Raw genomic sequence first — 144,179 nt, 5'->3', positions numbered from 1 at the left:
TTTGCAAGTTTCTATGTTCGCTATAAACCTGTCGCATATATTTGAATTGCAGATGAATCTCATGCTAGTAAACATGAATTAATTTGTGAAATCGATACCTCATTAAACAAAACATCTGATGTCCGTTACTATCCCATTCTGTGTGACTTTAACACTCTAATCACGATATTATATATCACCGACACGATCATTGATAACATGACTTAACACTTTTCAGACTACTTTTCGAGTATAAACAATTTTCGCCAAATATCATTCTCTTAACCCAAATTCTCAATCACCTCCTATTTTTTGCTTATATCATTTTTATTTATATTTTATTTATTTATACAATTTTTTTTCATTTTTAGCTTATGACATAAAATTTGTTCTCATATCGTTATTTAATTTTTTGCAACAAAGTATTTGTCCTGATTAGTATTGTAACTACATGTATACTGAGCAAATGACTTTGAAATAGTATTCTTCATACAACGATACACATGACTATTTATATGCATCAAAGCATTCATTGCTATGTTCCTGAAAAAAAGTCGATGCATTTTATTGAGATGTGACTGTACCCACACACAATAGACTATTATGCTAAATAAGACGTATCATTAGATCGATAAATTGCATTGACCGGCTGCTTTAGTAATTCCATTCCTTGTATAGGCTGCATCTATTACTGTAACGCTGAATAATGTGACAGTCATTGTTTATGTCAGTTTTTAAATGGTAATAAACAATAAATGGAATTATTTCATTTCAATTTATTTTATTTTATTTTTTACGATTGAGCATAACTTTTAATTGATGTTAGCAGACACAAAATTAGAACTATGCTACCTGCATTTTTACGAGAGCAATTAACGTAATAGGTGGATCAATACATATACATATGTATTATATTGTTCCACTGTGATACGTATGTTTTCACAGATATATTTTCTACGCCAATGTTTATATATTTTCAGAAAGAATACTCTAGACTAGTAAGTAGATTGGTTATTTTATGTTTAATATGTCTAGTATAATTTGAGTACAATATCATATGCGAAATATCGACATGTAGTCTAAGATGCTCATCTGTTTATTCGATATTCGAAGTCAATGCGAGATACTTTCAATATTTACCCTGACTGGCTAACCTATATTAGTATCTACCAGTTTGGCCAATCAGATAGCAGTTTAATTGTTGGCAAGTTTTTTTGTCCTATCATACTCTGTCTTATACAGATGTCTCGATTCAACTGCCAAATTATCACGATTGTTTTTTTTTAATATAACGTGTAAATAATAACTGTAGTCTGATGAAAACAGTCTAGAATTAACTTGTATATTTTTGACGATGAATGTATTTTTTGAAGACAACACTAATGAATATTTAATGTATACTTAATGTGCACGTTATTGTTCCCATTGATGTCAACACATGACCTTTGCATAAAACGATTACGAAGTAGCAAATTTTTTAAACTTACCGTGGAAATTTGGTCTGAATTTTTTATCATAGTCGGCTCCTACCACATTGCTCAAATTCGTTATTTCCGGTTCCTTTGCGGGGTCCATCGCCACAGGTGATTTGACATCATCTTCCATTCGTGTCATGTGACTATGTAAAACAAAATATTGACATCCACAACATTTGAATTTATACTCGAATAACGAAAACATGAAGGGAACAGTAATGTGATAGACGTAGACGAAATATATGGGTATACATATACGCTGTATTGTGTCTGTTAAAAGTTCATTCATTCACTCAAACTTTCTCGGTAGTATATACCTGCTGCGTGTGGATGGGTGCGTGGGTGCAGTCGTTTCAATGTACAGAGAGTTTTTGAGTTTATTTAAAACTACCTTAGCCATATCGATAAAATAGTCGCAAGCCTGAAACCATGCGTAGATGGTATACCAACAAAAATGTGAATATTAAGTTGCAGGATTGGGTATAGATTTGAATGTAATTTGATATATTTACGAGAACCTACAAGGAGTTTTCATTAACCTTCTGATACACGATATTTTTTTGTCTGAATTTGTTACATAAAAATAGGGATAATTTGATCAAATTACGTTTTCATAATTACTGCAGGAAATTACGACATTGTTCCAGGGTCGTTATAATACAACGAAACATTAGTTAACGTGCATTGTATCAGTCTTTACATCTTTCACAATGTAACTAGTGCGTTTCAAAACGCAAAGTGGGCTGCTTGGTTTAGGCTGAACCTCATTTTGCAAAGAATGCAGAATTTCGTGCATACTAAATCTCAAATCGTATTAATATATTTAAACTATGTCGCTTTTCATAGACGTGAGAAAGGAAGAACAAACATAATTCACTAGTAATGTTCAGTGCATTAATTTGATTACATCAGTTTACTCTATGTATGGAAATAGCAGCCACAAAGAAAGCAGAAGACAAACAGAAATATTCATTTCATTTCAGAGAATATTTAAGTGAGATAAATGTAACAATTCTAGTAATACGATATGAAATGTGTGTTATTATTTCGAATAATTACTACTGTTTTTGCACATACATGTCGAGATATGTTAGTGAATGTGTCAACAAACTACAGATTGGTCTTGTGATTTTGATTTGCCAAAGATCATGTAATAGATTCAGGCGAACAGTGAACAAAATGAACGTCTGCGATGATTGCTTATTTTAGTTCAGTTATACTATCTTGTTTTCTGTCATCACGCAAGTCGGATGTCGCGTTTCAGATATAGTCAGGCCGACATCGCATATGTCTACTGCAGACAGAATAATTGCTGTGACAGTTAACACCGTCTTTATAAGCCGCACTGCACTGTCTAAAGAAATGCGGAATTCCACGATAAGAAACATGATTCATGAATAGGTAAGACACTCATGTTATATTCATTAACTATATCACTCAAAAAAGAAGTTATTTCGGGAATGACGAATGTAGCAAAGTATTACGTTGCCATGGTAATCGACGCATAGTCAGAACAACTGTGTACTGTCTGAGTGCACTCATTTTCTCAATTCAACCGCTTTGTGTATGAAGTCTGAACTGGGCAAAGTAGTTAAAATCATTGACACGTTCTCACTTTGAGCATTGTTTGCTAATATGTCGCACATCTTGAAAATATCGCGTAAGCATTCCATCCACTAATTGCATAGTGATTTTAATAATTACTGATTACTCATGGATACATAACAAAACACATAATTTACGCATTACATTGTTCTTTAAATATGAGTATTTGACTAAGGAAGTTAAAATAAGTTTCAAAATGTGTAGTGTCTTCAACAAGTCATCTATAAAATCGATATAATTAAACTTAATTTTACTTAGTTACTTATTTTTTTTTTCCAATAAAAAAAAACATCGCAAAATATCATCGATGACAAGTTTTTATTCTAGTTGTAACATCAAAACAAATGTTAATAAGTAATGAAATCTATATTTGAACTCTTTATCAATGGTAGGATTTGTCCAAAAAATATCCCCGAGAAATATTATTTTCACTTAAATAAGCTTTTTTGTTTAATGTGTCATTCTGATTTTTTTTCTCAAATAATAAATATGCTACCAAAAATACAATGCAGCGTACACAATAAATAATTAAAACATGTTATTGGATATAAATTGAATTCTCTGGAGCCAAGAATGTTTTAATTTTATGATTAAGATCCAAAATAATATATGACTGAACGTGGCCTATACCATTTCGAAGTTCAAAGTGCTCGGATGTCCTTCCTTTTGGGCTGTGTTAACATGTTCACATTTATTCAGTTAGGTATGCCACAGTGCTGAAGTTGGAGGAAGCAATTCGCCGAACCCCACCCAGGTTACAGCGCTTTAACTTAGCTTGTGTATTGTAGTAAAGCTGGAAATGCTACGATGGATATCAAACAGTTGAATATTTTATATGAAGGAATGTGTAAACGTATATGTGTGTATGCACGATAACAATGCTTATCGGTGAACATTAAATTATGCAGTCATCAACACAAATATATATTGAAGAATACATCTGAATAATTTAATGTAATGTCTAGACGATTCTCGTAAAGATGACATGTTATCAGATGTGTTATGTACCAGATGTGTCAAGTATAGATACGAATAAGTTATTGTTGGACGAGAAACGTACAATATTAATGTTTGTTGGCCTTATGTCTTACCTGAACAGTATTAATATAATTGCGGCATGTAAGCATGTCATACTGAATCAAGGTATAACGCACACTCGAGACGTGTACTCGTCTGTATGAAAATAATAAAAGCGATATTAATATTGTGTTAAATGATTTATATTCTAAAGACGTATACGTGGGTTGCATTCATCTTCCTTGCTTCACAGCAATGTGTTTCTCAAAGCGAATTAGTACAAGGCCAATGTTAAATCACTGGGTCATCATCAATGCGAATTAAAACATGATTTACATACCAACGTTCGACATGTTACTGTTATAGCATTCGTAATTAGCGCAACATACCGTATGTCCAGTTGCCAACACCACGGTCAATGCAAACATTGTTACCTAGACTAAATAGCACAGTAACAACATCGCGTAACGCTGTCGATTAGTGCATAAGTAATAGCATGTAATTTGGCATAAGCACTTAAATAGGTTATTGACAAACAGTCAGACACGATACAATAATGGAATTGATATAATTGATATAATTGTTGCAAGCTGTGTATAGTAACAAATAATACGAGATGACTGCCTCAAACTAATCTATAAATCGGGAGAGTAGAAGCCGATTAATCTAATGGTATACAGCAACAATACAAACAAACATTCTATTATGAACACATGTTATGATACCTATTTGTACTCACCTTTCTAAGATATAACCGACTGGATGCATTAAACGCAGACTGTTAGACGGCAATCACATAGTGTGTATCCTTGCTCTGAATCGCTAACATATGACTCGATCAGTGCTTGATGCACAGTTGATGGCGCATTCTAGGTTCAGCTGCTATTCGTTACGTAGCTCTTGTACGCGGTAAATAGAAACACATAAATCATACATTGTGAACGCGCATTCACTATATCATAGAGCGACTTGTCTCATTAGAATAAGTTATTTACGTTCGATTTACCTTCATATACTTAAATAGTACGCTTGCTTCGAGCCAACAATGTATTTACGGTTTCAGGAATGCAGCATGAATATTAACTTAGGTGTCAATTCAATCCGCGTTTTTTTTTTACAATGTTAATGTGAAACGGTTACTAGACATGCGTGTATCGAACTTAGAGAGCGGGAACGTTATAATCAGATATATTATAATTTCTAATAATCAGTGTGCTTTCATCAACCTATATATTGGAGAATTTGTGTTCGTCACTCTGTTTGAAATGGGCCAATCAGATTACTGGAAGTATTGTTACATCGTAATTATATAATCGAACATTCTTGCACTGGATTATTCAGTGATAATGTACTTTAGGATATAGTTACTCCAAATCCGACGTTAACCATAGTAAGCAGTGTGTATCAGCTCTTATAACTGCACTGACGTAATGCACGCTTTAGAAAACTACTAGTGTTAAACGTAAACACACGTAAATGTAACAAGAAAGACAAATATTGTACGATGGAATGTCAATGCAAATTGTGGAAAACGCAGCCTGTTGCAGAATTGTACTATAATTTGTCTAATATCATAAAATCGGAAACTCATAGACAAAAGTTCGGGTTTGCCTATAACGTAGTTTCTGTTCAAAGACAATCCCCACTACATGTTGTTTTAGCCTATTGATTTTAAAATTGTCGTAAAATGTGTATGCCGTTGGGCTATACGGTGTAGAAAATAACAAAAGGAACGCAAGCTTTGATCAAGTCTGTACGATTGTAATAGACATGCCTTCATAGAACCTCGTAAATTTGGGTTTGTAACTTATCAGGAAAGCGTTGTTGCTATAGGACTGATTGTTCTTATTTAGGCTAACACGGTAATTTCAGGGTGAGTTTATTCATTTGTATGCGAAAATGTTCGCTATAATGAGTAATTACGACTGGAGAACACGATTTTTTCGTGTTAATTGCGATGTAAATTACAGACTCACTTTGAAGGCGGCGTTACCGTAATATCAACTGGCCGGTAAGGCCGATCCCGTCAAGGCCACCGACCGGCGTTTTTAAACAGTTCGTTGACTCGTACTCGACGCAAGTGCGATATGTTGGTCTGATTTTGTACTGCCATGTCAGTAAATACATCAACTAATCTAACTATTGCCTTATGTGTTTTTCGGAGCGGATGACAAAACCAACATTCAAGTCACCAGTCCAGGTTCTCTCGCTATCGGTGTCACCCTGACACCCGGTTACTCGTGTATTCACGTGTTAGCATGTCGTGAACAGCACATTGCACAATGCCGCTAACAGCTATATTTATACTAGTTGTCAGTATTATCGAGGGACATTATGTCTCATTGGAGAATTACTTTATAATATCAAACACGTCAAATGGCTTTACAAATTATTGGCATCTAACCCAAGGCCAAAATAAGAGCTTTTAGAATTGAGTTGTTATATGATTGTGACGTGTCTTCAAATACAAGTGTAAATTGTCCTAATTTGTATGGTTACACCAAATTACACTTCGCTTTTCACACGCACGCCTGAAACATCAGTGGCGGCGGCAGTGTCAGCAAAATTCGCCCCTCTAAATGCAGAAAATAGCGTTTCAGAGGGTCTAGATTTCAGATCCGCATGCCGTCGCCTCTGTACAATGCAATTTGTAAACACTACGATTTTCCTAATTTTGTGAACAAAACTTGATTTCATGTACTTTGAATTTGTAACTTAAGAAAATAACACCTGTCTAGTTTTGCGTCAGATTGAGCGATATTTGATTATCAATACCAAAATTGCAAAGCAAGGACGATGTTACCACATTGTTCCTGTCTAAACGATTATAGGCCTCATAGTATAACACAAATTACCCAATTAAGCCCAACATGTTACCCAAACAAAACCCACTATATTACACAAACACAACATTTTACACAAACAAGTCCAAATTGTTATAGTTCATTTTGTCCAACGATTATTATGTTGGTAACATTAAAACATTATCCCAATTTTCAAAAACAAAAAAATCGAAAACAATTGCTTGCATCCACGCATTTTCTCTACAAAAAACATTCAGAAGAAGAAAAATAATGCAGAAGCAGTATTCAGATTGACGAAGTTGTTATGACGCGTGTTACGTCTTCCTTGGATCACTGCTTCAAGGAATCACTGCTCACATTGACTATAGGGCTATTTTCACTGTGTACACTTCTGCAACGGCAGAAAAGAAACAGTATATAGTGCGGATATCAATGTGAAATTTGCCAAGGGCACACTTAGTCTGAAATACTACTGTTTCCTTCACGAAACAAGAAACCATATAATAGGAATACATAAGTATATAATGAAGCAACGTGCATTGCTTGCTTGTATCTGAGATAATATATTAGAGTAATTGTTTATGACAGAAACGACTGAGGTATATTATGATGCACAATCTCACTTTAGCTGCAATTCAAATAACGCTATTCTTTGTAGTCAAAGTTAACATATCATGAATATGCATGAAATGCATGGCCATCGATTTTGAAATGAAACAGTATAACTACCCCTACAAAGCATAACTTCACATTCATGATACAATGGCTGTTCCTGATTAGTCTGATCGTCAGACTAAGCTTGTGAAATGTAAGGGATTTGTCGAACGTGTTACAGACTTCTGCGGTGTCTCCTGTTCATTTATGCTCACTACTCACGGTTAGTACCTGTGTATTGCTGACTAAGTGGTCTTGTATGACTTGGCCGGTAAGATAATCAAATTAGTTGAGCCGACACAAGATATATCCATATGTTGAAATATATTTTTCACTACGGGTATATGTTATCGCTGGCATGAAATCAATACTGCAAACAGAAATGTGACAAAACAACCTGTGTACGATTCATTTTATTGTGATTATTCGTTGATGTGGCTTCGATTACAAATACGATATATGTGTTATACACATATGCATCGATATTATTGTTTTATTTTGACCGCAAGTCTTAAACATTTTTGTAAACACCGTATGGTAGCTCTAGAATACTTTACTCCAATCAAAACGTATGATATTGTAGTTTCACTTATCGTATTTACCAATGTCAATAGTATTTTTTTCTAGAAGCTCTGGATAAGGTAAGTTCGATTATGACTCGGATAGATATATATTTGTTGCCAGATGGATACTTCGGTACTAACGAATACAGAGATTATACGACGACGACGTCACCTAATAGGTCACGGCTGATGCGTGCAACAAAATCTACAACCGCCATATCCTCTTATGACAGTAGTTTATGTATCTCGATTTTAAAAACATACTGTATCTAATATGTTTACACAATGTAGCAAAGAGTTGTTTATATTTTAAAATCGAAAAACGTTCTTATATTCTACAGTGTTTTTGGATTTCGAATTTCATGATATTATATGTACATAAACTGATATTACAATTACATATCTTTATACCATGTGTTGTTTGATCTTACGGAATGTGACTTTAAATTTCCATGTATGTTTGTTTTCTTTTTTCAGTGCGACACTGGCATATTTAGTTGACTCTTAAGACCACTAGATTGTTTTGAATATCGCGACAAGCTGTGATGTTTATATACGTAATGTCACTCGTGTTATTATTGAGGTATGTCTATACTGCAAACACTTATCAACTTATTTACGACTGTTGGCATATAACAAAACAAAGACCAATAATTATATATATTGTGACATAAAGTGAAAGGTACAGAGCCCTGGCTATGTGAATGAAAAGCGCACATGTTTGAAATACTTTGCAACAACCCATTGCACATGTATATTTTTAAGACTGCTGATACAGTCACTGGATTGTGTTGTCAACAGAATTTGAGATAGATACATCCTGTCTCATCCTGTGGCATAATGGTATGTCTCAGACAGTGGCATGGTGATTGTGAAATACCTTGAAATGTGCTGAGCCCAGTGTTGTTGGCAATGAAAATAGATATGACATCATTGACCCGAGTCTTCTACTTTAAATTGGTAGAACTCGGATAAATAGTGGCTTTTTCCAATACCAAAATTGCCAACTTCTTTACACTAATTTGTCTGCTATTTCGAGATAGCCAATCATTTTGTTAGATACATTTTATTGCTTGCATGGTCAGAAATTAGCAAAAGTAAGGTGACCTGACTTGATACTGTAATATCTTGTGATGCTGACTCCAGTGAGCTGTACCCTATACTGTGGTACATATGCAGATGTGCTGTGCAGTAATCCCTGCTGATCAACAGGAACCACTGAAGCTCACTGCCTGAACCACTCCCATTGTACCAGTGCTACCAGTATCAGCAGATAACAGTGCAGTTGCCGATACTCTCTGGACACAGAGCATGATTTTAAATTGTAGTGCAGCTGCTTCGACAGTGTACCAGATACGAAGGAACGCAACATTGCACATTGCTGTCCAATGGAGAGTGTTCCATGCAGCATCGATCAAGTCTCAATTTATTTTATTTTACAGTGTATCCCCCTCCTTGCTGATTCCAGTGACCAGCATCTCTGTTATTTGTTTATTAAAGTACAGGAAACCGTATATATTGTGTTGTGTTGATTTGTTATAATCGTTACTGGTATATTTGTTTTTCTGCACAGCCTCGGTTGTGGTGAAATACATTCACCAAACGATCCCCACCCCGTGACAGCGAACATGCTGAGAGGGAGGAGACGTGTAAGATAAGCACGCTACCAAAGACAATAACTATTAGACCGGCATTAAAGACAAGCTCCCCGCTCCTGAATACGGCAAAGCCCCCACAAAGGGCCCCCCCGCATTTAACGTTACAATATGTATGGTTTGAATTTCAAAAAAAAACAAACAAGTTTATATCGGTAATGTTATTCTTAACAACGTTAATGTTGATTATGGTTAACCTCGTTGATTGGTTTGAAATTGATAACGGTGTTTCAATTTTGTAGTTTTAAATGTGATAGTGAAATGGAAACAATGGTATGTATTTCACTTATCATGAATATGTAATAATTAGAGGTTACGCTGCGCTCGGTGATTATTTACCGCCAAATATGCTAATTTCCCCCTGAGAGGTCTTATATCCGTTACCAAATACCCTCGCGTGACGTTTATAACCTCATTATAATACGACAACGTTATTTAATGGAATATTAAATGGAAATACGGCATCTTTCCGAAACGAAGTGTGGGGAGGGATGAATAACCGCATTCTGGGGTTTGACATTTTTCAAGTGGTAGTTTTCGAGGATTTTAGTTTGGTTTTGGAGAAATATAATTGTTGGTATACACATGTACAGAGACTCTGAAATTGCAGTTTTTGAACAGGTTTTCTGTGGCGACTGATTGAGCATACTGTTTCACTTGTGGAAATATTTCTTTGACACTGTAGTTAAGCTATGCCCAATGTTGAAGGCCGAACGACGCTGGAACTGGGGGCCATCGGAAGGTAATTGTTACCACGTACGCTCATCGACGGTAGGAACACTGACTTTTGACATCAAAATGTCACTACACTGACGATTTTGTTCACTAGAACTGTCGGGCAGTAACTCCTGATACTCTCTTCATTCCGAAGGCCACTTAATTTCATGATTATCCGTGTTGGTATTCCAGCGTTGTTCAATGATTTTATAGTGGTTGCTCTCACACAGTGGTTAGTGTACAGCATGCTCAACATCATTTCTCACAAAGTATTGTCACCCAAAGGAGCGTTTGTATACCAAGTTGTTTCCCTTCATGAGAAGTTACTAATAGGCCGCTGGAAAAAAAAGCATTATTGCTTTGTTGAAGCTTACTTGTATAATTTAGAATGGCCGTAACAAGACAAAGTGGGAAGTCTGTTTTGTACATCCGTTTCTCTGATTCAAAGTTTTCTTTCAAATCCCCGAGGTGGTTTTTGGTTGCTTCCAAATAGGCCAAAGTGATATAATCCCGTCCCCTGACATTTTTCTTTAAAACAAAACTCCCTTTGTGTAAATCCCGAAGACCCTACCGCCCCTCCGGCAAAAGAAAAACTCTACATAAAACCACACCAAACGTAAAAGGGACACCGGGTCAAGGTCGGACAGTGTTCCGCTGGTAAACATCTTACTCCCGTTTTGTGTTGGATTTTGTCTTTCCCCTCCCGCTTCAAACTTTTTACTTTTCCTATAAATACATTATTGGCAGTTTGGAATTCCCGATCTTTGATAATGTTAATGGGGCGATTGAATGGAACATTGGTTATGTGGCGATGGATTGCTGCCCGAATTCCAGCGTAGCTTCTTATGGTGTATTCTTTCCCGTCCTTAGCCCTGACCTCGGCATAAAAATGCTTCAATATTTTTGCCAGCTTTTGCACTTCAACCATTTCGAAGGCTGGGTCGATTTTGCATTCAGAACACCACACTATACAAAAAAACATAATTTTAGTACGGAAATTGGGTCATCATGGGGTCAAACGTTCAACGCATTGTTTATAAACAATGGCGGCGTTCGGCGGTACAAACTATAGGGCTCATACCACTAATTGAATTTCCATAGACGACAATGTTAACATATGACGAGATTGCTATATGAAAATGACGAAGAAAGTTGAAAATATGGCTCAAAAATGGGAAATCAACATCCCAGTAATCAACCATATGAAAAAAACTAACATGTTGGCCAGCTCAAACTCTTGCAAATCTCAGGTAAACAAGACACACCTACTGTATTTGCATTGCACCAAGAGAAATCACTGGAAAAACACCAAGATTAGAACATCCATTAACACACAGAATAAACCCACAGGTACACAGCCACTAAGTAGTAAACAAAAGACCACATGTTGGTCTCACCTCTGACCCAGGTGATTACGCCCTCAAACAGGGAGCACCTGAGAAAAATAATATTTAAAAAATTTCATTGGTTCTTGCTGGGCATTTAAATTGGCCATTGGTTAATTAGTGGCATGAGACCTATAGTTACGATATGTCATTTTTTTATTTTGATATTTATCACACTTACATTTGAGTAATTTCACACCCCATTTTGTGGAGGCGTTAGTATTCACTTTATTTTTCCTTGCTGCCAAGTTGTCGACTATTTGTTCAGAAAATTCTGGCATCTGTTGATCTGACTCGTTATTACCACCGGCGTTCTGTTGCTCCATTTAATTGTAGCTTGAAGAAGTTCTTCATCAGTAGCGTCAATTTCATCCATCTGGTCCTATTTGAAATTGAGATCAAAATTGATCTGAGGCTCGTCGTCTGACATAATTACTATGTTCTGAAAATGCCGCTGGTGACTTGCAGACGACAATATTTATCATATTTCAATTCAGTTTATTCCAGTTTTTGTTTTATTAATTATTCATCAAACAGGGCTCGAGTCATATATTGCCAGATATAAATCCTGGCTTCAACCAATCGGATGGCTAGATTCACACTGGTCATATTATAATGTATTATTATTGTTTATTTATATAGTAACGCGACAAGTATGGATAATGTGAGATCACCAATGACAAAGACATCGCGGACCAAAAATATTTTGAGTAATGTTTTAGGGGCTGACTATGACAAGACATTCAGACCAAATTTACACGGTAAAGTTAGTAATTTGGTTCAGTTTATCGTCGTTTACATAGTTTGTTAAAATACCACCTTGCTGCGGTAATACATTCTTATAGATTATTATATTGGAGTCATGATGTATTAGTGATTGCCTGGTTATTCGTGATACAAACATACATGCGTTTTCCTCTCTGTATCGCTATTAAAGCAATTCACATTATTCACTTTATGGCGAATCAAGATAGACCTGTTGAAGTTTTTCCTAAACCAGTCGTATTCAGGTAATTTAGACTTTGGAATACATTTAGACTAAACAGCCGTCCAATCGTCATTAAGAATAGCATACAACATGCACGTGCAATCCCACTTGTTTTTACTCTTAACCAAAATCTGTGTTACACTCATCGAAAGACATATGTTTTAATTTATCCGAAGGATATGAACTTACAAGTAACTCGTAACTAAAATTACAGAATTAACAATTAGTGACATTAAGCAGCGGGAGTTCTACAAATGTCGAATGTTTATTTTACAACGTAGTATACCGCGATAAGATAATAGCTTTGACTGGTAATGTCCCGTGTCGCTGGGAATGCATTAAGCACTTCATTAATATGCTTCAGCTAAAATGGATTGCATTGGCCAGTTAATGTCTCGTGTCAAGAAACCTTCGTTCAATAACTGATTAACGTGAACGTTTATAGCAGGCCAAATACAAAGTTAAAAGTTTAAAACGCAAATACCGAACTGTCGTGTCGATAAACATCGATTAACGTTACTTTGTCATGAGCACATAACGCTGAAATTGCATCACACGAATGGCAAAAACTAAACTGTATCTATATCATATTCTTCGTAATTTATATTACTAGTATTCACGCTTCGTAGGACCCACATATATTGTGACGACCAATATACTCATCAACAGTTTCCAGTCGTCATCAGATTCGGGAACGCTGAGTGACATGCTATTGAAGAGGGTCGCCAAGGGGTATTTTCGTAAGCTGTAATCAATTGTTTTTATTTTCGTAATAATGTAATTTAAACAAATAAAACACGTAAATCCGTATAAATGGGCAAGGTGTAAAATGCAATAGGCTATTTTATTCGTCCGTAATTTGTGTATAAAGCACTTTTCAAATTACATGTCATAATTCGTATGCAATTTCCAATTTTAGTTCTTAAATTCAAATTATCAAAAATATTATAAAAGTGTAATCAGGAATAAGCTTTATAACGTAAAATGCTCTTTATCTCCCGTAACCTGTACCAGCTATCCCCTCGCTCCCCCTCATTGGAGGACAGAGTTCGCCACGAAAGTTGCGTACGGTTTATCGAGCTAAATCTCAGGAAAAACAACTTCAGACAGATCATTTTCGTCTCGGTTTTGGAACTGGTGAGTGCTTAATAAACATGCTTTCAGGCGTCAGCTTTAGGCACGCGCATATTTGCATTGATTAAAGCGGGAGGGTCGTCAACTGCACACGCACGGGAATTGAGTCCCAGGTGACGATAACAAGACAAGCTAAAAAACGCGAAGACGCTTGTTTGTAAACAATGATCCGCTATGGCCATTTAACGCATGCGCAGGTGACGACTCTCCCGCTTTCAGTTTACATGCAATTCATTCGGTGTTATTTTTCTTCTGAAAAAAACAACGTCCTGAATATATTTCAGCTCGTTAGTGAGGGGTTACCTATTATAAAAGTTTGAGGGGAAATTTGGGAAACAGCAGTGAGTGAAGAGAAAAATATCTCTTCACCCAAGTAATTCTGCAGTTTATATGCATGTGTGTATATAACCTTCAATCTGTTCGTGTCTAGCAGTAAAACGTACGTTTATACTCGACGTTTATTTGGATTTCCTTTCTTGGTTTATCATGTTTTATGTCGTCTGAATCTACTGCTTCTGGGTGGTAATGTTTTTCAATTGCGTTATAAACAGACTGAAAATGACCCTAACTGACCCGTACTCATATAGAGATGAATACTGAATTGTGACATGTTACTAGCATTGTGATTCCGTATTCAAATTGTGTACATTTTATACCTGTGCTATGAGATGACGTATGTTGGTTATGGTTCATTGTGCTGTCACACACTTAATGCTGATTTATTGGTCTAGTAGTCTGACATATCGGTGTCTTAGCTATTCTAAATTCACTCCAAAAAAAGGATACCATTACATTTCTGTTGAATAATAATTATACAGACTCGGGTGAAATGGTCTTTATATGATGTCATACATAATAAATATTATTACCATACATCTGCTGTACTTCATATATACACTATTTCAATTGTGTTTGAAATCTGCTTTACTCCGTTTTTCATGTGATCTAATATAATTGAATAAATACAACGTGTTGTTATTGTTGTTATACAGTTAAGTTTTATTATCGAACACGGTGGGTTGATCCCTGGCTACTAAGATCCTGGAAACCACACACTGACATTACATTCAGATGGAGTCAAAGAATTATGGATACCACCACTCTACTTTCCAGATGAAATATCTGGACACTTTCATAAACTAACAACGGAGAACGCTTTGTTGCGTATTTATTCTGATGGAACTGTTCTTCATAGCGCAAGGTATGGGAATGCTATAAAACAAGCATCTTTATTATTATGTTCAGACACACTTTCCTTGGATCGACCTACGATGAATCAGAATGAGCTAAATATTGCACTACGATTACGCCAACATAACCACGGTAAATATTGGAAATTGTTTAGGATACTGAAAACATGCTAAATATTCCACCGAGCCAATATAAACAAAAATAAATGATGGTTCTAAACAGTTTAGTGGAACAAACAGCAAAGCCGCCGGTGAGAAAACCCATGATAGTAAGTGGTCACAAGGGGAAAAACTATTTTCCAGCTGGACTATGTTTTTACAATCGCCACAAATATCTAAAGTATAGATTTTATTACGTCACCCAAGGTGATAGCGTTTAAAACTTTCACCTAAAGTAGTTGCATATTGTCCTCATTGGTTTTTGCGATGACAAATTTTAAGTTCCAGTCAAACACTTATTCCCACTTCTCTCAACGAAGGATGAATAGCTAGTGACACTATTTTGTCTTCTGAATAAAGCATCTTGATAATTATCGGTTGAATACACGGCAAAACTAGTATTCATCGTCGACCTCTAACAGCGTCTCGTTTCATCCACGAATTCAGACAATGCACACTCTGTTATTATTTTCACTAAGCATGACATTTTGGAGCTGCAACCCTATGAACACATGAATAGTATACTTTCATTTAAGCTCACGCTAAAAAATCAACTCTGACTTAGCCAGTATAAAAACGCTAAATATACAGCCTTGGTTGAACTACAATGCAAAAATCACACAATGAATATTCCACCTTGATTAAGCCTCTTTAAATACGCTAATTAGTTGAACTTGGTTGACATTCTATGGAAAACAAAATATACAGTTCCAGAAAATACCTGAAAAACAAAACCACAATCCAATTTACCTCAACGAAAAGCTGACTTCATTGAACAAACAACTATTCTACAGCGCAAATAAAAGACGTAAAGCAGCTCAATATTGCTACATATGGACCATAAGGACAAAGGTGAACCAGTGATAAGTATAACACAACTTAGTGACATTCACCGCATCATGTAACTGTATTCAATTTTAGCATCCATTATTATCATTACCCACAACCATGGATTCAACACCTTTGAAGTACAATTGTAATTCATATACTGTTAACCAATTCAATAACAGTCTTAATTCTTCCTCACAATCACGTGCTTTTCTTCACCTGAATTTTAGATCACTATCTAACCATTTTGATGAACTAATAACTTTTTTTTAATGTATTTGAGAGAACATTTATGTTTTTGGGCCTCAGTGAAACCTGGCTGCATTCTGAAACTAATTTCGATTTATATAATATTCCAGCTTACAACTTGATCACCAATCACAGAGATAACTTATAAGGTGGTGGTGTGGCACTGTACTTATTAACATTAATATTGAATAAGTTTTGGTAAACACATTTCCATCCGCTTTGCAATACAAAGAGATCGAATTTTAGCATCTACATTGATTAGCGATATTATTCGCCAATTTTTAATATTGTTTGTCTTTACCCTTTTTCTCGATCAAAGTGATTATACTCGAGCGCTGAGAGTTTGACACACAGCCATGGTCTTAGGCATAGTTAATGGAATTAAGTACATAAGAACTAATAATAGACCAAAAGCAATATAAAATTCTACGTTTCCAGGTGTCATGCATTTTGACATGGACAACATGGACAACTCACTCATTTCATCATTCGAAAGTTTTGGTATGGTTAACCCCGAAAGGAAATTTACGTCTAAAGATGTATTTGTGTGATTTGAACTGTAAAGGGTGGCATAATGTTTTTTTTTTTAAATTCGGCTAAAATTTCAGATTTAGATTGTTTTAAATTATTGTCGGAGCCTAATATAAGATCTATGTTGATTTCGTTTTTCCAGCCCCAGAAAAAACGTTGTGCTCTTCTTGCCCTCTTCCACCCATTGGGCCCTTGACCGAACAATTAAACCCTTTACAGCATAATCATACAGTGAATCAAGTTCCGCTTTTATGTCGTTTATATATTAAATATTTTAGGAGTGGGATTCAAGCCACATAAAATATCAAGATCATTCAATTTGTGTTCCAATTCTTCGATTTTTGAACGACGTTGTCGTGCTTTTTGTTTACTATATTAAATAGTAAATTTGCGTATTTCGTACTTCAGGAGATCCCAAAAAGCCCCTTATCACCTATGTTACTATACTTTTTTCCCCATTCAACAAAACGTTCGCTAATTTGGTTATGATAATTGTTGTCATCTAAAAGACTGCAGTTGAATTTCCAAAACGAAGGTCCACGTGGTGAATCATGTGTATCTAAAACAAGAGCAACAGCCGAATGGTCGCTAAATGAAACTGGGCTGAAGTCGACAGAGTCAACAATGTTTTGTATGTGGTCAGATATAAGTAAATAATCGATTCTACTGGCAATAGGTGTTGTCCCACCTCTCCTCCAAGTAAAACGTCGAGTATCTACATTGCGGATACGCAATATATATCTACCAAATCATGTTTTTTTCTAGCAAATTTGAAAACGATTTCTTAGATTTAATCTAGGTATGGGGGTTGCCTCCCTGACGGTCAAAGTTAATATCATAAGTAAAAATTAAAGTCGACCCCAATGATAATCTGAGCATCAGGATCATAATCTAAGTTGTCGATACACGACTGAATATGTTCCAAAAACGAAAACAGTGTGACTTTTCGTCATTTGGGGCGTAAATATTAAGCAACAAGAAAGGACTATGTTCACATAACGTATTTTTAAGAACAAAACGACCATCGGGGTCGATGACAGTGTTTTTAACACCAAAGTCTATATCACGAATAACAGTAAGCAGTCCCCTACAACTATTAGTACCATGTGAAAAGTTGCGACGACCAACTATACGCAATCAGCTTTCGTTAAAGGGAAGAACGTCACGGATTTAAATAGGTTAATTGAGGAGGTACTCCTTAGTACTGATGAGAATAATATCCCAGGTATTTTAGTTGCCATTGATTTTGAAAAGGCTTTCGATTCTTTAGAGTGGGCTTTTTTGTTTGATTGCCTGAAAACTTTAAATTTTGGTCCATCATTGATTCGTTGGGTGAAATCGTATTACTGTAACGTGGAAGGTTCGATTATCAATAATGGTTTTACCACGGGTTATTTAAAAGTTCAGAAGGGGATCAGATAGAGGGACCTTTTGTCCCCTACATTGTTTATTCTGGCGCTGGAAGTGTTTTCAATCTCCATGCGGGTAAATCCAAATATTCACGGTATTAAGTTGGGTGATGAACTTGAAACAGATGTAACATTTGCTGATGACGTATCATGTTTCTTACAAGATGAATCTTCTGTGTTACATTTGTTTAAGCTTTCGAATTGCTTCCAAAAAGTATCAGAGTTACAAGTAAACACAGTAAAAACTGAAGCCCTTTGGCTTGGGCCCTGGAAAAGTCAAAAAGACACACCCTTTGGTATTAAATGGCTTAAGGAGCCAATCAAGATTGTTGGTGTTTATGTTTCCTATGATACAAATTGGGCTGCTACTTTAAAATATGCAAACCAATGGGAAATTTACAGTTAACCTTGAATCTGTGGAAGCAAAGAAACTTAACTTTAATTGGTAGAATACAGATTGTGAGGAGCTTTGCTATATAAACGTTTGTGTATCTTATAAGGATGGTCTCTGTACCAAAGTAAGTTTTACTTGAGGTATTAGAAAGTTTTTCAATTTTACTTGGCAAGGTCAAGACCGGGCTGCCCGCAATGTTATGATCGCAGACATATGAGAAGGTGGTTTGAAAGCCTGTGATATCTTTACAGTGTATGGTACATTTGGTACAATGTGGTTAAAAATGTACTTTGACCCTTCAGTGACCCATGCCCATGCTATTACAAAAAGCACGAGGGAAGCTTGGTCACATGTTTCTTATCCTATACGAAGGTTTTTGTACGATTCAGTGCCAAATATTTGTATTGATGGTAAGAATATAACGGTATCTGTGCTTAGTAAAAATTGTATAAAAAATAACTTCCTTCGTGCAAAGACTATTCATCCAAATAGTATTTTATAAAAGATTTTAAACTCAACTTTGCTGCTATGTCTAAATATTATGTTTTACCATTCAGGACAGCAATTGACACGAAATCAAAAAAAAATTCAATTAAAGTTATTACATGAAATTTTGTCTACTAATTATGTTCTTTTTAAAATGAAATCATCAAAGGTTAGTAGTCCCAATTGTTCGTTCTGTCACCAGGAAACGGAAACTGCTTACCATCTTTTTTATTATTGTAAATATCAAAAAAAATATAAATAAAGTGTAGGTACGTCTTCTGGAGTCCTGCCCAACATGAATTGTCTCGTTATGGTCGAATTGCCAGTGAAATCAAAACAATATCACTTGGATGTAAAAACCCTGCACTGAGACATGTTAACTCGTTCAGACGGCAATTATATATGCATACTGAAGATAAACTTATTGACACTTTTAATATTGAATTTGATCAACAACTATACAAGATCTATGTTACTACCAATGTTATTACATGCTATAAATGTCGTCGTATTGGGCATATTCAGCGCAACTGCCCGACCAAGAAAAATAGTGAAATTTACATAATAATGACTTGACGCGTGCCGAGGTACAGCAGCACAGGCCACTCGACCCGGTTTCTAATCGTGAACCTGATGACATTCAATTAATAACAGACGAAGCTGGACATGAACCCGTTGAACACTCTATTCACCCTAATGTTAATGAGGTTAAAAATAGTATTGAAGGAAAAAACGAAAAAGTTGATCGATCTACTGTCTCCCACGATAATGAACTCGACAACAAACCGGAAAAGCGTGTCATAATAGATCAGGAATGCGACCCTTGTAAGCCGGTTAATGAAAACAATGGCTCGATTAAAGTTCAAGCAACAGGTGACGAGACTTTAACCATGAAAACTACTTTATCAACAGCTACTGCTGAATCCGAACCCGACGTCCCTATAATGGAATCCCATGATGACCATCGTGTCACTATTGACGAATCTGTAGAGAAAGATATGGATCTAACTGTGTCAGAGGAGTTCACACAGGAGGTCCGACATGCAATCGCTAACGATTATTATGTGCTGAGTGTTGAAGTAATCAAAGAGTTTTTAAAAACCGCTGTTAAATCAAGAAAACTGGTAGATTTTGCACATCGATTTTGTCCGAATATAAAACTGCTTGTCACCTCTATTAATTTTCATGCAAAATATCTTCCATCTGGTGAAGAAAGGCATAATGTCAAGCGCATATCGCGCACGTTAGTACAAGGGAACCAGACAAGACAGACACATGTGACGAGATTGAAGGATCTGCACGAAATTACTTGCTAATGACCTAATCATGATTGTTACTTATTACTCAGCTTAAAAAAATATTTGTATATTTAATCGATTTTCGATCTACATTACAATGATATCATTTAATAAGATAATTGTTTTACTTTTTTTATACAGTTAATATAACTAGTTTCTTTTATCTATTTATTAATTTATTGGTTGCTATATCTACAAGACACTCGATATAAGTTAATGAGAAATTCAATATATATTTTATACAGTTAATTTAACCAGTTTTTTTTCATAATCGAGAATGAAAAACAAAACAAAAAACAACAACAACACCATGTATATGTATGTGTGTACGTATGTGTGTGTGCGTACATATACATATATATATATATAGCCTACATAGAAATGTATATTGGTTAGGATTGGGGCACAGACTAGATTAGTTCGGATGAACTACCTCTGTGGTCCACACCAAGAAATAATATTTATTATTATTATTATTATTATTTTTATTATTGTTATTGTTATTGTTATTATTATTGTTATTGTTATTATTATTAGTAGTAGTAGTATTATTATTATATTAGCTATTATTGGTGAAATACAATCATATCATCATATCATAACACATTATAATATCTCCCACTGACCTACTCTCTGAAGTATTTCGCTATGATTGAAATAACTGAAACAAGCTCAATATTGTATACTACCAACTTGAATGTTATGTCATCATTTAATCATTAGCTTACCAAATAACAGAGTATTTATTTCGAGTGATGGATGTTGACTAAAGTTCCTTTTATCTTAACAGATTTACATTAACAGTAAGCTGTATGATGAGATTAGAACGTTATCCAATGGATGAACATGAATGCGACATGGACATTGAAAGCTGTATGTATGGTTCAGACAATAGCATTTGATAATATGAGTACAATATTAATTGATACAGCATATAGAAAGCAAAAATTACATTTCCTAGACATGCACTAAAATTCCTAATAAATTCAAATTTGTGCCAGGAAAGAAAATTCAAAACAAAGGTGAAACATGTTATCAACATTGACTTTTATTTTTTACAGGTATTTTCTCATACGTTACTGCGCATGCAAAATTTAAATTACAAAGGAATAAAAAATGTTTATCATGTATATTAATATATATATTAATATATTAATCGTTGTGTTGTCATGGTTCTCGTTCTGGATCATTCCAAATTCAGAGCTAGCCATGTTTCGCTCTCAATGACAGCATTGTTGATTCTATGTACGCAAATGAATGGGATTCAGGGAGCGTTGCAGATAATGGCGCATTTAAAGGTAAAATCATACATGCGTGATTCATCTCCAGAATAAGCGTAATTTACTGGAATTAATACGACGAAATACATGAAAATACATGACAATCAATGTCTAAATACACTAGTCATTTATTTTACTGTAGGTTATTGGCGTGTGGGTGACAGTCTGTATCGTGATTGTGTTCCCTGCTCTAGTAGAATATTCTGTTGTTAACTTTATTAGTTTACAGATGAAACAACAAAATACGTGAAGACAACAAGCAATGGAAATGCTCAATTTACCGAGCAATAAACAAATTAGCTTTGTAAGTAATAGTAACAATGAGTAACGCTCGATCCATAGCTCTGATTTCAATTCGTTATTGTATGCTCAAGACATTTAGATAGTTATGTATCACCTACATCTGTTGTCTTATTTTTAATAAATGTACATTTATTGCAGTCAAGTAATAGTAAAACAAGAAAAGGAAGCACAAATAGACACCGATAGTTTTGCTGCTGCCGAGTTCCGACAAGCTGTAAAGACGGAAATACAAGTACCAAAGGATGTCTGGTTTATGAGTGTTCGCGTGAACAAGGCCTGAACATATGGATTATTAAAGCCGAATTGTCTTTCCAACAGCATTTATACTGTTCAATTTCTTTTATTGGCCGATCTATTCGTGTTGGCTGCAATGATGGCCGGCTACAACTTGCGTGCTCATTCACATGCCGATTTTGATATATGTATAGTAAATAGTAGTATATATTGTATTATCTGAATGAATTGGGTTTTCGTATGTAAACATTCATCTACCTCTATTGCAAACTGGTGTAACATAAGAAATATAAACGTCCTTCATTTTTTTATTCCAGAATGACGTGCATTTTAATGTGTTGCATACTACTTTAAAAAACAGCTACTTATATGCTAGAATGAAGTGGCTGATCTTTTATAATTTATTGCGATAAGCAAAATAACCTTTTTTTTGTGATTACATATTTGATGTATTTGCCGACATAGGTATCCGGTTGGAACAATCGAGTTTTAGCGTTTTGCATATCCATAGCAACAACCTATTCAGTCAATTAGCGATTAACTTAAAATTATATTACTCAGTTTTTACGATAGCAATTTGACATTGTGCGCCACAATTTTAATATTCATTTGTTAATTCTGAATACATGATGTTTCCGTTGTTACTGTAGCATGTCAATACAGATAATATATGAGTTCATTAGTGGATGCTTCAAAGCACTGAATCTCATGCAGTGCATCATAGGAATACATTCCTTTTGCAATCCAGTCAATGTTGGTAAATTTGATTATAGTTTTCACATTTATATTTCTCGGTCAATACACAATGAGTGATGTTTATTGTAACTCTAATTCAATCAAGCCGTGGATTATTATAGTCCAAGGTGAAAGAACAATTGAACTGTTTCTCTATTCATTTCGTATATGAGCATGCGTACACCATCCTGAAATATTGCGGCAACATTTCTTATTAGAGCTGTTTATTTTGTGATAAAATATAGATTACTTTATAATGATATATTTTTCTTTGGCATAAATTATTATTATAATTAGTAAACCAATTTCACATCAATAAATCACAATTAATTCAATGTGACCAACAAAATAAATGTAGAATATTTATCATGCAACAGAACAAGTAAAACAATATCTTGTCAATAACCTTTAATGTCAATTCACATTTAGTGTAGTTTCAATATTTAAAAAAAAAACTGATTTCAATCAAAATACATGTGAGCCACTATTTTGTGTTGGAATTGTTCGAAACTACTTAATGAATTATTCATGAATGAACACTTAAGTGGTTAACATAGTATTATTTGCACCTTTACACTGTGGATATTTTTGTCCGAACGAATGTTTACTAGCAACACTTCCTAAGCGATTATACAAATATCAGGAGAGACTGGATCCCCCTGTCTCACTCCTCGTTCAATTTAAAATGGCCAGTACTCAATCCTCTGCTCATCACACAACAAATCATTTGCATAGCGACGGACCAAGATTAAATACTCTGGTGTCTAAGTGTCTGGTGGATATACTCCCACTCCAGACCGTCAAATGTTTTATAAAAATCAATTGCTAGTAGAACAGGGAGGTTGTTATCTATGTGTTTTGTCGTCAATTAAAAGTATGCAATCAGTTAATGGGCGAATTTTATCAAACGCGCTTTCAGTTTCTCGTATATTGTTTGGTAAGACTTTTTCAAGTCGCCTGTATTTACATTTTGAGGCTATTTTAAAATTTGTGTTCAGTAGAGTAATAGGGCGCAAATCCTTAAGATACCTTTTGCTTTTGGCTCTCTGTAAGTTCTTCGTTTTCGTATACAGTTTTGAGGCATTTAACTAATAATTTGCCCACTACTGGCCAGAATTCAAGTAAACTCAGTAACCTCGTTCAAAGATAAATGACCATTACATGAAACATGTCACTTATGTTAAGTTTTGGAATTGATTATTGGTGAGGAAATCTCTTTGACAAATACCAGGATTATGATAGTGATGACTTTGAAACAAATTCGAAAAAAAGGTTTCGTGACTGAATTTATAAGTAAGCTTATCGAGAAATCAAATATTTGTGCAATTTGCACTTTTTAGCAATAGTACGTTGCTCAAACTCACAAAAATATTTTGTATTTTTGTTCACCCATCTAATAACATGTTGCCCTTGAAGGAATAATCGAGCCTTAGTTATATTCACCAACAGTTCTTTTCAGGAAATTCAATGTGCTTTTTGATAATTTCAGTAGGATTATTAGCTAAATTAATGTTTAGTTGTATAATTTGTTTTCCAAATATTTTATATTAGGAAAATGACTGGCTTTCATTAAATTTGTCGACTTTACAACTGCGCGTTTTATATGCCAACAGCTTAGGTTATATATACAAATGCATCTACAAACTTTGCAATAATTTGCACAACATTGTACTCACTTTGAACTATTTTGCAATCACTTTGAACTATTTTGCACAGTGTGTTAACAGCTTAAAACCCACTACGCGCCGACAGCATAAGAAACTTGTTCTTGAAATAAGAACATTTGTCGGTCACCTTTACTACCCACTACTACCCACTGGCCTGCCTTGTTAAAAAGTTACAGTAACGTGATTTACATTTGCTATTTACATTTGCTGATGCAAGTACATGCAAGTGAAATTACATAGCATTATTTATTTAAAAAGAAACTTGCGATTAAAAACAATCGACTTCATGGCGCTCTTACATCAGCAAATCGTATGTAGAAGGGCTGTTCATACTTACTATATTGGTATTTACGAAAAGTAGCTCAAATTGTACTAGGTCATCGCTCTGGAGTGAGCGACAAAATGCAAATTTGATCTTATGGATGAATTTGTGTTTGAAGAATGAAACTAGGTCTATTGTTCGGTCGGTTTTGTATTTTATTTTCCTGCGTTTGTATATCGTGTGTTTTCCCAGAGCTAGTAAGTAGTTCGTCAGCGCCCACTCATATTTGTCTGACTTATGGAGTGACCCAAAACGTATTATTTTCTGTGCATTTATTATATTGAGTTTGGTAAACTTATTTATTATGTGCAAAACGTACTCTCATAGTGATTGAACAGACTGACACTCTGTAAACATGTGGATAACGCTTTCGTTTTTTTGATTACAAAAATTACACAAGGGGGTTTCTATTTTGGCTGTCTTGTGCAAAGTAATATTAGTTATCACACTGTTGTGAACTATGATATATTCTACGTCACTTATACATTTTCTTTTATTTCTCCGTAAATATTTGTCGAAATACTTGTAAAGTCCAAATCTGTAAAGTTATTCTCCCAGTATTTTTTACAAGCGGGCTCATATAGATCAGGTGCGTGTTTCTCCCGGCAAGAGCGGACGATTTTCGTTAATTGACTTGTGGACAGTTCATGGATGTGTGTGGCCTTGCTTTGTTCGAATTGCAACGCCACCTCCAATGTATCAAAAGCATTCGAGGAAACATGCGTTCTACAAAGAAGGCGCCAGTCGTGAGGTAGTGAATTTAAAATAATTTTGTATTTATTCTCAACCTCTGCACCTCGGCTCTTGTCGGTGATATCAGCACCATTAGCGACTTCGTTAATAGCATGAGAGTGTAAAAAGCCAGGGGCTAACTCATAGGTAAGATCCTTAATTCGAACAAAACCAGCATTAATAAAATCTTGAAAAAACAATGATTTAGTGGCATGGTCAACGAATGGATTACAAAATATCGGTTCATACATTACATAATTCAAAATTGTTGGGTTCCAGTGGTTGCCATTTGCGACCTCACCCCATGCTTCGAGTATTTTTTTATAAAATGTTATTCATCTGTGCTGTATTTATATTAATTTTAAAGATACTATTACCTAGTTGCAGCCCTTTATATTTATTCAAAAAAGTACAACTGTTACATTAAGTACTTGAAATTGTGATTGTTGTTTTTTGTCCATTAACTTCTTAATCCATTTTAACCGAAATGCAGTTTGTTTAGACTCGATGTCGACGAGGTTTTGGCCACCGTTACGTACCGAGTTTGTAATCACGTTTTGTTTAATTAGATGTTTGTTTTTTTCTCCAGAAAAGTTCAAATATACTTTTTTTCACCAAGGCAAGATGGGTGTCCGGTATACTGCAAACTGACATCGTATACAAGATGGGTGTCCGGTATACTGCAAACTGACATCGTATACAAGATGGGTGTCCGGTATACTGCAAACTGACATCGTATACAAGATGGGTGTCCGGTATACTGCAAACTGACATCGTATACAAGATGGGTGTCCGGTATACTGCATACTGACATCGTATACAAGATGGGTGTCCGGTATACTGCAAACTGACATCGTATACAAGATGGGTGTCCGGTATACTGCAAACTGACATCGTATACAAGATGGGAGTCCGGTATACTGCAAACTGACATCGTATACAAGATGGGTGTCCGGTATACTGCAAACTGACATCGTATACAAGATGGGTGTCCGGTATACTGCAAACTGACATCGTATACAAGATGGGTGTCCGGTATACTGCAAACTGACATCGTATACAAGATGGGTGTCCGGTATACTGCAAACTGACATCGTATACAAGATGGGTGTCCGGTATACTGCATACTGACATCGTATACAAGATGGGTGTCCGGTATACTGCAAACTGACATCGTATACAAGATGGGTGTCCGGTATACTGCAAACTGACATCGTATACAAGATGGGTGTCCGGCATACTGCAAACTGACATCGTATACAAGATGGGTGTCCGGTATACTGCAAACTGACATCGTATACAAGATGGGTGTCCGGTATACTGCAAACTGACATCGTATACAAGATGGGTGTCCGGTATACTGCAAACTGACATCGTATACAAGATGGGTGTCCGGCATACTGCAAACTGACATCGTATACAAGATGGGTGTCCGGTATACTGCAAACTGACATCGTATACAAGATGGGTGTCCGGTATACTGCAAACTGACATCGTATACAAGATGGGTGTCCGGTATACTGCAAACTGACATCGTATACAAGATGGGTGTCCGGTATACTGCAAACTGACATCGTATACAAGATGGGTGTCCGGCATACTGCAAACTGACATCGTATACAAGATGGGTGTCCGGTATACTGCAAACTGACATCGTATACAAGATGGGTGTCCGGTATACTGCAAACTGACATCGTATACAAGATGGGTGTCCGGTATACTGCAAACTGACATCGTATACAAGATGGGTGTCCGGTATACTGCAAACTGACATCGTATACAAGATGGGTGTCCGGTATACTGCAAACTGACATCGTATACAAGATGGGTGTCCGGTATACTGCAAACTGACATCGTATACAAGATGGGTGTCCGGTATACTGCAAACTGACATCGTATGCAAGATGGGTGTCCGGTATACTGCAAACTGACATCGTATACAAGATGGGTGTCCGGTATACTGCAAACTGACATCGTATACAAGATGGGTGTCCGGTATACTGCAAACTGACATCGTATACAAGATGGGTGTCCGGTATACTGCAAACTGACATCGTATACAAGATGGGTGTCCGGTATACTGCAAACTGACATCGTATACAAGATGGGTGTCCGGTATACTGCAAACTGACATCGTATACAAGATGGTTGTCCGGTATACTGCAAACTGACATCGTATACAAGATGGGTGTCCGGTATACTGCAAACTGACATCGTATACAAGATGGGTGTCCGGTATACTGCAAACTGACATCGTATACAAGATGGGTGTCCGGTATACTGCAAACTGACATCGTATACAAGATGGGTGTCCGGTATACTGCAAACTGACATCGTATACAAGATGGGTGTCCGGTATACTGCAAACTGACATCGTATACAAGATGGGTGTCCGGTATACTGCAACCTGACATCGTATACAAGATGGGTGTCCGGTATACTGCAAACTGACATCGTATACAAGATGGGTGTCCGGTATACTGCAAACTGACATCGTATACAAGATGGGTGTCCGGTATACTGCAAACTGACATCGTATACAAGATGGGTGTCCGGTATACTGCAAACTGACATCGTATACAAGATGGGTGTCCGGTATACTGCAAACTGACATCGTATACAAGATGGGTGTCCGGTATACTGCAAACTGACATCGTATACAAGATGGGTGTCCGGTATACTGCAAACTGACATCGTATACAAGATGGGTGTCCGGTATACTGCAAACTGACATCGTATACAAGATGGGTGTCCAGTATACTGCAAACTGACATCGTATACAAGATGGGTGTCCGGTATACTGCAAACTGACATCGTATACAAGATGGGTGTCCGGTATACTGCAAACTGACATCGTATACAAGATGGGTGTCCGGTATACTGCAAACTGACATCGTATACAAGATGGGTGTCCGGTATACTGCAAACTGACATCGTATACAAGATGGGTGTCCGGTATACTGCAAACTGACATCGTATACAAGATGGGTGTCCGGTATACTGCAAACTGACATCGTATACAAGATGGGTGTCCGGTATACTGCAAACTGACATCGTATACAAGATGGGTGTCCGGTATACTGCAAACTGACATCGTATACAAGATGGGTGTCCGGTATACTGCAAACTGACATCGTATACAAGATGGGTGTCCGGTATACTGCAAACTGACATCGTATACAAGATGGGTGTCCGGTATACTGCAAACTGACATCGTATACAAGATGGGTGTCCGGTATACTGCAAACTGACATCGTATACAAGATGGGTGTCCGGTATACTGCAAACTGACATCGTATACAAGATGGGTGTCCGGTATACTGCAAACTGACATCGTATACAAGATGGGTGTCCGGTATACTGCAAACTGACATCGTATACAAGATGGGTGTCCGGTATACTGCAAACTGACATCGTATACAAGATGGGTGTCCGGTATACTGCAAACTGACATCGTATACAAGATGGGTGTCCGGTATACTGCAAACTGACATCGTATACAAGATGGGTGTCCGGTATACTGCATACTGACATCGTATACAAGATGGGTGTCCGGTATACTGCAAACTGACATCGTATACAAGATGGGTGTCCGGTATACTGCAAACTGACATCGTATACAAGATGGGTGTCCGGTATACTGCAAACTGACATCGTATACAAGATGGGTGTCCGGTATACTGCAAACTGACATCGTATACAAGATGGGTGTCCGGTATACTGCAAACTGACATCGTATACAAGACGGGTGTCCGGTATACTGCAAACTGACATCGTATACAAGATGGGTGTCCGGTATACTGCAAACTGACATCGTATACAAGATGGGTGTCCGGTATACTGCAAACTGACATCGTATACAAGATGGGTGTCCGGTATACTGCAAACTGACATCGTATACAAGATGGGTGTCCGGTATACTGCAAACTGACATCGTATACAAGATGGGTGTCCGGTATACTGCAAACTGACATCGTATACAAGATGGGTGTCCGGTATACTGCAAACTGACATCGTATACAAGATGGGTGTCCGGTATACTGCAAACTGACATCGTATACAAGATGGGTGTCCGGTATACTGCAAACTGACATCGTATACAAGATGGGTGTCCGGTATACTGCAAACTGACATCGTATACAAGATGGGTGTCCGGTATACTGCAAACTGACATCGTATACAAGATGGGTGTCCGGTATACTGCAAACTGACATCGTATACAAGATGGGTGTCCGGTATACTGCAAACTGACATCGTATACAAGATGGGTGTCCGGTATACTGCAAACTGACATCGTATACAAGATGGGTGTCCGGTATACTGCAAACTGACATCGTATACAAGATGGGTGTCCGGTATACTGCAAACTGACATCGTATACAAGATGGGTGTCCGGTATACTGCAAACTGACATCGTATACAAGATGGGTGTCCGGTATACTGCAAACTGACATCGTATACAAGATGGGTGTCCGGTATACTGCAAACTGACATCGTATACAAGATGGGTGTCCGGTATACTGCAAACTGACATCGTATACAAGATGGGTGTCCGGTATACTGCAAACTGACATCGTATACAAGATGGGTGTCCGGTATACTGCAAACTGACATCGTATACAAGATGGGTGTCCGGTATACTGCAAACTGACATCGTATACAAGATGGGTGTCCGGTATACTGCAAACTGACATCGTATACAAGATGGGTGTCCGGTATACTGCAAACTGACATCGTATACAAGATGGGTGTCCGGTATACTGCAAACTGACATCGTATACAAGATGGGTGTCCGGTATACTGCAAACTGACATCGTATACAAGATGGGTGTCCGGTATACTGCAAACTGACATCGTATACAAGATGGGTGTCCGGTATACTGCAAACTGACATCGTATACAAGATGGGTGTCCGGTATACTGCAAACTGACATCGTATACAAGATGGGTGTCCGGTATACTGCAAACTGACATCGTATACAAGATGGGTGTCCGGTATACTGCATACTGACATCGTATACAAGATGGGTGTCCGGTATACTGCAAACTGACATCGTATACAAGATGGGTGTCCGGTATACTGCAAACTGACATCGTATACAAGATGGGTGTCCGGTATACTGCAAACTGACATCGTATACAAGATGGGTGTCCGGTATACTGCAAACTGACATCGTATACAAGATGGGTGTCCGGTATACTGCAAACTGACATCGTATACAAGATGGGTGTCCGGTATACTGCAAACTGACATCGTATACAAGATGGGTGTCCGGTATACTGCAAACTGACATCGTATACAAGATGGGTGTCCGGTATACTGCAAACTGACATCGTATACAAGATGGGTGTCCGGTATACTGCAAACTGACATCGTATACAAGATGGGTGTCCGGTATACTGCAAACTGACATCGTATACAAGATGGGTGTCCGGTATACTGCAAACTGACATTGTATACAAGATGGGTGTCCGGTATACTGCAAACTGACATCGTATACAAGATGGGTGTCCGGTATACTGCAAACTGACATCGTATACAAGATGGGTGTCCGGTATACTGCAAACTGACATCGTATACAAGATGGGTGTCCGGTATACTGCAAACTGACATCGTATACAAGATGGGTGTCCGGTATACTGCAAACTGACATCGTATACAAGATGGGTGTCCGGTATACTGCAAACTGACATCGTATACAAGATGGGTGTCCGGTATACTGCAAACTGACATCGTATACAAGATGGGTGTCCGGTATACTGCAAACTGACATCGTATACAAGATGGGTGTCCGGTATACTGCAAACTGACATCGTATACAAGATGGGTGTCCGGTATACTGCAAACTGACATCGTATACAAGATGGGTGTCCGGTATACTGCAAACTGACATCGTATACAAGATGGGTGTCCGGTATACTGCAAACTGACATCGTATACAAGATGGGTGTCCGGTATACTGCAAACTGACATCGTATACAAGATGGGTGTCCGGTATACTGCAAACTGACATCGTATACAAGATGGGTGTCCGGTATACTGCAAACTGACATCGTATACAAGATGGGTGTCCGGTATACTGCAAACTGACATCGTATACAAGATGGGTGTCCGGTATACTGCAAACTGACATCGTATACAAGATGGGTGTCCGGTATACTGCAAACTGACATCGTATACAAGATGGGTGTCCGGTATACTGCAAACTGACATCGTATACAAGATGGGTGTCCGGTATACTGCAAACTGACATCGTATACAAGATGGGTGTCCGGTATACTGCAAACTGACATCGTATACAAGATGGGTGTCCGGTATACTGCAAACTGACATCGTATACAAGATGGGTGTCCGGTATACTGCAAACTGACATCGTATACAAGATGGGTGTCCGGTATACTGCAAACTGACATCGTATATAAGATGGGTGTCCGGTATACTGCAAACTGACATCGTATACAAGATGGGTGTCCGGTATACTGCATACTGACATCGTATACAAGATGGGTGTCCGGTATACTGCAAACTGACATCGTATACAAGATGGGTGTCCGGTATACTGCAAACTGACATCGTATACAAGATGGGTGTCCGGTATACTGCAAACTGACATCGTATACAAGATGGGTGTCCGGTATACTGCAAACTGACATCGTATACAAGATGGGTGTCCGGTATACTGCAAACTGACATCGTATACAAGATGGGTGTCCGGTATACTGCAAACTGACATCGTATACAAGATGGGTGTCCGGTATACTGCAAACTGACATCGTATACAAGATGGGTGTCCGGTATACTGCAAACTGACATCGTATACAAGATGGGTGTCCGGTATACTGCAAACTGACATCGTATACAAGATGGGTGTCCGGTATACTGCAAACTGACATCGTATACAAGATGGGTGTCCGGTATACTGCAAACTGACATCGTATACAAGATGGGTGTCCGGTATACTGCAAACTGACATCGTATACAAGATGGGTGTCCGGTATACTGCAAACTGACATCGTATACAAGATGGGTGTCCGGTATACTGCAAACTGACATCGTATACAAGATGGGTGTCCGGTATACTGCAAACTGACATCGTATACAAGATGGGTGTCCGGTATACTGCAAACTGACATCGTATACAAGATGGGTGTCCGGTATACTGCAAACTGACATCGTATACAAGATGGGTGTCCGGTATACTGCAAACTGACATCGTATACAAGATGGGTGTCCGGTATACTGCAAACTGACATCGTATACAAGATGGGTGTCCGGTATACTGCAAACTGACATCGTATACAAGATGGGTGTCCGGTATACTGCAAACTGACATCGTATACAAGATGGGTGTCCGGTATACTGCAAACTGACATCGTATACAAGATGGGTGTCCGGTATACTGCAAACTGACATCGTATACAAGATGGGTGTCCGGTATACTGCAAACTGACATCGTATACAAGATGGGTGTCCGGTATACTGCAAACTGACATCGTATACAAGATGGGTGTCCGGTATACTGCAAACTGACATCGTATACAAGATGGGTGTCCGGTATACTGCAAACTGACATCGTATACAAGATGGGTGTCCGGTATACTGCAAACTGACATCGTATACAAGATGGGTGTCCGGTATACTGCAAACTGACATCGTATACAAGATGGGTGTCCGGTATACTGCAAACTGACATCGTATACAAGATGGGTGTCCGGTATACTGCAAACTGACATCGTATACAAGATGGGTGTCCGGTATACTGCAAACTGACATCGTATACAAGATGGGTGTCCGGTATACTGCAAACTGACATCGTATACAAGATGGGTGTCCGGTATACTGCAAACTGACATCGTATACAAGATGGGTGTCCGGTATACTGCAAACTGACATCGTATACAAGATGGGTGTCCGGTATACTGCAAACTGACATCGTATACAAGATGGGTGTCCGGTATACTGCAAACTGACATCGTATACAAGATGGGTGTCCGGTATACTGCAAACTGACATCGTATACAAGATGGGTGTCCGGTATACTGCATACTGACATCGTATACAAGATGGGTGTCCGGTATACTGCAAACTGACATCGTATACAAGATGGGTGTCCGGTATACTGCAAACTGACATCGTATACAAGATGGGTGTCCGGTATACTGCAAACTGACATCGTATACAAGATGGGTGTCCGGTATACTGCAAACTGACATCGTATACAAGATGGGTGTCCGGTATACTGCAAACTGACATCGTATACAAGATGGGTGTCCGGTATACTGCAAACTGACATCGTATACAAGATGGGTGTCCGGTATACTGCAAACTGACATCGTATACCACAGAGTTGAGGTTACGAGGGTATTTGCAACTATCGTTTTGTCGCGAAAGGTCAAATTCCGGTGACTCCATTGTTTGATAATTTGAATGCATTTGGTAACACGCATTTCCCAGTTTTTTTGTGTAGCTAAATTCTGGTCATTTCCCATGAATATGCCTAAAATACTTATAATATCATAACAGCGCTTAAAAGTAAATGGATTGTCCGTTCGACTTTTGAACGACCCAATTAAAAGATATTCTGTTTTATCTTCATTTAATTTAGCACCAGATGCAGCCTCGTAGCGTCTCATGACTTCTAATGTCTGGTAGACAGAATGCTCATTTTGGATAGTGAGTGTGGTATCATCCGCATGCTGGTAAATCAGAGAAGTTTTATTTGAATTTCAGCTGCAAGTACAAATAGAATTGCCGAGATTGGACACCCTTGCCTTATACCGCGGGTAACACTAAAACCATCCGAAATGAAACCGTTTATTTTAATGCAGCTCTGGGCATTGCAGTAGAGAAGTTCGTTCCAATTTATAAAGTTTGGCCCAAAGTTCAGAGCTGTTAACGTATTTGATAAGTACACGTGGTCCACCCGGTCAAAAGCTTTTAGTTGGCCCAGTTTCAGTATAATACCAGCTTTGTTACTTTCGTTTGCATAATTGATAATATCGTTGATGCACAGTACATTATCCGCAATGTCTAGACCTGGTATACAACAAGACTGGTCTGTCAATATAATTGAGGGTAGAACCTTGCGCAAACGGTTAGCGAGTGCTTTCGATAGAATTTTATAATCTATGTTGAGTAGACTTATAGGCCGCCAGTTCTTAAACATCCGTTTGGCTCGGTCGGGCTTTGGCGATAAGCTTTATCAAAGCTTTTTTCATACTGGGCGGCAAAATACCAGATGCAAAAGACAGATCATAAATATGCAAGATGTCTTCTGCCAGCGAATCCCAGAAGTGTTTATATCAACCGCTGTGAGTCCGTCAGTTCCAGGGCTTGTATTATTCTTCATACTAAAAAGTGACTTGCGTAGTTCGTTAGCGCTTAGAAGCAGGTCACAAACTGCTTGATCGCAGATCTCTAATTTGGAAGTGAGACAGTTTATGAAATTTGTCATATCAGCTTACTGGCGGGGTTCTTTTCGATACAGTTTGGAGAAGAACGAAACTGATTCATTCACTATTTCGAGACTTGTATTTAGAGTCGTGCCTGCTTCAGTAACGAGTGTTTTCATCATTTTTCTGTTTTGGCGCGATTTTACCAAATTTAAATAATATTTTGAGCTTTTTTCGTCTTCTTCGTATATTTGTATTTTGCTCCTGATAATAGCCCCATAAATTTCTGATTTAACAATCAAGCCTAACTCATTTTCTAATCGCTTTACTCTTGTTAGATCACGTATTTTGAAGCTTTTTTATATTCAAATTGAATTTGTTTTTCCAAATTTCTTTTAACCTTTCTGTTTCTTTTATTTTTGATTTTGGGAAATTGTTTTGCGTGTTAACGAATTTGGACTTTTAAACGTTCCCACCAACAAATGTTATTATTTTTATAAAAATCACTGTTTTTTGATTGATCAATAATTTGATCAATAATTAGCTTCAAAATCATAGGAGTTATCATCCAACAAACATATTCTTGGTCCTTTGGCGACTCCTTCGAAAACGAAGATGCACTTGATTATGTCATGGTCACTATATGGAAAACTTACAATATCAGTTGAAACGCAATAGTGAAGACATTTCTCGCTAAGTGAACAAAAATCGAATCGACTTTGAAAGAGTACATTCTTAACGCTATCATGACGGCGTCAAGTAAATTGTGTTGTTTTTGGATGGTGCAGTCGCCATACGTCAACATATTTGTGCAAATTCATGAAACTGGATAGATGTTTGACCGATTGGTCATTATAAAAAAGAATTTTGGAGGAACTATCTTTCGTAGGAGCCAGTTTGCAATTAAAATCGCCAACAAAAATATTTATCGAGTCGGCGGTACCATATTTATCTAAGGTGTTGAAAGAAAAACTCAATACGTTCCTTCAGAATATTTGGAGCATAACGTTAACAACATTAACAACCTTATCACCTATATTGCATTTGATTTGTAACATGCGGCCCGCGGCATCGCCTCGTCTACCTCGGGGCGAAGGGCATATATTGTGAAAGACAAGATAATCTTGTTCCAGCTTGGAGCTAATCATGTTAACATTACTGTCAGTCCAGGATATATCTTGTAAACAAATATTATCATAATGACAAGTTCTAAACAGATGCATGCTGTTTCGAAGTTTGTCGTTACTACACAATTCATTGCATTTAGAGAAACTAAGATAACCATTACAAAAGTATAGAATAAATTAAGAAGGTCAGAGTTCGTCATTGTTCACTTGAGATTGTGTTGATGGGTTTACCTTGATCACTTTGTTCAGCTCGATTTTTCAGGTCATCTTGTTTTGGGTTTACTGTTCACTCTCTTTCGTCTTTGGGTTTGCTTACGCCAAACGTCATCTTCGCTTGTAGAAAGGTGTCGCTTTTGTCCTGAAATAGTTTCATACTGTTCGTTATTTTGCAGGTCCTGTGTTGAAGTTGTATTTGTTTGATTCTCTGTGATTTAGGTTGGTTGATTTTTACTATCCTCCTCGTCTTTTGATTTTTTTCCGTGTGTTTCTTCGTCGATGGCAGCGTCGTCTTCGTCGTTATTTCCGCAGTCAAGTTCGTCATTGTGTTGATCCATTTCAATAATTTCCTCAAATTCGTTTTCTCTCGCACCTTCAATATTATCTGCTCCGTTACCTTCCTCTACGATGGGGTCAGCAGTGCTATTGTTCGCTGTATTCTTTGTATCACAGTCGTTGACCCTGTGTCCCATTTTGTTAAAACACCGCACTTGTGTAAAGAACCGTTCGATGTAACCCATTTTGTGACACTTCTTGCACTCGTACGCAGGATAGTTGAAAATCAGATGATCATCTGCTAAACAGTTGTTACAAACCTTGTGCTGATTGTTATGCAGTAGTCTTATGTAAGGTCTATTGTCTTCCAGTTTTACTGCATAAGGTAGTGACGTAATATTGGTCGGCAGTTCTATTCTCACAAATCGAGTACCATTTTCCACCTGTGGGGCATCTTTGAAAAATTTATGAACCACATTGCTGCGAATAATGCACCCATAACCGACAAGCTTTTCAGTCAAAACTTCGTCTTCAATATAAATTGGAACTCCAAAAAAAGACACGGTAGTAAAGTTCTTCACCAAACCCTGTATGCTGGCCTCGCTGCCATTACTTGTTATTCCGTGTTCCAATAAACTATCCGAGTCCTCCTCCTTGGCGAGGGTTACCTGCCACAATCCTTTTAACTTGACACAACCCAGTAAAGAGCCGTTGCCAAATGAAGATTGTATCGCTGAAATAATATCAAAAGCCTTATATTGTTCATCCACAACAGCAAGTGTGTTCCGTTTTAGAGCCCACCACAACACGTACACAGACCTGCAGTTGAGATAATCACGCAAAAAGCACTGGGTGGTTGAAAATAAATATACTGACGGATACTGTCTTTAACATAAACAACGTTGGTCAACAAACCAGGAATAGATGTCCGCAAAACAGCGCGATTCCGGTGGATTACCAGAGCACCAAAAGAAGATGTTCAAATTAGTCAATCACATAACCACACAGATGCATAGATTGATTGAAATTAAACCGAATTTGCGGCTATTTCATGTTTATAGATGTTTTAAAATCGATATCGCTGGCACAGGTACCTTCTAGAATTGACCTATGACCTCTACATACTTTGAGTAAAACTACGCATATTTAACGGCAATTAACGAAATGATTATTCACATTTTCTAACTTTTAATTATGGGACCTGTTAATATGATATCACAGGTAATAATCCCGTATGAAAATACCAACTTTGCAATCGCTTTTCACAACTTTGTAAGCAGTTTGTTGTCATGACAACGACTTAGTTTAAACATATAAGCAACTCCGCCAACATTTCAATCGCTTTTTCCAACTTTGCACGCTGTTTCTAACATTTTACAGTCAGCTCATGTGAACATAAATAGGCTGCATTCAATTGGCTTTCATTAAATTTGTCGACTTTACAACTGCGCGTTTCTATATGCCAACAACTTAGGTCATATATACAATAACATCTACCAACATTGCAATAACTTTGCTCAACTTTTCAATCACTTTGAACAACTTTTCATGGTGTTTTAACAGCAATAAACCCACTACGTACCGATAGCATCAAAATCTCGTTTTTGAAATTAGAAGGAATGGGGCAACTTTCCATTGATTAAAAAAGTTACAAAAAATTCACGATTTTCCACTATAAATAATTGACATCACAGTAAGAAAGAATGCAGGACCCTTGCCCTATATCTTTTTCAATAATTTGATGAAACAAAAAAATATAATTCAACACCTGGTTTACTCGGGCAGTCTCCCATGCAAGTACTAAACACACCCGATTGTGCTTTATTTTAAACATTTGTCGGTCACCTAACCACACAGATGCATAGATTGATTGAAATTAAACCGAATATGCGGCTATTTCATGTTCATAGATGTTTTAAAATCGATATTGCTGGCACAGGTACCTTCTAGAATTGACCTATGACCTATACATACTTTGAGTACAACTACGCCAATTTAACGGCAATTAACGAAATGATTATTCACATTTTCGAACTTTTAATTATGGGACCTGTTAATATGATATCACAGGTAATAATCCCGTATGAAAATACCAACTTTGCAATCGCTTTTCACAACTTTGTAAGCAGTTTGTTGTCGATGTTTCGATTGGCTGTTGTCATACTCGGGACATTTACCTAATGTTTTCGAAATGTAACTGCGGGGTTGTCATGTCAATGACTTAGGTTAAACATATAAGCAACTCCGCCAATATTTCAATCGATTTTTGCAACTTTGCACGCTGTTTTCTAACATTTTACAGTCAGCTCATGTGAACATATATAGGCTGCTTTCAACTGGCTTTCATTAAATTTGTCGACTTACAACTGCGCGTTTCTATATGCCAACAACTTAGGTCATATATACAAATACATCTACTAACATTGCAATAACTTTGCTCAACTTTGCAATCACTTTGAACAACTTTACACGGTGTTTTAACAGCATAAAACCTACTACGTGCAGATAGAATCAAAAACTCGTTCTTTGAAATTAGAAGGAATTTTGCAACTTTCCATTAATTAAAAAAGTTACAAAAATCCCACGATTTTCCACTATAAATGATTGACATCACAGTAAGAAAGAATGCAGGACCCTTTCCTTATATCTTTTTCAATACTTTGGTGAAACAAAAAAATATAATTCAACACCTGCTTTACTCGGGCAGTCTCCCATGCAAGTACTAACCACGCCCGATTGTGCTTTACTTTAAACATTTGTCGGTCACCTAACCACACAGATGCATAGATTGATTGAAATTAAACGGAATTTGCGGCTATTTCATGTTTATAGATGTTTTAAAATCGATATCGCTGGCACAGGTACCTTCTAGAATTCACCTATGACCTCTACATACTTTAAGTGAAACTACACAATTTTAACGGCAATTAACGAAATATTCATTCACATTTTCGAACTTTTAATTATGGGACCTGTTAATATGATATCACAGGTAATAATCGCGAATGAAAATACCTACTTTGCAATCGCTTTTCACAACTTTGTAAGCAGTTTGTTGTCGATGTTTCGATTGGCTGTTGTCATACTCGGGACATTTACCTCATGTTTTCGAAAAGTAACTGCGGGGTTGTCATGACAATGACTTAGGTTAAACATATAAGCAACTCCGCCAGCATTTCAATCAATTTTTCTAACTTTGCACGCTGTTTTCTAACATTTTACAGTCAGCTCATGTGAACATATATAGGCTGCATTCAACTGGCTTTCATTAAATTCGTCGACTTTACAACTGCGCGTTTCGATATGCCAACAACTTAGATCATATATACAAATACATCTACCAACATTGCAATAACTTTTCTCAACTTTGCAATCACTTTGAACTACTTTGCACGGTGTTTTAACAGCATTAAACCCACTACGTACCGATATCATCAAAATCTCGTTCTTGAAATTAGAAGGAATTGGGCAACTTTCCATTAATTAAAAAAGTTACAAAAATTTCACGATTTTCCACTATAAATGATTGACATCACAATAAGAAAGAATGCAGGACCCTTGCCCTATATCTTTTTCAATACTTTGATGAAACAAAAAAAATATAATTAAACACCCGGTTTACTCGGGCAGTCTCCCATGCAAGTACTAACCACGCCCGATTGTGCTTTAGTTTAGACATTTGTCAGTCACCTAACCACACAGATGCATAGATTGATTGAAATTAAACCGAATTTGCGGCTATTTCATGTTCATAGATGTTTTAAAATCGATATTGCTGGCACAGGTACCTTCTAGAATTGACCTATGACCTCTACATACTTTGAGTACAACTACGCCAATTTAACGGCAATTAACGAAATTATTATTCACATTTTCGAACTTTTAATTATGGGACCTGTTAATATGATATCACAGGTAATAATCCCGTATGAAAATACCAACTTTGCAATCGCTTTTCACAACTTTGTAAGCAGTTTGTTGTCGATGTTTCGATTGGCTGTTGTCATACTCGGGACATTTACCTAATGTTTTCGAAATGTAACTGCGGGGTTGTCATGTCAATGACTTAGGTTAAACATATAAGCAACTCCGCCAATATTTCAATCGATATTTGCAACTTTGCACGCTGTTTTCACAAATTTTACAGTCAGCTCATGTGAACATATATAGGCTGCTTTCAACTGGCTTTCATTAAATTTGTCGACTTACAACTGCGCGTTTCTATATGCCAACAACTTAGGTCATATATACAAATACATCTACCAACATTGCAATAACTTTGCTCAACTTTGCAATCACTTTGAACAACTTTACACGGTGTTTTAACAGCATAAAACCTACTACGTGCAGATAGAATCAAAAACTCGTTCTTTGAAATTAGAAGGAATTTTGCAACTTTCCATTAATTAAAAAAGTTTCAAAAATCCCACGATTTTCCACTATAAATGATTGACATCACAGTAAGAAAGAATGCAGGACCCTTTCCTTATATCTTTTTCAATACTTTGGTGAAACAAAACAATATAATTCAACACCTGCTTTACTCGGGCAGTCTCCCATGCAAGTACTAACCACGCCCGATTGCGCATTACTTTAAACATTTGTCGGTCACCTAACCACACAGATGCATAGATTGATTGAAATTAAACGGAATTTGCGGCTATTTCATGTTTATAGATGTTTTAAAATCGATATCGCTGGCACAGGTAACTTCTAGAATTCACCTATGACCTCTACATACTTTAAGTGAAACTACACAATTTTAACGGCAATTAACGAAATATTCATTCACATTTTCGAACTTTTAATTATGGGACCTGTTAATATGATATCACAGGTAATAATCGCGAATGCAAATACCTACTTTGCAATCGCTTTTCACAACTTTGTAAGCAGTTTGTTGTCGATGTTTCGATTGGCTGTTGTCATACTCGGGACATTTACCTCATGTTTTCGAAAAGTAACTGCGGGGTTGTCATGACAATGACTTAGGTTAAACATATAAGCAACTCCGCCAGCATTTCAATCAATTTTTCTAACTTTGCACGCTGTTTTCTAACATTTTACAGTCAGCTCATGTGAACATATATAGGCTTCATTCAACTGGCTTTCATTAAATTTGTCGGCTTTACAACTGCGCGCTTCTGTATGCCAACAACTTAGGTCATATATAAAAATACATCCACCAATATTGTAATAACTTTGCACAACATTGAAATCGCTTTGAACAACTTTGCACAGTGTTTTAACAGCATAAAACCCACTACGTGCCGATAGCATCAAAAACTCGTTCTTGAAATTAGAAGGAATGTTGCAACTTTCCATTAATTAAAAAAATTACAAAAATCCCACGATTTTCCACTATAAATGATTGACATCACAGTAAAAAAGAATGCAGGAACGTTTCCATATATCTTGTTCATGTGTGTGATGAAACAACAAAAATAAATTCAGGCAGTTTCTCATGCAAGTACTAACCACGCCAGTTTGTGCTTTACTTTAAACATTTGTAGGTCAACTAATGACACAGCTGCATAGATTGATTGAAATTAAACCGAATTTGCAGCTATGCCAAGTTTTTTGATGTTTTAAAATCGATATTGCTGATACAGGTACCTTCTAGAATTGACCTATGACCTCTACATACTTTGATTAACACAACGCTAATTTAACGGCAATTTACGAAATATTTATTCAAATTTACGAACTTTTAATTATGGGACGTTTTAATATGATATCACAGCTAAAAATCCCGATTGAAAATACCAACTTTGCAATCGCTTTTCACATTTGTGTGAGCCGTGCGTTGTAGATGTTCCGGTTGGCTGTTGTCATACTCTGGACATTTACCTAATGTTTTCGAAATGTAACTGCGGGGTTGTCATGACAATGACTTAGGTTAAACATATAAGCAACTCCGCCAACATTTTAATCGATTTTTCCAACTTTGCACGCTGTTTTCTATCATTTTACAGTCAGCTCATGTGAAGATATATAGGCTGCATTCAACTGGCTTTCATTAAATTTGTCGACTTTACAACTGCGCGTTTCTATATGCCAACAACTTAGGTCATATATACAACAACATCTACCAACATTGCAATAACTTTGCTGAACTTTTCAATCACTTTGAACAACTTTGCACGGTGTTTTAACAGCATTAAACCCACTACGTACCGATAGCATCAAAATCTCGTTCTTGAAATTAGAAGGAATGGGGCAACTTTCAATTAATTAAAAAAGTTACAAAAATGTCACGATTTTCCACTATAAATAATTGACATCACAGTAAGAAAGAATGCAGGACCCTTGCCCTATATCTTTTTCAATACTTTGATGAAACAAAAAAATATAATTCAACACCTGGTTTGCTCGGGCAGTCTCCCATGCAAGTACTAACCACGCCTGATTGTGCTTTACTTTAAACATTTGTCGGTCACCTAACCACACTGATGCATAGATTGATTGAAACTAAACCGAATTTGCGGCTATTTCATGTTCATAGATGTTTTAAAATCGATATTGCTGGCATTACCTCATGTTTTCGAAATGTAACTGCGGGGTTGTCATGACCATGACTTAGGTTAAACATATAAGCAACTCCGCCAACATTTCAATCAATTTTTCTAACTTTGCACGCTGTTTTCTAACATTTTACAGTCAGCTCATGTGAACATATATTGGCTGCATTCAACTGGCTTTCATTAAATTTGTCGGCTTTACAACTGCGCGCTTCTGTGTGCCAACAACTTAGGTCACATATACAAATAGATCTACCAACATTGCAATAACTTTGCTCAACTTTGCAAACACTTTGAACAACTTTGCACAGTGTTTTAACAGCATAAAACCCACTACGTGCCGATAGCATCAACAACTCGTTCTTGAAATTAGAAGGAATGTTGCAACTTTCCATTAATTAAAAAAAATGTTACAAAATTCCCACGATTTTTCACTATAAATGATTGACATCACAGTAAAAAAGAATGCAGGAACGTTTCCATATATCTTGTTCATGTGTGTGATGAAACAACAAAAATAAATTCAGGCAGTTTCTCATGCAAGTACTAACCACGCCAGTTTGTGCTTTACTTTAAACATTTGTAGGTCAACTAATGACACAGCTGCATAGATTGATTGAAATTAAACTTTTTAATATGATATCACAGCTAACAATCCCGATTGAAAATACCAACTTTGCAATCGCTTTTTACATTTTTGTGAGCCGTGTGTTGTCGATGTTCCGGTTGGCTGTTGTCATACTCTGGACATTTACCTAATGTTTTCGAAATTTAACTGCGGGGTTGTCATGACTCAGGGTGAACATACAAGCAACTCCGCCAACATTTCAATCGCAAAACTGTGATATATGTGGTTGAACGATTATGTTGACATATATGGATAAACCAATAATCCTATAAGAACTTAAAGTGATTTTCAGTACTATAACAGTAGACATGTAGTTACATGTATATTTGAAATATTGTTTCGTTTGTAATATTACATCAATGGAGTAAATTTCATTTAATTGATAAATATGGCAAAAGCCCATCAGTAAACGCACCCCCCCCCCCGCCACGAGAGTGCGGTTATCCTCTGAATACGTATAATAATTTCCTTAACTATACTATATACTATAGATATCATAAAGCCAATAATAATCATTTCATTATTATAAACTTTTTTCCTGGAACATGTATATGCTCTCGAACAACGCTTGTGAATGAGTCAACAATCTAAAGATAGTTCTGTGTAAAGTTGCAAATAATACTGTGTTAACCACTTAAATGTTCATTCATGAATAATTCATTAAGTAGTTTCGAACAATTCCAACACAAAATAGTGGCACACATGTATTTTGATTGAATACAAATATTTTTAAAATATTGAAACTACTCTAATTGTGAATTGATATTGAATGTAATTGACAAGATATTGTTATTCTTGTTCTATTTTCTACATTTATTTTGTTGTTCACTTTTAATTAATTATGATTTATTGATGTGATATTGAATTACTAATTATAATAGACATCTTCAAAAAATGCTTATGCCAAAGACAAATATGTCCTTATAAAGTTTCTATATTCAGGCTAATCACAACATAAACAGCTCTAATAAGAAATGTTTCAGGGTGGTGTACCCATGCTCATATACAAAATCAATAGAGAAAAGTTCAATTATTCTTTCACCTTGAACTATAATAAGCCCAGGCTTGATTAAATTAGAGTTACAATAAACATCACTCATCATGTATTGACCGAGACAAATAAATGTGAAAACTATAATCAAATTTACAAACATTGACTGGATTGCAAAAGGAATGTATACCCAGGATGCACTGTATATGATTCAGTGCTTTGAAGCACCCACTAATGAACTCTATATTACCTGTATTTACATGATGCATTAACAACGGAAACATCATGTATTCAGAACTAATAAATGAATATTAAAATGGTGGGGCACAATGTCAAATTGCTATCGTAAAAACTGATTAATATAATTTTAAGTTAATCGCTAATTTTGATTGAAGAGGTTATTGCTATGGTTTATACAATATGCTAAAACTCGATTATTCCAACCAGATAACTATGTCGGCAAATACATCCAATATGTAATCATAAAAAGAATGTATTTTGCTTATCGCAATAAATTATAAATGTTCAACCACTTCATTATAGCATATAACTAGCTGTTTTTAAAGTAGTATGCATAACATTAAAATTCACGTCACTCTGGAATATAGAAATGAAGGACGTTTATATTTTTATATTTATATATTTATATTTTCAAGTTACATCAGTTTGCAATAGAGGTAGATGAATGTTTACATACGAAAACCCAATTCATTCAGTTATATATTAAAATCAGCATGTGAATAAGCACACAATTTTTCAATCAGCAAGTTGTACCTGGCCATCATTGCAATCAACACAAATAGATCGGCCAATAAAACACATTGAACACTATAAATGCTGTTGGAAATACAATTCGGCTGTAATAATCAATCTGTTCAGGCCTTAGTTCACGCGAACACTCACAAACCAGACATCCTTTAGTTACTTGTATTTCCGTTTTTACAGTTTGTCGGAACTCGGCAGCAGCCAAAGTATCGGCATCTATTTGTGCTCTTCTTTTTCTTGTTTTACCATTGCTTGACTGCAATAAATGAACATACATTAAAAGAAGACAACATATGTACGTGATACATACCTATCTGAATGTCCCGTGCATAAAATAACGATTTGAAATCAAAGCTATTAATCGAACGTTACTAATTTTTACTCTTGTGAACTAAACTTACAAAACTAATTTGTTTATTTCCCGGTAAATTGAGCATTTCAATTGCTTGTTGTCTTCTTCGAATTTGTTGTTTCGTCTGTAAACTAATATAGTTAACAACAGCATATTCTACTAGTGCTGCGAACACAAACACGAGACAGACTGTCATCCACACGTCAATAGCCTACAGTAAAAGTAATAGACATTGATTGTCATGTATTGTTATGCATTTCGTCGTATTAATTCCAGTAAATTACGCTTGTTTTGGAGATTAATCGCATACGTATGATTGATTTGGTTGTTACACTTCGTGAATAATAATTTTATTGATTAACCTGATACATAGTTTCACAAAACGTTTCACTGATAAATATACTATCCTCGGGAGCGGAGCTACGTCACAGACGTTCCACGTTGCTAAGACGCGCACCACTGTACCATGCATTTCTATGGGCTCTGTGTGCGCTGCTGTGGAACGCCGGTCGAGCCGGTGAAAAATCGAGAAAACAACACAAACTCAACTTTAAAGTAATCGCGAACAACCAAATTTATATATGTTACACACGTAGGGCTAATTTTGTTGCACTGTTCAGAGGAGTCTCAACAATCATCCCAAAGTACCGTTTTATGCGAGTTTTGGGCCTTTGTTTTCACCGCCGCGGGTTGCCAGGCGGTGAAAATACCCGGATGTCCGCCCCCCGAGGATAGGTTCATAATTCACGTATATTTTACCTTTAGATGCGCCATTTTCGGCAACGCTCCCTGAATCCCATTCATTTGCGTACATAGAGTCAACAATGCTGTCATCACAAGAGAAACACGGGCTGGCTCTGAATTTGGATTGATCCAGAACGAGAACCATGACAACACAACGATTAATATACTCGGCAGATAATTTGACATGATAAACATCTTTTTCTGCCTTTGTAATTTAAATGTTGCAGTAATGTATGAGAAAATACCTGTAAAATATAAAAGTCAATGTTGATAACATGTTTCACTTTTGTTTTGAGTTTTCTTTTCTGGCACTAATTTGAAGTTATGAGGAATTTTAATGCATGTTACGGAACATTATCAGGAAACCAGTAATTGAAATTAATGCAAGGAGAAGGGAGCATTTTCTTTGCTACACTTATTTCTGCTAGGTATTTTAGGTTTAGGTGGTGTCATCTGATGTAGCATTTCTAGGGAAATGTTCAACATGTGTTGTTCTGTTACGAGGACAGATATGCTCATTAGAAACCGATTGTTCGGATGGTGTTAAGATCAATACGACGTCAGAGTTGTTGCCCTTTGGCAATGTTGCCAAATTTGTTGGCATTTACCACAGTATAATATCCTAGATTGTTGTTGAAAAAATGGGCTGTGGATAAACGGATACAGGTTGGTTCATCAAATGTATTTTATTAAACCAAAAGTTAAATGGTGTGTCACACGCAACGTAATATTACCGTAATTGGTATAGTACAGGTGTGATGGTTCAAATACCAAAATGGCAACAGTAACAGAAAGACTTCCCTGGCGGCGATAATAACATGCGAACACGGAGCCAACAGATGAGGTTTCAACTGGTACTGGTATTATTATACTCTGCAAACATCAAGTATAATAACGTGGTAAAACTCCACGACTCCAATAACTAGATACTTAAACTCCAATACAATTCAACGAGATCTCCGATCTGATCTCAGTGCTGAACAACTCCCCTATATATACCCCCACTGTCTATAAATAGACCATTACATCAGCGTACATATAATGAGTCTGGAACTTGCTACAAATTTCTAGAATGTTCCATTACCTTATATTGCCTCCTACAGTGTTCTATTACCTATTCAACCAGTTTCTAAAAAAAATCTAGAATATTCCACCCAGACACAGTACGGTTCTAGAACATTCTCAGTGACACAGAAGTGGTAAATAAGTCGTATGCGACATGGTTACGTATGAGAATACACTTTGGCAGTCAGAGCGCTGGGAAGAAATTAAGTGACCTTAGTGTCATGTTCCTACCAGTGCAGGTACAGTACTATTCCCACGATATATCAAGCCGTGAATTGATTTGATAACCTACGGAACTGAGCAGTAATCACAGCTTATCTCCTGGTGATCGAGAGTCATAATATTCTGAGGTTATTACAAGGTAGCCCTGAATACAGTCCTGTAAGTTGGCCCCAGGATAGTTTCTAGAATACCTATTTTCATTTCAGGGATACATCACGGGAATGCCGAAATCCAAAAGGTTTAAAACAGAATCAGCGAAATTCTTTGTGCGGAGTTCGGTCAAACCCAGGTGGCAACCAGTTTGTTTCTATTATTACAGGACACTTACGCGCTTATCCATTCCATCAAAATACCCCGTAAAATACCGCATAATGACGAAACGCTGTGACTTGTGGCGTTACGATGACAGATGTATAATAATAGACGTTATACATATATTAGACGTTCAAAATACCAATAAAAGTGGCACACAGTGCCCGTCTTAGATTTTAAATGTTCTCTGAATAACAAGTCATAATTACCAGTGGTATAGTTTCTTGTTTTGGGTTTCCTGTCTGTATGTTCAGCAAAAAAAGTAAATTGTGCTACTGATAGTCCTTTCCGGATTTCCAAGGATTCAAGTTCATCTGCCTTTGGTGCCCATTGCAGAATTAAATCATCGGTTGTGTAAGAAACTTGATATAAAAAATATGATATTTGAACAATGACACACATTTGGACATTCATATTATGACGACCTCCTTTAAATATTCATCTTAATACATGTATACATAATGCAATGCAATGGTAAGGTTATTGAGTGCGTAATGACGTAAATGATATAAATACGCCGGTGTATATTTTAAGATTCACTCACAATAGCAAAACAGTAAATGTCGTATTGAAGAATATTTCAAATATCTCTTGTTTGATTATTTTATCACTCGGTGATGTCAACATTAAAAAATGTAATTTTTGCTTTTTATATGCTGTATCAAATAATATTGTACTCATATTATCAAATGCTACTTTGTAAACCATACATACAGCTTTCAATGTCCATGTCGCATTCCTGTTCATCCATTGGATAACGTTCTAATCTCATCATACAGCTTACTGTTAATGTAAGTCTGTCAAAATAAAAAGAACCTTAGTTAACACCCATCACTCGAAATTAATACTTTGCTATTCGGCTAGTTAATGATTAAATTACGACATGACACTAACCGATGGTGTTTCAAGTTGGTAGTATATTTAGCGTGTTTCAGTTGTCTCAATGAAGGCGAAATACTTCACAGAGTAGTTCTTTAATATGTTCATAGAGGATAAGTCGAGTAAGACTAATTAGCGTATTTATAGTGGCTTAATCAAGGTGGAATATTCATTGTGTGTATTGTGGCTCAATAAAGAATAAAGGTTGTTGCTTTAATCAGAGTTTTATAGTGGATCAATGAAAGTAAAATGTTTGGTTTTTGCATAGTAGTTCAACCAAGGCTGTATATTTAGCGTTTTTATACTGGCTAAGTCAGAGTGGATTTTTTAGCGTCAGCCTAAATGAAGGTGGACTATTCATATGTTCATAGGGTTGCAACTCCAAAATGTCATGCTTCTTGAAAAGCTGTGCAATAATAATAGAGTGAGCATTGTCTGAATTTGTGGTTGAAACGAGACGTTATTAGAGCTCGACGATGAATACTAGTTTCTCCGTGTATTCAACCGATAATTCCCAAGATGCTTTATTCAGAATACAAAATAGTATCACTAGCTATTCGACCTGCGTTAAGAGAAGTGGGAATAAGTGTTTGACTGGTACTTAAAAGTTTACTTCAAGAGTTGCAAATTTGCCATCGCAAAAACCAATGAGGAGTAGACATCTAACTATATGTAACTTTTTTCGGGGAAAGTTTTAAACGCTATCACCTTGGGTGATGTAATAACATCTATAATTTAGATATTTGTCGCCATTGTGAAAACAGTCCAGCTGTTATTTCCTTGTGACCACTTATTCTCATGAGATTTCCCACTGGTGGCTTTGCACAAACAACCAACATTTAATTTGTATATAGTGGCTCGATTAAGGTGGAGTATTTACCATGTTTATAGTATCTCAAACAATGTGCAATATTTACCGTGGTTATGTTGACGTAATCGAAGTGCAATTTTTAGCGCGTTCATCGCAGGTCGATCCAAGGACATTGAGTCTAAACATAATAATAAAGCTTGTTTTATAGCATCCCCGTACCTTGCGCTATGAAGAACAGTTCCATCAGAATAAATACGCAACAAGGAGTTCTCCGTTGTTAGTTTATGAAAGTGTCCAGACTTTTCATCTGGAAAGTAGAGTGGCGGTATCCAGACTTCTTTGACTCCATCTGAATGCAATGTTAGTGTGTGGTTTCCAGGATCGTAGTACTCTAGCCGAGGATCAACCCACCGTGTTCGAAGAAAGAACGTAACTGTATAATCCTACAACAATAACAACAGTAAAGCAGATTTGAACAACACAATTAAAATAGTATATATATATTTAACACCTAATTTCATAGTAAATATAAAAGTACAGCAGATATTTATTTTGTATGCCCATTACATTAAGACCATTTCATTTGAGTCTGTATATTATTCAACATAAATGAAATGGTATCCTTTTTGGAGTGAATTAAGAATAGCTAATACATTGATATGCCAGCACAATTAATTGCAAAGCAACAACATACGTCTGAATACCAATAGACGTCATCCAGGTGCACATGTATATATTGTACACAATTTGAATACGGAATCACAATGCTAGTAACATGTTACAATTTGGTGTTCTTGTCTATATGAGTACGGGTCAGTTAAGATCATTTTCTGTCTGTTTATAACGCCATTAAAAAACATTAACACACAGAAGCAGTAAATTCCGACGACATAAATCGATATAAACCCGGAACGGAAATCGTACGTTTTACTGCTAGAAACGAACAGATAAAAAGTTATTACACACACGCACATAAAATGCAGAATTACTTGGGTGAAGAGATATTTATCTTTTTTCTCTTCACTCACTTTTGTTTTCCAAATTTTTCATACAACTTTTATTCAGAACGTTTTTTTATTCAGAAGAAAAATAACACCGAATGCATTGTCTGAAAACTTGGTCAATCCAAATATGCGCGTGCCTAAAGCTGACGCCCATGTACGAAACCAAATCACTGATATTTACGCCACAGCGTGCCTCTCATTGAATGACCAAACACCACCAAAGTATTTAACAGTACGCGTAGATATGCGCTTTACCATATTTAGAACCATTACGTCACCTATCATGAACAGCATTAATGTAGGGCGTAGTAGCAACATATTCTCGTTATTGCTAAACAAATGATCGCACAAAGACACGAATTAGGTACAAATTGCTGGTACTTCTATTGCATTTTGAGATGTTTTTTTATAACCTAGTTATTATTATTAACAAAACGAGTAGGGTATCTACCTTTCCTACAAATGTAATGTGTAACAAAGAATAATACTGTTATGTAAACCTATAAGTGTTACTGTAAATGTGCTCGTCATATTATTCTATTAGAATATATGCTAACAATCGGAGAGTCATCTAATTATTTTTTTTGTAGAAAAGTGGCAATTTCCTTGGAACGAGGCATGCATAGAGGGCGTACAACAACCAATGTAACAGACCCACTAGAATTAAGATATGCATTTTCATTCAGGCTAGTGAAGGTAAACAATAGCCAAAAGGTTAAAGTTTCTTTAATAACGATATGTAGTAGAGTAAGTAGAGTTACAATCACAATCAAAAATATTTAACAAGACCGACAGAAGAAGAGCTATAGACCCACAGCTATATTTTCGGTTGTGTTTGAATTAGCTGCAGAGAAGTGCAGCCTTGACAATGATATTCTTCTACCTAACACACTACAAGTAGTGATGTGCTTAACCATGTACCTGTCAACTCTATATCCAACATCACTCACTCAATTGCGTCATGCTAATTTTCGCATTAGCATAGCTTACACACACAATTTTAGTTTGAATAAATGACAATGGATTAAGAGATTACCTCGCATCGCACGCATGTAATAAGATAATGCAAGTAAATCCTTACAAATCTGCCCTGACGTCCTGTGTAATTAATTACTCTATTGTATATATTTAGATAAATCAACAATATATGTGGCGCATAACGTCGGTCGGTCGGTCCCTTTAAACAATTTCTTTATATATTTAAAAGACAGTAGTCTTTGCGACGTGTTTTATATTTGTACCATGGAACAAATACAACGCGTGTATAAAACATCGTTCGTTAAAATATAATTGGAACTCGCAATGCACGCGAACACTGTCCTTCAATAAGGGGGAGCAAGGGCCGATAGCTGGTACACGTTACAGGAAATGAAAACAGCATTTTACGTTTTAACAGGAAATAAAATGAAAAATTCATTTACGGTAAAAAATAAGTTTGTTTACACTTTACAGACAAAGCTTATTCCTAGTTACATTTTTATAATATTTTTAATAATTTGAGTTTAAGAACATTGGGATTTGCATACCAATTACGACATTTAATTTCAAATTGAAAAGTGCTTTATACACTTACAAAAAATAATATGTTGGTACAAATTACGGACATAAAAGAGTATATTACATTATTACGAAAATAAAAACAATTGATTACAGCTTACGAAAATACCCCTTGTCGACCCTCTTCAATGGCATGTTATAATTTTAATATCTGATATATTATGGTTAATGTCACTCACCATTCCCGAATCTGATGACGACTGGAAACTGTTGATGAGTATACTGGTCGTCACAATCACTGGTGGTCCTACGAAAAGTGAATACTCATAATAGAAATTACAAAGTATATGATATAGATACAGTTCGGTATTTGCATTTTAAAATCAACTTTGTATGTGGCCTGCTAAAAACGTTCACGTTTAACTGTTATTGAACGACGCTTTCCTGTCACAGGACATCAACTAGCCAATGAAAACTATTTCAGCTGAAAACTGTTAATGAATTGTTATTTCTGTAATTTCAGTTCATACCCTTCGGACAAATTAAAACATCAATGTACGTCGACGAGTTTATCAAAGATTTTGGTTAACAGTAAGTAAAAGTGCATGATGTATGTTATTCGTAATGAGGATTGAACAGCCGTTTAGTCTAAATTTATTCCTAAGTCTAAATTACCAGAATACGTGTGACACAAATAGTTTGGAGTAAACTCCCACAGGTTTATCTTGAATAGCCAAATAGTGAATAATGTGAAATGATTCAATGGCTACAATACAGAGATAAAACGCTTTGAAATTTTTATTGTGAATTTGCCAGGGTAAATGTTATAATTTACCATTTGCCACAAATCAGGCAATCGCTAATACAACAATGACTTCAATATAATAATCTCTAAAATGTATTACCGTAGCAAGGTGGTATTTTAATAAACTATGTAAACGATGATAAACTGAACCAAAATAAACTTTACCGTGTAAATTTGGTCTGAATTTCTTGTCATAGTCAGCCCCTAAAACATTACTCAGAATATTTTTGGTCTGCGATGTCTTTGTCATTAGTGATCTCACATTATCCATACTTGTTGCATTACTATAAATATAATTAACAATAATACATTACATTACATACTATTGTTTCCATGTCATTATCACATTTAAAACTGAAACACCGTTATCATGTTTAAATCTGGTTACGTCTTATAACAACATCCCCGATATAAACTTGATTTTATTTTGAAATTCAAACCATACATATATATAATTGGTCTGTTTTGTTATATGCCAACAGTCGTAAATAAATTGATAAGTGTTTGCAGTAAAGACATACCTTAATAAAACGAGTAACATCACGTATATAAACATCACAGATTGTCGCGATTTCCAGAACAATCTAGTGGCCTCGAGAATCAACTAAATGTGTCAATGTCATACTGAAAAAAAATTAAATATACCTACAAACAAACATGGAAATATTCCCATATTCAAAGTCACATTCCGTAAAGTCAAACAAAACATAGTATAAAAATATTTACATGTAGTATAGTCAGAAATATGTGAGAAATATCATGAGATTCGAAATCCAAAAACTCCAGAGAGTATAAGAACGTTTGATGTGCTAAATTATGATAGAATATTTCAAAACAAATTATATCACACACATACAAATCCCGAAACATATTATTTGTTGATTTACAAATATTCACAACCCTTCACTACATTTTGTGAAAAATATCGGGTTACATAAACTACTGTCAAACGAGGATTAGGCGGTGATAGATTTGTTGCACACACTCCGCCGTGACGACTTAGGTGACGTCATCGTCGTCTAATCTCTGTATTCGTTAGTACCGAGGTATCCATCTGGCAACAAATATATATTCATCCGAGTCGTAATCGAATTTACCTTTTGCAGAGCGTCCAAGAAAATGTATATATTTGATATTCTTGAACAACCATATGGTATTTCAAAATGCGGTCAAAATAAAACAATGACCTTGATGGATATGTGTATAACACATATATCGTATTTATAATCGAAGCCACATCAACGAATAGTCACAATCAAATGAATCGTACACAGGTTGTTTTGTTACATTTCTGTTGGCAGTGTTGATTTCATTCCAGCAATAACATATACCCATAGTAACAAATGTATTTCAACATTTGGATACGTCTTGTGTAATTTGAATATCTTACCGTCCAAGTCTTACAAGACCACTTAGTCAACAATACACAGGTACTCACCGTGAGTAGTGAGCATAAGTGAAGAGGAGACACTGCAGAAGTTTGTAACACGTTCGACAAATCCCTCACATTTCACAAGCTTAGTCTGACGATCAGACTAATCAAAAACAGCCATTGTATCATGAATGTGAAGTTATGCTTTGTAAGGGTAGTTAAACTGTTTCATTTCAAAATCGATGGCCATGCATTCATGCATATTCATGATATGTTAACTTTGATTAGCGTTATAGCCGTATTTGAATTGCAGCTTAAGTGAGATTGTGCATAATAGTTCACCTAAGTCGTTTCTGTCGCCCTCAAAAACATAATATAGTAATATAGTATCTTAGAGACAGGCAGGAAATGCATGTCGCTTCATTATATACCCATTTATTCCCATGATAAAGTTTCTTGTTTTGTGGAGGAAACAGTAGTATTTCAGACTAAATGTGCCCTTGACAATTTCCACATTAATATCCGCACTATATACTGCTTCTCTCTTGCCGTTGCAGAAGTGTACACAGTGAAAATAGCCTCATAGTCGAAGTAAGCAGTGATTCCTTGACGCAGTGATCCAAACAACTTCGTGAATCTGAATACTGCTTCTGCATTTTTTTTTCTACTGATTGAATGTTTTTTTAAAGAAAATGCGTGGATGAAAGCAATTGTTTTCTATTTTTTATTTTTTTTTTAAATTAGGATAATGTTTTAATGTTACCAACATAATAACCGCTGGACAAAATGAACTATAACACTTTGGACTTGCTTCTGCGACATGTTGTCTGTGTACTATATATTGGGTAACATGTTGGGTTTGTTTGTAGGTTTTTTCATACTATGTGGCCTATAATCGTTTAGAATGGAACTATGTAGTAACGTCGTCATTGATTTGCATTTTCGACATTATTATAATCAAATCAAATCTTGACTCAAAACTAGACAGGTGTTATATTTAAAAATTTAAATTTCATGAAATTGTTTTATTTACAAAATTACGAAAATCGCAGTGTTCACAAATTACAATGAACAGAGGCGGCGGCACGACATTTTGCATTAGGGGCGAGATCTAAAATCTAGATCCTCTGAAACGCTATTTCCTGGTGCCGCTGCCACTGATGTATCAGGCCTGCGTGTAAAAAGCAAAATGTAATCTGGTGTAACCCTACAACTTAGAACAATTTACATTTGCAGACAGGTCACATGCATATAACAGCTCAATTCTTAAAGCTCTTATTTAGGCCTTGGATTAGATGTCAATAATTTGTTAAGCCATTTGACGTGTTTGATATTATAAGGTAATTCTCCAACGAGACATGTTGTCCCTAGAGTATACTGACGAATAGTATAAATATAGCTGTTAGCGGCAATGTGCAGTTGAAAGCAGTAGAATAAGATGGAAATTTGCATCAATATGGTAATTATGGGTCAAAAAGTCAAAACACACTATCATACTATATTCATGACAAGTACAGCACATAAAACGACAGCTTAATAATAATAATAATAACTCTCTATTTAATTAAGCGCAACAATTCCAACATATGAAGATCAAAGGCGCTGATACAATAAACAATCAGTCAAATATTAAAAGCACATTTAAATAAGTGCGTTTTCAGTCTGGATTTAAAAATGTCTACTGAAGGACTAGAACGAACAGACAGAGGTAATTCATTAAAAAGTTTAGGACCTAAATTTTCAAAAGCACGGTCTTTGTATAACACCTTGGACTTTTTACTACACATCTGACGAGTTTTAATAAGAAACTTCGATTCAGATCTTAAACTACGACTCGGTACATAAAATTCGATTAATTCACATAGATAATTTGGGGCAAAACCATACAAAGATTTATACACTAGTAAAAGTAATTTGAAATTGATTCTTTGTACAACTGGTAACCAATGAAGTTTAATAAAAATGTCTGTAATGTGGTCATATTTTCGAGCACGAGTGACAAGGCGGGCTGCTGCATTTTGTACACGAATAAGAGGTTTTATCTTAGTTACAGGGAGACCAGACAATAATGAATTACAGCTGTCTAAGCGAGAAGATATGAAAGCATGTACCAACTTTTCAGTATCAGATTGGGATAATGATTTACGAATACGATTAATATTTCTTAGATGGGAATATCCAGATCTACAAATAGTAGAAATGTGTGTTTCCATAGATAGCTGCGAATCAAACAAGACACCTAAGTTTCTAGCACTTGACGAAGCACTAACCAATTCTTCACCAATTGCGATACTAGACAAAGGACACGAGTCTTGTGAGAATCTCCGAGACGACATGCACACAAATTCAGTTTTCGACACATTCAAAAGTAGGAAATTACAAGACATCCAATCGCTAACATCTTGAATACATGTCTGAAGTATCACCCGGGCGCGAATTTGATCATCTTCAGAAACCGATAAATAAATCTGTGTGTCATCGGCGTAAAAAAGATATTTTACGCCGTGACGTCGCAATAACTCGCCCAATGGACGCATGTACATTGAGAACAATAATGGCCCTAAGACGGAGCCCTGTGGAACACCGGTTACTAATATAGACGTCATATCAGAAAATACATTTCCAATTTTCACTTTTTGAATGCGGTTACTCAAATACGACTCAAACCATTTGATGATGAGACCATTTAAACCAAAATTTGATCTCAACCTATCGATGAGAATCCTGTGATTCACAATATCAAAAGCGGCTGAAAGATCCAAAAGTACGAGAGCAACTGAATTCTTAGAATTATCAATACTGCATAGTACATCGTTAGCGACCCGCAAAAGAGCCGTTTCAGTGCTATGTGCGGTCCGATACGCTGATTGAAACTCTTCATACAACGAATAATTCTCTAAATGTTGTTTCACTCTGGATGCAACGACACGTTCAAGGACTTTAGATATAAAAGACAAATTAGAAATCGGTCGATAATTTTTCAGCATGTTTGAATCCAACGATGCTTTCTTGAGCAGAGGTTTAATCAGCGCACATTTCATTTTCTCAGGAACACTTCCAGTGCGAAGTGATTCATTTATGATATCTGTTATAGGTGAAAGCAGGATAGAAAGGATCTTTTCATCTTTTAATATATTAGTGGGTAAACAGTCCAAATCGCACGAAGCCGACGACGATTTTTTTATAATTTTAATTATTTCATCCTCCGTGGCTGGTTCAAAACATTTCAATTCATCACCAGCTTACACATGAAAGCATTGTCTCCATTTTTACATTTGTTATGCGCACAAAATGAGTACGACAGCCTTACTTAATGTGTACGGTGGACACACAAAAAACAACTTATAAGCAACATACGATTCACACATGATCACAGCAATCGCCTTTTCATTGCAAATCACACAGTAACGAGTTGGACATGCTTACGTTGAATCTCGTACAATACGAACATCATGTATACTTATATACACATGGTTCATAATGAAACTATCCAATTATGATAATCCACGGGGACAATTCTGTTCATCAGCCGTGGTAACTACCTAAACATATAATTACATACACAATTATTATGAATTATTTATGCACCATGGGACTAGTCATTTGTGATATGAAATTACCTTCTTGCAACGCGTTAAACTACTACAATTGTCATTACCATAGCGATGACTTACTAATGACTATGTCGTTGAACTGCTAAATTGTTGCTGTTACATATATGAATGATTATTAAAGTTGGTTTTACATCAACAATATTGTTCGTGGTGAAACAAAATCTCAAACTGTGTTTTGTTCTTGAACAATACTGTCAGTTTCACTAGTGTAGCACTATCAAATAAAATATTGATTAAAAGGCAAAGTGCAAAGTTTTCACGACATCCATATTTTCCAGTTTACAATCAAATGTCATCAGATTTAAAGGAAAGTATATCTGGGCTTGAATGACTTATTTAAGCTTAAGACATAATCAAAATTCAAAAGACAATTTTTATAAACAGGTGATTTAAATGCTGCAACAAATACATATCATTTCGGAATTGTAACATATTTTTATCAGCATGATGTCCTTGACATTCATCGACAATGTTTTATTTTCGTTTAATACATTCCTGTAGTGAAACTCTTTCGTATTAAAGTGTATATCTAAAATCAGTAATCACTACCTTTTGTTTAAACAATGTATCTAACCAATTGTATCAGTATTTGTTTGCATAGCTGAGAAGCATCATGTAATGTTTTTGATAAATGTAATGACCATGTGTTATTTATTTTATCACTTCGAACAGACATCCACCATGTACAATTACACTACCATATATTACTCACACCCGCTCTCCCACAAAATAACAATACTTATATTTAAAGTGTGCAATATTTTAATTTATCTATTATAACAAGGGACATATTACTCAATAGCATACATATATTTACATACAGATAAAAATGTAGGAGTGCCGTCGAATGTGACTGAAATTACTTTCTCACGAACGTGTCACACCTTCTATCCACAGGTCACACAGCTTAGATCGTTTTCGGTTATCACCCGCGTGGAACGCGTAGAAATGCTCACAGCGTAGAACGCGCCGCATCAATCCCCGCTGCGACGTTTCCATGGCGGCTTTGCGGTAAACTTTTGCTTATTATAAAGAATATCCTAAACAAAACATTGAAAGCTACCCCGAAAGCAACAGCGGCCAGGGCATCAGCAGGGTAGCGAACTACAGTTTGTTATGCGCAGTATCGTTGCGCAGTAGTTTCAGTGAAGTTACCAATGTGGTATACCCATGTAATATTCACTTAGTGGGCAATATACGATGTAATATCCATTTTCATTCAATGTTATGTGATATTGGCCATCGAGTTGTTTTTTTTCATTACACTTACACATTTCAGAATTCGAAGATTAATTACAGAATGGATAAAACATTATTAATTTACAATTGCGTCAAGGAGGTAAAAGCGTGACCTTCATGGTCATTATAAGCAATATTGCCGTATCACATACACATGCACGACGTGTTAACGCGTGAATACACGAGTAACCGGGTGTCAGGGTGACACCGATAGCGAGAGAACCTGGACTGCTCAAAAAACAGATAAGACAATAGTTAGATCAATTCATGTATTAACCGCCATGTCAGTACAAAGTCGGACCAACGTATCGCTCTTGCGTCGAGTACGAGTCAACGAACTGTTTAAAAACGCCGGTCGGTGGCCTTGACTGGCACGGCCGGTGGATATGATGGTAACTATAATTTACATTGCAATTACTCGAAAAAATCGTGTTCTCCAATCGTAATTACTCATTATAGCGAACATTTCGCATACAAATGACTAAACTCACCTCGAAATCACTATCTATGATCGATTTCTCCCGCAAGCTAACACCATATAATTTTACCTGTCACGATTACTCAAATGTGGACCACGTGCACATGTGTTGAAAACATTGTCAACCCCATTAGCGTTACTTCGTGTGATTTATTGTTATCCCCCCCCCAAAACAAAAAACGTTTGTCCCTATTTTTTTTTCACTTATTTCATTTACTGAATCAAACATCTTCGTGAATATTTAATCACATGATACAATACTTACGGATGTCATTTGAAATAAATATTATTATTTCTACTTCTACTATTTATGTTAAAATGCGTTTTATTACATGCTATCATTACTTCTATCGTGTTAGCTAGCCTAAATAAGGACAATCAGACCTATAGCTACAACGCTTTCCTAATAAGTGACAAACCCAACTTTACGAGGTTCTATAAAGGCATGTCTATTACAATCGTACAGACTTACAAGATTTCTATAATTCAGCATTATATTTACCTAACCTTTTTTGATCAAAGCTTGCGTTCCTTTTGTTATTTTCTACACCGTATAGCCCAACGGCATACACATTTTACGACAATTTTAAAATCAATGTAGTGGGGATTTTGAATTCTTTGAACAGAAACTACGTTAGAGGCAAACCCGAACTTTTTTCTATGAGTTTCCGATTTTATGATGATATTAGACAAATTATAGTACAATTCTGCAACAGGCTGCACAGGTTTTCCACAATTTGCATTGACATTCCACCGTACAATACTTGTCTTTCTTGTTACATTTACGTGTGTTTACGTTTAACACTAGTAGTTTTCTAAAGCGTGCATCACGTCAGTGCAGGTATAAGAGATGATGCACGCTGCTTACTATGGTTAACGCACGATTTGATAAATTCCCATCGGGGCAATAAAAAGTCTGCCTACTCAATTCCTGGAAGTGCTAAAGAATTTATACTGCAAGATGTTATTCTTAGAGACATGTCACCAGTATTGTAAACTACATTCCAAATGTTTTGTTTAAAAACAAAAATAATGACACGAAAAAAGCAATAAATCGGCGAGATATCATAAAACACAATAAACCGATCAACTAGGTTTAAGCTATCCAATAAATTTTCACACATTCAACACATGACGAATAAAAGGGTTTTTTAGAAGAGTTGCGATCCCTGACAGAGTACCTCAAATTTAAGTGCGATATTTACGAATAATAATGTCAATATGCTACCTGTAGAAAGACTTGCCGGCTAAAGAATTGTGTTAGTCATTAAATTGTTATTAAGTATCAAAATGTATGGTCTTTTACGGTTGTAAAAGCTAGAATATGCAGGAAACAAAGAATCGATCGTTTCAACGGAATGCTCTGCTTCGCAGAAAGCCATACCCCGGACCGTCTGAGTCTGAGCCCCGAGATGTGTGTGTGTGTGGGGGGGGGGGGGGGTTAACACCTTGAACAATAGCCGTTTCTAGACCAAAGATAGATGGCGTGTGATATCAGTAATGCAAATTTAATAATTCTTAATATTTACTGAGATTTCGTTGATATTAAACTCACCTTTTACAAACACACTTCAGCAGACTATCAAACATTAACCGGAATAATAAAATGTAGATTAGCACTCTTTATTATTCATAACATTGTAAATACGCAAATTTGATAAAACGCTGGATCGGCGGTACACAATTTCCAGAGTATAAAATATACCATTATGCCCGCATTCTGCAAATATTCACAGCTATAATTATAGTAACAATGGGATTATATAACGCCATATATCATAACATCATGACAACGCAACGATTAATTTTTCTGGAGAAACCATCAAAGCATCGAGAACTAACTGCGTGAATATAATTAAGACGTTTTCGTTGACTTGGACGCTCGGGCACTAACACAAATTGAAATTCTCAAACAGGACGGGAATTTCGTCTCTATGAATTTTTCAATCACAGACGTTTGGCAGTTATATATTCTAGTTGCACCTGCTCGTATTCGCATAGAAGAAATGCCTAATTGAGTGACCTAATTAAAATTAGTGAAATCGGCGGAGCTCCTTGGATCTGCGCGTATACCGGCCGGAAACCGCTGGTTTGGGTTTGATCACCTCCCTAATGTAAACATAAATGGTGTATTACTTTTTATTTGTAGACGGTCGAAAATACACTGTTCAATCACATTTGATTTATTAAGCTGATCAATAACTCGTTTTCTTCAACCACTAACGCCGACATTATTCACACAATTATACATATGTGCATTTGATAAGTTGTATAATAGCTCGCATAGATCAGTTGTCAAATTAGAAACTCACAAAATGTTCAAAAATCACAGACTGCTCAACATATCATTTGACAGATAGTTTGTAGTATATATCAGCAAAGCACATCATTTTTGCCGTGAGGTTTGGTGTCTGTTTTGAATGATAAGCAAACAGAACAGAAAATGCTCTATCCTCCCATTGTTTTACAGGTATGTGGTGTTTGTAAAGTATACGTTAATTGTGGAAAACACTTATTGTACTTGGTCATCACCACCGTGCCTAACAGGCTAAATTATACTGTAATTGTAGTGATAATGTAACTCGTAACACCTGCGTGGCTGCTTGCAGCGTGATTTGGTTGTGAATTTACATTTATGACCCATTTAATTATTCTTGGTTATTAATACCATGGTGTGACGACACAATATAAATATTGAATTAGTAATATAATTTCACGGTAATTGAAATGTTATATAAATATGTCAACTAATTATAGGGTATTCAAACAAATTGAATGGTAAGTTGTATTAAACACGTAATTTTTTTTAAATGTCAATATTTCTTAGTAGTTGCCAACAAATGTGTGGCTTTCTTGAAAACCATGACCCGGCCACCAAGCGATACAATCTAAAGCTGGTCATGTAAAAATACTACCAACCATTACTATACAACATAAAATCATCAAATCTTCCCGTCCTCGAAACTAGGCCGTTTACTTGTGCGGGCCGAATAACCTAAATTTATCTGTACATATATATCCTATGTTCAGTAACATTTTGTTGCAGTACGTAGTACGACCTTTATGACGATTATTCAGTCTCTATTTTTCAACGATGTTAGTTTGGTGAAATGCATGATGTACACATCTCTTTACTGGCAACTCAATAATTATCTGTATTATTAATAACCATACTTAATGACTAGTCCGACAAGACATACATCTTATTAATATTTCATCATATGCAAATATTAGTTATTGTATGAAGTCACGTTACTTCCAATGTTCTGGCCATTGATAAACAACGTTCACGGTAAGTACCACACTCAGTCATGTTCCTATTGTACATTTCGGCTCTTATAATATACGAATGTATTAGTTGCTGAACTGAAAAACAACATCATATAAACATCCGCATTTGAGTTTGAAATCTTATGAAATCCTCGCAAAGTAACAGATTTAACAAACACTTTCGAACATTGATACAATTTGGTGCAGATTAATTTTGAAATTCGTTTTAAACACCATCATCAGACTCAGCTCGGCGCTACAGAGTAAAAATGTAGCACAAGAAATAAACAAATTCAGCTAAACTTAAATCCTTCAGTTTTGACATAGTTGATACTAAATTGTTGATTCATATTTTTTCCGCAAAACTGCGTTACTACGGTATGTCCATCCCTGTATCATCAACCCATATAGATTACTTGACCTAGAACGAAACGCTTACATGCACTTGACCTTTTTGTATTTGCTGGTAGGATCAAATTACCATAACATACCTAGATATCATACCGACCATGGTGTATAACGTGTACCTGCTACTAGTCATTCTCCTGTACTGGTAAGATTTATCTTTACCCCTGTTCATAATACCGCCAATAATAAATGCTAAGATCACGTTTGAATGTCTTCCTCATTTGTAAAATATGCGATATATGTTCGCTACCTTCGAACACTTTTTTCTTTGTTTACATCCGACGTTGAAACAATGTAGTGAGTGACTGAAATTAAGTTGCATCACTGCGTTACGAACTAACATTTTTTTCCGTCATAGTGAACTCACACTAAAATATGAGCAAGAAATATCAGATGCTCTATAAACAAACGTTCCAAAATCTTTCTACATTCGTTCGATTACGATCACTGTTTTTAACATTTGTAAGCTGCGAATAAAACAAAAAAACATTGATACAGTCTAGTAAATGGTAAATATGAATACTGATTGCAGAGCAAGGTGTCTATAATTGTTGTTTTTATTTATTTCTATGTGACATTTCAGTGGTTATATATTTCTTTAGCGACGCAGTTTTAACGGAAAATGCCACTACAAGAAGAGGAATAAGTGACATGTTAACAGGCTATGACAAGATCTTAAGACCAAACATGGAAGGTAAGTTTTGACCCTTGTGTATCATATATATTTTCTTTAGAATGCATCCGCGGAAAATATAATATTTTAGGCGTATAGTTAATACGAAATATTGTATGCTATATTATTAATGATTTCATCGCGAGATCTACGGGAAATAATGCTGATAATAATAGCGATGACCCCAATGTGATGTCGTAAATCAGTTTGATCACCATGCTGGTTCTAAATATAATTGTTTGGATTGACACGCGAGATGGTTTCGTTTCAGGTCGGCGGAATTAGTTCAAATGTATGCAAATATTCAATAAATACATGCACATTTCTCGAACATTTGTGGGCGAAACTGTTTACGCTGTAACATATACATCCGAAGCTGTATAATAATATTGTTCTTTCACAGTCGACTGCCCGGTATTCATAATTCATTAGCTATAATTATCGCATGTTGCCTAGGTCATATGAAATCAACACAGTAATGAAACTACCAGCAAATATCTTTCTCGTCAGTTTAGGCCACTAGATTAAATTATTTGTTCATACACATGATACACCAACTTATTTTCTTTGAAATGGAAGGTGAGACTAGGTGTTGTTCGTGCATTGACGACAATTGCATTCCAGGTACGCGTATAACTTGTAAAGCTACTTCAACTGTGGACAAATGTTGAATGTTGCTGATTCAAGGTCGATTTACTTAGAAAATTAATTGAACTCAAAATAGCTCCGAGCAAAATGCAAATTTATGTAAGAATATTCCCGAGCTGACAGTCAGTGCAGAGCCTCCTTTTCTAGAGCTGACTGGAACAAATTGAAAACCCATTGTTTAACTCTAAAACAACATTAATTGCTTTATAAAAAAAACTAACTAAAAAAATAAATAAAAAAAACATGAATGCTCGTACGTGTATGCATTGTTAATGATATCGTAGTATAAAGGTTTCTGCTGACCTATTTCAAAGTGTCGATTTCCCAAAATTGCTGGCTGTAAATATTTGCTGTGTTACGTTGCTTTACCACTGTAAACAGCGGACAACTTGCGTTATAGCTAGCACTATTTTAATGTAAACAATTATTTCCCAATAATAAAAAAGAATTATTGTGGATCGCGCTGCAATAAAAATGCGTGCTTCGCCGACAAAACAGAACTATGCGTCCATCATGATGCAAAATCGGGAACAGAAGTCAAAATACGTGTCAGTTAAATTTGCGTATTTGCGTAGAGTTCACGAGCCGAAAATATTTGCTATGTCACGTAAAACGTAAAACATCGAAAGACTTTTATTACAACATCTTACTGTGATTTGAATAAAATCAATTATTTCCAAATAAAAACGAACTTTAGTGGATCGCACTGAAATAAAAACTCATACTTTGACGACAAAACGGAACTATGCGTCCCTGCTAAATCTTAGTTAGAAGTTCAATTACCTGTCAATGACTTTCTCCAAGTAACGCAATAATGACCACATTTGTCGATGTGCAGGTGCGTTATACACACACACACATATGAAAGAACAGACAACTAGAATTGCAGACAACTAGAAACTTTATGCAAGATAAATTTGTTTATGTGTTCAAAATGAATATTATAGTTGAATGCTGTTTTCTTACTATAAAAGGGTAAACCCGTTGACAACGCGTCAAGTAAGTTCAGTAAATCAAAAACAAAATTGCGCCCGTAAATAAATTCTCATCGGGGCAGTAAAAAGTCTCCCTGGTAGTGCTAAAGAATTGATACTGCAGGATGTTATTCTTGGAGACATGGAATCACTAGCATTGTAAACTACATTCAAAGTATATGCTTGAAAACAAAAATAATGGCACGAAAATTTGAATGGCAATGAATCGGCGAGAGGCTATCTTTATTTTGAACGGAAAAAGTGAATGCCTAAATATCTTACGTATACTGTATATAATATAATAATACAAGCACAATAAACAGATCCAGCAACTACAACTAGGTTTGAGCTATTCAATAAATGAAAAAAAACATCGATCTTTCTGAAAAACACATGACGAATAGAAGGGGCCAACCGGTCAAGGTTGTTAGAAGTGTTCTAAGTTGCGATCCCTGACAGAGTACCTCAAATTTAAGTGTGATATTCACGAATAATAATGTCAATACTCAACTATAGAAAGATCTGACGTCTAAAGAATTGTGTTGAGCTTCTAAATTTATATAAAGTATAAAAATGTCTTTTTCGGTTGTAAAAACTGGAATATGCAGGGAATAATGAATCGTTTGTTTCAACGGAATGCTCTGCTATCAGGAGACTATGCTTTGCGGAAAGCCATACCCCGGGCTGTCCGAGCAATGGTGGTAATTCATACCTTAGACATTAGCCGTTTTCAGACCGGAGATAGAGGGACTGTGAAATCAGTAATGCTTCACTGATAGCAAGTTCAATAATTCTCAATATTTACCGAGATTTCGTTCATATTAAACTCACTTTTCACATACACACTTCAACAGACTATCAAGAATTAACCGGAATAATAAAATTAATTAGATTAACAGTCTTTAATATTCATAAACATTCATAACATCGTAACTACGCAACTTTGATAAAACGCTGAATCGACGGTACGCAGTTTGCAAAGAAATTACCATTGCGTCCGCATTCTGCAAATATTCACATATATAATTATAGTAACAATGGGATTATATAACGCCGTAAATTGTAACATCGTGACTATGCAAATTTGAAATTTTGATAAAACGCTGGATCAGCGGTAAACAGTACGCAGTATAACATATACCATTATGCCCGCAACTTACAAATATTCTCAGGTACAATTATAGTAATAATTGGATTATATAACGCCGTAATTCATAACATCATATCTACGCAACGATTCATTTTTTTCAAACACAGTTTGGCAGTTACATTTTTTTAGTTGAACCTGCTCGTATTCGGACAGAAGAAAATAAGTTTCCGGATGACCTAATTGAAAGCTAATTAGTGCAATCGGCGGAGCTCCACGGGACCAAAACGTTAAAAACAGATTTCGCGAACTTCTTTGTGTGGTGCGGTCAACCCTGGGGGCAGCCACGTTTGTTATTATTATTAGAGGACGCTTACTCGCGTAATCTTTCCATATTTGGAATGCGCGTTTCCTAATATGGTAGGATGGAAATACCCAGTGTAATACCGCGAACTGACGACACGCTTACAGTGACAGATGTATATTAATAGAATATACACGATGCTGTGGTTACTTTTCACCAATATTCAATATTAAGTCACGAGATATGTACAGTTTTACAATCAGGATCAATGAATATCAAATACCCACGAACACATCTAAATTTTTACAGTAATTTAAAATCTAAATATAACAAAATAAATGTAGGTTAAGTACTAGAATCTCTGGGAATTAGACATGCACATAATTAGTGAAATCACATGACCAGATAATACTAGTCATAATTAAATAACGTTGATGCTTGACCAGCTAACAAGTAAATATTTTCATTCGTATCATCATAATAAGCTAGCAGTAAATGCGTATATATTACACACTAGCACATTTGAATTCCTAAAATTCTATGTTTACTAAAAAATGTATACTAGAAAACAGATATTATGGCTTAGGATTATTATTTTAAAAATAATAAATATAGCTGCAAGCAGGAATGAATGACAGATTGTTAAACCACGTCGATATGAACATGTTGACATTTAATATGGATGTTTTGATGTTTGTTTTTCCCAGCTACTTCTTTCATTCAGTATAGACCAAAACGTGGTTACAATTACCAGGCACAACTGGGTTGCTAAGCAACAATTGGTTGTCTAGCAACAGATAAAGCAATGTAACGCCTTCTAACTATACCATTACACTGTCAAATGCATGCTCCACAAAATATATTTGGTTGATTATTTAATTTCGTTTTAGCCATAACGCTCAATGACGAATGCAACTTTTTGTTAAACAACTGTTATACCTAACCCAAATGGTTTAAGCCATGTGCACAATATCACACGTGCATCTGGGAATTTGGTATGTGCATAAAAGTTTATTTTCCGTTCACTACGAAATCTTGCATGGAGCGTGAAATAGGAGGGCTAACGTATGTTGCAAAAGCAAGTGATTTGATTTTGAACCTGAATTTACATGCTGACATCGTTTGTAACATATAGCAAACATGTTCCATAGATTTGTTTGCTCGAAGTTGAATTTGAATTGGAATTCTCTGCTGACATAATCGACAGACTGGAAAATATGAGAACATTTACTGGTGTATATTCTGAGCATTAATTCTGTATTCTGTCGATTCCGTATCATTCCCTATTTACGTTCTCTAATCATTATGATGTACCACCACCTTCTATGCTGTTGGAGATGTGGCTTTAATTAAAGATTGAGCATTTCAATCACGTACCATTAGTACAAATATTTTCAAACAAATGGGTACTCTATGTTCTATTAACACTACGACAAAAACATTCCGTTTTCGACATTAGGAAATTCTTTTGTTTTGTGGGGGAAAAACTGATAAAAACTGATCTTGACAAGATAATTCAGAAATCTATATTAAGGATAACGAAATGTATTTTCTATGCACCCATGAATAATTTTAATAATTACCGATCACACACGAATATTACAGAAAATTATTTTTATGAATTATGACAGAAGAAGCTGAATTACAAACTATGTAGTGTGTTCAACAACTCATGTATGAACAATAACTACAATAAATATGATTTTACTTACTTTGTTTTCATAAAAACAAATGAATTTCACAATGTCTAAAACATATTGTTTTATTACTGTTCGGTTCAGATGTATACGCGTTATGTTTTCTCTTTACTACAGGACCACCAGTGATTGTAACGACAAGCATCCATATTAATAACTTCTATTCATCCACAGATAAAGGAATGGTGAGTATCAGTATAATATAAATATAAATATCATTGTTTTAGAATATACAGTATGCGTTTGTTGAAGCCGAAATGTACAAGCATGAATATTCAAACGTCAATAAGTAAAATTCCAACGACGGTACTACTTTGTCTTTTTCCTAGGATTATACAACTACAATATTTCTGCGCACACGTTGGAACGATCCTAGATTACAATATAATGGTGCTCCAAACCACACAATAACATTACATTCGGATGGAGTAAAAGAAGTCTGGGTACCACCGCTCTTTTTCCCAGATGAGAAGTCTGGACACTTCCATAAACTGACTACGGAGAATATTCTGCTAAGGATTTACCCTGATGGAACTGTTCTGCATAGCGCAAGGTAGGATTCCGGTAACTTAGTATATATGCAATGTGTGTATAATTCCCCATTTCCTGTTATCTTACATCCAACACTCATACTGTACTGCGATTCGTCAAATCTATATCACGCGTCGTTGTATATATCTCTTTAGTAGGAGCACGCTGTGCACTGCGAGATCTCGCGTTATAATTGAAAACATACAGATCATTTCCCAATTCATATATTTAATATCAATTAATGTCAAAATCAATTATAAAAAAAACAATATTATTATTTACAATTTTATTTGAAATGGGATGGAAAGGATAAAATTAAAAAGCAACACCCTTATTTCAGATATTGAAAAGGGTGGGTTAAATATGATTGAAATGGACTCTTTTCTAAAGCACAGCAGATTATGTGGGTTAGATGGTTTGTTTCTGGAAGTCAAGCCGGATGGAAGGATATATTAAAGTGTTGTTTTTTTTAAAAAAGTTGTGTTTTGGGGCTACTACGACGAAATCGAATTGAAAATAAAATTCCACCCATTTACTATGATATTATGCGGGGATGGTCATCTTTAAATCATACAACATCTGAAATTGATAGAAATATAAAATATATTTTTAAAAATTGTCTATCGTACAATATATCTGAAAAGTTCGTAGGCAAGAAAAAAACTACTAAGAATTATATATTTAATTAATTTCTATGGAAACTTTCATGACTGTCAATATTGAAAGGTAAAAGTGATCTATTTCATCTTTCTAATATCTGCAATAACTGATGATAGGAGAACATTCATGCTAATACCAATGAGTGGTCTGTTTTTCAAAATAAAGTCAAATGGAAATCTAAGTATGTTAAAATTACACTGACTAGCAACAAGGTGTATAAACATTGAATAACCAAACATAGCAAAATATCTCCGACAATTGTATAGGATTAAACAAAGTGGTTATAATGTGATTTTCAAATTACCTTTCAAGACAACAACTTCCACAGATCTTAGATTCCAATACAAAATTATTTATAGAGTCCTAACAACTAATGTAAAACTGTATAACTGGAAAATAATCAAAAGATTTATCTAACAAAATACGCATATTAAAGTTGGGTCAGGGAAAATAGAAATATTGAATTAGAAAACAAAGAACTCATATATTAACAGAAATGGGAACCACAAGATAATTGGATAAATATTGGACAAATATAATTAAATGATATACCAGATCGAATTTGTATTTATTCATCTTTTATTCTTTTCTATCTTTTCTTTTATATTTCTCTCTATTCACTACTATGTAATGCAATCTTCTGTGTGTTGTGTGTTTATATAATTAAAACGAAATTAAATCAAATTAAAAAAAATATGTTAAAATAAATGTGTTTATTTTGGCAGATTTACGATAAAATTGGGATGCATGATGAAATTAGAACGCTATCCAATGGATGAACAGACATGCAATATGGAAATAGAAAGCTGTGAGTATTACACTCCGACAGTTATACTTATTTGTTGATTATATGTTCGTAGACGGCATATGGCAATATTAAGTAAATCATATTCAATATATATGGTGGATATTGTAGAACGAAGGGGTAAGATCACCTAATTATCAATTCATTCATATTATGCATATTTTCCAAGTTACTTATACAACTGATGACTTGATTCTGCAATGGGCACCAGAGGACGATGATCTTGAAGCTTTGGGAGTGCAGGAGGGAATATCATTACCACAATTTACATTTAAAGATATGGAGCCAGACAGATCCCGAACAACAAGACACTATGCAACCGGTAATTCGATCATTAGAATATTAGATTGAAATTTACGTTGCGTCATTTCCATATGTTATATTATCGTTATGTGAGTGTTACAGTATTGACCAGTACTATAATATGAATTTATAATTTGACATATACATACTTATCTACAGTGTGTTGGAAATAAAAAAAGAACATGTGCTTTATTGTTTTACCGCAGGTAATTTCTCGTACCTTATAGCCAAACTCAGATTACGAAGACAGCAAGAGATTTTTATCATGTCCGCTTATGTTCCAAGCACATTGATTGTCATAGTATCGTGGTTTTCATTTTGGATCAACCCGAACTGTGAACCGGCCCGTGTGTCACTCGTGATGATGGCACTGTTGACATTGTGTACACAGATGAATGGAATTCAGGCTAAGGCACCAAACATAGCGCATATGAAGGTAAACTGAACAGTAGAGCAATATATAAATGAATTATCTTCTGTGTTCTCTTGTAATCATACGTTTTTTTGCGCGTGTGTGTGTGTGTGTGTGTTTTATTTTATCTGTAGATGTCTGGCAATTCAAGTCACTACAACATCGCTGACTTCTAAAACATCTAGATTTACCATATTATGGTCACTACTGTGCTTTTTGTTTTCTACTTATCAAAATCTAAATTTTTATTTCAGGCTTCGGATGTGTGGATGTCATCATGTCTCGTCTTCGTATTCGCAGCCCTAGTAGAATACGCCGCTGTTAACTTTATTAGTTTGAAGATTAAAATGCAAAATCAAAATGAACAATCACTAGAAATGGTATGTTTAACTGGAGACAGTTTTGTAAATCATCATCACCTACTAGGTTATTGAAATATCTGTTGATGTTTCGAACAGCATGATTCGTTTTTTAAATATTATTTTTTTAATAATATTACATGAATGTGAAATGTGCATAACCCCTACTTGTTCACCAACACATACACTTAGTGTGAAAAATATCTCTTGTCTTAATAATTTGGTTCTCCCTTCATACGCAATAGTATATTTCAGTATGTTAAAAAACTGTTTGGATCATTACATAATCTCAACAACTAAAATTATCAGTCAATTATTCGTTCGGTTACACAAACTGAAGGTTTAATTCTTCGTGTGAAATTTTGCGTGCAATATACTGCTCATTTGTTAGTATTTTTCTATAATTTTATTGATATATTTTTGAAACAAATGAGCATACTTCTTCTGTGACGACAGATTTCGATCAAAATTATAGAAAAAATAAGGTAAACGTATTGTGAGTTTTCTATGTTTTGAGTGACAAACGCTTATTTATTTGATTTTCTGTAGGTAAACCGAGCAGTAAGCAAAAACCCTAGCACCGAATCGGATTTTGAAACCTCTGTGAGCAAATCCAATCAGTATGATGTTATATGTCACGTAAGACCACAACGTATTGATTATTACAGTCGAATTGTATTTCCTATCACATTTATGGTGTTTAATGTGTTTTATTGGTTGATCTATCTGTGTTAGATGCAATTATATCAACCACGTGATGTCTTAACACCAATCACAAACACCCTCTGTACGTAATGTATGTTGATATTGTAGTAAACAATGTAACTCGATGGCACTAGTACTCATGAATTCAGAAAAAAACTAAATTGTATAAATCACCGTCGGTTAAAGCGGAAGGGCCGTCACCTGCGCACGCGCGGGAATTGAGTCTCAAGCGACGATAACAACTCACGCTAAAAACGCAAAGGTTCATGGGTAGACGCTTGCTTGTCAACAATGACTCGCTATGGCCATCTGACGCATGCGCAGGTGACGACTCTACCGCTTTAATTTCAACGTGTTTAATATATCTTGAAATGTTCCTACTACTTTAGAGCCAACTTGGACTGTCTCCAGTATAACGTCATTGCGAGTGCACGCTAAAAGAATTCAATGATTAATTATGATAAGGTTTTATTGTTCTTCGCATTCTCCTGTATTAAGCAACTCATAGTTCTTTTGGGATGAAAAATGGATTCACATAATGTAAATGTACACGAATGATGTAAATGTAAATAGCGCCGCAAAAAATATCTTGTTCAGTATGCCTAGAATGTAAAATCCATGTCTCAGTAGGTTATCACATCAAGGTATCAAAGTAAGATATCATATCAAGGTATCAAAATAGGGTATCATATCAATGTATTAGTGTAGGGTATCATATCAAGGTATCAGACTAGGGTATGATATCAAGGTATTAGAGTAGGATATTATATCAAGGTATAAAATTAGGCTATCATATCAAGGTATCAAAGTAGGTACCGTATCAAGGTATCGCAGTTGGATACCATATCATATCAAGGGTATCATATCAAAGTATCAGATGAGGTTATCACATCAAGGTATCAGGGTAGGTATTCTAATCAAGTATCACAGTAGGCAATCACATCAAGGTATCAGAGTAGAGTATCAAATCAAGGTCAGAGTAGGGTATTAAATCAAGGTCAGAGTAGGGTATCATATCAAGGTATCAAAATAGGGCATCACATCAAAGTATCAGAGTAAGATATAATTGTAAGGTGTCAGAGTAGCCTATGATATCAAAGTATTATAGTAGGATATCATATCAAGGTATCAAAGTAGGGCATCATATCAAGGTATCAAAGTGGTTTATCGAATCAAGATCTCAAATTGGGGTATCATAACAAGGTATTAGAGTAGTGTATCATATCAAGGTATCAGAGTAGTGTATCATATCAAGGTATCGGAGAATGGTATTATTATCATGGTTCCAAAGTATAGTATCATATCATATCAAGATCAGAGTATGGTATCAAATCAAGGTCAGAGTAAGGTATCGTATCAAGGTATCAAATCAGGTTATCATATCGAGTTATCAGAACAGGTTATAACATCATGTTATCAGAGTAGGTTAGCACATCAGAGTATCAGAGTATATTATTATATCAAGGTATCAATGTAGGATATCATATCAAAGTATCAAAGTTGGGTATTAAATCAAGGTCAAAGTAGGAACCACATCAAGTTATCAGTGTAGGGAATCATATTAACTTATTAGAGTAGGCTACCAGTGTTGGCATTGGCGTAAGGTTTTTAACCAAGTTATACGAGTGGAATACCTAAAATGGTATGGTGCCTCATGAGATATCGCAGCAAGTATGGTGCCTCATGAGATATCGCAGCAAGTATGGTTTAGTATAGCAGAGTATTGCAGTAGATCATATTAGTAGAGCACTATGACGTCAGAATAGAATATCAAAGTTGGGATACTCAACAGTTATGAGCCATTAATAACCATATTTAATTGCCCGGATAATTAGGCCAGACTTTTTTTATTCCTTGTTTCTCGAGTTTTTATAAGGCATTTTTTTTGAGGAGGGCAAAAAAAAAATTAATTCTTTGTTTCCATTAGATTTGTGTGATTCTCAAAGAATTGTAAGTGAGACCATTGATCGGAGAGAAGAAATGAAATAATCTGCGCGAGACTTCGGTACTTTAATCATGATACTCCTACGAAAATGCAACTTGGGTTTGTTATGCGGCGGGCGGAAAAAAATGAAGATAACATTTTTTTTTAGCATTTTTTTGCACTTACAAGTCGGCTGGCGCGAGAAATTACGCTGAAATAAAATTTTATTTTTATTTCATTTTTGGCTCCTGTTCATTCAGCGGGTTCGCGAAACAAGGGATATAAAAAGTCTGGCCTTAAAATGTTTGAAGCAAATTCTTTAACTTACAATTCGTGATTTTCAATAACAAACATTTTATTTACAGTACGAATTTCAATGAAGTGCCACTCATTTTTTCAAGTATTTTATGTAATGCAAAATGACTGTCATTTCGAATATTTCGATGAACTGTAATTATGTAGTGCAAGTGGATTTATGCGCATGCGTGTATACGTTTGTGACGACTAAATTATTAATTATTATACTCACGACAAAGTGACATTATATCTATATTACGACACCTCAATCTGTTTTCAATCAAACTCCATACACAAGACTACAATTGATTGTTATTACTTATTACAATCCCGTGCAATTATATCACACTTTTATACAACATTGCTGGTTTTGTGACTTAATTTATTGTAGTTAAAATCAATCTGAATAACCCGTTACTATGGTAAGTTATTTGGATATGATTTTTCAATGAATAATGCTTACAAAAAAACATGTGAAAATTGTGTTCAAAATAAAATAAACATAAATATGATTTATATGAAATATCTATTTACAAACATACCCCGGGGAATATAAACCGTTGTTGTTGTTGTTTTTTTGTAAATAATAGGCAGTTATTCTGTACAAAGCATTTATACTATTGCTGCTTTCAGGGTGACAATGATTATTCACAATTTGAGAGACGCTCTCTTGCGTTTTTGGCGCTGGTCATATTGTTATAATGTTAATGACGTGGTTAAAGAATCGGTATTGAACATATGGTCGGTGACGTGTTAGGGGAATCAGCATTGATCTTGTCGTCGTTGGTGGCGTGGTTAAGAAATAGCATTGATCTTGTGTTCGTTGATGCCGCAGTTATGTAATCAGAATTGATCATGCCGTCGTTGATGGCGTGGTCATGAAATCAGCATATATTGTTTATATGGCCGATAATTACGAAGAAGTCAGTGGGATTCAACATTTTTCACACGTTCGTTCGATAGAGTAGTGACGAATCAGTATTCGTTCTTTGTCGTTGATGACGTCGTAGTGAAACAGCATTGTCATACGATTGTTGAAGGCGTGAAATTATTTCAGTCATACGGACGCTGATGGCGCAGTCGGGTATCAGCATTGATCATGTGGTCGTTGATGGCGTGGTAACGATATCCTGGTCTTTCCTTCGAATTCAGTATCTGTTGTAGTTGGCGAGTACCATATTTTATTTTTTTGTGAGAAATAAAGTGTGTTTGCACTCAGACCTAATATTATTTTGTTCGGGAAATGTTGTACAGTTAGTATCATTGTTTGATACGACTACAAGATATAAAATTCTCCCTTCTGTCTCAATTATCATGATATTACGATGGCGCGTTCAATACAATCGTGGATATTCCCGAACTGTTATCACGAATATACCCTGTGAATAAACCTACATTACACAAACAAATTATTTCCATATACATTTTCGTCTGGTGGGTTAATTTTCAGCAAAATATTTCTCCCTCAAAAAATAAAATAGTTCCTGCTAGCGCATTAATTGGAACACATCGTATACTGAAGTTTCGACTCCATGTGTGTAAATGCATGTATGCTTTCTGAATCGCATCTTCGACAAATTACAATATGAGATGCCGATCCGTGTTTCCGAACGCATCGAAAATGTTCTTGCTTTCGAATTTGGTGGCGCTGTTTCACTGGCACTGGTTACAGTGTCCTGAATGCATTCCCGATTCCTTGTTGCATAAGGCAAACACCACGTAGAGGCATATAGTGATAGAATCCTGTTTTATGGTGATATACATGCGTAGAAAGATTAGGTATACTTAAGCAGACCGTCAACTTGTTGAAAGTATGTCAAGTGCAATCGAGCTGAAGAAAACCTCCTGATTGTTTATCCATCTTCAGAAGTCCATGAATATGACGTATAGATATCATCTGTTTGTCATGTATCGCGCGAGAAACCATCTCACTGAGTAATACTTTATCATTGCGTGTTCATTCGAACTATTCCGTCGAAGTCATCGTACAAACAAAAAAAATGTAATCCAATATGCAAGGTTAAAAATAGCGAAAGCAATTGGGAAACAGATTTGGGATAGCCTATCTATAAATTTGGCGTCAACGAAGAAATCACGGGCCTCTAAGTCTCTGTGACTAAGATCACCATTCTGTAGTTCTGTTACTTTTAACACTGCTTCTCTGAATGTCATTTTGCGGTTCGCAGTTTCTATTGAGGCTCTCTGTCTGACATTATCTTTCCCGTCCTCATCTGGCTCGTATCCATAATTATCCTGCAAATTGAAAATTCAAAAATAAACATTATTATCTCTTCACAGCGGAAGATTGGTGGCAAACTCATTTCATTCTCGTTTAATGCTACTTCGAAACAGAACACAGTATTTTAATGCGGACTACTAGTACAAGTATTTGGGAATCCTAAATTCTTGGTCAAATACGATTACGACATATGATATTACTTTTGCCTTTGCTTTTTGATCAAGCTTGGGTTTGTCTTGTTGTTGTTGGATAAGTTCCTGTCTTCTTTTTGTTCTGAGTACGTGAACGTAATTGACCACAGCAAACTCCACTAAGGCACTGAAGACGAAAACTTGGCAAACTGCCATCCAGATATCAATTGCCTGAAAAAAAAGGACACGATAGAAGGTGGTATTGGATAAATTAAATTCATCTTTATGTCAGTCAGTCTATATATTTTCAAACTAATCAAAAGCAACTGAATAAAATGCAGCTAAATTATATGACGATATTTAGAGTCTAAAGTGAGGTTGTCTTGACTACTTTTACCCTTATAACGCAATACTTTCACTCATGGCGTTCATACCTTCGCATATGCCACTTTGGGCAGTGTCGCCCTGATACCAGAGTCAAGCGTTGTCATAGTGAGGATGGTCGTAACGCCCAACGCTACCCTGGCAGGTGCTGCATCGTACGTAATCCAAAACGCCACCCATGACAATACCACTAACAGAATACTGGGGAGGTATGCTTGCAATATGTAATAGCCAACGTCACGATGCAAGAAAAATAGAACTTGAAGACACGTAAAAGATCCTGTAATATGAATAAACGTAATATCGAATTATGTAATTATGAAGTAACAATGATGATGTTATATAATTATGAAGTAACGTTGAATCATTCCATTATTACTGAAATACCGCAAAGTACGCACGAAGGCAGTACGACGATCGTATCCGCTACGAGTCGGTCGATGCGTTCTCGGAAGTTCGAATGAGGCTCGTTGAATTAAAATTCATCCACTTATTATTTAAACTAAAGCATGTACGAAGGTGCGAGATATATGATAAATAAATCTCCCGAGGGTGGCGTCAAATTACGCGAGCAGTTTAGTAATATCGGTTTTTGTTATTACCATCGGGAAATTGTTGTACGTGAGAATTTGTCACTAAAAAAAACATACGTCGATCGTTACCATCGAACACAATCTGAATTGGTAAATATATCAACCGAATCGCGACCACTAAATTTTGTTAAAAACCTTTGAGAAACAGTGTGTATACTTGAAACTACCACCGAGAACGCATTCAATTGTTTTATTACTATACGACTAGAACCATCAGAAATGCGATAACCATTTTTTTAATCACCTACGGAGACGCAACGGATACTTCTATTTTCACCAACGGGAAAGGCAATTCACAGTTGTAAACATGGCATACTGAACAAAGCTTACACGCGCGCATACATACCGCATTGTCGTTATTACAAACGGAAAACAAACCCACAGTTTAACAAGCCGGTAGACTGGTTGGCGATCCGCTCCGCTCAAAAAAAAACAAGCAAGCAACATGTTTTTGGCTGTTGGCATAGAATACGACATGAACGTGGAGCTAACGTCGGTTTATAACTAAAACCGGGCCAAGTATACGGAGTTCGCAAAAGGCATTCAGTATTCTGCAGTCATAATTATTATTTCCGACCGTTTTACGATCGTATTTTCTAACCCAATGTCATTATCATATTTAATAAGCGTAACAGCAAAATACATACTCTTACCTGTTATATATGATTTTGTGCAGTTTTCCGTAGTCGTCTTTTGTATTACATACTGGGGCAATGTCAGATTGTCCTCCATTTGTACTGGGTCTGGCTCGTCCCATAAAAATAATAAATCATCTGTCGTATATCCATCTATACAAGCAAACAATCGAAGAATAAGATCATGAAAAGTAATGCTTTTACTGGTCATTATGTACAACATAGCCCGCAATGAAGCATATAAATGTTTAAAAAATGTTCTCCTGTATCCAAGCATCCGATACTTATCGCTTCTAATGTTCCAATGAGCTGCGTGACCTGCAACAGTGAATGCATTGACAGGGAAGAATGGAACACTATTTGAGAGGGAGACATTCTTTGGCTCTCTCGCTCTAAACGAGATCTTGGCGGCCATTTTGCGCATGGGGTATATCGCATACAACAGGTTGGCTGAATAACTGGTCTCACGCATTATTTAATTTGGCTCAAAAAAAAACGTTCGAGTTACTGATTACTGCCGAAATAGGTCAAAAATAGAAGATACAAAAATCTTTTTTTTTTAATTTCACATTCGGAAATTGTTGTTCCGATAGTATCAACAATCCTAAATTCAATAATTATATCCCATTGATATACCATGCTGAACTAGAGATTGGGGATACTGCAGAATTGTGTTTCTTCCGTTTCATATTTAGATATGTGCCTTTAATTTGACTCCTAGCTACTGCTCAGCTATGTACCAGACTATTATTATTATTTACGTCATCAATATCCCCATCCCTTATATATGTTTCATATCTTAATATGAAGTGTATGTGCTGACATTTTTGTAGAAAAATTGTACTCTTCCGTGAAAATTATTTTAAAAAAAAGGTTTTGTAGAGAGAGAATATCCTTAATGACCTATATACAGCTCTGTCTTGAGATATACAAATAGCCTGTGGTTAAATACGATAACACTGACACGATAAGACAAAGCTGCTATCAGATAGTTTCAATGTCTAGTGTGGATCTCAGGTTTCAAACATAAACAAATTAATTATGTATGACAAATAGCGCGCGCCCCATGCGGGGCCGGATGTGTTCATTCTAATTGAATCACATGACATTATTTTATGTATACCATGGGAACCATGTTCTTCTTAATTGTGTGTCATCATTTTGTTTGTTTTATTGGATTTGTCAATTTCCTTTTTATTATGGATTTGGATAACCCCCAGGCGTGTTGTTATTCCCACTTACGTAAAACCGAAATTTGAAATTGACGCCTCAATAGAGGTATTGTGCGCCCGATAGTGTGTGCGCCATCACGTTGACAAATAATAATAATAATAATAACAAGTAGGAAACGTTACATGAGCGGCGCCAAGATTTATCAACACGATCTCGTTTTAATTACTGACCAAGACAGAGGAAAGACTTGTATATTTTATTAATGTTTACACTAGTCACGTAAACAATGACTATTCTCTTATTTATAAATAATACATATATGTGGTGACCAGATTGTTTTAAAAAATAAACACCCACTGGTTTTGGCCTGGGTCGTATGGTGGAAATATTTGCGATCGGTAATAAGGCACTGGACATTTTGACTGCTTTATGACTACTCTGAGTATACCATTTTTAGAACAACAAAACATTTGTTTTTTGTTTTCTCTTGGTTTCTGTGATATGTCCAAATTCAGACCCACAACCAAACGTACTTGTCTTGTGAAATCGACAAACCGTGATATAGATGGAGTCGCACGTGACTATTGGTGCATCGGCTTCTTTGTGTTTTTAATAATTGTTTATTTTGTTACAAGTTTACTTGTGCAGATTTATTCCGTTTCATTGCACAGCGGATGTTGTTATGTACACGACAGTAATGAACACACATGATTCGAACAATGTCCTCGTTTACACGTGGCGATAACGAATAGTAACTGTAAATTTACTCAAATAGTATTGTACATACATGAGTAATAACAATATAAATATATTCAAAAACATGATTAGTTGCAAGCGGTCTGGAATTCGTAAATTTATGTTAGATGTAATTTTACTGTTGACTGTGTTTATATCACAAATTTCGTGTTTAATTAATTTGATAGTTGTTTATTGGCATATTAAGTGTAGCATGGTCGTTCGTTGTTACAACCATAAATCATGGTTTTGTATGTACGGCGAGTTTACCACGTAATCTAAGATATATATGTTGAAAATAATAACCTGATATTCCTAATGAAAAAAAGATTTAATTAGATAAATGGGCAAAACGGTGCTTTCCACTCACATTGCACAGAATGAATGTTTCCTATCATAGTTCTCTAAACTCGGTTATATCATTTTACGCAACGTTTGTATTCTGTCCATACATACATGCCGATAACTATTTTATCTACTATTTCCACTGATTGAAATTGACATTGACAATTTAACAAATTAACCTTTTTTTGTCTCATAAAATGTAATATTTGTTGATAATTATTCGGCCGTTTTAATTAATGCACGTTTACTATATACATTCAGGCAAATAGTCGTCAGTTGCCAGGTGTAAACATTATTGTCTTCGCGCTCTGTGAAATGAAAATCTAGGGTCTGGGTTCTTGAAGTAATGACGGCATGAAAGCACTCCTGTTATGATAGTGCTAGTAGTGCCCCCCCCCCATACGAAGAACGTACTTTTCCAGGAGTGCAGATAATATACAAGTCATTGTATAATTTTTTTTGGATTATTTCATTAACGCTCAAATTTCGTGTATGACGGGAAATGATAGTGGTACATCTTTATGCAAATTTGTACAATGCGACTTCGTATTTCCGTGAGTTAACGTTACTATAAGTGAAGCGTGGACCTGCAAACACTTGGTGTTATGTCAAATGAATACTTGGAGGAGTATATTAGTTGTTTTACGACAACCACCTATGAACAAGGTGAACAAAATGGCGGATAACGATGACGAGTTTGGACAAAAATACCACGTGACACTGAAACAAATGACCCTTAAATGTCCCAGACTAACACTAGGCAATGCATTTGTGGATTGGAACATAAATCCACCGTGTTACACTGTGGATCGCGCACTATCTTGTATAAAACCACTTCTCATCCAATATGGCGTCGTTGAAAATTCAGTATTTATACAGTGAAGGACAGAAATCTGTATAATCGTTATAAGCGTTTTATAAATATACATCTTTATGTATTTCTATATACTTACAGCTTTCCATAGTCATGCCGCACACTTGGTCATCCAGGGGGAATTTCTTGAAATCCATGTAACAGGATAGCGTCAGACTGTACCTAAAAATATATATAATACATACTGTTGTTAATAAATTAGTAATATCGAGACAAGAAACCCATTTACCTATCCCATCATATTTATTCCTTCATCCTATTGCTTGAATACAAACTTACAATAGAGGAACTTGAGCATTGTGGGTATTTAGAAATAGAGACATATAATAAAACTGACTACTAGTAATGGGTGCTCAAATGGTATATACTATTATAGCATGTAAAGAAAATGATGTAAAATAGATTGTTAACTCTTAAAACGACCAACAAGTTGTTATTAGTTGTGCAAGAGTTTGAAGAGTACACATTATTGTTATAAAGCAGTGACAATTTGAACGTTATTTTCAATGGAACATACTCGGGTAGGAAATACTTCTTTTAACGATTTTTGTTTTATTTGGATTTTCATGGCTCTAATTACATAGCCGAATGTGATTAAATAAATAAATAAATAAATAAATAAATAAATAAATAAATAAATAAATAAATAAATAAATAAATAAATAAATAAATAAATAAATAAATAAATAAATAAATAAATAAATAAATAAATAAATAAATAAATAAATAAATAAATAAATAAATAAATAAATAAATAAATAAGGGGTGAAAATAAACATCTATCTATGCAAGGAAGATCTCCACATATTTTAATATACATGTACATAACTTTTGACTAGATATTATAAACATTATCGAAATAGGTGTTAGATTTGTTTCAAAACAATGTATATGGCAATTATGGTACAAAATGCAAATGAGCACATTTTATGTTCATTTCTGACCACTCAACAAGAAATTCAATTTCAAATACTTTCAACGCCTTCAACTTCTTCGATTGTTGCAAAAAATTCAAATATCAATTATCTTGTGTTTCACCTCAAACAGTAGAATGTGAATAAACATAAAGATCTTTAAAAAGTGTCATTTAATGTGTAAAATATCAAATGTCGATTTATTTCCGATTTTTTCTGACACATTTGATCGTCGTGGGAGGATGGGTTGAATGACACAAGTTAAAGCGCTAAGGTCGTCGCATTGCGTTCATATCGACGTATAAAACGCGTACGTGTGTAAAATGCATTGTTTGTTTACACGAACACATAAACACAAAAACGGTTGAAAAGTGTTAAGGTTAGATTTATTTTTCATCGAAAAATCAAGTTCACTTCAAGAATTAAACAAATTAACCGCATTTTTGATAAGCTGCCTTATCCAGCTTTCTGGACATACATAGTATGGTGTGTCTGTAATGTCATCAAATAGCGTGGTTAAAAAAATCCATCTCATCTTTAAATTGTCAAGCAAGTAGTTTCCCCTTCGTTTGCGGCCATTTGCTATTGAAACTATAGATAACCTGTGAAACACTGTGTGTTTGTGCGAATAAATTAACTATGCGTATTTTAGGATATATCTACGACTGACTGGTTTAAATGCACGTAAATAATCGTTATGAATTCACGATTAATCCGCTGTATAAATTACGGCATTGCACAGTCTCAACGTATTTAGGCTAGATCACGTGTTTGCAATGGACCAAATCTCATAGATAGTATTAGTAACTAAAACTCGCAGTAAATTATGCATAAGCAAGCGATACGGCGCATATCGTGGCATAACTTGATACGACGACTGCCCAAGGATACAGCACAGCAAATCTATATCACAACTGTGCGTTTTGATAATACTACGTGATACTTGATATACTTTGCATTCATAATTACTTCTAGTAAGGATAATATAATGTTACGTTGATTTTAATTTAATCTTTTAATCTATATTAAATAACATACGGACGAGACTACGATGGGAAATTAAAAATAAAAGTGACAACTCTATATATTTAATGCGAAATTACCTAGTGTGAACATACAGAATTTGAAAGTAAATTATGATAAATTGCAGAAAATAGAATAAAAATATTACACAATAATATGACGGTATATTATTCACAGCATGTGATTGGCTGAATTGTACTAATAGAGTAAATTATTCACAGCATGTGATTGGCTGAGTTGTACAAATGGAGTTAATTATTCACAGCATGTGATTGGCTGTATGAACATGAATTATTCAGTCAGAGATGTATTTTACCAGTGTATTGGCTATTTTGGATAGAATATCTAAAGTAATGACGTCAACACCCTTGGACATGATGTGTTTCGGTGATATAAGCCTTATTTTATCGTTGTAATTATTGTCAGCCGGAACAACGACCATCCGTATCATAATGTGGAACTCGCGTGTTGCGCATAATGATTTAACTGTTAATGCGTTGCAAATGTCTATCAGTGTGTTTATGGGATGTCTGCCTGGCATTGAAACTTCCTTACAGACCTAAATATCAGTTAAATTGAATAGAGATTATTATTCGATGAAAACGAAAGCAATCCTTCATGCTTATTGCCAAAAAAATGTCATCTTACCTTGAGCTCAATAATATATCGCCATTTGGATGAATACGTAGAAGCCTGTTCTCTGTAGTGACGTCGTGTAAATGCCCAGATTTTTCGTTCGAAAAGTAAAGATCGGGTTTCCAAAGGTTTGTGGCTGCATCGCCATGCATAACCATGGGGTCTGTGTCGTTGAATTGCAAACGAGGATCGTTCCATTGTTCTCGGAGAAATATCAATACACCGTAATCCTAAAAGAAAGAACATGAGATTAGATGACGTCATGTAATCAATTAGCAACAATGATATGTAGGGATTGGAGTATAGTGTAATAAACAAGTAATTCAAATAAAGCGCAGTCGTCACGTGGAGTTGTGTAGCGTTTAGAACGCACGTAAAATTGGAACGCGCGATGACCGACGACTGTGTCGATTTCAACTTTATGCTCCGTATACTATGCTTCGTATTTACATGCATTAATGAAAAAATTGAAATTAGAATTATGTTTTATTTCTTCAAGTAGATATGAATTGTGCGGGTCAAGTTAAAAAAAAGAAACTCACTTATTCACTAACCCGAGTCGCAATATCTCTCACTAAGTCTCACAAAACTGTATTATAACAACTATCTGTTCAACGCGAATTCAACAGTGGTGCTTAAATCTGTATTTATGTTCCGGTTGTTCTTATCATATTTAATTTCGAGATGCGCATCAGAGACATCATTCATTTGAAATTATATCGAGTTGTATCCGTGCTTCTACACATTGTCTGACATTTAATATGATACGATAGAATTAAACAAATATAGAATATAGTTAACAAATATGCCCGTTTTGATTATGAGGTGTTGAGCTTTCGTACACAAGGGTAGAGATATTCGGATAAATTGAAATAGATTTTTATTTGTGATTCGAAACAGCGATATCATCTGTATCATCACCAATGTCCATCGCTAAATCAATAATGTTTGTTTTTACTTTCCATATATTTGACATTATATACTAATGTTGTCATATTTTAGCGCAAGTTATACTGTCAAGTTATGGGTTTCCATTCAAGTATCTTGAAGTGCACGATAAAAACAAATCATACATTTATGTTTTTAACATGATATTTGTTATAATGATTTAAAGAAGAACAGTAGTCCTTCGGTCTAGGTAAACACTATACACCATTATCTAGACGGAAGGACTTTTTTCTTCAAATTCATTTTTATTTTCCTCTAGTCAATGTCTTGGGTAAACGTATTTCGCAGTTGAGCTGCTGTTTGTTTTCAAAACAACCCTACGTATTTTAAAATTGTATATATTCTAAAAAAAAAGGTATGTGGCCGAAATTATATTGTTATGTTTAGTTTTCTGCAGCTGACGAAGTATATGAATTTGATTATCGGTTCAAATGCATATGTTGATATTCTGGTAATAATTTACAACATGCACTGTCAATGTGGTATTTAATATTTTATTATAAATTGATAAACATAAATCACGTTATTAGATTAATCTTAATGCGATATGTTCTTTCATTCCTCTTAAAAACATGATTATGTGTTGTTTAGAAATCAGCTCACACCACCTGGAATTATGTATTATATGTCCGTTGTTTCACACATCTGGCATGGAAGTCGCGTCGTAGCTATTTAAAGTAACCGTATATATCAGGATAGTGCAGTGCACATTTATATGAATGGTTCTATTTGCAAACAATAAAATGTCATTCATTGTATATACTTTGTTTGCGCATATAATATAACAAGTGCAAACATATGTGTCATGTATAACGGGAATGGAAAAACGTTACGAAAACGTTCAAAAGCTTTAATGTTACAATAATTCATGTTAGCTCTCTTAAGCTCCAACCAAAACGAAGAACGCGAGTGGTATCACCCATTGTGCAAACTATGTCCCATCATCCGCACAGTCTCCTACTAGAGAGCGTAAATGTGTAAGAGAAAGTCACATCAATAATTATAGAAGCATAATATAGATGTCTCTGTGGCTTTCTTTACAAACCGTATTAACAATCGATGGCCTGAATATCCTCGCTAAAAGCCAGACACAAACGCATCAACCGGTGAGAACAATCGACTGTTTCAAATTGTCCGACATACATTGCTTAAGTGATTACTTACCATGGTCGATTCGGTGACAGAGTCAAAACTACTGATGAACAAGTTGAGGGTGATAATAACAGGGGGACCTAAGAGAAAAACGTTGTTTTTAAATTAAATTACAATTGGGTACATAAAGTAACGTACCGCTCCCGTACGACTGACTGTGCTGTTCTGACATTACACAATTAATAACAAAACTGAATTGTTCTCTAATCGTTCATATTTGTATAAGTGCGTCGTTGTGGATGTAGTAAGTATTTTTACACTAGTAGGGATGTAAAGTGGCGAATGGTTTTCATCCGTAACAAACTATTGCTATATTCTAATTATCCCTGCTGTTCAAATTGTAAGTAGTTGCAGGGGAATGCTGCTCTACCGCATAGCACATAGAAACGATGTCCTGAATGTTTACCACATAGTGTGCATATTAACGTACAGTATATTTATAAACATATACCAGCTTTGATAAATAAATAAACATGGGTATAGTTTTAGAAACATTTTAATTGGAAAGGAGATGTATACCGTTCTGCATCAACCATCAATACTGACACCCATCGTGCCAAACATCGATGTGTTCCATTTAAAGCGGCGGGGTCGTCCCCTGTGCATACGGCAGACGGCCATAGCGTGTCGTTGTTTACAAACACGCGTCTACCCGTGAATCTTTTCTTTGTTAGCGTGCGTTGTTCAATTATCGCGCGTGCGCAGTTGACGACCCTTCTGCTTTAAGACTTAATGATCGTCGATTCAAAAATCCATTGCAATTTATACTGGGTAAGCTCGGGTATCAGAATTTCAACAGAAATAGAAAACATTATATTATGAATTCATAGAGCTTGTCTGTTGACACGAATTATACGATGAAGTTGCGTTGAGCGGATTGGAGTCCATGAGGTCAGTAAAATGTCAAAATATGTCTTTATAGCAAACTTGTGTTTTCAGAATTGTACTAAATAGTATGAATCCAATAATCCTTGGCCGGATATACATCAACTAGAATTGCAAAATCTATTTGTGTCACATAAGTACGTCTAGTAATGCTGATTTCAATAGCGCATCAAGGTAAGATAGATTTGCTTGGAACGTGTCTCCTATTCTCGGTGTTTCTCTAAAGCATTCTATTAGAAATAAAACTAGACATCACTAATGGTTCACTTAGCATTGACATCTGTGTGTGTAGATTATCTATGTCTGAATAACTTCCAGTTACAATTCACTCAATATCCGCAAAGTGTGTTACCCGTATAAACTGCGCCCGTATATGTCAGTCGCAGAATTACAGTGCATAGACTGGTTGGAGTTGAGAATGCATCGCCACATGTTTGCTAATTTTGACGACGCAGTTTTTTTTTAAATTACTGTGTCACCATTTGCGTCGAGTGTACGTCTGATGTAGCTGACGTTAATAGAATGGGCAATTGTACACAGACACGTTAAAATTGCATTTCTACTTTTTATGAATCGCAGATAACCTCTCACTGACCCCTTGTGAGCATCACAGGGACTGCGTATTTTGTTCAGTCCATGGAAATTATTTCAATCGAATTAAAAAAAAAACTTCAAATAATAAAATGAAGTGGCCTTGAGTGATAACAGCAAAGCAATTATGTTTGCTATTGTGAATAACTTGAAACACAATGACATTCAAGCCTGTTTCAGTGCTCTGATATTTCAGGATTTGTCGACAAACCAACGGATTTTATAAATTTTCATGGTGATCGCAATTTTCAGTGGGAGATATTCTGCTAATAATGGCAATGCAATTATCGGTATTGAAAGTGGCGGTGATTTGATTCAGTTTATGCACATAATAAAACAATAGAATGAAATACAATAGTAATTATAATGAAAAAAAAACATGTATACTGTACCTTTCATATTTGGTCGAAATCTCTTGTCATAATTCAACATAATGCTGTCCAGTACATTGCCTGCCTCACTGATGTAGTCAGTTGTGTTATTTTGTGCCCTGTTACAAAATACCAGAATAAATACGACGTATAGATATAAAAGAACCCGAGTAGGATTACTGTTAGCGCTCATGTTGTTTACAGCTATCGATTATGCCCACTGATACGTTAGTGTTGGAGCGAGGAGATGATGCTATGTCAACTCCTCCACATCCTCGTTCGACAATCATAATTTCAAATCCTGTCTCGTGACATGCATTGATGCACTCGGAACATACTCGAGCTAAAATAAATAAATCTAGGTATTGTGCATGAACATTTATATCACTTTTGGGAATGGGTTTAATTTAAAGCCTTGTTTTCGTAATTTGTTTAACCACGGTATTTATAGGCTGGATGGTGACAGTGCAAGATAAACAAAACTCCAAGTTACGACGATACGGGGTTGTAATACTTGTTTAGATAAAATGATGAATTGTTTCACATGGCGCATCGTCCAATGGTCGTCGAGATCTCGCTGAGATCGAGAGTCACGTGACTTGTTTTTGCACCCGAAATGATGTTCCATTTTCTATCGAAATCGCGTTCACTGTTCTCGTGACTATGGTAACCGTGATATTTGAAACAGTAGACGGTAGAGAAAGAGACATTTGTCGGGAGGAGGGGTCACCTGACTCTCTCGGTTTTAATGAGATTTCGGCGTCCATTTGCGAATAATGTTCGGATTTGTGTAGCGAAATATAACAGTTGTTTACCCATAATGCATTGTGTGTGGAGAGTTTTTTTATGAATATATGAAGACGGCCACTATTTTCACAATTATCTGCACACTAAAATTAAAAAAAACACCCGATACCAGTGTCAATAGCAAATGATTGATCTGGTAATTGATATGGCACTGCGCAGAACTCTGTGTTTTATAACATGATAACGTATACTACGCTGTTATTTATTAATTAATTTATTTATATATTAATTCATTTATTTAATCTATGGCGATTTATAATTGAGGAATTTGGGGTAGATAAAATAGAACCAGTAGTGTGAAGCTGACGTTCTGCGACTCGAACTTTGATTGGTACCACCGTAGGGTGTCCTTGTTGTCACGCATATGTATATTTGATTTGTGTGCCATTTCACTAACAGTCCCCCGAGTTGAGTAAAACGTCTTGTTACACAATTGCATTTGCTACAAAATCTTAGAAATATCCGTAAGGACATGTGCCGGAAGTGCATACTCTGCGTTAGCCACAATGTTACGAGAAACACCACTTCTCTTGGTAACAAGAGTTCAGTGATTAAATTGGCAGCACACATTTATCGTATTGTGCGCTTGTTATTTCTGTATTACAACAAGAAACTCCGGGACAGACTTACGAACTGAAACTGACATTTGTCATTAGATGACAATGTGATCATGTCATGTCCGGTGTCTTTTGTTTGTTTGTTTTTTTGTAATCGATAGTTACAATTTATCAAATTGTCTCGTCTCCCCACGAGTCATGACATAAAATATTCAAGCAGTTATCTGGGCGAGACATGTACTAGTACACACCTTACGAAAGACGTAGACTCCGTGGAATCGACGACCAGCGCGATAGTATAATGGATTATCTACAAACTAGAACACGAAATAATTAACCACAGTTATTAATCTTAATTATGTGAAGAAATTACATTAAGTTATGAGTTTATTTATTAGACATTTGTTTCATTACTTCCAGTTATCTTACCCTTTTCAATAATTTACCGTATAGGCGACAGTTATTGAAACACGTCCCACGGCGCAGAACGTTTCCGAAATGTACAATCAAGCAATTTACTCTGGAAAACGTGTTGTAAATAGTCTATTTGTGGATTTATGGCGCGTGTTATTCCGTTCGGTGACGTCACGAACTGCTTCCTCGTTCTGATTTGGTTTAAATGTAACTAATGCAAACTCAAACCAAAAACGACTGTATATTACGGTATTTTAAATGAACAATTACTTGCGGTAAGGTCGTGTAAATAGTTGAAGGGCAGTTTTGGTAATTAGAACTCGTTAGATACGATCGAGGATAAATAAAAATGGTGGTTCCCTGCAACACATTACGATACGTACGGTTTCGACGACGATACGTCCCGTCAACTGAATTCAACGATAAAACTAGGAACGCAAGTGATCAGCAACGGTCGCCGCGTGATAAGAGCGAATTCCGATAGCTATAATTCACTTCAATGGAATAAAATTCAAGCAGTTGCAACCTCCAAAGCCAGCACAAAATAACGTTTCCTTCCAGCTCTACAAAATGTTGATCATGGCTTGGGACGATCTGATACTACTAGTTTTTAACTGCCCAATAAGCATGGCTTGACTCGCTTTATAATTATATTATCTTCGGTAAAAGTAAATTTCTCGATAATTAGGAATAAAAAAATCAATAACAGTAGCGAAACTAAGCCATTTATTTAAAATGTTTTGTTGGTCCAATCACACTAACATTTATAATATCGGTTTAACCCTCACGTACGTACTGCATATATATTACTGCTAAGCAGATATAAAAGGACTCATTGGGTTTATCCTCATTAAGTTGCATTGCTATCTCAATTAGAGGTTGTTTTTACCAATATGTGCTTATTTTATTATATTGCTGGTGATTTCTGCGATATTTACATCGCCAGACGTGAAAATCATTCGCTGTATACGCTGCAAATCAATACAAAATTGACCTTTTCATGCATAACTGAATAAATCAAATAAATTCATTTTATATTTGTCACGTTTTTTTTTTTGTGAATTACTCTTGAAATGTTTCAACATGGCGTCTCATATTGACGAGACTAATTGTGTAAATACATAAGACAGTAATTGCCTTATCGCCATCCTTTTTGATATGTGTATTATATTTTATTGCCGGACAGACAGAATGTCAGATCACACATTGCTCACATTGCTCGACGCCATATGACGCGTTGTTAGCACGCTATGGTGTTCCGCTGTTACCACGCCAGATCACGTGTTGTTTTCTCATAATTTACGCTTTCTTACCACGCCAGGAGACGCGTTGTTAGCACGTCAGATGACGCGTTTTTGGCGCGTTAGGGTGACGCGTTCATAGCACGTCGGATAACCACAGGGAGTTGGACAAACTTATGTATTTTAATAAATTATTAAATAATAAACTTTTTTTTAGCCCCCCTTCCTGGTATCGATTTCAAGTAATCACTGATCCTTTTTTATACCACTCTTTCCTTTATCACAACTTTGTTACGCGCTAATGTTATATGCAAATTTTAACGCGCGATGTACACACGCCCTATTATAGTAAAATATCCCAAGGGTTGAAACGCGCCAGGACTGACTTTCCATGAGCACAACCGTAAAACCGGTGGGCATTTAATTTATTCATGAGATGCATTAATAAACAAAGAATGCTGCGCGCGATATTTCCCACACTGAGCACAACAGCATTGAATATTCTTTTTTTGTTATTTTTTTAAATATAACCACATAAAGATGCCCAAATCTCACCGAAATATCGTTTTAGACATAATTGCATGATATGAGCAAAGTGACACAAAATGTCACGTGAAATGCGATATGAAAAATAACGGTCGAGTATAGTCATCCTGTCGTTGAAATCAGTCACGCGATGGGAACCTTAGAAGCGTCACATCAAATCTTCAGTGAGATGCCGTCAGCGAGAAGTTTACTCCCTCAAGATGGCGACGTATAGTATTTAACATTTTGCCCGGGGTCCCGATGAAGCTGACATCTTTACCGTAATCCCTCTTGATATCCGAACGCAACTCCGCGGCCATCTTTCCCAACTTCATAGTTATTTTATTTAAAATGTCGGTGTAAAGGGTATATGCTATGCCTTCCGTGTCAGCATTTCGGTGATGTCCGTTACAAATTGACACTATCTGATGATATGTTTTTATATTATATATGTTTGAAATATGCTTTTTAGCAATTAGAGTGAGTATTTTACAGAGATTGTGTATCCGTTTTGAGTATAATCACCACAAAGTGGAGTGGAAATTGCTTTGTGCATAATTAACGTTCCGCTCGATACCCAATCATGCAGTTTTACAACGCTTTGAGTGACCATGACGCACGCGCTTCTCTATCCTTTGAAGTCGAAATTGTCAAAGCGAATCCGAGTTACCGATCGTGTTGACAAAAGCATTGCATCGTGGGATGAGTATAACCATTTTGGTGGCTAGATCTAGCTATTTCGATCAATTGGTAGTTTGACACTCTCTAATTTCAACATAAAAGTGGCACTTATACACTTACCGTTCGACACATTGGATCTAAAACTGAGTATATGGGTGCCATTGAACATGTACTGAAAAATCCATGATACTCATATTTATAACAAAGTCCAATTTTGCAAACCGTGCTTATACCAAATGTGAAATCACAATCCTTCGGCATTTTATCTCCTTCGGACCATCATAAACTCTGGATGGTTTTAGTTCGTACAGTTTCATGTCTGTCCGTGTTCTACATCCGTCTGCTACTTTGCATTCGAGAACAGAAAAAGTGTTGTGAACTGTGCCAGAGGTGATAGATCCATTCAAAAACATCTACACCAGACAGCTACAATTAATGGTGTGTAATAATGATCTCTATTGTATTCTTAAACATTCAAACATTCAATTTCGGTCAATCTGTTTAAAATATAATCATAAAAAAATAATTAAATTTTAATAAGATTGCATTTCGATGAAACTACCATAACTTTAAAGGGTATGGGAAAAACACTGGTAGGGTTTGGTATTTTTAACGTAAATGTCCTAACTATTAATAAATTTGACGGGCGAATCTAATTGTGTACTCGTTGAGGTCACGTACACGCTCAGAAGCCACCATTCTCGAGATTACATTTAGTACATATGAAATTCAGTGACGCTCAGGTTTGTATTATCACGTGACGTTGAAGGGTTATGCTTATAATTGCATGGAGAAGCTTCTCATTGGTTAGATGTAACATGGCGACGCACATCAATTCCGTAACTGCCTTTTAACATCCTTAAAAGAGTTTGCCTAACAATAAGCAAGTATATTTATTGCGATTGCTTGCATTCCGTGATATTGCCGACAAACGGAGTCTCTACCTAGTACATCGCTTTTTAATCAGGCTGACTAAATTACAAAATAAAATATTAGTCTGTAATCGCTGTTATCAATTGATCGCATTGAAGATAAATGAATGTATGAATGGGTTAAACAAACAATTACCATTGTACATAATTATATGTAAATTAGAGTGCGCCATCAGATGACATTTGTTAGGTTTCCTATTCTGAAATGACTTTCAATCTTTCTGCCATAATGTGTACATAATCAACTCGTGATTTATAAGGCTCGGTTTCACTGTCACCATAGGCATTGTGTGTCCTCGGCTTTCATCTTTTGAGCAATGCAATTTCAACTGTTTTATATAGTACATATACTGCCTTTCGGTGAAATCGACGACTTATTACTCGTTACACGCGAATGAAATATATTGTACTTTGGCAAATGTCATTAAAGGCATTCAGTCGTTCATAAGTAGTGTCCGAGGCAGTAACTTGTGTAATCACAATTTATAACAAATTATTTAACACAAATTCAGCGACAAACGGTATTGATTGCATTTGAATATAATCGCATATGCAACGACGATGATTGGATGAGGTAATCACAACACAGTTAAATCAAAATTAAGACCTCTGGGTGTTTTTTTCCGAATTGTAAATTGTGTTACCCTAAAATAATTAATAATAACGGCATATATATACGTTATTTTTTCCAATCAATCACACTAGCCTTGATTATTGCAAAGGTCAGACGTCATAGTAATAATAAAATCAACACGCTGTCTCGTCAAGTATACACGGGAAAGGTACACGCTACTGACGGACGACCATCCTCGTCCCAGTGGAGTAAACATGGTTCCAACTCACAGGCAACATCTGAGCGCGAAGTAGACACGAATGACCACTGTTTCGTAGGTTTTTATAATATGAACTCAAAGTAACATTATCTGCTGAATTTAGTTGAAGTTTTTAACATATGTAGTAAAATGAGCCGTCAACCGGAATCAGTAGTTCCGGCGTTCGCAAGTTATGCTCGTCGAAGCTTTATTTTGTATCTAGGCGAACGAAATGTCTCATCTTTTAAATCCTGCTTCGATACGCTCTGAACTCAGCTAAGAATAAAACATTTAAAATTTAAAATTTTCCCTAAAGATTTCGAAATTTACTGTGGACGATAAATATATATATATGGGAAATGGCAGTAGGTAATCGTAGTTTTTAGTAATTCAATTTTGAAGAAGGCCCTATACGAATTGTCAGTCTCAAGTTGGGTGCGATTCGCGATGGACTTGGTGATGATGCACGAAGTGGTTGAAAAATCAGAACCGAATCAATGGAAATGTTCGGTAATGTTCAGCTACTTTCAGTGTCAAAGGCTAAAAACAAAATACATCCGATAATATTTTAACTTGAAGAGGCTGCCGAAAAATGTTAATGGCACATAACCCCTATAATACTTGCTCAATCACGGGGCGGGATATAATATATCGCGCAATAAATAGTTACTGTTAAATGTGATTTATAATATTAAGAATGGATGACTGAAATGTACTCAATTAAAATTATAATTCGGACACTCGCATTGCACAACGATTACCTGCATGTCACGTGACTGAAGTCAACATTGTGCAAAGTATGCATGAATTACCATGTCTCAAATTCGTTATAAAGAGACGAGTTCTATCCGGACTATGTTACATTTTATTTTATAATGAATGTTTTTCAAGGTTTTCGTGTGTCAATCATTTCTCGTGACAAAATGAGGCAACTACACTTTTGTAGAAATAAATAAGTGTGAAAAATTACTAGGGAGTGATACCGTACGACAATAAAATAACTGGTAAGCACATTGCCCTAAACATACTCACTGCGTTTTGCTTGACGTTTTTTGAAAGGTCCACCCGTTAATCAGTTTGAACCTAGGTCACAACTACGCGCTTTGACAATGATATCGCAGATAATATATAACTCACATAATGTATTAATCTGTATTGATTGAATCATTCCTTATTATAGCATGACTAAAGCATAATTCTGGAAAATATTCGTGTCAATTGAAGTTGAACAAAGAAAATGTTATGGGAACACTGACTCAAGTAAAGGTCAATCAAATACAACATTAATATACTCCGGTAATGATTTAAATTAAATCTAACAGCTGTGTCCGAGTCGTTCACTTCGTTGTATAACCGCTGTTCGTGTTATGTGATACGAACCAAGAGAGATAGGGGAGATAACCTGCTGGCTCTGTCGAGCTTTAAACTGAACACGGCAATGCGTATATTATTAAATAATAATGATTTTACAGACAATTCTTTGTGATAACAATTACGAGATAGTCCATGTTGGCAGTGATTATCTGGATTCGTCCTTCATTTTCCATTGAATCAGTAGAAGTGCATGCTTTCCATATTAAAGGATGGTGGTCGTCGTGCCGCGTCCTGTTTGATATGGGACTCATAGCGACGTATACAACGCGTGAAATATACATTGTTTATTTATATAAAATTCGAATACGCTCTGCGCGACGACCACCGCGCTTTAAATCTGGGTAATGGCTGCTTACACTGCTATTCATTCAATTTAAGACATTACAATAATACAGCTGTATCTAAATTGTATGATAGTCGTTTCTTGAGAATAACTGGGTGTCAACGTCTGGGAGTTTCACAAAGAATGACGGAAGGGTTATTAAACCAATGGACCATTTGCTTCAGCTGTCACAGTTAGTAATTTATAAATTACCTGATATAACCATCGGGATATTAGCTTCATTAGACCGGAGTTTCCTCTTCCTGTGTAATTGTCATTCGCTAACAATACCGGAAATCGTGTGGCAACAAATAATTTGATGGGTTGAATAGTTTGTTTTTTCTCTGCTCACCATAACTTAATGTTATATATATATATATTCAACAGAGCTTCGAGAGTCGTTTTTCGTTCATGATTTTTTACAAATAATGACATTATGTATTGATATCCACATAGGCATTACTAATTTAGTTCTAGGATGTATATCTAATTTGTTCGTCCATTGATCTTATCTGTGACACAAGTTTAGTGTGATCATGATTGTAAAGGCCACAATGAATTCAATTTACTTTAAATGAAAACAAAATTATAGTGTACGCTTTACCGTTAATATATTTCGTCGCAAATAATTCAACACTATTGAAGAAATATTATGTAGATGTCCGTATATCAATCAACCACGTGACATCCTCATTAACTCTTATGTAGTAGATGTCGCGGGTTCAACCCCCAACGTTGACCGGCATTTCCAATTATAGTTGAAACACTCAATATCCTCGTCGAATCCAGGCCTTCAAGTTGTCTGAAGCTCCACAGTCTTAACCAAGATTTATGCAGTGTTTACGAAATATCCGTGATTTAAAATAGGGGATTAGGTAGGTTTGCATAAACATAAACGTATGGCGAAAAGAACGGGTTACATAAACAAGCATAGTATAATTTCCTTTTAGGTTACATTCATTTGAATATTACTGTAACTACCCTGGCACAATGCCATAACGTGAATACTGTCGAGCTGCGAGTTGTCAGAAGACTACTCAGACTCTGTCAATCAAAGTAAAAGAACTCAAACTAGAAGCTTTCAAACTTGCATAATAAATTATTCAAAAATATACTCTTATTACACCGTTCCTACTTGCCAGGCCCTCTCGCGACGAAATATTTGTTGTCACGTAACCGACGTATTATGTTGAGCAGTTTGGCGTCTTTCAATGAAAACAATTGTTAGCTAAATTGTAAATGACGACCCACTTCTGAACTGAACAGTCTTTGAGGGACTTTGCTCCCGGGCATCGCTAATCTAAGTCACTTTGACGTCACAGACGAGTTCAGTCGCTAGAGGGCGTAACCCATTGAAACGATAATTTTACACTGCGACCTCTATCACTTACATACTGCGCTTCAGTCAAAACCCCCGATCGTAATTACTGTTCTAAAATGACTGACATGTTGTTTCCACCTATTACTCGAATAATGCCTTTCATATACTCTGCAAACAGTGAATAAATCCCTTTAGTCAACAATTCAGTCCCGATGTGACAATGACAATTGTCGTTAATGGATTTGTTATTTGTGTCTCATGTATGCACTGGTTGACATTATATGCAAATATCAAAGGTTAAACAAGTGGATTCTTAGATTTATTTTCTTGCAAGCTCAAATTATACGTATATTTTTATCTGTAAAATATTATTCTTACGATTAAACGTGGAAAAACAATTTCTCATCAGACATTTTAACAGAAATATTATATTCACTATAATTTATACAATAACATCGTTGCTAAGAGACAGGGACAGCCATTGTTGTTTAAATAACACTGAAATAATAAACATTATAGTAAGTTGACAGGCTAAAACACGTTATTATAACAGTCAAATCATTTGCAGCGTAGAACACGCACTTGGACTTGACTTTGTCATACGATATGTTCACATTTTGTCCGTGTTTACTCAGCATGATTCAGTGTTACTGACATGGATTTGAGGAAGCTGGGGTATGTGTGTAATACCATGCTGTGAGGCATGGATGGGTAATGGTATGCATTGTAACACTAATTCATTTTAACGAGAAATGCATTACATACAGAACACGTTCAAATGCACTAATAACATTTGCATTTGAGTCGATAAAATGTTCTCGTGGCTGTACAAATATTGTCACTCTGATTCCTGGTTATTACCATTACCGCGTATCACACATATAAATGAAATTAAAACTCTGTGATATACTACTTCAGTGCCTGTGTTTGAATAATAATAAATGCTTAGAATATTATTTTATGTATTTTATATGAAAATCTGATTACCATCTGAAGTCGACTATGCAGAAGTTAAGCCGCCTTGAATACATGGCTGCTCTAGTTATACATTTCATTATGTCTAAAAAAAGATATTACGATAACAAAAACATTCATGTCAAGAGAAAGATATTAATGTTTTGTTGGGCGTCAATGGAATTCATTTATTCATAGGTTCGTTCGATTGAATAAATTATTGCTAGAATTGCAATAAACGTTGAACGCGCATAGACATTCATAAAGAAATTTACAATATATTAATATATTTAAACTATTCTGAATATATGACTTACGGTTTAATTATTATTTTTGCACGTGATGTAATATGATGTCTCGTTCGTCGTAGTTAAAATATAATTGGTACAGCTGGCCTACGAATCTATTTTATAACACCACTGCATGGCAAGTAAATGTTTGAAACACCACGAAGTTACATTCGTTGGCTTATTCGTTTTTAAGCACGTAGACTGTAACTACGTGCGTCGTAAATCGAATTCGAACAAACCTGCAATTTAGTGACGTAATCAGATTGAATATCATGTAGAAAGTAGCAAATGATGTATTACTCGTCTATATTTGATAATGAGAGTGTGTAATGCTGCCGTCATAGCTGAGGGCAGTATCTACATTAAGGTCATGACCTACTACAACAATCATGAATTAATATAACTATGTAAGCTACCTGTGAAATATAATTGTTTTAATTTTCATAAAACGTCAACAGGTTCAACTACGACACTTATTCGTATTTTAAATATTCAACAAATAACCAACATCGATTGTGTATAAGTATATTTACAATACCGTCATGTTATTTTAGCAAATTCATTGAAACTTTGCTTTTACACTATTCAAGTTTCGATCGGACAGCAAGACTTCGATTCGTCTCTCAAAGTTTAGCGTCCGTTCACGTTCACGTGTTTCTTGAAATTCGTTAGTCAAATTTCAAGTTCGGTATTTAGCCTATTCTATTTGTTATAACTCCATAAATGGGCTGCACCGAAAATTGGCATATCGTTTCACAATATTCTCAAGACAAAAATGTGTTCAGGCATAATGTTACTATAATTATATACAGAATGCATAGTTGTAGTTTGTGGCACAACGGATTCGAACTGCGCATGTCCACTACACGGTATTTTGAGCGGGTACATTGCTAACCTGCATACTGATTGAAATCACGTAATGTTGCCCTCATAGTTGATGGCAAACCAACATACCGTTATGACCTAATTATACTGACGTAATTATGAAATAATTTCAATATTTATGAAGCACGTGGTAATATAAATCACGGTGTTTTTTTAATTCTAAATTTGTTACGGATCTTTAGACGCAAAGACTTCTGGGATAGGTTTCGTCCAATTGCACGAATGTGCACCAATCATAAACCGCTCTGCATTCACGCAAACTGTCCCACAATAAATTATATTCGTATGTAAACAGCTCTGTTGGATAACCACGGTAGCTGTTGAAAACTATTTGAGGTACAGTTGCATGCCCATAAGGGGGTATTTGTACGTGAGAAGCGAAACAACATCCGTTTTCTAGCATTGATATATTGAAAGATGAAGTATGCGGTGGATGACAAAACAGATTGAAGTTGAGAATGCTTGAGTATGACAGAACCCCACACCCTCCCCATGGCTTTCGTTACGTACGATGTGGGATTCTGTATTATTACATATGTTCCATATTTGATTATTTCATATTGAAGAAAGAACGTGAAACACACCGGGGTGGAATTTAGGTCGGGAACCCCGTTTGGGCGAAATGAGTACTGTAGTTCAAGTGACGTTAGCATATTTCTAATTTAGTTTTAACTCATATAATATTTATTCACTCACTGTTTACTATGGCCAGAACGATGAACGTGTCTTCACTTTTATGTTAGTTCTTCTGCCGATTTCCCGCAACCAACAACGTGATTTTTATTTGGGATTTTGATAAACTTAACTAGAATCGTTATGGCATTCATACACTCAACACCTCGCAATGTTTCAACTTTTATGTTGTCAGTTAACGAGGTTTTTTCATAATAGCATTTCTATGGGATTGAAGAATGAATGGGCTCAATTATCTGTGTTTACTAATGACATCATTTGACTGGCCCTCTAGAGGCGAGATGACGCCAGGCAAAGCGGACGTATTTCGTCTGCTTCACAGCCCGTTTTATACCCGATATTCAGGGCATTTCGCAGCACGTACAGGTTGTTTTTATCAACATAATTCATTCCTAGATCTCAAATTGCATGTAGAGAGTGTCAAAAAACAGACCTCTGCTCTCATTTAATATGTTTAAGATAGTGTTACGCCCTAGCAACGCGTGTCAATGTAGAACGCGTCTGTGTGGAAATAAAATAATCTGAATCACTGTCCGAATAAATAACTCGTGGACGTTTAGTTGGGGCCACGACAGAACGAGAACTTGAACTGAAAATTTTAATAATATCTCTACAGATCTGTGCATCGGCAAACATACGGTCGTCGCTGAACTGCACCCTACTACTGCGGATCTTCCGAAAGCCCTTCAGGGTTATACAACTCAGTTTCCAAGAGGTTAACAAACATTAAGTTCTCCCAATCGTAGTATTCCATGAGATGTACACCTAATATGCCAACATTTTGCTGAACGATTTGAACCGGATAAAATAGCAGACGAAAATTTGTTTGCAAAATAAAAATAGTTCGGTTGCCAACGGAATGTTCATTTACGTATCGACCGTGAAAATACCGAAAACATTATTGCATGGGTGATATGCAAATTAGTTTTAGTCAAAATAAGTGGCTGCCTAAAAGTACCATTCCTGTTGTTCAAATTTCACTTCACTCGGCAAGTATATTCACGTTCCCCAATAGATAAATATCGCACTTCTAAATATTGTTTATTTCTGCCATGTTTTGAAAAACGGTACTGATTTCAGGGACGAATCAAAATAAACCGCAGTTACGCCACAGTACTTTACTTTGCTTTGCTTTGCTTTGCTTTGCTTTGCTTTGCTTTGCTTTACTTTGCTTTGCTTTGCTTTGCTTTGCGTTGGAACATTGGCTATCTTGCATAACATAAGGGGCACTTATGAGTTTTCACAATAACATGGTGTGAATATAAATGTTTCAAATATGAGTCTACATAGACTTGACAGTTATAATAAAATATTGTATATTGGGACAAGTCAAACTCGAAGCTTCCGAAGCCAACTTAAAGCTAGCGGGAGCTGTTAACTGTAGAGTCTTGTCCGATATGATATCGTGACATTTAACAATCACAGCCTATCAGCGATGAATACAGCTACTGTTATCGGAGGGATGGGTCAGCTATCGAGGCTGACAACATCCTATGGAGTTACATATACGACAACCATTAACGTCAACTGAATACTAATAATAATGTATTGATTTACGTACTCAACTTTATCATATCCAGTAACGACATGTTATTATTTGTTTACGTGAAGTTGTTCATCTTTGCATACAGTGCGCCCAATTTCAAAATTTGACGTGAATGCGTGCTCATCCTAGGCAATATCCGACAAGTACAAGTTCACGTTAAATACAGAGGTATATATTTTATCGGTAAGACTATCAAACCAATTCACATGTACGTACATGTGAATTTAAAAAACGAGTATTCATCTCAAATAGAGGGAGTGGCATTGTCAATCTCTGTTTTTATTATCGGACGATGTGTGCATTGTATGTTGCTTTTGTTACAACTGCCCGAAGTTGGTATCGGGGTCACATGTGCTTTATGCTGCCGCGCCCTTCCATGGTGCTTTAGAGCAAAACAAAATATCGTGTGGCGACAAGTACAATAAGTCGTATTTAACTTTAGCTAAGTGTACAATTGCGTGTGGTTATTGCGTGACTTTCTCGCCACACTGTCCCGAACCAACATTAATGTTAAATGCGGGAAAGATACACACCATTGCCTATGCGTACTACCATGTTGATCCAGCATATCACATGTGCATTCGGATTTCATAGTGCGATATCGTAAATAAACAAATCCAGCCTATGATTCAATGGTAAAAACATCATATGCGCATATGCTGGTGTGTAGGAATAACTCACGTCCAATATAGTTACGTCGAATATAACAAGCGACGTGTCTCATTCACACAAACATCATAACGAACGTGTTTGATGATTGAATCAGTTTCATTGGACGCCGGTTATGAAATAAAACACTAACAACTCACCTTTTTTGTAACACGATGGTGGGTAATAACAACAAAGTCAGTAACTGCAAATATCTGAGGTGACATTGCAGTGGAAAACCATTCATGTTGATTTCAAAACATGCATACTTTGATGAACGAGTTCATATGTATTGAGTGCACACCATGTACCGGACAACAACACTGAGTCTACTTGCTAGCTTTCGTACACAATACCGTCAATTAACTGAAGGTTACAAACACACAACCCACAAAGAAACATTCATACCACCTAGCTTGACAATCATTAACACTCCAGATATTGAAAGTGCGACCTCTAGTGGCAGTTTCGTGGTTTGACAATCACAGAGAGAGACGTACGAGATCAGTAAAGGCAACCGTGTTTAACACAGCAGTCTAATATAGATGAATTGAATGTGGCATATACACATGATTTTTGGGTTGGGTTGGCAACACGTCAATTCGCACACGTTGTCACTTTTAAAATACAGAATATTGATCAAAATGTGTAAGATAAGTATAAAGTTTACATAGAAATATTGAGTCACTAGTATATCACATGTTCTGACGGGGTGGGGGAGTAAACAAAGTGATTTTAAAAATACTTGATATTAAAAATCACAAACGGGCCGTAAAGAATGTGTAAACAAATAATAACCCTTTAAAAACGTAATATCTGATCGGCCTTCATCGTGTAGAACAATTGTAGTATTTTTTTACATATGTTTGTGTTGACTAAATAAAGAAAGATTACTGCCATGAACTGAAATTTCCCTGGTTCTTTGTTTAATAATGACCCCGGATACTCCAGCTCTAGTTTTTTTATTACTCTATTAAATCAACACAGTTGTTGCACATCGCTCATTCTTAATTTCGTTTGTAGATTTGTATAAATTGCATAGAACCCTCATGTGGCGCTTTAACCCACTTTCTACTTGTGCGTTGTCTTGACCAGATAAGGGTTTAAGTTGTTGTTTTTTTTCCGTGGCGTGCTGTTAGAAGTTTAATATTACCACACTAAGATGCCTGTGATAGAACATATTAAAAATCTGTGAATTGTATTACCCACAAAATCCTAGTATGTCATAGCAATTTGGCAGTATAAGAACCTGTCCTCCAATAAGTTCATACAGAAAGGTATTATATGTAATTAGGCGATGTATGCAAAATAACATTTTCTATCATTTTCATTCTTTCCCATATATGACCTTATATGGCAGACCACGTGGCGTCTTTACACTTTATTAGTCGCATTACACATGTTGATGAAAAATTCTGGATTCTTATATGCCTGGCGTCTTCATAATTGTATTATCCTTCAAGAACTGGATTTAATATTTTTCGTTTAGGTTTCACAAAATTGTCGATATTATTCTGGACCTTACAATAAATGTAATTTGGTATGCCGATTACTGATGAAAGAAATATAATTTTCGATACAGCTAGAGATTTTGTTAATTTTAACGTACAATGAAAAAGGAAGTCGTCCCCACAAATTTAACACATTATTCAATGATTTTAGCTTTTCATCCAATCTATAAAGCGATTTCGTATTGTCTAGGCACTTTTAATAGGATTCTTTGTCCATGTTATATTCCCGACTGTATGTTAAACCACTACAGTCATGAAATGAGCCCTTTACGGAAAGTAAGTGATTGATTGACGTTTCCTCGCGAACAAAATAGCTGTGTCGTCTGCTAGCAACATAATTTTAGCTTCATGGATATTTTCATTATGATCTAGAAATTGGAAACGAATTATAGTTCTGCTGTGCCTGATTATACAAGCTAGTTTTTCAATGGAAACAAAAATATCTGTGAGTGAGACTCAAGCTATCTGTCATGTGTCGTTTAATAACGAACGTGTTGTCATCCGAGTAAATGAAGATTCCAATAAAAGACTTCACCAAGTGAGATGACGAGAATACATAACATTTCACCACCAATGTCAAAGCATTGCCACTTTAACGACTGTAAAGTTAATATACATATATATATATATATATATAGGACACGTTCAATTATTAAATAAACTGTCTGCGTCAAATGATGGATGGCACAGACTGTTTAGTGTGTATTAACTAGCGCACTCTTCATTATACATATACTATATTATATGTGATGGAATTTGGGTTTAGTTTTCAGTTTCGGTTTATTCTGCGTTTCCATGGTATATAATGTAGATGTTGAGGTCATTTGCTGACACGTCAGTTGTTTAGGTCGTCCTCGGGTCCAACTTTAAAATAGAGGGTGAGCACGCCACTTTGTTGGCATGTCGAAAGATTTTCACTACTCCAAGCAAGATTGATAGAACCTATCACCAGATCACGAACATCATGGCAGAAGAAAAGATAAAATTTCCGCCGTTAAACCATCTGAACCCTTTTTCGGGGTCTTTACTGTTAGCGCCCTCACAACGCTCCCGCTGTGTAGTTCTGGTGCAGGAACGTCTCCTAAACAATATCTAAACTGATATTATTTTTTATTTCTTATAAACAAAATAATAGTTATCGTCATGAATGCAGTCAATTAAAGCCTGGAGTATAACATTGCCGCGCCGGTCTTTGATTATCACTGGGTTCACATGTGAGGGCTGTACATAAATAGCCGTTTTATTTATCAAAAAGCGGGACAACTTTGAGATGCCATCTGTCGCATACGACTTATTTACCACTTCCGTGTCACTGAGAATGTTCTAGAACCGTACTGTGTCTGGGTGGAATATTCTATATTTTTTAGAAAATGGTTTAATAGGTAATAGAACACTGTAGGAGGCAATAGAAGGTAATGGAACATTCTGGAAATTTGTAGTAAGTTCCAGACTCATTATGTATGCTGATGTAACGGTCTATTTATAAACAGTGGGAGTATATATAGGGGAGTTGTTCAGCACTGAGTTCAGATCAGAGATCTCGTTGAATTGTGTTGGAGTTTAAGTATCTAGTTATTGGAGGTTTGGAGTTTTACCGCATTATTATACTTGATGTTTGCAGAGTATAATAATACCAGTACCAGTTGAAACCTCATCTGTTGGTTCCGTGTTCGTATTTTATCATCGCCGCCAGGGAAGTCTTTCTGTTACTGCTGCCATTTGAACCATCACACCTGTACTATACCAATTACGGTAATATTACGTTGCGTCTGACACCATCGTATGCTATAAATCATGTCAACGATTGCTATTTTTTTATGATTGGTTTTATGTTATAACAGAGTGAGTCATTGGAATGTGGTTGACGGCTACTGTAACTTTAGCTGGTGGGGGTTTATGTCAATGAATGTAATCGAGTTGCGTACTCATACTTGTACACGAATAAAGCGGAGACCGGGCGGGGGGGGGGGGGGGTTCTGTCGAGGAGAGCCGAACGGTGGCTTGTCTTTGTCCTGGTCGACTTAAGCTATCTGTAGTGTTATGTGTCGTTATTAGAATGAACGCGTTGTTATCCAAAGACTTCTCTATGTATAATAATGACGATAATACATGCCATTTTCCCACAAATGTCAAAGCATTGCCATTTTCACGGCTGTGAAGTTTTAAAATATATTTAGAAAGACACATTCTTTTGACACATAAAGTGTCTGTGTCAAATGATGGATGACAACAGATAGATCATCTGAGTGTCACAGTGTATTTACTAGCGCGCCCTCTATTATACGTACATGGTATATGTAATATGTGATGAAATGTGGACGTAGTATTAAAGTGTCATGAAAATGTGGCTATCACTGTCGTTTATTTATTCTGCGTTTTCATATTGTATTTGTTGAAGTCATTTGCTGACATCACTGCCGACATCGAACTGAAACGAATTACGAAAGCCGAACTTTCCTTTGCAATAAATAACTTCACCTCCGGCATATTAAAAGACGTATCGTCCAATTTCGCAACAGACCAACATTTCAGTCCTCGTTTGAACGCAGTCCGAAAACGGGGACTTATGGATTGACCTCTGTGCGTGCGTCCGTGCCGACCTATATCTTAAACATGCCTGAACCTATCTGATTTCACGGTCTGATTCAAGAATCATTGAATCATTCATCGAATTGAAACATTTCTGGCATTCCGGAACCGATTCTCAGCTGTTTACAGATGGATTTTGTTCAAACTTGGTACATGTACATACATTGGACATTATAGGACCTTGGTCCACGTCATTTTGTTTTCCAGATCGGATTCCAAATAGCCGACTGGCGGACAGTTTGTTATAATGAACGTTGTTTTAGTGTCATAATTTTGACATGCTTTGACTGACTATGTTCAAATTTTATATATTCACTATACATTATGTCATAGATATTGGTATTATGTCATATGTCATAGGTATTGGTTTGACAATCCGATTTAAAATGGCCGACCGGTGGCCATTTGTTTTAATTAAGAAGTACTCCTTCAACAAATAGATACAAGATGACTGAATGTAAATCATTTTAATGTTTAAAAAAATCACCATAATCTGAAGCATCAGCTTCTGGATCCATATCCCAGACATGTTTATGTTCAAACCATATTACTGTAAAAAAAACAATATATTTAAAATGTAATAACTAACGGGCACTGTGTCTTACCTGGCTTGTTGTTCTTCGTATTGAGTGCGTTAGATGTCAGTATCTAGCAGACTCGCACACAACGCAGTTAGTTACACCTTCGCCAGTTCGTGCTTTCCACCATTTAGACCCCCAAAAAATACATTTATCACCGCCCCCACTTACACACACTCGTGTAGCATATGAATGCATTTGTGACGATTAACAATCTCCACATAGATACATGTGTTTCAATTTACAATGTGAATAATTTAATATAACATAATATGATTTGTGGACTCACAAATATATAAGAATTACAGTTGATATTCTGACCAAAGGGTGATATAAATCTGCAAGTTGGCATGTACGTATACACATCTATATCGTGGCCTGAATATTAAGCTTCTGAATAATATGACGTAATACCAAGATTTCGTGTGAATACTGTGTTTATTTTACTACTTAGCAACAATATAAGATTTCTGACCAGGATGTAAATATGAAAACAAGATTTATTAGTATTTATATTCATGGGGGAGAAAATTTAATAATGAAATAAAAAATGTCATTCGATTTGTAATTAATTAGTGATTAACCAATCAATCAATCCAAGGATATTTTACTATACACAAGATTACACTTATTCAGCTTTTCTTAAAATATGTTTGTTTGCTGTAATTCCATTCTCAGATTACTGGGACGGTACGTAAAAACACTGCATCTCATCGAATATATAAATAATAAATACGTAATGAAGTAGAGATTGAAACAACTGTCCACGCATATTGATTAAATGTAATAAGTCTCAATTCAAATTTAAATTTAACAATTATCACATCAATAATCAGACTATTATTTCTGCCGGGATGTTCAAGTTATCATTGAGGGGCGTATTCGAATTGGTGTGACGTTTAATGTGAAGACCGTTTTCTCCAGAGAAGGTAGCGTTCATGGGTCTCGCTACATCCAGATTGTTTTCTTCAGGTATGATTCTGTCTTTAGAATGATTAGTTTGAATTGCAGTAGAGACATGCGCACGCACATACACACACACAAATAATGGCCCATTCTCTACAAGACTCGAGTGCGCATGCTTCAAATTACATCACGCGTAAGCTGCATGCTGTGTTGTGGGTGTACATATACATATATAGACGGGATAGAAAATCGAAATCTCGATGACGGTGATTTGCTTGCCATGATCTGAGTGGCATATTCCAATTCATGCATTCATTACTTCTTCCATTTTATGTTAGCGTCCAAGTTCTTTATCAACTCTTTTCTACAATCGACGAAAACCAATATACTGACTTATTAAGAAGCTGTAATTTGTCTGAATATTGGAGGGTTACAGCAGGTTATGGCGCAACACGCTACGTAATATCCAATATTTGATTCTACATACAGTAACGAAACGAAATTCAGCCTCGATATTAACCCGGCAAAGCCAATATAAAATTCGTTCGCTTAACACTGCGTGTCGCATTTCCTTTGCAAACAGTTGCATATATTTTGATTTTATGGTAATTAGGCAGTATTATTGAACAATACCCCCGGCAATCGGTGACGACAGAATGCCGTATCATTTGTTTTAATCGTCACAAGTTTCTCCGATTATGGTTACAAAATGGGAAAGCTATTAAATATCCAAGCTGTACCGCATCAGTTCCGAGGTTCACTCGTAAATCAATTTGTTCTTACAATATCACCAGGCTTGGTAGCAAATCCAATAGACGATGTTGAATGTGATGAAAAAAGCTGGAAAGATATATCTAGATGCCTTGTCCACGTTATCTGCTGTTAACACTGGGTTTCGTTTGGGTTTGTCGATAGTGGTTGACCCGTCCAGCTCTACAGTTGGTTGATACACCTTGGGTTCGTCTTTATGTCTATTTTTAAGCTCGATGAACTCGCTGTTACCATTTACTCCCATGGAAACCTGTTAAATAGTAAAACGTTGCTACAATTTAATATGCTAAGTGACTGACGCCCCATTAAATGCCAGTCCGAGGTACTGAAAGAACGAGCTTTGCACCAGTTTTATAACTGTTTATAACGCCGTGCCGCAGTCATTGCGTCGATCGAATCATTGAGAACACCTCGGCTACCATAGCACCACGCGTCATTCGGATATGTGATAGTGTAATTTATCTAGCTCACGAATCACCTCTCCAGCAAATCGCGCCCTCTAGCGGCAACGCATTTCTGTGACGTACATGGGCGAAAGGATTGCCAACCACAAAAGGGGTACATAACGTCGGGTTCTCGCAGAAGTTAATAACGCCACTTAAAGTGTTGTTAAGACAGTTGCTGTCCGCCGTAAATAAAAATTGGAGTGACCTACCAAATTCTAACTGACGAACGACTACAGGGTCAAATCCAATTTCGATCTGAACGACGTTTTCTTCAACCCGCGCAAAAGCATTTTGTCACTAGAGGGCGCGACTACTAAAATCTAACGCTTCTCAGTCAAGAACGTAAAATCTGTAAAGCGGGTTGTTTCAGACATAGAGGCAATAAGTGAAGTACGCACAATTTTCAATAAATTAAAATGGGTAATTGTCTAGTTTTACAAATAAACAGCACCAATGTTGAAATTTCCAAAAATGGAGCCACTCGAACGACAGTATTGGTAATATTTGAAAAGATACCCCCAGCTGACTTATAGCTATGAATGTATCAGTCCATATTCCAGCCAGCCTGCTTATTCTGGTATAATATTGAATGAATATTGTTCGAAATTAAAGCAAACCATTTCTTTGCGAAAATGTTGTTTTCTAAATAGAGAGGATTACATTCGTGACCACACACATTGACACAAATTATAACAAAACCTGTGTAGAAATTCTATCAATCCTTCAAATCACATGTTTTACACTTGTAACGAAATTTTATATTATTTTGCGTCAGTTTATCATTTAATGCACACTACCAACAAAGTTAAAGCCGAGGGGTCGTCACCCGCGCACGCGCGGGAATTGAGTCCCAAGCGACGATAACAAGGAACTATAAAAACGCAAAGGCTCATGGGTAGACGTTTGTTTGTAAACAACGACACGCTATGGCCGTTTGCCACATGCGCAGGTGACGACACCCCAGCTTTAATCATCATCCCATTATGATCTCGTTGAATTACCTCTTCCCTTGATTGCTGGTGTTGTTTTGCTGCATATAATTTATCTAATTCTTCCAAATCCTTTTTCTTCTTCTTGACTTTCTTCTCATACACACTAATATAATTGACTCCGGCAAACTCCACCAAGGCGGCAAAAACAAAGACTAGACATACTGCCATCCAAATGTCAATTGCCTGCAAGTTGAAAAAAATATATATTTCGCGGACTGGCAAGGTCTTGGGAATTGCGCCCTCGAACGACGGTTATAAAGCCACTCGATAGACTTTCTCGGGTTAATATTAGTAAATGTTTGCGTCTGATTTATAGAAGTGATATGTGCTTGATGCGTGCGTTCAAATATAAGAGCACGAAGATATTTATCTGCAACATTAACTACTTCTTTTACTGTATTATTTTTGTATGATATGTTATGTACATGAAAATCCCTTCACTTGGTGTGACGTGCTTCTGAGTTAAAATTAACTTTTCTAGTTACCTTAGGGTATGACACTTTGGGTAACTGCGAACGAATACCCGAATCCAGCGTCGTTAGGGTCAATATCGTTGTTACACCAAGAGCGACTCTTGCGGGCGCTGCTTCATAGCTGATCCAAAACGAAACCCACGACAACACCACCAATATAATACTGGGTAAGTAGGCTTGTAATATGTAGTATCCGACTTCGCGATGTAGTGTGAACGTAGCTTCTATGCACGTAAAACTGCCTGAACGAGAAACAGATACAAACAATGTTAAGTGTTGAATAGCTACGTATTTCGGTGTGCGGCAAGTAGTCTAATAGTGAATATTCGTTATATATAGAAATGACTGACATCTGTAGCCTACTCAATAATGTCGCAATTTGTGGCTGTGATGTAATTATTCGAATAATTCAAAACTAATTAAAATGTCAACGTTATCATTAGTAAAGTGATGTACTACCATTATGGCGTCTGGAAGTCTAGATGCATTTGGTTTCACCATTAGATGGCAAGCGTTGATTGAGTCTTGTCTGTCTTCCAATAAATTGACATCAATTACCTCAAACTCCTTCACTCAAGGATTCAATTAAAATGTAATTCATGCAAATATGAGCGTCGTATTTCATATTAGGTTTTGAAATAATTATATGTAATCACAATACTCCGTGAATAATGAGATTTTTTTATTATACAACCTCAACTGTTGCCGTTTATGTTTTGTGAAATTGATTTTTAATGTATTTATTATTCTTGTCGTTTTATTTGATAAATTGCTTTGTTTTTACACATCCTACCTTTGTAATTAATTTCGCTCAAAAAGGATAATTGCAAGTAAAAATAGAATACAAATTGTGTGAGCAGCTTTAGCCTATCTTGTTTCGTTGTGTACAGTCACTCTGTGTGTATATTTACTAAATCACCTGCTGTGTACATTATACATATCTTTAGTCACTCACCTGTTGTGTACGACTTTGTACAATTAAATGTAACAATGTCACTTATACGAAACTGTGGTAACTTCAGTTCGTTGTCTGTCTGTATGGGTTTGTCGGCATGCCAGTCGAAGATCAAATCTTTCGTCGTATAACCATCTGTGAGTGACATACGAAAGTGTTACGAACAGATGTAAAAGACGAAGTAATTTGAAACACAATTTCTACAAATATACAGACGAGTAACTGATATTAAATTTAATCGATTAGAGGATTTCATATAATGTTTCGAATTTTACGTCCATTCACTGCTATAATGATGAAGTCTGAGACAGTGATGGGAGTAATTAAACTTTCTGTTAATAATCATCGGCAAAATACGTATTCATTTCACTTTGTAATTAATTTCTACTGGAAGCAGTATGAACTTTTCCTACTAAATATTTACAATGTGTTTATGAGCATAACTTTTTCTTATATACATTTACAAATAACACAATGCATTGTGGGAGTTAGTACGCGACTAGCCCCCCGCACATATATACTAAATCTGAGCCTGCTTCACAGCGTTCAAGAGGCCATTGTTTACGCGGCGTATACATATAAAATGCCAGGATTAAAAACAAAAACTTTTTTTATTCGGAAAAAGGTTTACAATATTAATTTAATATTTATTGATACATGACAGCACGCCCATTAATAATAATTTCACGGAAATATGGTTGCAAACTTGATAGAACCGGAACAGAACAGAACAACTTGAAGTTGGAGACCTAGCTCCTCGTCCGTCAACTTAATGAATATATTTTTATGTACCAATCAAATTGAATAGATGCTATTGACCCATATTAATAATAAATGGCGTTTTCCGAATTTCAATGAATTCTCAAAAATAGTTTGGACGCTGTTTTTAGCAAGTGTTAGCTATGTTGTCTCTTTACTGTCATGCATCAATGGAACGTGTAGGAATGCTGCGTTAAATGTGATTTATTGAAACAAACTTCCTAAATTTTTGATTCACAAAGCAATATAAAACGAGCTCTATATATTTATAATGATTTAACTGACTGAGCTATTTCCATGTATTTACGATTGATACTAGTAACAGTAGTTATAGTTATGTGATCATTGCCCTATTTGATTTGAAAGGTCACACATTTTATAAACGTAATATAGTTACAAGGTCCTGATCTCGCGACAGTTCCTAGCATAACCCGCATGGTCGGCATAATGGTTTTAAATTGTCGCCAGTTGTGATGAAGCTAAGAAATGACATAGTTACGACATGCGACAGGGTATCATTGTACGTCCACCACACTGTAGACGCTGTACCATTTGTTCGTAGCGTAATGCAGTAAATATTTTTGATGAGATTATAACGTAACAGAAAAAAATATTAAATGCAATAAAAGAAATAGAATAGGAGCCAAACATATTAATACATACATAACGCATCTTCAAAACAGAGTCCGATCGGCTTGGTTGGTTGAATGTTGTATTGTAGTAGCAAATCAGAGGATACATTCGACCAATTTCCTTCTAACTCATTTTACATTGCCGTTTATAACTACCTAGCATGATTACATACACCAAATATCACCATTTTCAACCAATACTTATCAGGGAATACACGTGCACCCTGGCCATACACAATCAGATTATTGTCTCGATTATTCTAGTAACTAAACACAAGCGAATATGACGCACACACAGCTTAGCAATCTTTAAATATGAGATCGATGACGTTGTCACGTAACATTTATAAACTTAGCGTAACAAGTACAGCGATATTAACTTGGTTACTTATAATAAAAATAATAATTTTATTAATTGTATAATGGCCTCCGGCCCATTACAATCATACAAATTAATTATTGACAAGAAATAAATTTACATTACAAAATATGTATGAAAATATAGATAAAGAGGGTGTCAATAGATAATATAAGCACTATATAATAATGTGATGGGGATATTTATATATATATACATACAAGCTTATTAGCTTATTAGGTTATTCTCATTTGAACTTTGATTAAAAAACACTTATAAATAAATAGAGCTAACGAGTTAATGATTTGGCTTTTAGAGGAACTTAATAGTTGTACTAGAGTATTCAAATTCAGGGGTTGTGTCTCATTTGGGAGATACTTTTTTCTGATTGTGTCCCATTCAGTGCATTTTAGTAAAAAATGATATTCATCATCAATTTCTTGCAGGCACAAATGACAAATACGGCTCTCCCTAGGGATATTATTATGTCTGCCTCTTTCTATTTCTAAGGGATGGCACGCACATCTTAATCTTGCTATTGCTCTGCGCAATTTTAATTGTGGCAATGACACATAGTTTTCAATCCCATAATTTGTTTTGTATTGCCTATAATACTGCGGTGTTTTTTTTTTCGCCAGAACAAACGTCTATATACCAATCTGTAATTCCAGTATCTTTGACCCGTTCACAAAATTTGTACAAGAACATATCAGAGTCCCCCACCCCTTGATTAAACCAGACATAACCAAATCCATATTTAAATAGCAATTCTTTAATTTCTGTGGCCCCATGACCTTGGTCGTTTTTCGTCCAGTGCAAGTAGCATCCGGTAAGCTACTTGGAGTAATCTGTTTTCATCCATGCTAGTAATTTTTAACCAATATTTCACACATCTTTTAACATGGTAACAAAATAAGGGTAGCCTCCCACAATCCCCTAATACTATACAAGTTGGAGCATTTTTACCTACACCGAGGTATTGCCTACAATAAGATGTATGTACACTTTCTAAATGTTGACATTGATCATATCCCCAAATTTCAGACCCATATGTAAATACAGGTTGAATTAAGGTGTCAGAAATCTTAAAATACAAGTCTGCTTTAAAAAAATTGCATATTTCCTAAGTATCTTTTGATTGCAATCAATTTCTTTTTGCCTTTTATAGCTAAATTTTCTGTGGTAATATTAAAAGAGCATTTACATAACATTACCAATCCCAAGTATTCATATGAACTAACAGTACTAAGTTGCTTGTTCACGAAGTACCACTTTTCATATTTACTGAGATATCCCCCATTTCTGTATACTACAATTTTAGTTTTAATTAAGTTGATTTTTAAAGTTTTTAAGTTAACTTAGTTACTTACAGCTTTCCATTGTAATTTTGCAGACTTGTGTATCCATTGGAAACCGCTCAAGTGACATATAACATGCCAATTTTAAACTATACCTGCAAAGATAATATAGATATTGTCATGGCAACTCAAAATATAATGTATTATAATTTATATATCTGAAACCGAAAACAAGAGAATTCATCTGTCCGTAAAACGCAATACAAACATTGCGTCTTTAACATTAGTATAAGCAATAATACCGTGTACTGCATAAAATGAATCCATCCTGGTATATCCGGGCTATCTGATTCTCTACAGTGACCGTGTGGAGATGTCCGCTCTTCTCGTTGGTAAAGAACGCATCAGGGGTCCACAATCGTGTTATGTCGTGCAGGAAGATTGGATCGCTGTCATTATGAGATAGCCGTGGGTCCGTCCATCGCTGCCGCATGAATATCGATACACCATAATCCTACAAAGACAGCATTAACCTAGTAAACACGGTTAACACGGCACGCATCGTAAATAGTCGATTGCATGATTAGATAATCCGAAAGGTTAATACCGGGTAGACGTTTAGTGTTAATTGCTCCCACGTGCAGCGCTCGACTGATATGAACATAATTATGATTAATATTGAAATGTATTATGGTGTATTATGAGCAAATGTTATAAAATGAAATTGACACCATAAACCCATTGCACGTACAGTCTATGTGTTATTGTGTAAATAGCATACCCAACTATGAATCTTTTGACAAACGTCGTATAGGGTAGTTGTATCTATACAACATTTTGCTCAGTTATATGTGATAAGATATATTTATGAACATTCACAGTAGATATGTCTAGCATGCATGACTGACGAATTCATATATTCACGCTTTCACTCCTTCCCTCTTCCACTTTCCTTCATTTATCATTTCTCCCAATTTGGTCCGATTAAATCTGTACGATATTTATTATTAATTCGTTTTTAATATTTATATTATTTTGCTGCGTTTTAGTGAGCACATATTATTTTGTGTTAATTTAACTATCGCCGGCTTTCATTATTACCACAATACAAATAAATAATTTGAAATTGAATATATAATAATGGAATAATAATCACATATCAATTGGAAAAAAAATAAATAAATAAATAAATAAATAAATAAATAAATAAATAAATAAATAAATAAATAAATAAATAAATAAATAAATAAATAAATAAATAAATAAATAAATAAATAAATAAATAAATAAATAAATAAATAAATAAATCGAATTGCACCGTTCTGACATTCATTTTAGTAATTTAAAAAGGCGTGTAAAATAGCGCATTTCTGTTCAGGGTTGCGTACGAGCCATAGTCAATTTCAAATGACGCCGTGTTGTAAACTCGGCGTAGTTTCAAATTCAGCTTAAGGAAGTTTTCATTAGTCGTAAAAATATGTGAACAGCATCTGAATATTCGCCATATGACCTTAGACGGCAGGTTTCTTATGAGAAGGTCTAATTAGTGAATTGTTGTCGAAATCTAAGACCAACAAAACCAAATATTATCAATTTACATAACGCAACATGTTACGGATTCACGTGTCGTACAAACGTTACATGGCTGACTACTGATCTAGTCCTTACAGAGTACTTGTTAATTGGATCACATTGCATCGTTCATATATCACCATAACAACAGACACTTGATACAATTGATTTTTGATCTATTGCATCCAGTGACGTTTTTTTATAATTTTGTCCAGGCGTGAACAGAATTAAAATCAATGAACTTGCAGATGCAAGATGTTTATTTATATGGGCTCCCGACATCGGCTCGCGGTAGGTGCGGATCGAAGGTCAAACACAATTATATACGCAATTTCTTCTTTTAAAACGCTATCTATTGGATGCGAGTTCTGCAAAATTTCCAAATCATCAAAATTATTTATCATATGTTGTGGTAGTCAAGCGTCTGGAATCGCTTCTGTTGGTTAAACCGATAGAAGTTAAACTTTCGCTAGGATAGCTGATAAATAAAAAATATTAATACATATAAAAGCAAACGTAATTTCCAATCGTGTTATATCGTGTAATCCGGTGCGTAAGACGCGCCATCTCGTAATATGGTATCCATTGCATCACCACGGCACCTGGGGCATGTGTCTACCAATGCTTACGTCCAAAGAAAGAGCACAAAAGCAGCACCGACCGAGTGTCACTACAATAATGTAAGGGGTCTGCAATTAAATTATATGTATGCTTTGCCAGCCTTGCTTGTTTCCCAAGGCTACGCATATTATCTACTGCTCTGCTTCAATGCACCGATATGCAACGTTACGTCAATTAAATAATCATCAAAAATTAATGCCAACTGCAAATAATTACAGAGTGACGTAATACTACTCGGTTTAATCCGTTTTTACTAACCACCAAAGCATTCTCGATCACCAAGAGGAAATTGTGCAGTCCCGAGAATATGACCTGCACTTGGCATCGAGCGACTTGAACTCGTTTAAGATTTAACGGGACTTTATTTACCTGCCTCCAAAGTTGTGATGAAATATTTCGAATATACGGGCGGGCATTGTTCAGCGAATATAGCGCAACTAGCCGCGAACGAGAACGAACAAGATGGCAAATTAAATGACATACTCGGTCACAAATTGATTGAAGCCGCGTGCATAGATTATCCAGCTCAAATATACATTCGCTGCGATCCAGATCGTTGCAGCAACTAACAAATAGATGGGAATTATACACGTCACTGGAAATAAATTACGTACTCCTGGAGGAATGCAAGTATAAAAGTGGACACATCTGTTCAAATCAGATTTATTACACAATTTTGGAATGAGTGCTGCACAGAAAGCGATTGTTATCATCCACAACATACAATTAGTTTCATGAATAATAAAACAACAACGTAATGCAAAGAGGAAATGGGGACCCAATACAAATATCAAAGGTAAGAGTAGCGGTGAGTACATACCATGGTAGTCTCTGTAATGGAATCAAAACTGTTTATAAAAAAGTCACAAAGAACGTAAACCGGGGGACCTGCAAGATAAAATAATTTAATATATCACATATACATGTGGGTAAATAATGTAACTTGATGAACAAGATAACAATGTTAAAAGCATTGGTGGACAATTGATTATGATTACGTCACATGCCTCCTCTTTCCCGAGTATTTTTTTTGAGCTTATTTTCTAGCCAACATTAAAACCTTTTCTCAGTTACCATAGGCTAATGTAATTAAAACCAAACATATCGCTATTGACAACCTAGTTTTCGGCTATGGTCTCTTATGTCGTTGTCATAACGACACCGTTGTCTGTATGCATCGAACTACTCTGATCAACATCTCTCTTCAACCAGGTATTGTGCCTATCTGTATCTGTAGTAACTGTGAACTAGTTAAATAAACATTCACACCTAATTAAGTAACCTACCGGGTTACAAAGCACCATTGTTCGATACGAGTTGCAACACCCTAGATATATGTTACAACTCTCTGAGATGTTATGTGGTTTCTGCGTTCATGGTAATGCATTTTTGTACGCTATCACATTACAAAAACGATATCAAGTCGCCTAAATTCCTATCATGTTGATATACGTGGCAGATGTTACAGGCAATCTATTGGATCTATATATTTATAAAAAAAACTATTGTTCGTTATTGAAAAGCAGTGATGTTAAAGAATTGGTGGGTCATTATTTAATTATGTAACATCTGTCGTCTTCGCCCTAACATTTCCTTCTAGTATTTTCTTTTCAATATTTTGTTCTTCCAATTATACTGCTGTATACATTTAAACCTACTCTCAGAAAAAAATAATCATATTCTATATTATAATTTGCCAATCTATTTTGTGGTTATGATGTCATTGTCGGCATGGCAACAATCACATCACTTCAACTTATCAACCGTGTGGTGCGCAAAATTCGTTGATTATGTAAAATTATTCTTTACACACACTGTTTCGAGTTTCTAACTTGTGTTTAGCGATTCTAGCTACAACTTTAAAAAATCGGTTACATATCAGATTTTCAGAATCCCCTGTGATTTCTATTTGCACAGTGTAACATAATGATTTCAATTCGACTTATACGTCATTATAATTCACATCACGTTAGCAACATCGATTCCAAGATGTCCTTATTAAATTTTAGCCGGCACTAAATGTAATCGTTCTAGTCTGGGTGATCCGTTTCTATTGTTGTATCATGCGTTCCATACATACAAATATACAATGACGTAACATTCGATAACAATCACCCGTGTTTGAATCAACAAATCAATTAAGGTAACATGTATTTTCATTTGGTCCATCAAACAGATTTCTACATTACATGCCAAATGGTCTTGAAAAATGTTAATAATTTTTTTGAAGTTACTTAATATGTATCTATAGTTACAGAGTGACGTATTGTTTTTTACGCGAAGCAGTCGAAGCTGTAAACTTCAGAATAAGAATAATTTCTGGGCTAATCTGCACTGGCTCGGAAGGTTGTAAATGATTAGCTAGTTTGAATTTGCATAACAATACTGACAATGAACGTGCATTCAACGCCACAAGTTTTTTTGTTTTTTTAGCCAATCAGAATTCATCTTCCGAGCCAGTGCAGATCAGCCGTAATTTCTCTTTTCATCAAATTCAGTTACTTGACATCCGGGTCGGCAGTCATATTTAATTAAAATAAAATCATATCCAACAATTCTTTACAATCCATAATCCATAACACAACATATTTAAACAAACATACCAATGGAACACGTGGGACTTCAAAGCACACATGAAAACTAATATTTCGAAAAGAAGTCAGGCACCCAACACATATTCTATATAAACTAATTCCAAGAAAAAAATATATACCACTTAGAAGTAGAAGATTACGATTCCGTGATAGGTTGATTATACTGTGACACAATTATCTAAATATTAGAAACTAACCTTTTGACTTCGGTCTAAACCGTTTATCATATCTATCTGGGTCCAAGAGATAGTTTAACAACTGTGAAGTTTTTTCATCTTCAGTCATATTCACCGTTGGTTCCCTGTAAAACATAATGAAAAGGACCAATGCTAGAGATATATGTGTTATATTTGTGAAACCTATTTATAGGAGCGTTATAGGAACATTATGTGTACAATTTAATTAAAAAACAAAGAATGTAGTTTATACTTGTGATATGCAAGTTTCTAACAACTGACTGCATAGTCACAACAAGCAACGCTTAGTATCTTCCAAGAAACATTACAGTTTTCCAAGGGAAACTTACAGTAAATATATCAGGTTTTATGATCAAATTATGTTGGCGTCCGTGTAAGAGTATATTGCCCCAAAAAATTAGTAATTAAAATAGTAGCTCATTTATTAAAAAAAAAAGAACATGATATTATTTTTTGGCGATATATTTTTAAGAGGCCGTTCACTATTTAAAAAAGTGATTGGTCAACAGTATATTTATTTTAATTGGAAATGTGATGAGTCATGAATGATTTAAGCCAAGTGAAAATATTTTAAAAATGGAATATGTTTTTTTTTTGTATTACAATTTAAAAGTCTGAAATGTATTTCAGTTGATACATGTCATTAGTAACTATGTGCTCAAAGACATGCGCTTGCAACACGTAATCAAATAACATTAGAATGAGAATGTTGTAGAAAATTTATTTGATTACTACTAATGGCGGAAGAATTATTAATCGAGTTATAATTTCAACATTCTCCCCGGGAATAAAAATATCATTATAGTTGATAAAATTGGTTTATCTTTAGAAAACAAGATTACCACAAGAATGTCAGAAACATTATGTAATTATGTTAATCTCCATACAGCCACTTTGGATCATTTATTAATGCATACGACGTCGTATTTTGCATATCACTATTAATCATGAAATCTACAGTAGGAGGGCTTATTAAATGGAGTCAGTTAAAACAACATATAATATGTTGCAAAACCATTTTAGCAAATTTGACCAATGCACAAATCCATAAAGCTAATAATAAGTGCTAACAATCTCATTTTGAGAATAAATATAGGCAAATTAGCTAAAAACTAAATTCTATCTAAAAAGACAGAATGCGCAACAAAGAAGTGTACGTGCAGTGGTCAGTGAGTACGTTTTTCTTGTGTATGATTATTCAAATCGATGTATGACCTCAACTTGTGGGAAAATACCCCTTACAACACCTACTCTAGATGAACATCCAATGCCTTAAATGTGCATGTAATAATATGCGGAACTAATCATCCGAGACTCGGCAAAACTCGGCAACATTTGTGTGAAGTCCCCAAGGGAAATCGAACTAATTCAATCTCCAAACACTGGTGAAACTTATACGTATGCATTGTAATACTTCTTCAATTTTTCATAGGCAATCCAAATTACAAAACCCGCGTGGATTTTAATTCATAAACATATATCATTATCTTATACATAATTAACAGCTGGATGTAGTTGTTCCAGGTCAATATCAACGCTGTTACTACACGATATCAATACTTCCCGCAAGTTTATTGCGAAGGAAAATTGAAACAATCGCCGCGTTGTTGTTTGAATGTACATGTATCACCATAATCAGCAGCAAGTGACTTTAACGAGTAACAATTAATTACTTAATTATATAAGGGTAATCGGAGTGGTTATTAGAGGCGACTTGTTGGTTAGATGTATCGACGTTGATGGATGATTTTAATATTAATAACGAGGGACTGCGTATATGTAAATTCGTCTTTCAAGCTAATGGTACAGTGAGTTAAGATTCTTCATAGCGCTAATTTTAAATACCTTCTCTTGTAAATTAGCGTGATTTACCTTGATATAGTGAGAACAGTTTATCCTACCACCGCACATAATTATATAGAGACTGTGTTGTTGACGGAGAGAGAGAATTATCAACACTATATTGACTAAATCAATATACTGTTGTTGCTTAAGTGTAAAACAGATTAAATAGTCGATTTGAGCTGCTACCTTAGTTGTTATGTATTCTACACGAGGCACAGTTCGAAATAGATGTGTCGGTTAATATTAATAATATTATATAATACATTACATAGACAATATGGTCTATTATCGTGTTCATGACAATTCAATTCATTGCATTTAGATTCTGCTACACAAAGTGTTGCCGCAATTTTTTCTATTTTAAGAACTGCCTGGAAAATACTGGCTTAAAATATGGTACACAATATTTGATAATAATTTTAAGAGTGATAGATTAACTATTTGTCGTGAAGCTAAAAGCTTTTCTATCAAGACGTTATATTTATCAGTTAGAAACCATGCCACAAGATTTGTGCAATGTTTTTTAACACATTTGTTATGGTCGTCGAAGGATGTGGTACGCTATGTCTGAGACAGTGATATGTAAACTGAAGTAACCCCGTGAGACTTGCACATGCGTATTATTAAAATTCAAACCTGTACAGTTTGCAATTAGCCGGAACAACCGTCTGGACAGGATAAGAGGCGATGACCATTCTAACTCCACGTGTAATTGTTTCGTTGCCAGACCTTGAATTATTTTGAAACGTATCATTCTAATCTCGGATTATAATTAGTATTACTAAATTAATTAAACGTTATCTATAGCCCTGATTGAGGCATCCAGTCTCAACAAATATTGAGCATGCCTTCCTGCCTCATCTATTGCACGTTCTAGGATTTAGTTTTTTTAACGCCACGCTAGGGAGTTTAGCTAGGCGAGTTAGTGCCGTGGTCGCCAGTTTGAATCACACATGTGGTACGTTTTCCATGTATAGAATTACGTCTCTCGTGATTACAATGAAATGTCGCCAATCGAGTTTCCCTTCACTCGTCTATTTACATTTAAAACGTGCACGAACTTCGATCATTAATTAATAAAACAGTTCTTAAAACCACAACAAATATGTCGATGTGTATATATTTGCATATAATTATGAATCACCGTTCATGAAGTAGCCCTTCAATTACATGTTGATGAAATATACATTCCGAGTGCTCACAGAGTGAGACATATATTCGCATGTCGTAGCAGGATGTAGTTTAATCAGTGTGTCTTCAAACTATTACGTCAATCTGGAGCAATTACGCCTCGGACAATCAAATTCGCGTGGGTGTAGAATACTAATGAGAAAAATACAAGCCCGGGAACACGTTTGAAATGACAGTTTAACAAACACACACTGCGATTTGCCCATGCATTATTATTTCCCAAATTCGTACACGTACACATACGCCATGGCAGGGGCGCTCAGAACACATAACGTGCTATGGAGGCAATGATATCAATATATGTAAGTCCGCATTTTAAAACGTCACCATCCATCCTTACAATATCACCGAAAAGAACAATAATTAAGCCTTCAAGCTTGTGTTGACATTTTAAATTTAATATATATGTATGAATTCTTTTATTTTGTGCATATTACAGTACTCAATTAAGTGTCATTCGCATTCCAGTAAATGAAATGAACATACATATACAATTTATTACACTTTTATTCATATATATATATATATATATATATATATATATATATATATATATATATATATATATATATATATATATATATATATATATATATATATATGTATATATATATACATGCACACTGAATATCATTTCTTTCAAGCCGCTTCCTTCCCAGCAAAAACATACATACATTTACATATGTTCTAATTGTTAATTATTGAAAATAAATTATTGTATTTGTTTTCTTGTATTTGGCAAATCATACATGTGTGTAAAATGGGAGGTATGAACATGTGAAGCGTACTTCTTGAAACACTTGGTGATTCCGATGCGCTCGAACGCGTCCGTGATGCTGAATCAATCTTAACAGCTTGCTATGCACGTAATTGTCGAGTCAATTGGTTTGACTTGTTAAATATCTCCCACGGTACTGCTCATAATTTACAACAGTATGTGATGGCAGTGCGAGTCACAGTATCACGTGGTATTTTTGTATGAGTACGTCACGCAATCTGCTGACTCGAAGGCAGCCAATGATTTAGAGGTTGCAATATCACGTGGTACTTTTGTACGACTACGTCATACAATCTGCTAACTGGAAGGCAGCCAATGATTTAGGGGTTGCAGTATCACTTGGTACTTTTGTACGAGTACATCATAAAACTAATTACCATTCATTGGTTTTGCGAAGCTTGCGTATCAAGGTGGTTAAATCACATAAGTGGGCATTACCTTTTCTACAGGTGGTTCCTTGCTTACGGCGCAAAAAGTTTAAATCTAACAAAGGCATGTATGCTCTCAACTGCGCGTTGGTCAATACTCTTGCTGTACTACTGTCTTCGTGCATACTTTGATGTACCCTCGTAATAACCCCATATTGTCATATACTGAGTATGTATATTGAAAATGGATGTCAGCAGATATGTTTGCAAATCAAAGTTATGAATTTCAATTCAGGAGAACGAAAACAAATACTGTTTGGTTGGCTATACGTCTTAAAAGTCTATTGTGGATGTATGGTTTTGGAGAAGTATGGAACAACCAGGGTATGAGAAAAAAAATTGTCTTTCTAAATGAATTCGAATAAAGATGACAAGACATTGATAAACAACACAAGTCATAGGGTGTACCTGAAAGTGCTAAACTCGGTTCATATAAGTATGTTTTGTCTTCAAAGTGCTACCTTTTCTAAATAGACCAGATTCATTTGCGAGTGCTCATATTTAAAGCATCGGCGTCCAGCCTCGAAATTGAATCAGGTCGAAATGAGGGTGTAAACAGAGAATCTGACCTGTTTGTTTCAACAACTGTATTGATGTTTATTGTGCCTAATTTATCTTCATGTTATAAATTCATATATCTCCTCATTTTACAATCAATCGCCAATGAAAATAAAATGTTATTGATTAATGAGTACTGACACTGCGACTGATACCTTAACCGCTGAGTTTGTCAAAGTTTGTATATTATATTGTTTTTATATTATTATTTTGTATCGAAGTTCGATGGCCATAGTGACCGTGCTCCTCGTGAACCAACTACGAACGAGGCTATCATTTAATGACGTAATCGGACATAATTTCACGTGCACAGGCAAATGATCTATTTCTCAACCGCAGCTGGATCTCAACCAGACCGTGTTTTCCATGAACTGAAATGCGGTAATTAGCAACATATTTTAGGAAACGTTGAGTAAATTATTTTATTTTATATTAGTTTTCTGTCTGTGCGTCCTCCACGCGACCAATCAACAAGTTGGATACTGGACACCATATTTACACTAATATATATTTATCTGTCAATTATATAAAGGTGTTTAGCGACTGTAAACCAAAGGTTATCTCATTATATTTTTAAATGGGACGAATACCGGTTAATGGCTAAATGTTTCGGTTTCGCTTAATGTGATGTTATCATTGGCATTGCAAAGTAGATCAATTAACGTCTACTTTGGCAATATTTTAACGTTTTTAATAGTTGTTGGAACACGTGCAAATAAGGTTAGTGTCAATTAAAATTCCCCTATGGACATGCTGGTGGGCACTTTATTTGCATATTAAATAATTAAATGATAGCATAATGAACGGGTGCGTGTATTTTTCTGTCAGCGGTGTACTTTTATGTTTTAATATTCAATTTGAAGAAAGGACAGTGGGCGATATAGCAATTTAATTCACACCATGTGACCTTAATCGGATACTTGTCCGCTATATGCGTCATTACATTACAAGTTCTATGTGATTGTACATCACACACAATTACAAAATTGAGACGACCATTAGATCAATACGCGAGGTGAGAGGTCCAACCATTTTACATTCCCTTTTTTTCAGAAAATCCTTATCTCTCATTGTTTTGTCGCGATTTGTTTTATTATTATTTATATATTTTTTGTGCTTGAATTGAATTGATAAATTTTCAGTGCTTATTCTTTCTTCTTGATTTACGGATTCTTTTCTGGCAGAATAAGATAAGTGTCAATATACCACGTGATTTGAACGTGGACTGTTGACAAGTGCAATACAACTACTGAGAGTATCCAAACAATTCAACACGTGTATTGTTACGACGAATACATGCATAATAAATAGAAGATCGTCAAAATTTCTCATAAAATATGCATCTACTGTAATCATACTGCTAATAATTTATAAGACAGTTACACAAAGTAAGTTCATTCTCTTGAGAGTTTCAATTCGTGATGAAATCGAATTCAGTAGCATTGGAAACATAATTAACACTCGTTGGATATAAGGTTCTGTTCCGAGATCTCGGTCGGGTTGTAGCTAGAGCTGTCACTAAAATTTTTTGTTGAAGTCGACGATACATATAAGCACGCGCTGTATCACTGAATTGTCCGCGGGTTATTGTACTGTTTTTTATTTAAAAAAAAAATCCCGAATTTTGTTTGTTTGTCGCATTTGTGTGTCGGCATTGTTGTCGATAAATTTGCGTCAAATACAGCGACAAGAGCGCGTCGTCAACATTTGCTTGATAATAGAATGGAACGCTGGATTAACCAATTGGCGGGATTTAAAAAAGGTCATTTTGCGCGCCCTCATGATAAACACGTGGAGGTGTCACAGACTCTTTTAACTCAGATGGCGGTGTTAGACAGACATCCAAGACACTGTCAATCCGAACAACACTGTTCAATTAGCTGAAAAAAGGTAAATTGTTCCGTTTGCGTGAAAGGGTGAAAACTAACCTAGATGCTCGGGTTATTTAATGTCATAAATGAGTGTTAATTATAAATATCGCAATTACTTTAAATTCAATGGCATAGCTGCAAGACGTTCTGCATCTTTTTCTTTTCCGGACTTACGATGAAATCAACATTTTCAAATCATAAATATAGCTTGAGTTGATTTTGCCAATAATGGAAACATTCAACAGAAATCAACGAGTGTATTTTTTGGAAAACGCAAAAGGAAACACAGTCACTGAATTAAGATTTACATATTAATAATCTAATTTAACAAGTAAATTGTCTTCATAGCATAAATCTAACCGTGCTACCTACAACTCAGCTACAAACGGTTTTTAAGGAAAATCATCGAATATAGCTACTTGAACAGAGTTGAGGAGATATCCAATCATTGCCGTGGTTTGCATTAATTTAATGAAATTCCACTATAGAATAAAGTCCCCAAAGGTATGTAACCGCATAATGATCACTGTTTTCTATAGTAATAAAGGAAGTGGCAATTCGCTTGTTTTGTTAACATTTTAATAAACAAAATGCTAGTATTGACATGGGATTTGTTCAGACATTCACTGAAAAATTAAGCATATTTATTTTAACTTTTAGTTTTCTGATTTTCAAAACATAGAAATAACAAAATAAAATTCTATGTCAATGTTAAATAGGGAGGAATGAATTTCATATTGTTTCACGATCGAGTTTTTATGCAAATTTTAAGACACATCAATATTCCGACTCAGGTGGTCTGCCCTCCCCATGTTATTTGATTGTATAAATGATTTAATGACGCAGTTCTGGAATAATATTTAAACAATAATGAACAACCCGCCGACCCATAATGGGCAAAAGCTCACTGTATGCGACATATGTATATGATATAATTATGTAAAAGGCGTGAGCCGTGTACATATAGTATATGGAGCACAAAGTGTGCTTGAGTCCATTATGGGTTGGCAGGGAGTTCATTATTGTTATTATTTTGTAGTGTTGTCAATACCAGTGGATTTGCTGCCAATAAAAAGCGGAAAATATGGAGAAAAATCCACAGTGAACGGAATAGTTTCACAGCCATAGGCCAGTGAATCTGAATAATTAAAAATATCTTTCTAGACATTGTTTTTACAATCTAATATGGCAAACTAAGAAAGAAACTACCTTTAACCATAAAATAGTATTGTATTTAAATCATTCACAATGCGAGTGGACGAGTGACTGATGTTTGGTGTGAACACCATGACTGGTACGCCGTCTGGGTGTCCACTGCGGTCTTACACTACGCTACGCTAGATCGCCGCTGTGGACCCGGGATACATGCCCGGGGGGCTACTTCCATAGAATTGCAATACGGGTATGTGCCACCCGACTGGGGTATCATTTCACGTTATTTTGTTTAGAAGTGGGTAGCCATTTATCAATGGTTTGGTTTAGAAATGTGTAGCATTTATTTACTTTTTCACAGATTCTTATATTCAAAGCCAAATACTAGAAAGGCTGAATAAAATGCATGGCCCTGATGCGCTCACTGGTTGAGAAAGTTGTGAGCTGGGTGTTTTGTTTTGTTTATATTTATATAAATAGAAAAAAAATGATTTAGAAGTGAGTATGGTTTTCGAGAGGTGGGCTTCACACCCTTACCCACTTAATGTGGAAGTAGCCCCCCCCCCCGGGGGGGATATATGTACGTACAAATCCCACAAGTTTTTTTCCAACCATCAAGGTAGAAGTTATAGGCAAATTTCCTGTCTGTGTAATGGTTATTTTCAAATTCTACGGGACGCCGGTGATTTAACAAATACTTTGAAGCCAAACTAAACTTACAGGCGTAGCGAGCGAACGAACATGGCCGGAAAGCTAGTGGTTGTTATTCTAGAAGGAGAACTAACAATGATTTTAAACTGACTGTATAAATTAAAAAAAAAAAAAAACCTGAGAAGGCGGATACTTTCATTTGTTTAGGCAAACTGTGCCCCGACTGTGACATTTACGGGGAAGTCGGCGCCGTTGAAATACAAGTCACGTCGGTCTTGGATCGATCTAGTTTCGCAAATTGTGTAGTACTCATTACAAAAACACGACCCGCCGACCCATATTCATCTTACTGTACTCGTACACATACCCCCACTTCGTTTATCGTATTTGCTTGGATAAATGAACGCCCCGGTTAACCTTACTTCATCGATACGACAGGGTGACCTAGTCTGGAGGCCACCAGGACAGTGGCATCAGTAGCGCGCGGTGGAATCGAGAAGCGCGCGCAGTGGTTGGAACACTTCGACCGAACGCGCTTTAGCGTTCAGAACAGACGACGAGGCCTTCACAAAATTGTCTGATTTCGATATTGAACTCCGCTGTTATTGGCAATGGACCATTTTATTTGATGCCGATTTTAGTACTAAATACTTGTTACCTAACAATTTCTTCTTTTTTTAAATAGTTTTTCCTTTATTCGTTTTCGAAAACAACATTGTATTCATATCCATGGCACGGGGCCTTGATGCTCAATAATGGAATACATTATCGCGAAGAATATGCTGCAATGACGTCATCAAATCCACTAGTATTGATAATGCTTTAAAATATTTGTTAATAATGTTATCACTAGCAATACATGGTTATCACCAAATGCTGGAGGTCTGCAAAGGATAACAATAAGTTTACTGGACAAAGCTATGCTTTTTTATCCAATCATTTTCAATCATTTTTGGTTACTCCTCCTGGCGATTTACATAAAGTCCGGGAACATGTGTAATAATGAACATTATTTTTACTTCTGGTGCAATTCAGTTAGATGTATGGTCAAATAGCTTCGCCCGTCTAGGTGTGACCAGAGGTACATTACTTGGGGTTTGCAACTACGGTAACATGATACCAAGATCCCGTTTCAATCTCGCTCTCGCATAAGCGTTCCAACGTAGAAAAATGCGAATGCGCATGCCCGAGGTAACTATGATACTGGGATGTCCAGGTGGGTCAAAATAGCTGTTCACGATGTGACGAATTACGATAACTATATTTTCTGTACATTTTCAATGCATTACATTTTTTCGCTATGAATGTGGTAATACATGTGTTATTGTTTTATTACAAACCGCCTATGTCATGTCAGAAGGTCGTAGCGTCAGCCTCGCTATCTACGAGATGAGACTTGAATGGGATCTTGGCACGATGTCACCATACAGTACTATGCGCGTTGCAAACCCCAAGTAATGTACCTCTGGTGTGACTTATGACCTTCAGCGTAATTACCCAACTTCGAACGAGGTGATAACTCAATTGAAGATGATATCTAGCGCATTCTGGGAGCCCACAACTGGTATACCGTGCATAAAATTCTTTGCGCATGCGTAGTATGTGAAAAAATAGTTGTATTCAATAATAGTGCACTGACATTGGCTAAATTATGTCGAAGCTTTTGAGGTCTGTTTCTTTGTTGTCGGCAAGCATACCACAAAACATCACATGTAAGTATGTGTAGTCAAATAAAGGTATCAAAAATAAAAATAATATTTGAATGTTTATATTTTGGTTTTATCTCTGACCTGTACATTTTCCGCTCGGCGGGTTTTCTACCTCTTTATTATTAACTCTCTGATGCAATGTTCGTGTACGAGTAGTCATTGCTTGTTGAGCGTACATATAACGACATTCATCGTGAGAGTCGAAGTGTATAACTGTACTCGGATACGATCACTTGCGATTACTACAACGATTACATTAGTATAGTTTATGTAACAAAGTCGACTGACCCCCCCCCCTCCCAATTTGGCAAGTTGGAAAATCAATGCAAGATTTGACCCAAAAAAAAACTTTTAGAAGCTTGGAAAAGTAATACAACTCATTTTTGTTAATGTTACCGCATTGAGGCTATACTGATAAGTTGTAGATAACAGTAAATCACAGAACACGCTTCCCCCAACATTAAATGCATTTTCAAACTAAGGAGATATATGCACCATTATATCGATTATTTGCATTTCATGTTTAATGAATTTAATTTTATCGCAATAAAAAAAACACTAACGACCTAATCTTATAAGACATAAATCACACGGAAATGACGGTTCCTGTGAGATTTGTTGTCGACATGTCGCGACAGTGTGCAGCATTATGTGCTAGTACGTGCATTACACTAATTGTACATAAAATGTACACTTGAATCACAACGCACGTCCAACCATTTAAACTTTGGGTCAATACAACACGTTGTAAGCGAAGTGCGTGTTGCTAGAAAATGATCGTTTGACACTCGTTCAGGATTGTGGTTATAGTTGGCACAATTTATATAAAAAACGATAATTCAAATGATTATATTTAATTAGAATATAGTATCAGATATCATAAATAGTATAATATTTTTAAACGAGAGACAAGACCTAATTTTACTTAAAGTTATCAATTACTGCATGCATGGATCGAAATATGTAACGGTTCATTACATACAATTATGTGATTCTCTGGCGTGACGTAATTCATCCTGCTGTTGAAAGATATGGTATGATATATGCTCCCCACGTTTTGAAATAGGTTGGCATAATAAAAATACACATGTACACGATATAATATGTAACTACTGCAAGGACACTCACTGAGAGGGGACAAATTTCATTCTATTTATGTATGTTTTAACCATAAACTTTTAATACGTGAGTTGAGTTGTACCATGAAGCTATTTCACATAAAATTATCTGTCTCGTAGAAAGTTTAAATAAATTAATTTTTCTGTTCTATTAATTCCTGTATTCGGAAAATTCTGCTGCTTTTATTTTATCATGCATTGAAAGGGCACACTTGGAATGAATGATGTATCAAGAATATGGTAAATAATTTAGATATTTGGATAATTAATATCGAATATTACAAAGGCGTTCGCAATTCGAAAAACACAAATAATAATGTATATTTCACGTGTTGTATACATCGCTTGTGACGAACACTGAGCAATACGACGACCAGCGCTCTTTAATTTTGAATTACATTGTGTTTTGGTGTGCGTGACAAGCATGCACACACTGACGTGAACAGAATCAATAGAATTCACATTATATTGGCAGTTACACAATGAAAAATATACAGTGTATTGGCGCATAATGACACTGCGGGTATAAACAACTTTTTTAAACGGTCAGAACAAGGTCATTTTGAAAAATGGTTTATATTGGTTTACGATCTTTATGTAAACTGTAGGTTTATATTTTGAAGCATAACGTTTACTTGTATCAGTGTCACGTGGTATATTTGTTCGAAGCCTACTCATAAATTAAAATTTCCAGAATTTATTCATTTTGCAATAAACTGTACTCCAAGGCAATATAAGGACATTGACCTAAAACAAAGTTGGGGGTCACCAGTCTTTTTTCGAGAAATTGATGGATGTATTTTAGTAGACAGTCACCATTTTGACACTATTGTATCACTTTTACAACAGGTTCCTATGGCAGAGATATTATACAATATCTCAAAATCGAGCCTGGTGACAGGCTGAAAAAATCATATATTGTTAATGATGGAATACTTTTTGTTTTTCCTAATTATTTAAAAAATCTGGGTTTCAAAAAGTGTCAAAAAATGCAATTTTTCTTTAACACTGTGTTCTATGGAAATGTTCTAAAAATAGCAATTTTCAAAAAATATTAGGAAACGTTTCTCAAAAAGCTTAACTGTAACACACAAAATAATGCTATTTCATTGTACCATGGGACATAAGCTTCGTGATTGTACATAATAAACTAATGAACATTGTCATGCGATTCATGACCAATTTTGTTAAAAATTATGACTTAGATTTCTACCTTAATATCCGCCACGTTGTCGTCCCTGATCGTAGATAGTTGTTGCAAAAATATTACAATACACCCCCAAGAATATATGTGATACAACACCGAGTGTTTGCAAGTAAACGTTCGACTTACGGTGACGCCAGTTCCTGGAAATGCACAGTCGCTTTGCACAAATTTGGATAAAATTTGCGGTACGCGTCTTCCACGAACTTCGTGCGAACGAGCCTGAGGCATCACTGACTTATGACGCAACTTATGACGCACACGCAACATTGCGACGTAAACAGAGCCTCGCTGCGACTTCCAAACCAGGGGTTAATTTATTTGTCAGAACACATCTTCTGAGACAAAAGATTAATTATTCTAATCATAATTTAACTCATTCAACGAAATATACGAGGCTGTCAAAAAAATCATATCGAATTTCATTACGATGGCGTCATAAATTGTTTCATTTATTGGATGGATTCTCTCTGCATTGCCCGCGTAACGCTACTCGTAAGTCGGTGGTCCTCTTCGGAATTTAGTGGAAGCAATTTACCGAATTATGATGTTTCCTATCATCTGAAAAACACTGAAGCATTTATTTAATGTTTGTAATCAACTAAAGACGGACGGGAACGTACAGAGTAGAACCGGACATTTAAATGATTTGAAGCGACTAATACTAGGAAGCTGTGCTTAGCAAATGAGCCGTCAATTTCCTGTGCCTGGTCATTTGACTGTATTGTTATTAGTCAGGAACGAACATAATTGTTGATTGAAAATTATCAGTTAGCTTTTTCTGAAAATGTCACAGCGTCGGGGAAAATACATCAATAATTTATTTGTAATTAAGACAATCTCGATAACTTGTTAAACATGTAATTTACATGGGTTTTTTATAGTACAGTTTACCCATGCGTAGGAACGTGTACTAAGTATATATATAATACAATTGTTTCTATCTCTACCTCAAAATATTTATTTGTTCAATAATATATATATGCCTAAGATGTTTATGCCCCAGCCCCATTCCCCGGGATGTTGAGCTGTGAATATTTATGTCTGATTTCACCTGCGTTAACGACGATTGAGACCAGGTCTTATATAGGACTGTGTGTGATTGCTTTCATCAAGGCGATGTATTCTTATATACAGTCTACTCAACTCAATGCGATCGGTGACCTTCTTGGGTCTGACAATGTAGGGGTTGAATCGTACGTCTTCGCGTACCATTACTGAAACAGCTGTTTTGATTACATTGCACGCACAATAACAGTATCACGGTGACTGTGTAATAGTGCAAATGCCATTGTGAATTCTTTTCACTAACAAATCTGATGTGAATTTGAATTTGACACCCAGTAGACCGCGCGATAATAGGTGTCAATCACGTCACCTACCCTGTGTGATTAACACGTTCAAATGTGAAAACATCGTACACATATCTCTGATATTGAACCACAGTCCCTCTATCAGAGGGACTGTGATTGAACGCAATACTTACAGGACCACTTCACCCGATACACCAAGGATGTCGAATACAACCACTACCAGCACAATAACACAGTGGAATCCCAGCAGAGACGTCATTGCTAACTTGTATAGCGTTTTAAAATGGCCGCGTCATCGGATAGACCTCTCTTCACATAAAACGATCGGTTTGTAACTGACTACATCGACACTGCTCAACTCGATCTTAGTATTTCAGTCTCTGGTGCCTTTAGTAAATGCCCCAACCTTTATATAGCTGTGGGGAGACACTAACTAACCCGATGGTGTATATTACGACTTGCGTGCCCCCTAACTCGCTGCCGAATCTTACAATGGTATAAATTAAGTCAGAGAATAACAGTGATTCGCTTCGCAAAACGACACTGCTTAGTTTCGACTATTGGTAGCAGATATTATATGATTGGCAATGTGGCTTCTAATTACATTTTAATTAATGGTCAGTTCAATCTGTTTTTTTTTTAATTTGAAACATAATATATGGGTCACCAACATCTAAGTGTTTATTACACAAATTGCAATAAAGTAGGGTTGTGTATCAGTTACGTCTGAATATTAATATCAGTTAATTTAACGCATATTCCATCGCTCGTGGGATTAATAACTTTAATTACACGCTTTAACGTGAATGAAATAATTTCAATGTAAATTAGGAAATATTACACCATATTACCAGGATAGTAATAACGTATTTAACATTTATTTTGGCGAAACTTTCAATATTGATAATACATATCCCTCTTTTCATGTTGGTATTTAACTAGTTAAAGCATTGGAAATCGTTCGTGGTTTGTAATATTGGAAAAAGAAACTGATCGTTAAGTCATGTTGCCATACTGAATATATCACGTTTATTACTTTAGCAAAGTCGACATTTGTATTATTTTTTTTTTAGGTGGCAACATAATATTGTAGTATAAGTTTTCGAGCAGCGTCCCACTTGTAAATATACCATTTACGATTGCAAGAGTCGGGTGACGTGTGTCCCAGCACGTCGTCTTTGTTCATATCTAATCTTGTTATAAGTAAAATAGTCTTCCAAAATCTCGCAATTACTTGCGAGGCTCATGAATGTTCTTTTTTTCCTGAAAAATCGTAGTCTGCAACACACCTTCCCTATTGCATAGCGTCAAAAATTACGTAAATGGGTGAAGGCAGTGAAGCTCCAAAAAAAAACTATTCAAAAAATAATAATTCCCTCCAAAACGTATTTTTTTATTTCAGGGCGACCACAGATCCAATAAATTTCGACGCAGTGAATGAATTCGCTGACTGCGCCAATTTACGTCATGGAAAGTACCATCACTAGAGGGCGAGCTATATGTTAGGAGTGGTGTGTTGCCATGGTATGAACCAGGGGCCATGAACTTAGTGAGGAATTAAATGCAGCTGATTCAGTTGAACATTGACATTGGGATATTAATAGTCTTGAAATGAAATAAATTAATAAATAGCTATTAAATGTGTTACAATATACACGGGTGGAGCTACGTACGTCACAAGACGTTCCACCTTGCTAAGACGTGCACCACTGTACCATGTATTCCCATGGCCTATGCCCGAGCTGCTGTGGAACGCCGGTCGAAAAGTCGGTGAAAACAACTAAAGTCGCGAAAACAGCACAAACACAACTTTGAGGTAATCCTAGGCAATCAAATGTATACATGTTGCACATGTATGGGTAGCCTTGCTAAACTATTCAGAGGAGTCCCAACAACTAGCCCAAAGTACCGTTTCCTGAAAGTTTTTCAGTTTTTTGTCTTCACCCGAGAATACAGCAATATCCGTGCGTTTTTAAACCCGAAAAAATTGTAAAGGATAATATTTGTCGTCATGACCTATTACGGAAATTCATGATTTTGAAATACGACATTGATTCAGGCTGTGAAATGTCAAATAAGATTCTGTAGATTAACTGAAGATTAATAAAGTACCATTAGAACAGATCATTACTCTTAATCTTATAGTCATTTAGCAATATTATGATGCATTCAAATGTGGAAGACAAATAGCCCCCCACAGCGACAAATTAGTCGGTATGCGTTGACTCAGAACGAATATGGCTCTATCCGATGATTTAATTACTTGTTAATTAGTACATGCATTATAGTAAATCGATCTACATTGTGAGATGTAATTAATGAATATTCCAAGTGGAACCACGACTGGAATGCTAAAACATGTACGCAGGGATACGTTTGACAGTGACACTGACAGCATGTCTTGATGCGGTAAATAGTGCTATCAACCTTTCGGTGAAATCTGACATCTAATCTAACATTACAATTCTCCAGTGAAGCCATTAACGCGCATTTATATTTAACAGTGTACACCTACCGATTACTAATTACCGGTGATTAACTGTACATGCGCAGTAGCATACCGTGACATATTCACGTGAAGCTTGAATTTTCAACAAATCCATTTCACCGTTGTGACATATAGAATACGGAGATAATAAAATTTTTAACTGGTTATCATGTTATGGAATGTGACATAAACAACAAAATATCGGGTTCGAAAAAAATATGTCAAGCAAAAACAACCAGCTTCGATAGTCCTTATTTTGCTACTTATAACGACAGTCTATATGTACTTAAGTCGATAGTACTTTGCAATTTGACAGTGCTTTAATAAAACCGACAGTCATTAGCTACAATTTGACAGTTCTGAAGTAATATACTTACTAACAGTGTACGTCGTAAAACGAAGAGGCTAAAGCTCATTTGAGAAGTTACTTTCTGGTCGTAGACATGGTGGGACCACGTGGCGTACACATCAAAGACGTCTGTAATGAATTCTATCGTACAATTTGGTCTAGCCATGTATGACTTTACTTTTATTAATCTTGATATAATACCCAAACCTCAGTAACACGTCCAAAACAAACGTAATGATCGATATTCGAAACCTCTGTCAATCGTCACCGTCGGACTCGGAATTGTCCATCGCGATTCGTTCGCCAACACACATTAGGACATTACGTTGAAGCCGAGATATTTCGAGTCCAATGGAGGCGATGTTACGTGTGGTACACTGGGTCGTACGCGACTATCTCGGACTCGGCTACTGCGTTGAATGACGTTCTCTGCTCGGTGATCTTTGAACCCGGCCTCTTGCCTCCCAAACTAAAAGAACTAAAAGTAAAATTCGCCACCGACAAGAACAGAAATGAAAGCCAATTTAATAACTTGTGGTAATTTTGAAGAAAATTTACATTTTCATTCGATTTCTAATGCACGATGTTACTATCGAGTCAACAAACACATCTGCTTCATTTGCATAAATATTTATAAATTTCACAATTCAAACTGAAACAAAGGGGTTTTATTGGATTTGTTTTTTTTTTCAAATGACGTCAATGTGCACTACATTCGTTGATTGGCTGGTTAGATTTAACTGCAATAGAAATTTATACATATTTATAAAAAATAAAAAGAAGAAGTTAGTTGTGTCAATAGTATGAGAATAAACTTCTAATTTCTAGTAAGCTGCAGAATTTTGTATGCCGCTAATTGTGATTTTTTTCTATGTCGCGGCGAATTACGGCTTTTAATTCACCGTAAATCTTGGATTATTGTTGGTCAACTGGTCGTGCCGTGTGATAAATATAATTCGAAAGTCCTTTCCTATAATTCAATAGTCTTAATTAATGTTCTATAGTGCTTAGCTACAATTCGACAAATTTGTTTTTACTATTGTCCATATTTGTGAAATACTCTAGTACTAAAAACTGAGAGCATTCTGTGTTCTACATCCTATACAAGCGAGGGCATAATATCGTGTACCCTACGTATGAATGCTGTGATTTTTGAGACTTATGTAATATGTATATATTAACCGGTAAGTCTCATTTCAGTGGCATCGCTTTCTAATTTCACAAGTTTCACGTGAATAACTACTGTGCAGGAAGTCAACACAGATAACTCAGTCACAACAAACAATGCAACACTTTCTGCACTTTCATGGAATCTTGGGTAATAGTGTCTCTCACCGAAACGAGATAACCTCATAAATTTCGACACAGAGGGCAGCATAACAATACGAACAGCGGCGAAGTTCTCGGCCTATTCGAAAGTGACCACTGGAATCTCATTGAGATTGAGCCACGTGACTTGCTCTTCCCCCAAACAGTACTAGTATTTCATTCTCTGCCATCGTCACGTGGATATACATTAATTATTTATTCAAATTGATAATACTTTAAATTTTTCAGAAGAATACCAACCTACACAAATTCAGATTAATTATATTTAGGCCAGACTTTTTTTATTCCTTGTTTCTCGAGTTTTTATAAGGCATTTTTTTTGAGGAGGACGGAAAAAAAATAAAATTAAATCTTTTTTTTTTCCATTAGATTTGTGTGATTCTCAAAGAATTGTAAGTGAGATCATTGATCGGAGAGAAGAAATGAAATAAAATTTTAATTCATGTATAACCTTGTTTCTCATCTGCGCGACTGAGACTTCGGTACTTTGATCATCATGATACTCTCATGAAAATGCAACTTGGATTTGTTATGCGGCGGGCGGTAAAAAAATGAAGATAAAAATAATAATTTTTTTTTGCATTTTTTTTTGGCGCTTACAAGTCGGCGGGCGCGAAAAAATACGCTGAAATAAAATTTTATTTTTATTTCATTTTCGGCTCTTTTTCATTCGGCGGGTTCGCGAAACAAGGGATAATAAAAGTCTGGCCTTACTGTGTACAATTAACATTTATCATGATTTAGATGAATTCTGAAAGTTAAAAATGTAATTATATGTCACAAATGTATAAATATAATATTCGATGAGATCAATATTAATACAAACTAAATCGTCTTCGTGGATATGTTAATTCTCCTATTCCCTTATTATTGTGATATTATCATGAGCCTCAGGAATATTAAATATTTATTTTATTATTTTTATATATTGTGCTGTATAATTACATTTTGAATTGTAGAAATACTTTGGAGAATCTTGATTATCTCAATAAATATTATAAATCTGAATTTGTTATATTTATTGTTATTGTTATGAGTCCATAGACTATTATAATTTGTCTCGTTGAATATTATATTCATATATTGTGTTTTATAAGTACATTTTGTATTTTTTGCCAAAATATTGTATTTACAATATATTAAAACTGCTACAAACGATGTATCATGAAGCAATTAATTTGGTAGTGATTAGAAGATGAATATAAAGAAGTCTTCAGACCACAGAAGTATTTTACGTGCAAAAGACGGCCTGGCGGAAATCCGCTATTCCTTGTAATGAAGATGCATGAGTTCCTTGTCGTGCTCTGATGACATTTTATTACATGCATCCGTTAGGACCCCATTATTCCGAGCATATTTCACTGGTTATTGATTTCTTTAGAATGTGTATGCTGAGTGAGCAATGTGCTGGTGGGGTCGAACGCACGTCATTGACCTGAGCTTGACGCTAGATAAGAAAAAAAACATTATATACAGATATGTTGGATACGATGACAGAGAATACTAAACACAAAACATGTCACGATGGAACATGTCACAGGTGTGAGTTTTCCTGCACTTTGTGATGGATGAATTCAATAAAGGGTCGTTTATTGAAAAAGTCTGATGATGTAAAACCAAACACATTAATGTGGCTTAATATCCTCCGTGGGGACAATGTATTCTAATTTAGGCTGACCACGCGCACATGTTCTGCGTGGTAAGCCGTAATACCTTTATATACTAAATCAATTCTTCAGACGTGATTGCCATGATTATATCGCAAATTGGCGACATGTCGCTATACTGGAATTCAATTGTGTTTTCCGTTAGACTGAATTAACATGTATAGTGAAAATAAGCGATGTGACTTAATAATGTGCTTGTTCTATATTAAAATTGGGGGAAATCTCCCTGTCAGTCGCGCCCTCTAGTGACAATAAGTTCCTGTGACGTGAATAGTGCAGTGAAAGCTGTTCACATCGCCTGCTTGCACGGTTTCATATCCAATCAAAAATTCCGCCTTCCATCAATGTGTCCTCGTACTCGGGTTTTATCTTATACATAACGTTCATTGTAGACAATGTCCCCTAAACCTCGGGCGGACATCCGGTGCATTTTCACCGCCTGGCAACCATAGCGGTGAAAACAAAGACCAGAAACTCGCCGAAAATGGTACTTTGGAATGGTTGCTGAGGCTCCCCTGAACAGTGTAACAAGATTAGCCCTACGTGTGTAACATATGTAAATTTGGTTGTTCGGGATTACTTCAAAGTTGAGTTTGTGTTGTTTTCTCGAATTTTCACCGGCTCCACCGGCGTTCCACAGCAGCGCGTACAGAGCCCATAGAAATGCATGTACAGTGGTGCGCAGGGGGGATTGGCACGAGAGGGCGCCATCCGATCTGAATGGAACGTTTCGACGTCAGTCGTCCGTAGCCCACCGTCAAAGCAACAACGTCCCGTTTACGAACAGATGAAATAATTGAAGCAATTTCTTTACAGAATTGAATTTCTCAACAAAACTTAGAAACATTTCATAGACAAAAACAGGCTCCAAAATTATGTCTATTGCAAAACAATTCAACCGACAACCAGTTTGACGCCACAATTTCTTGCTGGAGCCCGAGTTCTACGCGTGATTTTATTGCGTTCAAAACTGTTCCATTTCAAACTGCGCATGCACACACACTGTGGTTTCTCGAAATGCATACTAATTAGGTAACTTGTCACTGATAAAAGTCACCGAAAACATTTTGAGCAATTTTGAGCAATAGTACTAGAGTGAAATATATACGTGCCTCTGCATTCTCCATGAATTTCATAACTTGCTATGATCATGGTAAAGAGAAAACCTGTGTTTACTTTCAATAGTTAGCTGGAGTCTGATCGAAAACGTGTCTCAAAAATTACCTTTACATCATTTTTCCGATTATTTTTTCAGCTCGTAACGATTGAATCAATCAATTTAGAACTAACATGTATGCTATCGGAAAGCATTTTGGCACAATTTTACTGAAAAGATGCGTTTTTCATTGCTCATGAATATTAATTTATGCAAATGAGACGAGTATTTCAACCAATCGTGTCATGCAACTCCCCCCCCCCCTGGTGGTGCGCGTCTTAGCAACGTGGAATGTTTTGTGACGTAACTCCGCCCCCGAGGATACAACACTTTATCACGTGACAACCATTCGTCCGAATCGGGGTCGTGCAAAGCCTTTATGGAAGCTTGATCTGTAAGTTCCATATGGTAATTGTAATGTGTTGTGTATTCTTTAGTCTCCCTCCATGAAAGACAAATCTTCACTTCAAATATTAGAGAGCGGCACTACAGGTTGACCTGGTTACGAGATTTGAAATATAATGGTAATCTTTCGAACGTAAAAAAATGAAACTTACGAATACAAAATACATTTCCTAATGAAACATGTCGTATGTTAAACACACTTCGACAAAACATGCCATCTACACACACATTGCGTATAATAAATAGAAAAGTGAATTTTTAAAACAAAATTTATGAAATAAAATAATTTTCAATATTATTACAACTCTTTGCTTGTCATAGAGGAAGCCATAACACTGTCACTTTATTGTACGTATTGTGTTAGTGCTTCAAGTGTTAATATATATATATATTTGGGGGGGACTTCAAGCTGTCATCTTAATCATGCAGACTCCAATTATGTCAGACAGTTGGCGGTTTGTTCTTATTGTGTAGGTTATCAAAACTGGCTATAAGCTCAGTTTATCTCCTCTCATGCACTGTATACCAGTATAACACCGTTGGTATGTGATATATGATATTTGTAATTTGTTTGCCTCAGTGAAATAGATATTTACTAATTAGTAGGCAATATGAAATAAAGCATTGATTTGTAAATTTCTATTATTATTAAAGATTATAAATTTTGGGGAAGGCTGTTTAATTCACGACTTTGGGTCGAGACGTGAATAGAGACGTGGTGGTGATAATGGAACATTTGACAGATGTGCTGTCAACACTTGCTACGACAAATACGAAGAGTACATAGTACGAGTCAGCTCAGAATACACTTGCTAAGACAAAGACGAAGAGTACATAGAACAAGTCAACTCAGAATACACTTGCTAAGACAAATACGAAGAGTACATAGAACAAGTCAACTCAGAATACACTTGCTAAGACAAATACGAAGTGTACATAGAACAAGTCAACTGAGAATACACTTGCTAAGACAAATACGAAGAGTACATAGAACAAGTCAACTCAGAATACACTTGCTAAGACAAATACGAAGAGTACGTAGAACAAGTCAACTCAGAATACACTTGCTAAGACAAATACGAAGAGTACATAGAACAAGTCAACTCAGAATACACTTGCTAAGACAAATACGAAGAGTACATAGAACAAGTCAACTCAGAATACACTTGCTAAGATAAATACGAAGAGTACATAGAACAAGTCAACTCAGAATACACTTACTAAGACAAATACGACGAGTACATAGTACGAGTCAACTCAGAATACACTTGCTAAGACAAAGACGAAGAGTACATAGTACGAGTAAACTCAGAATACACTTGCTAAGACAAATACGAAGAGTACATAGTACGAGTCAACTCAGAATACACTTGCTAAGACAAATACGAAGAGTACATAGAACAAGTCAACTCAGAATACACTTGCTAAGACAAATACGAAGAGTACATAGAACAAGTCAACTCAGAATACACTTGCTACGACAAATACGACGAGTACATAGAACAAGTCAACTCAGAATACACTTGCTAAGACAAATACGAAGAGTACATAGTACGAGTCAACTCAGAATACACTTGCTAAGACAAATACGAAGAGTACATAGAACAAGTCAACTCAGAATACACTTGCTAAGACAAATACGAAGAGTACATAGAACAAGTCAACTCAGAATACACTTGCTACGACAAATACGACGAGTACATAGAACAAGTCAACTCAGAATACACTTGCTAAGACAAATACGAAGTGTACATAGTACGAGTCAACTCAGATTACACTTGCTACGACAAATACGAAGAGTACATAGAACAAGTCAACTCAGATTACACTTGCTAAGACAAATACGAAGAGTACATAGTACGAGTCAACTCAGAATACACTTGCTAAGACAAATACGAAGAGTACATAGTACGAGTCAACTCAGAATACACTTGCTAAGACAAATACGAAGTGTACATAGAACAAGTCAACTCAGAATACACTTGCTAAGACAAATACGAAGAGTACATAGAACAAGTCAACTCAGAATACACTTGCTAAGACAAAGACGAAGAGTACATAGAACAAGTCAACTCAGAATACACTTGCTAAGACAAATAGGAAGAGTACATAGTACGAGTCAACTCAGATTACACTTGCTAAGACAAATACGAAGTGTACATAGCACAAGTCAACTCAGAATACACTTGCTAAGACAAATACGAAGAGTACATAGAACAAGTCAACTCAGAATACACTTGCTAAGACAAATACGAAGTATACATCGTACGAGTCAACTCAGAATACACTTGCTAAGACAAATACGAAGTGTACATAGTACGAGTCAACTCAGAATACACTTGCTAAGACAAATACGAAGAGTACATAGAACAAGTCAACTCAGAATACACTTGCTACGACAAATACGAAGTGTACATAGTACGAGTCAACTCAGAATCAGAATCAACTCAGCGGGGGAGTCGTCACCTGCGTATGCGTCAGATGGCCATAGCGTGTCATTGTTTACAAACAAGCGTCGACTCATGAGCCTTAGAGTTTTTAGCGTGTGTTGTTATCGTCGATTGAGACTCAATTCCTGCGCGTGCGCAGGTGACGACCCTCCCGCTTTAACTTCTACCTTTGCGATTCATTTTTGTGGTTCACGTTGGTGATACTGTCTAAATAACAACAAATTTATATGCACCGGAAATAGTTACAATATCACCACAAAGCCTAAATACCGATACAAAACAACTATTAGTTCACATCTAAAGACGGAAACAACATACAATGACAATACCATCAGAAAGTGCTGATGGCGTAAAATGATAATTATATACATAACCATATATTTTCATAGATATGCATTGCTTTTCAGAAACAGAGTGTTTAACGTGGATATTTTTTATTAGGCCAGACTTTTATCATCCATTGTTTTGCGAAC

The 144,179-nt window shown here is 35.9% G+C and overlaps 5 protein-coding genes and 1 pseudogene across 5 annotated transcripts in view; 2 read left to right on the top strand and 4 right to left on the bottom strand.

The window, feature by feature from the left end:
- The window catches only part of LOC144355621 (glycine receptor subunit alpha-2-like), an 8,671-nt gene extending 6,817 nt beyond the window's left edge, over positions 1–1,854 (bottom strand). Inside the window, exons 1-2 of the mRNA XM_078010683.1 lie at positions 1,772–1,854; positions 1,467–1,597 (exon numbers count right to left, since the gene is read on the bottom strand). Of these exons, the coding sequence (XP_077866809.1) occupies positions 1,467–1,597; positions 1,772–1,854 (214 nt within the window). The remainder of the gene's footprint in view (positions 1–1,466; positions 1,598–1,771) is intronic.
- Positions 1,855–12,509: 10,655 nt separating this feature from the next.
- Positions 12,510–21,422, top strand: LOC144341799 (glycine receptor subunit alpha-2-like; annotated as a pseudogene).
- A 24,313-nt stretch (positions 21,423–45,735) lies between these two features.
- On the bottom strand, positions 45,736–53,672 carry LOC144355624 (glycine receptor subunit alpha-2-like). Its single transcript, XM_085507503.1, has 8 exons — positions 53,567–53,672; positions 52,836–52,903; positions 50,315–50,538; positions 49,120–49,202; positions 48,615–48,767; positions 46,822–47,051; positions 46,103–46,273; positions 45,736–45,900 (listed from the first exon to the last, which is right to left on the bottom strand). The coding sequence occupies exons 1-8, from the start codon at positions 53,670–53,672 to the stop codon at positions 45,736–45,738; spliced, it is 1,200 nt and encodes a 399-aa protein (XP_085363629.1).
- A 10,188-nt stretch (positions 53,673–63,860) lies between these two features.
- LOC100374426 (glycine receptor subunit alpha-2) lies at positions 63,861–73,073 on the top strand. Its single transcript, XM_078010689.2, has 9 exons — positions 63,861–63,927; positions 64,385–64,476; positions 69,283–69,350; positions 69,495–69,718; positions 71,082–71,164; positions 71,331–71,483; positions 71,671–71,900; positions 72,131–72,256; positions 72,785–73,073. Exons 1-9 carry the CDS (start codon positions 63,884–63,886, stop codon positions 72,968–72,970), a joined length of 1,206 nt encoding a protein of 401 aa, XP_077866815.2. The 5' UTR covers positions 63,861–63,883; the 3' UTR covers positions 72,971–73,073.
- Positions 73,074–75,668: 2,595 nt separating this feature from the next.
- LOC100374580 (glycine receptor subunit alpha-2-like) lies at positions 75,669–103,177 on the bottom strand. Its single transcript, XM_002736404.4, has 9 exons — positions 102,954–103,177; positions 88,812–88,909; positions 86,956–87,023; positions 84,856–85,073; positions 82,350–82,432; positions 79,162–79,296; positions 77,966–78,195; positions 77,601–77,762; positions 75,669–77,414 (listed from the first exon to the last, which is right to left on the bottom strand). The coding sequence occupies exons 1-9, from the start codon at positions 103,037–103,039 to the stop codon at positions 77,142–77,144; spliced, it is 1,353 nt and encodes a 450-aa protein (XP_002736450.3). The 5' UTR covers positions 103,040–103,177; the 3' UTR covers positions 75,669–77,141.
- Positions 103,178–107,952: 4,775 nt separating this feature from the next.
- On the bottom strand, positions 107,953–134,330 carry LOC100374733 (glycine receptor subunit alpha-2-like). Its single transcript, XM_002736405.3, has 9 exons — positions 134,036–134,330; positions 120,045–120,148; positions 118,074–118,141; positions 115,363–115,574; positions 115,133–115,215; positions 112,014–112,148; positions 111,071–111,300; positions 110,595–110,768; positions 107,953–109,397 (listed from the first exon to the last, which is right to left on the bottom strand). The coding sequence occupies exons 1-9, from the start codon at positions 134,119–134,121 to the stop codon at positions 109,164–109,166; spliced, it is 1,326 nt and encodes a 441-aa protein (XP_002736451.1). The 5' UTR covers positions 134,122–134,330; the 3' UTR covers positions 107,953–109,163.
- Between the last annotated feature and the right edge of the window lie 9,849 nt (positions 134,331–144,179).

This window comes from Saccoglossus kowalevskii, chromosome 14 (genome assembly GCF_978046115.1).
Source record: "Saccoglossus kowalevskii chromosome 14, keSacKowa6.1, whole genome shotgun sequence".
Taxonomy (NCBI): domain Eukaryota; kingdom Metazoa; phylum Hemichordata; class Enteropneusta; family Harrimaniidae; genus Saccoglossus; species Saccoglossus kowalevskii.
This window is presented reverse-complemented; position numbering and strand designations above follow the sequence as displayed.

Coding starts and splice junctions, on each gene's coding strand:
- LOC100374426 (XM_078010689.2), top strand. CDS start 63,884: ATGGTGTATAACGTGTACCTGCTACTAGTCATTCTCCTGTACTG. Junction 63,928..64,384: donor CTAGTCATTCTCCTGTACTG/GTAAGATTTATC, acceptor ATATTTCTTTAG/CGACGCAGTTTTAACGGAAA. Junction 71,901..72,130: donor CAAACATAGCGCATATGAAG/GTAAACTGAACA, acceptor TTTTTATTTCAG/GCTTCGGATGTGTGGATGTC.
- LOC100374733 (XM_002736405.3), bottom strand. CDS start 134,121: ATGACGTCTCTGCTGGGATTCCACTGTGTTATTGTGCTGGTAGTGGTT. Junction 115,216..115,362: donor TTCATTTTATGCAGTACACG/GTATTATTGCTT, acceptor TTATCTTTGCAG/GTATAGTTTAAAATTGGCAT. Junction 110,769..111,070: donor CCAAAGTGTCATACCCTAAG/GTAACTAGAAAA, acceptor TTCAACTTGCAG/GCAATTGACATTTGGATGGC.
- LOC100374580 (XM_002736404.4), bottom strand. CDS start 103,039: ATGAATGGTTTTCCACTGCAATGTCACCTCAGATATTTGCAGTTACTG. Junction 87,024..88,811: donor ATTTCGACCAAATATGAAAG/GTACAGTATACA, acceptor TTTTTCTCTTAG/GTCCCCCTGTTATTATCACC. Junction 77,415..77,600: donor ATCAAAAAGCAAAGGCAAAA/GTAATATCATAT, acceptor TTCAATTTGCAG/GATAATTATGGATACGAGCC.
- LOC144355624 (XM_085507503.1), bottom strand. CDS start 53,672: ATGGATAATGTGAGATCACTAATGACAAAGACATCGCAGACCAAAAAT. Junction 50,539..52,835: donor CGTCATCAGATTCGGGAATG/GTGAGTGACATT, acceptor TTATTGTTGTAG/GATTATACAGTTACGTTCTT. Junction 45,901..46,102: donor AAATTAGTTTTGTAAGTTTA/GTTCACAAGAGT, acceptor GCTGCTGCCGAG/TTCCGACAAACTGTAAAAAC.